At 38.6% G+C, this 113,328-nt stretch overlaps 2 protein-coding genes across 2 annotated transcripts; both read left to right on the forward strand.

Annotated features, from left to right (window-relative positions):
* Nucleotides 1–387: 387 nt before the first annotated feature.
* On the forward strand, nt 388–53,259 carry LOC127573129 (copper-transporting ATPase 1-like). The gene is given in 24 exon segments (XM_052021057.1): nt 388–481; nt 3,002–3,142; nt 12,755–13,223; nt 14,188–14,916; nt 18,677–18,916; nt 22,543–22,706; nt 23,208–23,369; nt 24,274–24,350; nt 29,947–30,169; nt 31,496–31,729; nt 34,265–34,356; nt 34,553–34,680; nt 35,589–35,689; nt 35,691–35,744; nt 38,397–38,531; nt 41,193–41,387; nt 42,684–42,866; nt 45,482–45,698; nt 46,762–46,908; nt 47,912–48,054; nt 48,613–48,816; nt 49,804–49,921; nt 51,218–51,320; nt 51,632–53,259. Coding segments are annotated over 23 exon segments (4,488 nt in total). The 5' UTR covers nt 388–481; nt 3,002–3,040; the 3' UTR covers nt 51,900–53,259.
* Nucleotides 53,260–64,740: 11,481 nt separating this feature from the next.
* Nucleotides 64,741–91,465, forward strand: pgk1 (phosphoglycerate kinase 1). Its single transcript, XM_052022206.1, is given in 12 exon segments — nt 64,741–64,916; nt 71,727–71,777; nt 72,820–72,916; nt 72,918–72,976; nt 74,384–74,528; nt 80,998–81,101; nt 81,693–81,812; nt 82,987–83,101; nt 84,495–84,674; nt 87,815–87,992; nt 90,194–90,292; nt 91,141–91,465. Coding segments are annotated over 12 exon segments (1,254 nt in total). The 5' UTR covers nt 64,741–64,851; the 3' UTR covers nt 91,182–91,465.
* The last annotated feature ends 21,863 nt before the right edge of the window (nt 91,466–113,328 follow it).

Below are 113,328 nucleotides of genomic sequence, written 5' to 3' on the forward strand. Positions count from 1 at the left end.
TTTTCAGAATTCAGGTTTAATTTCATGTTTCCAGCATTTGTAATTTAACGCCTTTTATTTTCAGTTGTTTATTCTCAGCTTGTTTGACTCCCTTGCTTCATAGCACTGGGGCCGCCCAGCTCCTCTTTGTGGGTTCGTTAAAAGGCGCAGACTTCATCGACCAATTTCTCTCCCAGTATAATTCATATTCCATCAGCGCAAAAAGTCCTTTCACTATTATTAACTGTCCTTCAACAATATTTTCCGCACCCTAAGTAACATCGAAAGGCCGTGAATGCGCTTCAAATTCTTTCCTCCCTCCGCCCTGCGCACCACAGCCTCGCTGCGGGTCCTGCGCATGCGCGGAACCGATTCCGCTCGGTAATCTCATCCCAGGGGCGATCAGCGGCCAAGTCGATCGGTTCCGGGTGTAAACAGCATTAGAGCCGTGGCGCCGCTAGCACGTAGGATGTGAGCTGCTACCTCTCGATCGAGGCCTAAGGTAACGTATTTTGGTGCAAATTCAAAGCTTCAGTGTTTTCAAAGATCTGCTTTTGTGCAAAGGAGGAGGGTCGGGTGTGCACTGCGACTCTTGGGGATCCTCTAACCAACAGGTTTAAACGGAGCAGAATGAAAACAAATCTTATTGGCAATGGAACTAACCAGAGTGGGTTTTTGTAATTTAAAGTGTTCATTACAAATAGTCATCAAGCAAATTAGTACAATGCTAGAAATAAATTATAAAATTAAACAGAGTCTGGGTTCATTTATAAACTGAATATATGGTAGGAGATGTTAATTGAAACGTAGTACTGTAATAACTTGGATGTAAATTGTAATATTAATAACGCGACGTTGGAACAACGGATTATATTTAACAAATCTCTAATATAGAGAAACATGCCCTGCTACGTTGTATGGTGGGTTATTGATAGGGTTGACTAAAATCCTGTTCCAAGGAGTTAGTGTAAGGAAGTAGGAACATTTGGAACCGTATCAGGAAGAAATTTCAGAGTTTAGAATGCAAACAGCTAACGATGGGAATAGACGATTCTAGGATGTGAGTGTAGAAGGCGCTAGGACTGAAGAAAGTGACAGTGATGAGGAGGCGTAAAGCCAAGGACAGATTTGCTCACGAGGATAATTTTAATTTTGAGGTGTTGTTGGGTCAGAAGTCTGCATAGCTTAGAAAGGAAGAAATTGTGAATGGTGTAGGTTTTCTGAGTTTTGGTGGATGGAGGAGTTGGAGGAATTGAATATGGAGGTAATAAAAGCATGAATGGGGATTTCAGAAGCGAGTACAATTAGAAATGGAATTTGTGTAGAGTACTTGCCATAGTGAGACGTCTGTGGTGTTTTTAAATGAGCAGTGATGGAAAGGAAATACAATTAAAAGGTAGCTGGCGTCCATTCAGGAAGCAGGACAATGACAAGGGAGATAACTGTTATCAGTAGGAAGGGGATGGAATCTGTGGCATTTTTTTTAGCCTTCCTGATTAGTTTGGAGAAATTGTGATTGTTGTTTAGATATCTGACAAAATAGGGTGGGGATGGAACATAAGGAGAAGTGGGGAAAAGAAGCCAAGTATTAACTTTCCACGGAACAATGATCCAAATTGAAAAATAAAGTTAGTTGTATCACATTTACAATTCAACCTAATTTACTGTGCAATATAATGTAGAAGAAGTCTATATTTCTGCTTTTATGTTATTGAGTTCAATTATTTGCTCTTGAAAACTTATGGATGCAACCCAGTTATGAGTTTCCCATAAACCTTGACAAATGATTCTTGTACCATTTGGGAAGGGTAGCAAATTTGAGACTAATTTTATTTGCTCTAAGCCTCTTAAGTTCTGACAATGCAATACTCCTTCAACATTTGTGTTCCAGTATCTGTCTGCATAATATGCTGACACTTTGGAATTAGACTTAAATTTGCATTTCACTGGTACAGGCAAGGGTGCAAACACGTTTTCATTGATACTTTTTGTATTTCTTCAATGGAATTGTACAGGTGGCTTTTCTGAAGATGCTATTTGTGGATATTTTATGGTGAGAACATTTAATAATATGTACGGCAAGTATGGAAACCACATAGGTAGATGTGGTTAAAATTGTAGTGAGATAATATAGGTTACTGAGGCATATAATTGTGTGTCTTGGTGGAAAAAATAACTACAATGTCAACTGAATCAGAATTGAATAAAAAGGATTTGGATATATACCCAAGAGTGAGTTGAGTGCTAAATTTAATTTCTTTTTTTCAAATAATTCCAGCCGACCAAGATCCCGTATTTTTGGACACAGATGTTGAAAGATGTTTCACGTTTTCACATTATATAGTGATTGAATCGGTGAAGTAGTGTTGATACAAAATATTATCAGTGTTAATATTATTGGATCAGGTTATGTGATTATGCCAAATTTTAGTGGCAATTATAAAAAAGAATAGCATTAATTATTTCAGTTTCTCAACCTTCAGTGCAGTTGCTCTATCCACCATTTGGGAAGAGTGGAAGGAGGGAAAATTGTTGTAGAGCAAAAACTGAAATTCAGTTTAGAGAAACTGAAATAATTAAGGCAAATAATTTACAATTGCTACGAAATATGCTATTACCGTTAGTTTTCAATCAAGGAAAATGGATTTGTAGCCGCAAGATCTCCTTAAAAGCTATCCTTTCCACCAAGTTTTTTTTATTGCATGTCCTAATATTTCCTTGTGTCAATCAACGTTTAGCCTCATCTGTTCATGTTACAGACTAGGGCCATTTTAAAGTGTTTAAAATACTTACTGCGTAAGTGAAAGTTGCTGTTGTCCAATGTGATCTGAGCTTTCATATTTCATTGCTATCTCTAAGCTAACATGAAGAAATTTGCTTAGTTTCGTTTTTGAGGATATGTCTTGTAAATGTGGAGGAAAACCTACTTGGCAAGCGTATATCCCCCTCAGAGCTGTTTGATGCTTTAAATGTGGTTCGATGTCAAACAGCTCATTTTAATTTTGCTGTTTACTTTTTGCAGTGATGTGAAGACCAAAGAAGAGAGGGTGGAAAAGGCAAGATGCATTGCATCACGATATCTGTGGAAGGAATGACTTGCAACTCGTGTGTACAGACCATTGAGCAACAGATTGGAAAATTACAAGGAGTCAGCAAAATAAAGGTGGTTATTGTAAAGAGTGCAAGCTCTTTCCTCCCCCAACCCAATGTCTGAGGGTGCGGAAAGAATGCAACAATACTACACAACCTATTGCTGAATACATCTTGTTCTTTCAGTTGATGACCCCCAAATATTGTAAGTTGATTTAATGCATGCCGTAGGCCATGAGAACCACCCCCCATTTTTTTTATTTGATACTATTTGTTGGAGCCTATTTGAAGTAGGGATGCAATTTAGAAGATAACATTTGGGTAAACTGAGTTAATGAGAAGTGGTAGTTTGCTTAGATTTGTGCTGTTTCGTGTATTGTTGTAAAGCAGCAAAACAAGTGACCAGTTTTTAAAAAAATTCAAATATCCTTCAAATCTTGTGGTGAACAACCTTTTGGGTTTATAAGAAAGAAGGTGCATTTACTTAAACTATGCATTAAAAAGGATAATTAGCAGAATTCTTTTTGAAGATTAGTCACTTTTTATAATGTTGGGAAGGTTCTGCAGCTCACTTGCACGCAGCAGATCTCACAAACAGTTGTGAAATAATGTTAAATTAATTTATTTCTTTTGATGAGTAAATCAGAATCAGGTTTATTATCACTGACATATGTTGTGAAATTTGTTGATTTGTGACAGCAGTACAGTGCAAGATATAAAAATTACTATGAGTACAAAAAAAAAGTGCGAAAGATGAATAACGAGGTAGTGTTCATAGGTTCTTTGACTGTTCAGAAATCTAATGGTGGAGGGGAAGAAGTTGTTCCTGAAATGTTGAGTGTGGGTCTTCCTTCAGGCTCCTGTACCTCCTCGCCAATGGTAGTAATGTGAAGAGGGCATGTCCCGGGTGCTGAGGTTCCTCAACGATGGATGCTGCCTTCTTGAGGCACCGCCTCTTGAAGGTATCCTTGATGGTGGTGAGGGTTGTGCTCGTGATGGAACTGACTGAGTCAACCACCCTTTGCAGCCTTTTTTGATCCTGTGCATTGGAGCCTCCATACCAGGCGGTGATGCAGCCAGTCAGAATGTTCATCTGTAGAAATCTGCAAGAGTCTTTGGTGACTTAACAAATCTCCTAAAACTCCTAATGAAGTAGAGCCGCTGGTGTGCCATCTTGACCATCTGACTGGTCAGTTATAGCTTCTGTTTAATCTCTCTTCTGATAGAACTGACAGGTGTTACTACCACAACATGGCAATGAGTAATAAATTTGAATTGTGTGCTTAAGGCTCTGGAGTGAGACTGGAATTCATGATCTTCCGATGCAGCATTAAAGGCAAGATTGACAGCAAAAATAAGAACAAATGAGTACGAGTAGAAAGAGAAGATAAAGTTTGGAGAAGGCATTGGTTAGTGTGTGGTAATAATCTTTTTAACGTTGTCTTGGAGTGTACAGTGTAGGCTTACTGAGGTAATGTCATGTTTGAGAAGCCTGTAATTATGAAGAAAGCCTTGAGATAGTAGATTACCTGCACTGGAGCAGAGAAGGCTAGAGGAAGATTTATTAGAGTTATTAAAACAATCATAATCAAAATCAGATTTATTATCATTGACTTTGTTGTGAAATTTGTTGTTTTGTGGTAGCAGTACAGTGCAAAGACTATAAAATTACTACAAATTACAAAATAAGTAAATAGTGCAAAAAAAAGGAATAATGAGGTTGGGTTCATGGACTGTTCAGAAACCTGATGGCGGAGGGGAGGAAACTGTTTCTGAATTGTTGAGTGTGAGTCTTCAAGCTCCTGTACCTGTAAACTTGGATGCTGCTTGGTACTTTTCAAGTTCGCTTTTAACTGTTAACATAACCGCTTTTAACATAACATAATTGCTTTTAACATAACCAGCTTTTCCATGCTGGTTATGGCCGTTTTGTTTTCGGTGGTACGTCGTTCTCTTGAAGCCCACAGTGACCTTGGCATTTGTACGCAAGTCATGAATTTTTTTGTGCCTTGCTCTCTTTGATCTCCATAAGCCATACTACAAAGATTTTTTGATTGGTACCTTGCTCTGAACTTTGTGATTGGGTCAGATTTTACATTAATATGTCACCTTTGTATTTAGTTGAACTCTAATTTTGAACCCTTCAAGAAAAAAAAACATTTAACCATGGCTCTAGTAGGAAAGGCATTTTGTGTCTAAGCTATCATCATTAGCTGATTCAATAAAGGAAATATCAAATGCATTAACCTTTTAACTATGTCATAGTTGATGCCAGAAGGTATGATTAAGGCTGGGTAACCTCAGAATTTTTGTCATATTTAAACATTGGTCATGAGGTGATTGAGTCTGTAAATCTGATTAGAAAATATTTAACTTGTATCTTGACCATAAAGTTCTCAAATAATCTGGTGCAAATTGCCTCTTCAATGAGCTTGTTATCATTCTTGGAAACTTGCACAGAGTAGTGCTTTAAGCATTAAAAATTAACAGAAAACTCAGCTTGCTATATTAGGAACATGATGGTACTAAGGAGATAACGACTCCAGTTTTGCTCTCGTGCTTCCTCATGGAATTTGAGTTCAATGCATATTTCACTTTAAAAGGAATCTGCACATGCTGGAAATACATTGCTCTTTGTCTAAACACAGATAATATTCTACATTTAATCTGCTGTAGAACTAGCAAAATAAAAGTAAATTGGCCTAAAAGATCACTATTGTAAAACGCATTTTGCAGACAAACTTTGGGCTGATATTAAAAACGTCAGGGAAGTCCTGCAGGTTTACTGGAATCATCTTAATGCTCTCTTCTAAAGATTGCAGATGAGTGACAGGGTTTCTTTATTTCAATGGCTCCTAGTTCTTGTTGCACTCCTCTTCAGAGAGATTATCTTCCTGCCATTCACCTTTCGTTTGTGAGGCAGTGGCATTCTTGGTTGCTCATTTGATATCTGATTGTCAACTTCTTGGCCTGCTGCTCTCTACCTTTGACTTGAATGCAGAGGCAGTTTTGGGCCTTCTAGTCAAGCATGCTTATCATTGGAATCATTTGGGCACGTAGAGGTCCTAATCTATTGCACTCATCAATATTTTGGTTGTTGACTTTTCTTTAAGTCTTTTCCATGTGGATCTTGAAAAGAGGACATAATCTAAGTGACTCAAGTGGGCACTGTTCCAGTTGAGGATAATTTGTTGCATCACAACTGTACTAATATAAGAGACTGACCTGTGTCTTGGGTAGATTTGGTCGAACTTTATTTGCTGCTTAATTGTCAATCAGCCTGGGGAGTGCAGATGTTAGAGTGATCTTGACCTGGGCAAAGTACTTGGCTTATACAGCATTGGGCCAACAAAGCTGCCTGTGTTTGGGTGGCTTGGTTAATCATTTATGTTGATATTGAGAAGTGGGATGCCAGTACACTTCCTTAGAAACATACAGCATGGAAGCAGGCCCTTTGGCCCACTGTCTCCATGCTGGCCATGAAATATCCATCTACATTAATCCCATTTTCCAGCATTCAGGGCTTGTGGTCTTTTATGCCAAACAGTCTTAAATGCTTCCCTAAGTATATGTCTGAGTGTACTTGCCTCCACCACACCCTCGGGTATTACAATCCAGATTCTGACAATTGTCCATGTGTCAAAATTCTTCCTCAAATCCCCTTTAAGTCTCACACCCCTTAAACCTCTGCCATCTAGTTATTGACATCTCTGTTAAGCAATAAAAGTTTCTCACTATCTACCCTATCTGTGCCCCTCATAATTTTTGTATACCTCCATCGGGTTTCCCCTCTGCTTCTAGGAAACAGACCTAATTTGTGCAATCTCTCCTCATTGTTGAAATGCTCCATCTTAGGCAACATCCAAGTGAATCTCCTTGTTGTAGGCCATTTTATTGCAGTCTTCAGCAGCTATGTTTCCCTCATAAGTTTGACACTGAAGTGGTAGTTTTCCAATCAGTGCTTAGCTCATATAGCCAGTGGTCCTTTGTCATATCATAGATCTTCCAAATAAGTGTTTGATGGTTGACAGTGTTGTAATTTGCTGAAAGGTCAATGGATACAACAACATTGACTTGCCATTTCTTTAATTGAAAGTGGGTTTAAGTTTCTTGTCACTGAGAGTTATTTCTGCTTTGATTAGGTCATGCCATCACTTGTGATATTTCTTATTTCAATTTAGTAGCAAAAGCTGGAGTGGTATTCTTTGGGTTGGCTGCTTGCATTTGGATGTTACAGTTGTATGTGGTGGTCAGCTTAGGTGCACGTCCTGCTCTGCAATTTGTTCTGTGGCATCATGAGATGTGTGTTATGACAAATGTTCTTTGTACCACTTGGCTGCATTAGTGTTGATTTCTGCCACTGATTTGTTGAGGTCTGCTGAAACTTCATGCCAATTAAGTTAAAGCTACAGTGCATTGTCACTGTTTTTGACAGATAGACTCTGACTTGAATCCAGATTATAGCCTTGTTTCTAATATCTGTTGAAGGAACTTGGGGTCGTATAATTTACTCGGGTTCACCTTAGTCCACATTTCCACAAGTTGTCAATCTTCACTGGAAACTACAACTGTAGCTGTTAAAGTCAGTAGTTGCAATGGGTAAGTTGTCATAGAGTTATACAGCATGGAAACAGCCCCTTTGACCCAACTCGTCCATGCCAACCAAGGTACCTTCCTGAGGTAGTCCCATTTGCCTGGAATTGGCCCATATCCCTCTAAAACTTTCCTACCCATGTACCTGTCCAAATGTCTTTTAAACATTATAATTGTATCCATCAAGTTCGTTCCATTATACCCACCACCCTCTATGTGAAAAGCTTGGCCCTCAGGTGCCCTTTAAATCCTTCCCCTCTCACGTTAAACCTATGCCTCTAGTTTTAGACCCTCCCACCCTGGGAAAATGTTTGAAATTTCTTTGATGACTATTAAGATTACTATGGCATTGTTTTCAGTCATTGTTATCCTGATAGGTGTGTCTGATTTTACAAAGATCCTGTTCATAGTTGGGATAGTTGGAAAATGAGCTGTTCCAAGTGCTTGGTCAGTCTCACATTTTATAGTTTTTTAAAGTTATCCACTTCATCCCAGTTATTTGGAGCAAATACCCTGATGAACGGTCTTTGACCTGAAAGATTGACTATGTTTCTGTCTCCACAGATGCTGCTTGACCTGCTAATTACTTCCAGCATGTTCTGTTTTCATCCTTCAGTATCTATGGTCTATTTTCATATTTTCTTATGGCATAGGAGGCCATTTTGGCCCATTGAGGCTATGCCAGCTCATTTCAGCAATCTCATTCCCCACTAATTTTCTTTATAACCTATTTTCCCCATGGTTCTATCAACAATCCCGCGCGCACCCCCCCCCCCCCCCCACCTACTTTCCAGGATTCTGCTGCACATGGCAATTATGTCTTTGAGATGGGGAAGAAAGCAGGACATTAAGAGGCAACCTAGGTATCACAGGGACACAGACAGTACTGGAGGTCAGGTTTGAATCAGGTTCGCTGGAGCTGTGAGGCAGCAGCTCTACCAGCTGGGCCACTGTGCCACCCATTGCTGGTTAACCAATTGAGTATCTTGCTCAATACCTGACATTTGTTTACCAGTTACATGTGAATGAATTGGTGATGTTTGATGGAAGTAAGGGCTTGAAGTTGGCAGATATGATGGTCAATAGCCATCCTGAAAAGGGGATGTTTTTGTAATGACTGGCATTTGGATTGGTTGGCATCTGCGAAAAGGCTGTAGATTTCTTTTTGATTCTTCCTCAAGCTTCAGTGCAATTTTCTTTGTACCATTTAAAAAAAATCCTTCAGTATTTTAAAAATATTATGTATATCTAGATAACAATGCAAGTTGATTTCTAAAAATGTAAATAAAAGTCAAATCCAGAATAGTATCTTTTCAGAATCGCATGGTGCAGCTTCAGTTGCATTTCTGGACTGAACAATTGTTCTCTCAGAGTTGACATGTTAAGTACTAACTAGCTTGTGTAAAAGGTTACTGATTGACATGCTTTACATAACATGCACTTGTGATGCAGTGCCAAGTTATACCGCTCTGAAGTTCCCATGCTATAGGTCTATGCAGTTCATTGATCTCCAGTATCATTTGGCTTGGGAAAGGTATAAAAATAATTCCTCTGTTGGAGGATTGCATGTTAATGACTCTCAATTTCCTACCTGGAGGTGTGCCCATCTTCATAATATTGCAGTTCCAGTTTAGATTTGGTATGACGTGGGCTAGATTCTGTTCCATGAATTCTTTTTTTTACCACCCAGGAGCAGTGCAATTTATCTGGCACTCTCCAAAAATCTGTAACTTCAGTCCATTGTAAACCAGTGTTCACCATGAATGTAATGGAGCACTGAAATAACTTTTCACAGGCAACAGTTATATCCTTGTATAATTTCCAGAACCTTTGAATGACCATAAACTAATGTTTCAAAGCTTGTCTGTGTGCTGGCCTCAAGACAATATTGGTCTTTTAAACACACACTGATCAATCTTTAATTGCTGCTAAATTTAATCTTATTCTCATGACTCATTGGTTTACTATGACAACACCAAACTAAAGCTCTAATTTGGTTCTGTTAAATAGATTTGTAACCTCTCTAACTGGACAAATCAAATAAATGCCTGCCTTTTTAAACTCGAGGCAAAACTTTGAGATTAAATTGTGACTATAATGCTCTGCTTAATTATTTTTTTTCCCCTAAATTATCATTGAAGCATGGCTTATAATCAATTTGTACTTCAATTATCTGATTTTATTACCATGAAGATATTGAAAACAAAATCTCATTATGTAGACCAATCTACTTAGAGTTCATGTTCAGGCAGTACAACGCAAAATAGGACAGAGGAAATATGTTGCATGGAGCAGTTCCTCTTCTGCATTTTGTGAAAATTGACTCTGTAAGGTTTAAATTCTCTGAAATAGATTTATCTTGCTAGGCTGAAACTTAATAACTTAATGGCATGTATTTTTCATGGTCATTTCCTAACTCTTATCATCTATTCAGTGCACCTCTGGTATCCTTTGTCACATATTTTTGTAATCCTTTTTTTACACTTCATCAGGTTATATAAAATAAGCAGGATGCTTTTGTTCTTTTTAAACCATTTCACTTCTGAAGAATGACTCGTGCCAGTGTACAGACTTTCATGTTTTAATATCCTTTATTTGCCTCATCCTCGTGCATACACTTAAACATGAGCTTTCATCACACGATTTGACTGCAACCCTCATCATAGCTGAGTGTGAGACTGTTCTTGTCCCTCTCTTGTCCATGCATTTTCCATCCTGTGTCAAAAATTAAAACTGAAGCTTTTTGCTTTGGCACAAATATTCCAACTCATTGTCTGTAGGGGTGGGCGTGAACTTGGCATAAAGCAAGAAATGAACTTCCTTCCTAACCTGTTAGCGTTATATTTTGCTGGGCATTTACCACAATTCTGTTATTCTCTGACTTTGTTGTCTGATTGGTCTTGTTCACATTTGAACTGAAAGTTAATATTTCATATATAGTTTATATACTCTAGTTTTCAGACGAATTGCAATTGCTTTCAAAAACAGGGTGTAGTTTCTGTGCTGGTGGAAAGCAGTAAAATCAGAGTTCTCACATTGGGTAGTGACTTGATTGGTTTAATTTTGCAACATTTTAAATATTTTCTTGTGGATACTGGTTGCATCTTTCCTTGCCTCTGTTGAGATCGAGCCTAATAAAGTGATCCTTGGAATACTGCAGAATATTGAACTGATGACCAGATCTGGTGTTTGAACCACTTGGGGAAATCCCAGAGTTGGAACCAATTACTGCCCAGCTTTTGCTCCGTTGCTGCGAAAACTTGTATCCAACTTGAGGCTTGTTTTCCTCACATACTGCCCTTGCTGACCTTCCTAATTCTATCCTGCCTACAGCATATCTCTTTCAACACCGCTATTTCTCTATTCCTTGGTGACCTCTCCTTGAAGTTATCCTGTGTAATTTTTCTCTAATGCCATATTTCCAAACCAATTTTGAGTATTATATTAGGAGCCAGGTGCCAGATTAGAATATGATGAGGCAACATGATCCCCGATGACCTCGCCAGATTCCAAATGCCTAGTAATGTTACTGTACTTCCTCTTTCCTATTGCTGAGCTTTCAGAAACACCACACTGGAACTTCTTTGTCTTTTTATCACCCCCCCATCTTGAAAACATTCCTCGCAGCTCTTCTCTTCAGCAGTATCGTAATCCTTTGAGGAACCTTGGGTTGCTCTGCCATGTGCACAGCGATAGATATGCTGTATGCCTGCTAGAAAATGCTCTTAGTACGGACATCTGGTGAGAACAGTATTGGAGACCAAAGTTGGGGATTAACAATTGGATTGGGTTGATTGTCTTTTAATGCAAAATGCATTATATTTATGCCAAGTTGCCTTTGATTTTTGCTGAGGCTGAAATGACTTAACATTCAAAGAGTTCCAAGTTGGGTTGTTTTTTTAAATCTGCAGTTCATAGAAATTCAGAACCATGCTTAAGAAAGTGTTGTTGCACCTATCGTTGAAGTCAAAGTTGAGTTTATTGTCATATGCACAAGTACACGTATGTACAGGTGCAATGAAAGGTTTACTTGCAGCAGCACTCACAAGAAAAACATAAATTATACACAATTATTACAAGAAAGAACACAATTGGAACAAAAAAATACAAAGTCCATTTTGGTGCAAAGTGATCAAATTGGTCATAATGTTGCTAAACTGTAGTTTATCATTTCTTATCATTAGTACTTCCTGGAAATATTCTGTTGTGTTACAAAATATCCTAATTGCATTTCTTAAAACAATTCACTGTGGAGTTAGTCTTTGAATTATCTCTCTAATGTTAGCATAAAGGCAGAGAAACTAGTCTTTTGTCTTTAACACTAAACAGCTGCAAGAGTAGCGGCTCTCCTTCCAATATTTGCCTCCATTGAAGTCGATGAGTAAGTGTGCTAGAACGAAGCACATTCGTTGACTGATAACCCTATATATTTCCCCCTAGGATTTTCCCCCTATATATTGGACTTCTCCTTTTCCTATCTTCAGTCCTAAAGAAGGATCCTGACCTGAAATGTTGACCGTCTGCTTTTCTCCAAGGGTGCTGCCTGACCTGCTGAGTTCCTCCAGCATCTTGTCTGATAATCAGAGAAGTTTAAAACAGTATAAATAGGCTTAAATGTTTTTAAAAATATTGGAAGATAAATTATAAACAACTTAGTCTTAAAATCAATTAAAATATAAACAAATAATCAACCATTTACTTGTGCTAAGCTTTTAACCTGACATAATTTACCACATCCAAATGTATGGAAATCAAAAAAAAAGAATGGAGTTGTGTTACTAAAGTTCAGGAGCAAGTTACACAGTGCATGTGTCCCCTCAGCTCAACATGTCCCCATTCCATTGTTGGATTCAGTGGTGAGACTAGTGGAAGGTCATGTGTTCTGGTATCTGACCTCCAGCCTTCTCTGACTTTCCATGTTTGGATGTTTGAGATGAGCTGACCTGCAAGGAGACATAGCTACGGGTGAGCATTATCTGATCTTCTGTTTTAAACAACTGTCTTTTGAGGTTGAATGGTATCATTTTACTCTATTTTCCTTTTTGATAGTCCTTGGAGAGCATTTCAATTTTCAATTTGTCTTTTCGTACAGGTGTCACTCGAAAACCATAATGCTGCTATTGTGTACAATCCAGAGTTCCAAACCCCTGAGTCGCTGCAGGAAGCAATTGATGATATGGGATTTGAAGCTGCTCTGACTAACACAAGTCCAGTGCCTGTTACACCAGAATCAGGCCTTCACAATGATCCCAGCCCAGCTCCCCAGCAGATTGGAAGCCAACCACCCACTATAAAAGATGTGGAGAGGAAAAAGCCACTTGATCAAAATGATGGAGCCTTGGCTTCTATCTCTACCACACCAAGTTTCAATGAGGATATTGTTGATGTGGCTGGGGACAGTTTTCCGGTTGATAAGAAGCTGTCAATGCCTGAGGAAATTCGATTGCATCAAGGCAGTGAAATGGTGGTAAAGATTAGGATTGAAGGAATGACTTGTCACTCCTGCTGCAGCACAATTGAAGGCAAGGTTGGCAAGCTGCAGGGTGTTCAGCGTATTAAAGGTAATTATTTTTCAAAATTATTCTCTTGCTTTCTTTTATACTGTGTAACCATCCCTGGAGCTAACAGCTGGCGGTATGCCCTCCATGACTTCAGGTTAACCCAATGTGCTTTACAGGCAATAAAGTATGACAAAGTATATTTGCGGTTATAATGTGGTAGCCAATTTTTGTGCTGAAAGATTCCTCAAATGGAACCTGACAATCTGTTTTGGGTAGTGTAAGAGGTATTTATATTTGAACACTGTGGAAAAATCCCTGTTGTTGTTGAAAACAGTGGTCGTGGCATTGCTAAAATCCAGCTGACAAAGCAAATTTGGCAGTAGTTTAAAGTATCAGCTGAAAGCCTGCTCCTCTATCAATGCAGCAGCCCCTCACCTGTGGTAGAAAATTGTTCTACTTTGTGCTTGGTTTTATGTTGTAGGATTTGTATCCACAATCTTCTGAATGGGGTGAGAGCGTGATTCACTGAGCTATATTTACACTTCTAAGCACAGGTGCTTTCTGGAATGATGATTCCCTTCTGATGGAGACGGATGGCTTTAGGAAATGTTGGCAATATGCAGTAATAAATGGATATGTCTTAAAAAAAAATGACCAAAATTTGTTTCATTATATAAATATGCAAGATCCAGAGTCCACTATGCTCCTTGTATTTAAACATGAAAAATCATATTCTTTTCAAAAAGCAGGAACACCAGAAGCTAGCCCTTTAGTGTTAAGATGGGAAAGTGCAGTAATAAATCTAAAAGAGTGGCCACTTTAGAGAAAAATTCAACAAGAGATACATTATGAGCTAGAGATATGTGTTAGTTTTTATCCATTAAACCATTGGGAGGGCTGCATTTATTTTAATTACAGTAATTGAAACAATAATGTTCTCCAGGAATTTTTTGTCTGTTTAAATAATTGCATTAGGCTATTTTAATAATTTTATTATTTATAATTAAAATGATGTTCCTTTTAGTTTCCTTGAATAACCAGGAAGCTACAATTGTGTACCAAGCCCACCTCATTACACCAGAGGACCTCAAGAGTCAAATTGAAAGTGCCGGCTTCTTTGCCACAATCAAGACCAAGGCCAAACCTCTGAAGCTGGATGTTGACATTGAGCGTCTAATAAATGCAACTCAGGCAACAAAAAGTGCTGTACAGGAAGTGACTAACAATCTAACAAATTTGATCCTTAGAATCGATGGCATGCACTGCAGTTCCTGTGTAACAAACATTGAAAGTAACTTATCAGAACTGCCTGCTGTGCACAAAATCAAAGTTTCTTTAGAAAATAAGAGTGCTGATATACAATACAACCCAACCATGATAACTTCAAATGCCTTAAGACAAGCTGTTGAGGCCTTACCACCTGGAAATTTTAAAGTTTTGTTCCCTGATGAAGGTCAGTCTGCAAAATCTGCACCTATTGTTGCACAGCATCCTTTGGTTTCTTCAATTCAACCACCTTTTGAATCAAGAAAGCATCAGTTGAGCAGTGTGGCGGTGATTAATATCAAGGGAATGACTTGTAATTCCTGTGTGAAGACCATAGAAGAAAACCTTTCAAATAAAAGTGGAGTGATATCAGTTCATGTTTCTCTGGCACAGCAGAATGGAACTGTGGAATATGATCCTCTGTTTACCAACCCCGAGGAGCTGAGGGACATAATAGATGATATGGGATTTGATGCCATTCTTTCAGGTAATTCTTTTTAATGCAAATAAGTGTTCCTTTAATTACTCTGATTTTTTTCTGAAATCTCACACATCAAGTTCTCATCTTCCTTTTGGAGCCTTGTGATCCTAAAAAACAAGACATATAGTTTGGTTCTCAATCATAACCACTTTATACCTACCGAATATTGAAAGGCCTGGATAGAGTGGACGTGGAGAGGATGTTTCTAGTAGTGGGAGAATCTAGGACCAGAGGGCACAGCCTCAGAATAGAAAGACATCCCTTTAGAACAGAGATGAAGAAGAATTTCTTTAGCCAGAGGGTGGTGAATCTGTGGAATTCATTGCCACAGACGGCTGTGGAGGCCAAGTCATTGGGTATATTTAAAGCAGAAGTTGATAGGTTCTTGATTAGTAAGGGTGTCAAAGGTTATGGGGAGAAGGCAGGAGAATGGGGTTGAGAGAGCCATGATCGAATGGTGGAGCAGACTTGATGGGGCGAATGGCCTAATTCTGCTCCTATGTCTTATGGTCTAATGATAATTAGTCAAGGCACAACCATGACCATTTCTTGTTTTTTTTTTCCTGCTCAGATTCAACCTTCCTTCAATTTATTTGTTCAAGGTTTATGGGCTTTCCTGGTTAGACCATTTAGAATTAAGTTAAGAGTCAATCAAATTCTGGAGGTTTGGAGTTGCTCCTAGACCAAATTAGGTGGGAATGGCAGATCTCCTTCCTTGAAGGAGATGAGTGAACAGTTAGCATTTTATGGTGATCCAGCCATTTCATAGTTGCCATTTCTGATACTAGCTTTTTATTTCAGCTTGAATTTTGGTTCCCCAGCTATCATGGAAGGACTCAAACCCTATCTCCAATTTAGTGATTCAGACCTCTGGGTGTTAGTCCAGTAACTGAACCATATTTGTTACTGTACTTGTGCAGTATTGTCTGGAGATATCTTAATGTATGCAGTAACACTAAAATGCTGGCATTACCCTCTTTAAATTATGTGTCCGCTGTCTGAACTAAAAGTAATCAGTGCAAAATCTTAATGGAGAATTGCAGTATCTTGCCTATTTATTATGATGTGCATGCAAATAGTTAACTCCACAAATCTGAGTTAAAACAAAATTTGGGTAAATGCAAACATTGCAGATTGTGAAAGTGAACTATAGTTTTTGAAAATTGATGATGTTGGCCAGATTTCAAATCAACACTCTTTTAGGAGCTCCACTCCCTTTTGCACTTACCAAATTAAGTAAACGTATGATTAACCCAATTGTTAAACATACAATACGAATATGGTTTCAATTTCGTAAATTTTTTGGATTGAATAAATTTAATCTACCAAGTCCCATTCAATTTAATTTTTTCTTTCATTCATCCAGAGTTGATTCAGCTTTTTCCATATGGAAAAGGAAGGGAATAGTATGTTTTCATGATTTATTCATTGATAACTGTTTTTCATCTTTTGAACAATTGTCTAACAAATACAATTTGCCTAGATCACACTTTTTTCGATATTTGCAAATTGGAAATTTTTTAAAAGCTGCTATACCCTCTTTTCCCATACCTTACAAAGCTGAAATTATGGAAGAAATTTTTGGTTTTAATCCTTGTCAGAAGGGCTTGATAGCAATAATTTATGATTTAATTATGAAAATTCATTCAGAACCACTGGACAAAATTAAGAATGAATGGGAAAGTGAACTCCAGACATCTATACCTACAGAGACTTGGAAGAAAATTCTTCATTTAGTTAATACATCTTCAACGTGTGCCAAACATTCTTTGATACAGTTTAAGGTAGTTCACAGGACCCATATGTCAAAAGATAAGCTAGCTAGTTTTTATCAACATATAAATCCTATATGTGACAGATGTAAATCGAATGTGGCTTCTTTGACACACATGTTTTGGTCCTGTCCTCTTTTGGAAAAATATTGGAAAGATATTTTTAACATTATTTCAAATGTATTGAAGATTGATTTATAACCTCATCCTATCACTGCAATTTTTGGTTTACCAAGGATAGAATCTGGCCATCTATCTGCTTCCGCTAACTGTATGATTGCCTTGATTACATTAACAGCCAAACGATCCATTTTGCTTAAATGGAAGGATCCAATACGCCCCTACTACTTTTCAATGGTTCTCTCAAACTATATCATGTTTAAACTTGGAAAAAATTAGGAGTGGTACTGTTGATCCTTCGCTTAAATTTGAGGAAGTTTGGAGTCCATTTATTCAATATTTTCACATGGTATAGATTCCCTTATAATAACCTTTCAATTTAGAGGAACGGAGTTGACGACATAATATTGCTCTGTTTCTATTGAGAAATTTTAGTCCAGTTTTTTGTTGAATTTTTGTTTCTTTAGCTTAGTTTGGTTTGATATATTGTTTATAATTTTTCTTATTGTTTTGGGGATTTTTTTCTTTCTTTTATATTTTATAATAAATCTTTTTCTTTTATATTATATTCATTCACTAACAGATCGTTGGATCTACAGATTTTTTAATACTTTATTGTTCTTTATGAATATCCATGTCATGATTGTTCTCCTGATCTCTTTGTATTACATGTATAAACATTGATATATTAATCTGTATTAATTTGAAAACTAATAAAAAGATTGAGAAAGAAAGACAAATCAACACTCGTTAACCTTGGTGAACTTGGATGAGGGGAAGGGAGAACTCAGTGTTCTCATTTATGAATCCCATGCAACAGCTCTTATTGCAGTTGGGTACAATACGTGAGGAAAGGATCACACTTGTTTGTAATGTCAGCCTCTTGCAAAAGTTAATGACTAGTGCTCAGTGTCTTGGCTCAAATATTAAGTGACACAATGGAATGTTGGGAGCTATACCACAGTACAGTATCTTTTTGAAATGAACAGAAGGATATGGAAGCAATAGGAAGGATGTGGAAGCTTTAGAAAGGGTGCAGAGGAGGTTTACCAGGATGCTGCCTGGATTGGAGAGCATATCTTATGAGGATAGGTTGAGCGAGCTAGGGCTTTTCTCTTTGCAGCGAAGGAGGATGAGAGGTGACTTGATAGAGGTGTACAGGATGATAAGAGGCAGAGATCGAGTGGATAGTCAGAGACTTTTTCCCAGGGCAGAAATGACTAACACAAGGGGGCATAATTTTAAGGTGTTTGGAGGGAAGTACAGGGGAGATATAAGAGGTATGTCTTTTATACAGAGTGTGGTGGGTGCATGGAACGCGCGCTGCCAGGGGTGCTGGTAGAGGCAGATACGTTAGGGACATTTAAGAGGCTCCTAGATAGGCACATGGATGATAGAAAAATGGAGAGGCATGTGGGAGGGAAAGGTTAGGTTGATCTTAAGAGTAGGTTTAAAGGTCGGCACAACATTGTGGGCCGAAGGGCCTGTACTGTGCTGTAATGCTCTATGTTCTTAAGAATGCACAATTCTTCCATTACCCAAGTTTAAAAAAACAGTGAAAACAAATGGTTGCCACCTTTTTGTAAGTTGTCTGGTACCGTTCTGGACAAATTAGTTTTGGTGAATAATAGTAACCTTAGTCAAATGCGTGCGTGATTGCTGTAATTGTAGAGAAATTAGAGGCTCTTCTGAGATGGGGTTTGAAACGTTATTGGGTCATTAGAGAGACCATGCACACGGTGCTCAAGTTGGGCCAACGAGTTCCAGGCATCAAATGGGAACTTAGTTGCTGGTTCTAATGAATTTATGCATACCAATTATTTTAATGCATTTTTACCATAACTGATAATGGAACATAAATTGTATAATTGTAGGAAACACAGAACCTGCAGTGACAACAACAGAAGTTTTGCCCAAAGTGTCCATCAAAGACAAAAAAATAAGAAATGGGATATGTGAAACCAAAGTTAAAGGAGAAATGCCATCACAGGAGTTGGGCATCACCTCGCAGAACACAGAGGCTCCGGCTCCAGAAAAATGTTTTATTCAGGTTACTGGCATGACCTGTGCATCCTGTGTAGCTAATATTGAGAGGAACTTGAAACAGGAAGATGGTAAGAAAATTTGTTCTCTAACTTCTGTGGATGTTTTGAGTTTATTTTTTCCCCTCTTCTGAGTTGCAATATTTTTAGCATTTATAAGTGAATCCTATTGATTATTCTGCACCTGATGCTGATGTTTACTGGTGTGGTTTGGTTTGTCACTCTGTTACATATTTCCTGAGAACTAATATTATTGACTAAAGTCCTTCTCTGTGCTTAATCCTCTTCCCATCAGAAGTGTATAGAATTGCAATAATGGGGCAGTGATCAAGAATAGCAACTTTTTCAGTTTTGTTTTTCTATTCCATGGCAAAGGTTGCTGAGGTCACTTATAATTTGATGAGTTACTGCCTTGGCTGGGATTGCCTAGGCTAGGAATCTGATCAGAGGCCAGGCAGTTAATATGCTTAGTGATCATTTTTATGCAGAAGGGCATTTGAAGTTCTCTTTTTACTGATCTGACAAATATAAATGGATCTACACAATCCTATCTTGCAGCACACAGGCTTTGCAATGTAGTTATTAGGTTCTCTATTCGTAGTGAATTTCATATTTAAAATTGAACATCGGTCGCTCATTGTGTTGCTGATCACTGCTAATCTTATATATAAGCATTAGTCTACTTAAGACGTATTTCTAGTTTATATCACCATTTGTCCCAAGTAATTACCAATGCGGCTTGGTTTCTAATTGCATCACAAGCTACCTGGGATATTCTACTACATTAAGCTACATATGTAAGTTGTAAAGCTTATTATAAATTCTTCTTTTGTGTACAACATTCTGCAAAATCATAGCTAGGCATTGGTACAGTAAGGATAAAGAAAAGTTAAATTTTTTGTAAGGAAGGATGTAACCTTTTCTGCTGGCCTATACAATGATAATTATTACTTCAACCAATGAACATTGTTTTTACTTTATAACTGCATGGCATGTCTGGTGCACTGTTTGCAAAGGTCACATGTCTGCCCTCACCAACCCCTCTCTGTCTTCAACCACTTCTTACTTTTCTATTTCATCAATACTACAGTTGGTACAGTTTATTTCCTTGTCCCTTGTAATTCTAGGCCGTTCTTTGTATGCTCTTCTTTCCCTTTTTGTAATTCACATTGCTTACATTGACACCATCTGCCACTTTCCAACTCAAACTTATTTTTTCCCTGAAACCTGTAACTAGAAGTTCTAATCTTTCACTTTCCTTTTCTCCTCTGCTCTAAACTTTTTTTAAAGAATTAATCTTCTAAATCCTGTGGTAACCAGCCCTTTTGGGAACTGTGCCTTCCTTCTCAATCTGACCAGAACCAATCCATCTGATCATTTTATTAAATTTAATTCTGCTTTAGTACATATCAAGTAATCGGAGAAAGAAACATCTGTGATTCTGAATGAAATTACATTGTAATTTTGTTTTTTGGATCCATAAATCACCCAAGTTGCATTTGGCATTCTTTTGAGCTGCTTGATTAAATTATAGCCATGTTATTTTTAATCATTCTTTTCTATTGGTACTGTAGGCATCTGAGACAATTTTGTAGATTTAATTTTGAACTGATGGATAAATGTGTAGATTTAATTTGTAAAGGAAATATTAGAATTTCTTTTCAAATGTGATTTGCAGCCCATCACAGAAAGCATTGTTAATATTTCTTATGTTAAAAGTAAGAGTAGTCGGTTTATACATCTGTATTATAAGTGTTTTACATAAGCAATGTCATTCATTTAATCAATGTGACTGGGTAATGCTGCCATTGTATTGTAAAACTGCATACTATTAACTCATGTTCATTCGTCCCTCTCTATCCCTCCTACAATACATATATTCCACATACCAAAGTATTTATGGACTTTTCACACCATATTAGCAGTAGCATTTTGTCCTTTATGCTCACACTCTCCAGTTCTTTATTTTGATGTGCATTCTTCAGACAAGTACTTCATCGCAGCTTCAGAAGGGACCCTGCCATTAAGCTGTATCCCTCCATATATTTGTAACTCATTTGTCTTTCCTTCAGTCCTCCGTATCTAATAATGTGATTTTGATGGAGAATCTTGGTTTCAGCAGCAGACTGCCCACACCTTTCAACCTTCTACATATCTCAACTTGATGTATCTTTATTAATCACAGTGCTAATCCAAGTTTCATTCACAACCTCAATTTTTCCACACAGCAGTTCATGAATTTTCTAGCCAAAACTGGTGTTCTGGAAAGCGAAGTCCTTTCCCTTTCCAGAACACCAATCCTCTATTTAACATAATCCCATGCAGATCTATTGCCAGGTTTTGACTTTAACAGTGGGCCCTAATCCAATATCCCAGTTATCTAAAGTGATACATTATACATTTTATACAGTTGAACATGCATATTCTGTATTTTTCTCATGTTCATCTATTTTTATATGTCCTTGTGGCTCCTTGTTCTGTTCTCTTGACTTTATGTAACCACCTTTATGTAACTATAGCTTTGAGCGCATATTTATTTGTATATCTAACTGTGTGATAAGAACAGGATACTGATAATGATGTTATAGATGCAATTCTTCTGGTGATTAAAAATATATAATACAGAATGAAACAGCAAAAAAAGAGGCCCATCCTACTGGCTCATTAAAAAAAAATTATCAATTTAATCCAGTTATCCAGCTTTTTTGAAATAGCTCTGCAATTTTTTTTCTTTTTTTGGACTGGTTATTTGTCCAGTTCCCTTTTGAAAATTGGCATTGCTTTCTTGTCTCTACCATACTTTGAGAGGTGTGAGGCAGGAGGGAAGAGATTTTAAAAACAATCGCCAAAACATATTGAATTGATTGATTGACGTGCCCATACTATGTGCCTGTGATGCTGCTGCAAGTAAGTTTTTCATTGCACCTGTGCATACGTGAACTTGTGCACATGACAATAAACTCAAATTTGACTTGGACTTTGACCACTAACTCAGAGTTCTAGAACAATCATCCAAAGAACACATGTTCAAATCACACCATGACAATCTGTAAAGTCAGTTTAAAATTCTGTAAAATAGTACTAGTATTATGAAATAGTCAAATTTTGTAAAAGCTCATTGTTCACATTTTCCCTTCGGGCAATGGTTCAGCAACATCGTTGACTCTTGATTCTGAAGAGGCTTGTTAGTCACTAAGCTATATTTTTAAAAAAAGTTCAAAGCAGTCTTCTTCCAACTTGAGTCGAGTAGGGATGGGCATTAAATGTCAATTTTGCCCCTGACGTGCACATTTTTAAAAAAAAATAATTTTTTTGAAGACTATGTTAAAATCACAGCATCTAATTTGTACATAGCCAGCCATCACAAATAGTAATATATTGTTCAAGTAATCTTGCTGTGGACCAAGAGCTGGGATGTAGAATTACCCTAAATACATTTTCTTGTTTGGCATGGGCCAAATTGTTTATTCCTATGCAGTTAGCTTCTATGATTTGTTGGTCTGGCATCAAGTAACTTAACTAAAGTTCTTTTTCTTAACCTCTTGGATCTTTCTTAGAAGCTTCTGTTTTTAACTTCCCTGTGTTAGGTTCGTGTTGATGGTAGTATTGTCCATCTTGAAATTACTTTGAAAGCCAAAAGCACAAGTCCAATGCAACATCTTGACTGACACTCAATTTGCACTCTTATTCCTGGCAAGGTATATATTCTGTGCTGGTCGCTTTAATGGCTGGGAAAGCAGAAGTGAGGTATAACCCAGCTATCATAAACCCCCCAGGCATCGCTGAGTTAATAAAGGAGTTGGGGTTTGGTGCTTCTGTGCTGGAGGACCGTGATGGATCAAGTGGTAATTTGGAACTAGTTGTGAGTATTCAGTTCAAATATTGCCGAATTGTTTTTTTTAGCAAGTGAAGGAAATTCTCAAAAAATTCTATGATATAATACATGACTGCTGCCAGCCTTGCTGTTTTGCTTTTGAGGAGTACATCATGTGGGCAGGGACCTTGGTAAAACTTTGGATCTAAAGGAGCTGTTATATCATGTTTCATTTGAGTAATTAAACTTTCAAGTTAAATGTTGACATGGTTCTAGAGATATCAGAGATGAATTGCTTCATTTTTCTGTTGAATGAGTTCACTAGAAGAAAAAAGCTCATATTATTCTCTTTCCACCAGCTACCCCCACTCCCACTCAGTTCCCTGATGTATGAAAATAATATGTAGATGCAGAGTACAATAAGTTTCTGACTGTAGTCTAGAAATGAGCACCAGGTTAGAATGGTGTGGGTTTGGTATGTAGGAAGTATTTCAATTTTCACTCCTATCATGGGGCTTAGTCGAGTTCTTTTTTAACCTTTCTGTCTAGGTGCGAGGAATGACTTGTGCCTCATGTGTTCATAACATTGAATCAACGCTCATGAAAACCAAAGGTATATTGTATACATCAGTAGCCCTGGCGACAAATAAAGCACATGTTAAGTTTGATCCTGAGTGCATTGGACCTCGTGACATCATTAAATGCATAGAGGTGAATTTTTATTTTTTCATATCTTGTCTTACACTTAAACCTACTTTATTTATATTTTGTAGTTTAGTGTTGTAACGTTTGCTGCTTGAGTATGCTGTGGTATGGATTAGAAAGTTCCCAATTATACTCATGTTTGCTTTGGTTATCACGGATGGGGAATATTTTATTGGCACTTGGATGAAAAGCTTTTAGATCTGTTCGGACAGAAGTTTGCTGATGATGTTGCACTAGTAGCCTAGGCAATGGATCAATTTCAGTGGCTGGTGAATCATCTTTCCCATGACTGCACCTTGTTAAGAAAACTGTTGCTAGGAAACAATGTTGGCGGTCTGATGGGAAGGAATTATTTGAAGTTATCAACAAGACTAAGCAGATAACAAACTTCTTTAAAGAAATTGAAAATCGAAATAACTGCTGATGCTGGAAATCTGAAATAAGAATAAAAAAATGGACACAACAGGTCAGGCAGCATCTGAGCAAAGAAAAACTGACCAGTCTTCAACCTGAAACATTAGCTCTGTTTCTCTTTCTACAGATGCTGCCTGAAGTGCTGAATGTTTCAAGCATTTTCTGTTTTTATTTTAAATTTCCTTACGCAATGGTTGCAGAAGAATGATGTGTTTTGCATGTGATCTCAACACTCCATTGGAAACTGTCAACGAATTTTGTTACTCTATTTTATTGTGAAAGATAGCATTTCTTGATGAAAAATTCTGTATGCTCATTGGAAAGAAAGCTAAAATTTTAGCTGATAATCAAATTTGCATGGATGAACAATGAACAAAGAACAATAAAATTCTTTGCAACAATAATCGAAGCCCAAGTACTAATTCTGTTCAAGGATTTTATTAAGACGATGCAAACAACAAATAGATTTGAGAAATTCTGAATTTTTTTTCTGTAGGATCTAGGCTTTGAGGCTTCCTTAGTGAAAAAGGATCGCACTGCAAGTCATTTGGATCATCAAGAAGAAATCAGACGGTAGGTTCCATATTCAAAATTGATTTGCAGTTAATCAAAAAATGATTTGTTGAATGTTAAGATTCCTGTCAATTTTTTATGTGATTGGATGATTCGTGGTAAACTATAACTTCAAGTTTGTTTCTGAAGGATCTTGCCCATTGTCTACCAGTATATCTTAGAGCACCATTACGTTTGCAGCACCAAAAGAAGCCATTCAACACATTGCATTTATACCAGCTGTCTACCATCTCAAACTAATCTGACTGCATCCAATATTACATTGCCCACGTTTTTCTTAATACGTTTATCTAGTTTGCCTTCTGAAATCATAGTGATTTCTGCATTAGCTTCTCCCATGATCATTTTGTAAATACATTTCTTCTGTTTGCTTTTCTTAATAATTTTAAGTCATTTTACGTTGTCATTGATTTTCTCATTTGATTTCCAAATTTGAATCAAGTCTTTCCTCATCAATCTATCAAAAGTCTTGTGGGAAACTGTTGGAGCAGTTTTTATGAGTCTTCATTTGTATGGGTTCCCCATTCCTGATGAAGACAGTAATATTATTGTTTTACACAGTTAGTAAAAACTGACATTTCTTAGAGACTTGAGCAGAGCCTGATGCAAAAGAGAAAAATTAACTATTTTTTAGTGCACCCTGTTAGTTATATTGCAAGTGTGGCATTTTGTCTTGAAGGCATATGAAATGGGTCAGTGAAGTCAATGTGAGGGAAAATAATTAAATGGTTAGCATCAAACATAAAAGTAGTAAGGCAAACTGAACAATTGAAAGAGTTCAGATTGCCATTGCTTCATTGAATAGTAGTTTGGATAAGAAATTACAAAGGGAGTTGTAAGTCTTTGGCATTTGCAACCCCTAAGATTTCTGGATGGGGAGGGTGAGAGGGACAGTGATGGGAATGTCTGTGATGAGATGGAGGCCAAGGGACTGAATGAAACTCGTGATAGTGGTGCCAGCTGAGAGAGGGTACTGAAGGTGTGCTAAATGCATTTCATCTGCCAGGAGGAATGCGGATGGAATGAGAAGAATGAAACCAGAGGGTGAGAAAGGAAAAAAGAGAGATGAAGAGATTGAATATCAGTTAAATAGCTTTTGGGATGAAAGGTTACTGTGGGTAGAATGGGAATGCTGAGTTGAAGTCATAATCGGATTGGTCATGATCTTAATGGCAGAGCAGTTTCAAGGAGCTGAGTGTCCTACTCCTAGTGCTCCTATGTATGTTCATACACTGCATGATGGTGACTTGTTAGGAACATTATGGTCCTAGATAATGTGAGAATTCTAAGGCATTGATTGATGAGTAGCTGAAATGACCTAGGGAAGAGTTGAAGGAATGCCTAAAATTCATATTGTTAATTATGAATACAGAAAAGGTTTCTCTTTACAATATTTTTATCAAATCCATGAAAAAAAATACAGTACATGCATCAAGAAAGAGAATAAAAACACTACTGAATACATAGTGTTAAATCGTACTTAGGATTACAATACTCTAAATCAATAATCACATATAGTAGTTAATAAAGGAAGAAAAAAAAATTGAAATATTTTATTACAAAAAAAATCTACCCCCACTACCAAAACCCGAAGCTGTTAGATAGAAGAAACAGCAAGGAAAACCTTAAAAAACGTAATAATGTCAGCCAATATCTGCGTTTTAGTCCCCAAATCAGAAATGTTGAAAATAATTCAAAAAGGGTCCCCACAGGGTTTGAAAGTCTAGGTTAGATTCAAAAACTGAACAGTGAATCTTCTCTAGATTCAAATATGACATAACATCCTGTAACCATTGAACATGCGTAGGCGGAGTAGCTTCCTTCCATTTAAGCAATACTGCTCTCATGGCTATAAGAGAAATAAAAGCCAGAATATGTAAATCAGAAGCCTTCAAAGTTGTATCTTTTTCTCCAACAATCCCAAATAGTGCAGTCAAAGGGTTAAGTTTAAAATTTATTTTAAAAAGTATGAAAGACCTCTGTCGAATATTTTTTAAGACTCTGACACGTCCAAAACATGTGAATTAAGCCACTCCGTTATTGCATTTGTCACAGTAAGGAGATATATCAGAATAAAAACGGGATAGTTTATCTTAAGACAAGTGAGCTCTATGGACCACTTTAAATTGAAGGAGAGGATGACGAGCACATAATGATGAAGTATTAACCAACTTGAAAATTTCATTCCAAGTTTCCTCGGAAATTGACATCTGCAAATCTTGTTCCCAAGCGTTTTTAATTTTATCTAGTGGCACCTTACTCATTCCTAATAATCTGTCATAAATATTAGATATTGAACCATCCTGAAAGGGTTCCAAATTAAAAATTACATCTAATAAATTCTTATCAGGAGACAAAGGAAAAGAATGTAATTGAGATCGAAGAAAATCTCTAATTTGTAAGTATCTAAAAAAATGAGTTTTTGGTAAATTATACTTGGTAGACAACCGTTCAAACGAAGAAAGGTTTCCTCCAACAAATGGATCTTGAAAACAAGTAATACCTAATTTGTCCCATTCTTTTAAAAACTACGTCAGTCATAGAAAGTTTAAAAAAGTGATTAGAGAAAATGGGACTGGACGAAGAAAAACTCAATAAGGCAAAATATTTTCTAAATTGTACCCAAATCCTCAAGGCATGTTTAACTACTAAATTATCTGTTAGTTTATTTAATGATATTGGAAGTGAAGAACCAAGCAAAGAGATAATAGAAAATTTTTTAACAGAGTTAATTTCCGAAGAGACCCACACTGGACAAGCCTCTTAATTGATGTAATGTAACCAAAACGTAAGATTTCGTATATTGACTGCCCAGTAATAAAATCTAAAATTAGGTAAGGCTGAACCTCCGTTCTTTTTAACCTTCTGAAGGTGAACTTTAATTAATCTAGGATGTTTATTATTCCATATGTAAGAAGGTATAATTGACTCAAGAGAATCAAAGAAGGATTTAGGAGTAAAAACAGGTAAAGCCTGAAATAGATATATAAATTTAGGTAAAATATTCATTTTAATAACATTAATTCAGCCAATCAATGATATAGAAAGGGGAGACCAACTTGATAAAACCCTTTATCACGTAGTGTAGCAAGGTGAAAAAATTTTCTTTAAATGCTTATAATTTTTAGTAATTGACACCCCCAGATAGGTAAAATGATTTCTTACAATTTTAAAGGGAATGTTAATATCAAATGGTACCAAGTTATTCAAAGGAAAAAGTTCACTCTTGTATAAGTTCAATTTGTAGCCTCAAAAATGACTAAAACGAGAAAGTAAAGAAAGCATAGGAGGTAACAAGGCTTCAACATTAGATATAAAAAGTAATAAATTATCAGCATATAGACAAACTTATACAGCAAGCATTAGGAAAAAAGCTGACAGAGAAAAAGCTGATCAATTGAAACTTTTAGATCAAAAATATGCTTTGGATCCAGATCCGGTTTTATATAAAAGGCGAGTTGAAATTACAACTAAACATGATCTTCTTTTAACTTATCCAATTGAAAGTCAACTTTTAAAAGATAAAAGTCAATTTTATATTCATGGAGATAAAACAGGTAAATTACTGGCTAACCAATTAAAAATTTCCAGAGCTAGACGACAAAGAAATTTCGAAAGCCAATGACGAGAGGACAACTGATCTTTTAGAAATAAATGATACTTTTAGAGAATTCTATTCTAAATTTTACAGTTCTAATTTTCCCAGAGGTAATACTGTAATGGATAATTTCTTTGACCAGTTAAATGTTCCTACATTTTCCACTGAAAATCGAAAACAGATGGATCAATCTATTATATACGAGGAAATCGCCGAGGCTGTGCGATCTTTACATTCTGGAAAGACTCCGTGTCCAGATGGATTTCCCAGAGAATTTTATAAGGCCTTTTCCTCTTTGCTTGTACCTCATATATGTGCTGTCTTTTTGGATTCTTTTATATTGGGTAGACTACCACAATGTTTTTATGAAGCTTCTATTTCATTTATTCTTAAGAAAAATAACCCAACAGAATGCACTTCGTACAGACCAATTTTGCTACTTAATGTGGATGTTAAAATTTTATCTAAAGTTCTAGCTCGTGGATTGGAAAATATCTTACCTTCGATTATACCTGATGATCAGACTGGTTTTATTAAAAATCGATATTCTCATTTTAACTTCTGTCGTTTATTGAATATTATTTATTCTCCCTCTCAGGAAATATCGGAATGTGTGATATCTGTAGATGCTGAGAAGGCCTTTGATCGGATTGAATGGAATTACTTATTTAAAACCCTAGAGAAATTTAATTTTGGGCCTGATTTTATCCAATGGATTAAATTACTTTATTTATCCCCTTCTGCTTGAGTTCTTACTAATTTTCAAAACTTAAACCTTTTAAACTTCAATGCGGAACCAGACGGGTGTCCTTTGAGCCCCTTTCTCTTTGATTTGGCCTTAGAACCTTTAGCTATTTCTTTCCGAGAATCTAGAGATATCTTTTGGTATCTCCAGAAGAGGTATTAACCATAAAGTTTCTCTATATGCAGAAAAGGTTTCAAGGTGATCAATCTTAGAACTGGAAGAGCTTCATCCATTCACTAATAAAGCAGGGAGGAAGAAAAATTGGAGGTGGCAATAATTTTCATCCATATATGGTACTAACTTGGCAAAACATTTCAAGGAGGTCAATTATAATTTGATAGCAACATAATGAAGTATTAAAGTGAATGACCAGGAGCTAGGTTGGAAAGTTTGGTTTTTGGAGGACAAAACGTGAATTAGGATATGGCTAGCAACCATGAATTGGTGAGCAGAGTTAACAAAGGGTAGAGAAGGGTCACAGAGAAGGATAATGCGCAGCAGCTTTCAGTGACTCCCTCCATCTCTTAACAAGGAAAATGCAGATGTGTGTCTTTGTGCTGTATGAGTTTAGTCTGTTGATGTGTGACTATTTTATATTTATGGTGGGTGATCTTGAATCAGTACTGAAGGATAGTAGTGTGGCTGGCAATTACGTGATAGGAAATTAAATCTTATCTACTTTTCAGTGCATTGACTGTGGAATCATTCACATATGGAAGCTGAGAGCGGAAAGTAAACCCAACATTTCATGTTTATGAAGGAAGACTTACTGTTGAAATTATAAAGGCTCAACATTTACGATATGTTGAGATCAATGAAAATAAAGAACTAGGAATATTTTCCCCACCATGGCTGCCAAATATTGTTGTAACTAGGTGAGGAACAGCCTAGACTAGATACTAAATAATTACTTGTGTCTCATCAATACTGTAATACCAGTCATCCTTGTGACTTTAAGAATCAATCAATAATAACTTGCATCACACCACTACTGCAATTCTAATCAATCTTGTGTCTATAAGAGGTGAAAATAAAGAAAGGGGACTGTGAGCATTGGAATGAAAATGTTTTTCTTAATTGACAATCATTAAAGTTGATTGGAAATTATTGGTCATGTCCTCGTCACTAAATTAGGGCATTTCACAAAATTCATCACAACTGTTTTCCTCTTCCCTTTTAAGGGCTGTATATATTTTAACTTGTTACGATCTGCTGGTGATTAAAAGATTTTTCATTGTAACTTATTCCCACAGATGGAAGAGATCCTTCCTGATCAGTTTATTTTTTTGCATTCCTGTGATGATCATGATGATTTACATGATAATTGCAGATCATGCTTTCTACAAGAGCCATCAGAATGGCTCAACTACTGATGAGCTTGAAAAACACCACGCCTCAATGTTTTTGGAGCGGCAGCTCCTTCCAGGGCTCTCCATTATGAATTTGCTATCCTTCATCCTCTGTGTTCCAGTTCAGGTATGCGTTCTTGTCTGTCGGAGGTGAGCTGAATCTAGTTTTTACTCTGTCTTTGCAACTATGGAAGAATCATGAACCTCAACTTTTTCTGTGTAATTCTGATTGCACCATCAGTCATTAGCCAATTTAAACCTGAGTAGGTGAAACTTTTTGCTGTTTATTTTATGCCTGCCTTGTCTGAAGTTTGATTCTTTGTTAAAAGTTTGGTTTCCTTGTCAAGTTTGGTTTGCTTGCCTTTCATCGTGTAGACATCGGAACATGTTGTGTCACAGCTGAAACTTGTACTTAACTAGAAATCAACAGGTCCAGTGGGGAGTGCTTGTGGGGAAAGTTGAAGTTTTAGATCAATGGTCTTTTGTTAGAGGTTGGGGTAAAAAGTTTAAAATTTAACTTTTTTAATTGTGTGCTGAAGCAGGGAAAAGAGGACAAGAAGGAAAATACAAAAGGAATGGGCTGGGTAGGATGGAAGACAAAAGGTTAAATAAACGATAATGCAAGGCAAAAGTGGGTGGTAAAGACCAAGAATCTAAATGGATGAGTCCAGGAGATTGCAAAGGCTGAGCCTGGTCTTGTTTCCAAACACAAGCTTTCCTGTGGGAACTTTGAATAGCAAGCAAAGATGAAACTTTGATATTTTGTGTGGGGTGGTGGGTTTCCTCTCCATCCTCAACATTCATCAGTCTGGGTGTGTTAGGATTCATTGTAGAAACCCTACCTCTGTCTCATTTGGAATATATACACAGATGAAAGACTAAATCTAAACTTTCCAATTCTTTGATTTAATTATTGTCAGGAAGCACTTTTTAAAAAAAAATCCATTATTAAAATAGTAGAGAATTATTTCCTTTCTACCTTCCCATTTTAAAAAGCATGATCTTCCTTTGCAAACTGCATATATGTATTTGCACCCACCTACACTAAGTTTTGGAAATAGGTAGGACAAATTTCTTAAAACTGTGGGGTGAGAGGATGAGCAGTATTGTAGTGTCTGCCATGACCTAATATTACCATTCTTAACTCTTATGGTGCAGAGGTATAGCTTCATGTCCACTTCATGAAGTAGGGACGGTCAGCAATGTTGCCTTTTAGAATAAACATCAAGTTGAGGCCACATCTCTCTTCAGCTTTATGTAAAAGATCCATGGTTCAATTTTGAAGAGTTTGGGAGTTCTCCTGGGTGTCCTGGCTTCACCTTTATTGCTTCACTAACACTTAAACACACATTTTCTGATTGTCGCACTGCTGTTTGTGAGATCTGGTAATTGCTGAGAATGTTGAATATATTTTGCTGTTGCAGCATTTTAAAGTTGTCTTCGGTTCTTTCAGTTTATAGGTGGATGGTACTTCTATATCCAAGCATACAAGGCACTGAAACACAAAACTGCCAACATGGACGTACTGATAGTTCTAGCTACGACAATTGCTTTCTTGTACTCGTGTGTTGTACTGGCCATTGCCATGATGGAGGAAGCTAAAGTAAATCCAGTAACCTTCTTTGATACACCACCAATGCTGTTTGTCTTCATTGGTTTGGGGCGATGGCTTGAGCACATAGCTAAGGTGAGCAAAACTGTGACTGCAATTTCATTTTTATTCTTTGTCCATTTTCCTCTCTGTCTTGAAACCACTAATTGTGCTTTTGATACCTTTATACAGTACCAGTTTGATGGTCAGTGCAGACATGGTGGGCTGAAGGGCCTTTTTCCTTGCTGAATGACCCTGTGACTCTCTAGTATTGGTCCTTGGCTTGATACTCATGATAGAGTGAGGGATAATCTCTACCAGGGAGAATGTGAAGATGAGCTTGAGTAGGTTTCTCTTGTCATGTTGGTTAACTTAACACTTGCTGGGAGACCCAGTCTGGTGGATTTGTCCATCAGGACCTGGCAAATTTGGTCATTGGTGGTGCTACTGAGCCACTTCTTGTTGAAGGATGTTGGAGTCCCCTGGTCAGAGTGTATTCTGTGCTCTTTTGAACTTCCAGTGCTCCTTCCAAATGCCGTTCATCATTGAAGGGCACTGAATAATTAGCTTAAGGAGGAACAGGAAGTGGTAATCAGGGGGAGATTTCCTTGCCCAAATTTGACCTGATGCCATTAGATTGCATGGGGTCTGAAGCCAGTGATGAGGGCTCCCAGGGTTCTAGTTGTCTATATAACACAGCACTGCATCTCTGGTGTGTTCTACTGGCAGGATGCAACGTACTCAGACAATGATATAGAAGTTGCACATGTCTGTACGGTATGACTGCATGAGTAGAATAATGAGAACTATGTCAGCATATTGCCTGACTGAGCTGTGACACCTCTCAACTGCAGCCCCTAGATGTTTGTGAGAAGAACCTTGCATGGTTGACTAATCTGTGGCGTTGCTGTGTCCAAATTCTATGCTTAGGTCGATGGCAACTAGTCCAGATGGTTTTATTCTACTTTTCTATTTCAATGAAGATAATGGTACAACTGAGTTGCTTGCTAGGTCATTTCAGAAGGCTTTTAAGAGTCCTCCACATTGGTGGGTCTGGAGTCATATACAGGCCAGACTGGGTAAAGATGGTAAATTTGGAAACTAAATGGATTTTTACAACAATCTGCGAGGATTTTTTGGCCATCATTACGAATGATTAGTTTTGTTTTAAATTCCAGATTATTAAATGAATTTAAATTCTACAGCTGCCTTGGTAGGATTTCAGTTTGGGTAATTGGAGTGTTAATCCAGGCCTCTAAACTCAATAGTAAATGCTCTTGTCGTTATCACAGCTGAGATCAGACAGTCTGACTTAGTCATTGAATTGTAAAACCTTCTAGTTCAGCATTTTTCTGAGCAGACAAGGAATTTTATGAATTTGTGTTCTGACTTTCTGAAAATGTGCCTAGCCAGAAATGACTTTCACTCAGTTGTGAAGGTCTGCTTGCATGGTTCCAACACTGGAATATTAATATTCTAGATATCTTTATCTGTCTTTGGGTATCAGGCACCCTTGCATGCAATTTCACTTGAAAGATTAAATGTGGATTAGTCCAAGGTCACCAATTTTACATGATCTGTGAAATAAATGTCTTTGTACTCTTATTGCAACTCAATACAAATTGGGAAATATATATATATATATATATATATATATATATTTATAAATTAGTCCTGCTCCTTCAAAAAATACAGGAAGTTTCTAAAACCTGCAATAGATGTGCCACACCTTCTGACACAGCAGACTAACAGCAGAACAGAGTGGGAGTTCTGAAATCTGTCCATTGCTGCCGCACCACTCCCTGTATTCCAACAACATTATTGCATTGCAATATACCCACAAAGTTTTTGTTTACAGTGCACATTCCCTTTTTATTTTTGAGATTGAGAAAAATGTCAAATGATTGACTAGCAACACAATTAAATATATGTATTGATATGTTGGTATTGTTCTGGTCTATAATCAGGTGCCATTTTATTTGACCATTTACTAAACATTGCTTGGAATTTCTGCAGGAGTTCTTTGAAAGGTGTATGTTGAAACGCCTGAGAAGTAGCATAAACAGCTGATAATTCTATTTGACAGCCTGATATTGAATTAACTGCAGGGTATCTGGTGTACACTAAAGAAATTCAGGGTATCTTTCTAAATTGCATGTGTAGAATACTATGTTGCCATCCAGGATAATCCAGAGAGCAAAATCTTTTCTCTATTTTGATCTTTTCAATATGTCTTAACGTTATGAATATATTTAAATATATTAAGTTTAGACTTCAGTTGCTTAAAATGGTTTATGCAATTGTCATTATTAACATATAACTTGATCATGCATATTTGCATTTTAAATACACTGTAAACAATTATTTTTAAACAGCTGACCCTAAGTTTAAGTGAAATATCTTAAGATTTTTTGGAGGTCATGTACTGTTCAACTCTCCATTCGCATTAATATTGGCAGAATTATAATGTCATCAGTTCTTCTCGCTTCACTGGGTGAAGTTAGTCTGGTTTTGGTTATGCTGCCGCTTTGTGATTGAAGATACTGTGAATCATTTATCATTATAACATGCCCAATTTATAGATTTTTAATTTATAGATTTTAAAATGTACCTGCATTTTTATTGTTACAGAGCAAGACATCAGAAGCACTTGCAAAGCTCTTGTCATTACAGGCAACTGAGGCAACTATAGTGAAGATAAATGATGACCATTCCATTCTAAGGTGTGCACATTTCCAAACAACAGTGTAATCATGTACCTTTAAAAAAATCCACACAATATAAATCTGTATATCTATATCTGCCCATGATCCTTGTGAAATATTTCCTTTTGCTGGTGCACAAGAACAATTCATCGATTTGCTATGTTTGGACAAATTGTAATAACCACCATTTTCTTTTTCCATGATGGCTCCATAGTGAAGAGCATATTGATGTGGAGTTGGTACAGCGAGGGGACATTGTAAAGGTGGTCCCAGGAGGTAAATTCCCTGTAGATGGCAAAGTGATTCAGGGGCATTCGATGGCTGATGAATCTCTGATCACTGGTAAGATGAAAAAGTACCTTGGAGTCTGTAAATTAGACATAGATGTTTTTAAGTGTTTAGAGAGTGAAGGTGGACAATTAGTGAAAACTCAAAATAGGTTCTGTACTTAAGTTTGTGAGCTGCTGAGGAGGCTCGGTGGTCTCGGGAATACTTTGTCCCCTAAAAGGACCTGGTTTTCTTGATGAAGGTTCAAGCTAGAGAAATGTGAGACTGTTTCTCGATATCGAATTCCATGGTGGGATTGGGAAGTGCTGATGAGCAATGTTGATGTGGCATGATAAGTAGACTCTTGGCGTTAAATGGAGATTATTGTCAGTTGACTTTGTCAATTTGAACAAGTCCATAGTATTTATAAACAGAATCAAACTACATTGCACAGAGAATTAATACTTTTGATTTCCTCCAATTTGTCCTGTTATGTTCAGAATTTTAACCGCATTGCAGTTCTGTGGGAAGCCAGGTGCTGCTCCACAAGTGGAATAGAAAAGAAAACTGAAGGCAAAGCCATCTTCAGCATTCAATTGCACCTCTCCAGAATAGAACTGGTGTACTAGTCCCATTTTGATTAGAGGTTGACAAGTCAAAAGAGAATCATTAAGACAAAATGGAGAAATTAATTCCTGTTAATCTTGCAACAGGTCATATACCTCTTGTAGGCTGTTTATTGAATTCTGTTAAATGAAACCCACTATACTGTATTACTGATCTGCAACCTTGTAAAACAAAGGTATAATCTATTCTTCATAGATGATGTATTGATGGACAGAACTATCACTGAAAAGTTGTGGAGTTAGTTGCTGTTATGTGGAGGTTTTAAATAAAGCTTTGAATTTGGTATTCGGCATTCTGAATGTTTTTTTGTACAAATATTTCATTTCGCTCTCATGTCTGTCTTGCATTGTTATTAGGTGAAGCAATGCCAGTCACTAAAAAGTTGGGAAGCAGTGTCATTGCAGGCTCTATAAATCAGCATGGGTCTTTACTGATTGAAGCTACTCATGTCGGATCAGGAAACTACCCTCTCCCAAATTGTGAAGCTGGTTGAAGAAGCACAAACTTCCAAGGTATGGAATTGTGAATGCTTATTGCTGGTGAATTATATTATTGGAATTGGAAAAAAGTTGCTGAATATTATCTGTAGACCTTTGTGTTTTTTGCTTTTCAATTTCTCTCATGATTAATTTGTTATTTCTTATATATTTGTCTAAATTCACAGTTTTGCTTTATTCCAGCAAGGCAACATCCTCGCATATTAAGGTCAACTTGGAGAAAATTGTTTTTTTGGTATTGGTTTAGTTTATTATTGTACAGAGGTACAGTGAAAAACTTGTCTTGCATACGGTTCATACAGGTCAATTCATTACACAGTCCAGTTACATTGAGTTAGTACAGAGTCCATTGATGTAGTACAGGTAAAAACAATAACAGTACAGAGTAAAGTGTCACAGCTACAGAGAAAGTGCAGTGCAATAAGGTGCAAGGTCATAACAAGGTAGATCGTGAGGTTATAGTCCATCTCATTGTATAAGGGAACCGTTCAATAGTCTTATCACAGTGGGGTACAAGCTGTCCTTAAGTCTGGTGGTATGTGCCTTCAGGCTCCTGTGTCTTCTACCCGATGGGAGAGGAGAGAAGAGAGAATGACCCGGGTGGGTGGGGTCTTTGATTATGCTGGCTGCTTCACCAAGATAACGAGAGGTAAAGACAGTCTAGGAGGGGAGGCTGGTGTCCGTGATGCGCTGGGCTGTGTCCACAACTCTCTGCAGTTTCTTGCGGTCCTGGGCAGAGCAGTTGCCATACCGAGCCGTGATACATCCAGATAGGATGCTTTCTGTGGTGCATCAGTAAAAGTTGGTGAGAGTCAAAGGGGACAAACCGAATTTCTTTAGCCTCCTGAGGAAGTAGAGGTGCTGGTGAGCTTTCTTGGCCGTGGCATCTACGTGATTTGACCAGGACAGGCTGCTGGTGATGTTCACTCCCAGGAACTTGAAGCTCTCAACCCTCTTGACCTCAGCACCATTGATGTAGACAGGTGCATGTACACCACCCCCTTTCCTGAAGTCAATGACCAGCTCTTTTGTTTTGTTGACATTGAGGGAAAGGTCGTTGTCATGACACCATTCCACTAAGCTCTCTGTCTCCTTCCTGTATTCTGACTCATCGCTGTTTGAGATACGGCCTATAACGGTGGTATCATCTGCAAATGGAGTTAGAGCATAATCTGGCCACACAGTCATGAATGTATAGGGAGTAGAGTAGAGGGCTGAGAACGCAGCCTTGTGGGGCACCAGTGTTGAGAATAATCGTGCCGGAGGTATTGTTGCCTATCCTCACTGATTGTGGTCTGTTGGTTAGAAAGTCAAGGATCCAGTTACAGAGGGAGGTGTTGAGTCCTAGATCTCGGAGTTTGGTGACAAGCTTGCTTGGGATTATTGTATTGAAGGCAGAGCGGTAGTCAATAAACAATAGTATATAGATTTTTTGTACATTTTTGTTCCTTTACAAATTATCTCTGCATCAGCACATGGAGCATTTATGCAGAATTATTAGATCGTAATGTAATTGTAGATGTTGGTCTTTCATTCCATTTGAATATTAAGTGTTCAATTTCAGAGCAACTTTGGATCAATTCTGATGGGTAGAAGAAGACTGGTAGCTTTGGAACATGTAATATTTGGCAGTAAACATTTACTGCAACTTGCGTTGCAGTGAACATTCAGATGGCTCAAGGGTGACCGTAACACTTGAAGGCATTGAGCTCTTGAGTGTACAATTAGATTTTAATGTTCCAGGTTTGACACTACATGCTGAGGCCATATGCCTCCTCATTATATTGGTTTGAGGAAATAGCAAACAGAGGGAAAGTGCTTCTTGACTAGCATTGCTACTCACGTATTTCCAAGGAGCTAATTTGGGAACAAATGCTATTCAGGGATGAGTCTTTTTTTAATATAAAGAGGGAAAATTCCAGAGGTTTGTTTCTCTATGAATAGAGTCCTGTACATTATCAGCTGAATTTCTTGCAGCAAAATTTTCCTGTTTGCCACAAAGCGGCAGATTTTCAGTATTGTGAGACATCCATCTGTCATATTTCCAAATCCCTAATATGAAACAATTTTTCTGGGATTAGGCTCCTCTTTGTAACTTGGGTGAATTCTAGCACTGCGTACACCACCTCAGTTTTCCACATTAGATGGAAATGGGAAGAGAGATGCTGCTGTGGATTCTTGTACCAGTAAAATATGGTGTTGGGTCAACTGAAATATGAAATTAATTTTTCAGCTGCATGTTGAACTTATTGCTTCAGATAATTCATCAGTTGTTCTAAGATTGATAATGGTAGCCAATGTTGCCTTTTAAAACTTTTCAATTTCTTCTCTCACCCCCTTCAGAGGAAAACATTGTTGGTTTTTGAGATTAGGCCAAGATTCTTATTTCCAAGCATGGAAAGAAGGCACAAATGATGGAAAATGCATTGAGTAATCCTGATGTTCACACTGTCAACATTTTCCTATATTTAGGGATACAAGAACAATTAATGTCACTCACAGAAGTTCTTTCCCACAGGCAAGAGAAGTGGTAGAATGACTTCCTTCCTGATTTTCTTCCCCCCCCCATCTTTTTGTACCCACCCAGATTGCACTAGTTTAGTGGATGTTTGCTTCTCTAACTTAAAATTACAAGAGAATCTACAATTTGTAGTGTTTATTTTTCAGGCCCCCATTCAACAGCTTGCAGATAAGTTGAGTGGATACTTTGTCCCATTCATCGTTGGGGTTTCTGTTATTGCTTTGATTGCCTGGATTATCATTGGATTTCTCAATTTTGAGCTTGTGGAAAAATACTTTCCTGTAAGTATGAGCATTAACAGAATAAGATGCCTAAAAAGATGGAAATGTTTTGCTTATGGTGCTTACTGGGGTTAAAGTAGGCAGTATGGAAATTTATTAACTGTGATTCTAAATAGCTGGTAATATCAAAGAAATTACCAGGGTTAGTAGGTTAATATGGGTGTAATTGGGTGGTACAGGCTCGTTGGGCCAGAAGGGCCTGTTATGGTGCTGTATACATTTTTAAAGTAAAGTTTTAAAAATCAAAAAACTGCAGATATCAGAAATCTGAAATAACCATAAATGCTGGATTCAATCAGCAAACCATACCCTTCATCAGAATAAGTTCTGGATCTGAAATGTTAATTGTTTCTCTTTCCACAGATGTTGCCTGACCTGCTGGATGTTTCCAGCATATTCTGTCTTTATTGTAGCTGGTAGTGTCTGTATGTAACAGCATCAGATGTGTCAGAATGGCTTTGGTTAGTTTGTGGCAGACATATGCATGAGAAATAATACATTGCAGCAGATTAAGATCAAAAATTAAATGTCTAACATTATCCAATATATTTAAATTTCTGAAATAGTTACCTATTCAGGGATTCAATGTAAAATTGACACTGGTCTGGAGACTACAGTACTGGCAGAAGTGGGCCACACCTGGGATTATGCAGCCTAGATTCCTTTTCTTAAAAGAAAACTTCTTATTTTGTTTTTAAAGACTACATATGTGGGCTATAAGAGGCCCTCTATTTTTCTGCCACAAAAAAACAGGTTAGCAACTTTCTACTGAACTGTCCTGTTGAGTCACCAGGAGTAGGAGGCACCTCAGGTTCAGTACTGGCATACCGAGTCACTGGAAGGAGTGTGACCACATTCAGTCTCCACAAATGCTCACAGGTGTACGGGTGGCTGACCCAGGCATACAGGCACTGATGGATTTGCTCCAATGAATCTTTGGTACAGTAACAAACATAGGCAAGCATGACTTTAAAAAGAAAAGTTAGTTAATTAAGTGAATCGAATATAACACTGAAGGAGTGTGATTGTTGTGTTCTAGCAAAATTTCGTCTCTGATAACTAAGCTATAAGAGGGGGCCAGGGTACTACACACTTCAACCATTCAAATGATCCCTAATTTAAAGGACTGAGTTTTAAGGTTACACTGGAGAAGCTTGGATTGATTAACTTTGAACAAAGACTTCCAAGTGATACTGTATGTCTTTCTAGATATATCAGTGCAATGTATAGAAATGATAGTTTAGGAACATCATTATGAAGATAGGGCAAGGAAACCATTTAATTCCATGAGCTTCTATAGCCATTCAGTTAAATCATTGATGATTAATGAGCAAATTCCATGTACTTGCTCATGCCCTGTATCATAAGTGTCCTATGGATGTCATCTGCATTTCTAATACTTCGGGCTAACAGAAATCTCAGATTTAAAGTTGGCAATTGACTGGGAGTTCTAAACCTCTACCACCCTTTGTGTGAAGCGGTTCCTAATTTTGCTCATAAAAGGCTGTCTCTTAATTTTAGACTTTGCTTCCTGGTCCTGGATTCCCCAACCAGCAGAAATAATTTCTCTCCATCATGCTATCAGTTCCCTATAAGATGACAGGAGGCCTAGAAGAGTGATTTATCACTAATATCATGTGCTTTTTGTGTACAGAGAGGGATCCCACCATTGACTGAACTTTCTAGAATATCATAGTGTGATGGTTGGGTTTTTCTAGACAGTTGTACCCATCTTGCAAACCAATCTAAATGAATTGCTTCCAGCTTAAATAGAACATGGAAAATACAGGAAATATTCAGCAAGTTGGTTTTTGTTTTTCTTTTTTTCCCCCAATTCTGATGAAGGATCTTCGATCTGGAATGTTGACTCTGTTTCTCTATCGACAGATCTTGTCTGTGTTTAGTCTGTGAACTAGTGTTTCTAGTTTTTTTGTTTTTTAAATCATATTTAATTATTTAAATAACTTAATATAAAGTTATTTAATTGGAGATAACCAAAACTGCTGTCTTTATGTTCATTAAAATATAGGAACATTTAAGCTTGTTCCATGAAGTTAGGTAAACATTTGAGCTTGTTCCATTATTCAATGAGATCATGGCTGACCTTATACCTAACATGATATACCTGCCATTTGTCCATTTACCTTAATACCTTTGAATGACAAAAATGTATTGATCTCAAAGTTAAAATTAGCAATTGACGAGCATTGCTATTCCCAGAATGACTTTATACATATGCAGCATATATATGTCAACATGTTTCCTAACTTCATTTTTGAAATGTCTGGTTTTAATCTTTTAGACAGAACTACAGTTCACGGTGTCAAAATAAGTGGTCTGATATTTGGGACTGAAATGAAAATTTCCTCACTAAAAGGGTGGTGGACCTTTGGAATTTTCTACCCCAACAACTGTGGAGGCTCACTTGATGACTTGAGTCAAAACCAAGATTGATAGATTTTTGGATATTAGAGGAATCAAGACATGTGGGTATAGTGCAGGAAAATGGTATTGACGTCAAAGATTAGCCATAAAGCTGTTGAATGGTGGAGCGAGATCAAGGGGACAAATGGCCTACTCCTACTCCTATTTCTTTTGCTTTTATTCAAGTTATATACACAAACCTAAACTGAATTTTTCCGTTGCTTGTTTTATGCTTAGGGTTACAACAAAAGCTTGTCTCAAACTGAAGTGATAGTACGCTTTGCATTCCAAGCATCCATCACTGTCCTTTGCATCGCATGCCCCTGTGCATTGGGATTGGCAACCCCCACTGCAGTAATGGTGGGAACCGGAGTAGGTGCACAAAATGGGATCCTAATTAAAGGAGGGGAGCCATTGGAGATGGCACACAAGGTAGGTGCAATAACAGGTTGTGAAGTCCTTGCAAGCTGGCAACAGTTGTGCATACAAATTAACTACTGCTGTTGAACTATGTGGTTCTGTTATTACTACTGTTTGCAAGCATTGTTTTGTCAGGTGAAATAAGTGTCCCATGAATCTCTCCTGTTCGTATTAATAATCAACAGCCAACTAATGGGAGTCTAGAATGAGCTACAGGTAAAGAAGCATTTTTAAAACTGCAGAATTAATTCGATATGTCCAAATTTTTTGTCCAGTGCCTCCAGTTTGTGAAACTGATGTATCTCTGAAATATGAGTTTTTAAAAAAAAAACTCTGGCACAATTTTGATAGTTTTTTTTATAATGGAGAAGATTTGCATTTATTTAGTGCACTTTGCATCCTTTTCAAGATATCAAAAGATTTTTACAACCAATGGAAATGCAGTTTGATGGGTAATCACATCAACAATGGAAAATGATTAACAATCTGTTTTAAGTGTTTATTGAAGGGCAGTATTAACCAGAACATTAAGAATAACTGTTTCCATGGAAAATAGTTCCATAGAATCTGTTGCATCCATTTGATAGTGTAGGTGGAGGCATAGTTTAATCTTTCATCTGTTGCTGCCCTCTCTTGATATTACATTGGAATGTCAGTCTGAATCTTTATGCTCAGGCTTCTAGGAGTGGGACTTGAACCAAAATGTAATAAAACCCAATAGAGGTATTCCTGCTTAATTTTGTGTTTTTTTTAAAAAACTGCTCCACTGGAGATCTATAATGTTTTAATGTTTCATTTCATGAACTACCAGAATCTGACTGGTTCTGTTCAGTACTACTACTGCTTAAGCCTCCACTGCTCTTTTAGGCTAGAGGATTCCAAAGAAGTTTCTCCTCATCTCAATCCTAAATGGCCTACCTCTCATTCTGAGACGCCTCTATTCCCCAATTTATACCATGCCCCACTATTACAACCAATGTTCTGTTTGGTAGCCAGTAGATAACCTACCACTCCTCCTAGTTTTTTCTCCTCTTTTCTGTTTCTTGGCTTCACCCCAACTGATTATAATTCTACATCATGATCTACCTTGCCAAGTTAATTTCTCAGCACTGCACTGATTGCATTGACCTCTTTTTTTGTTTGTTTTAATAGTAGTGTACTGTATCAACTTGTTGTAGGCTAGATTGAAATTGCAAAATCAAAACAAGAATCTTGGATTGGGTATTTTGAAATGTCATTCAGTTTAATGGATTGTTTTGTGCTGACAGTGATGTTTCGGTAGATTCATAATATTTTTATCTTATTCAGATAAACACAGTAGTTTTTGATAAAACTGGAACAATCACTCATGGAACTCCCAGAGTAATGAACTTGAAGATGCTCACAGAAAGTAGCTACATATCTGAAATGAAGCTGTTGGCCATCATTGGCACAGCAGAAACGAACAGTGAGCATCCTTTGGGTGTAGCAGTAACCAAGTATTGTAAACAGGTACAGTATCTTTCCTTTTAATTTATTTCAAATGATGATTAGTAAAATTGCAATCTTTTTTTAATGGGAAACCAATCAGAGAAAACTATCAATAGCAGTTTTGGGTTGGATTTTTGTTTTCGGTGTAAATATCCCTTTTAAAGCAGGAATACCTGAAGATGTGTTGGGTGGGATAGGTGCCACATTGGTGGTGGGGGAGAAGCTATATTTCCTGAAAAAGGATGACATTTCAGATGTCCTGGAATGGAAGACCTCATCTGGAGAGCAGATGCAGCAGAGACAGAGAAACTGAGAAAGGGAAATGTGACCTTGAAAACAATGCCTAATTGCTGGAGCTCTCTCCAGTGATCTTTTATATTTGAAGAACTGCAAGCCTCCTGTGGTGTTGTCAACAAAGGATTGGGGAATTTGTTATTTACTATTTTTATTGTATTAATCTGCTGTGATGCTGAGTTTATTTAACACCTAAATAGATGAGGTTTAATTGGTGTTTAAATTGGTGATTATCTGAACACACCAGTAATGACCTCTGCTAAAATGTACATTATTTTCTGTTGTTCAACAGCTGATGATAAACATCGGGGTTTCCTCTTCAAATGTAGACAAACCAGCAGGCTTAACTGGTCTTCTATCTTTTAGAAAGTTGAAATACTCAGCAAGTCAGGTGGCATCAGTAGAGAGAAACTGAGTTAATATTTCAGGTCGACCTTTGGTTGGAACTGGGAAAATTTGGAAACCAGCAAATTTTTCAGTTGCAGAGAAGAGTGAGAAGTTAAGAGTATTATAAGCTAATAATCATAAGCTAATACAGCAAGTACAATTTTCTGCTTAAACCTCTCATGGAACGGATGTGGTGTCCCAAGGGTTAATTCAGTAACTAGTCCTTTCCCTTTGCTGATGTGGAGATGTGTGCTGGGATCAATCTAGCGTGGATAAGAATGTGAATTCAAACCGTAGAGAACTCTTGTAGATAAGAGACTCTAGATTCTGGCCAAACAGGTCATTGGCTATACCTTTGTGCTATCTGCTGTTTGTATAATTACAGTCAGAATGAGACCAGAGCCATAGTGTGGCACTACCTAGTTTGACATGGCATAACTTTCTTTTTCAATCTTTTTATCAGTTTTCAAATTAATACAGATTAATATATAACATCAGTGTTTGTACATGTAATACAAAGAGATCAGGAGAACAATCATGGCATAGATAATCATAAAGAACAATAAAATATAAAAAAAATCTGTAGATCCCACGATCTCTTAGTAAATGAATATAATATAAAAGAAAGGAAAGAAAATGATTTATTATATGCAGAAAAGAAAAGAGAAAAAAAATCCCCAAATCAATAAGAAAAATTATAAACAAAATATCAAACCAAACTAAACTTAACTGAAAAATTTCAAAAAAAAACAAAAAAAAAGACTGGACAAATTTCTCAGTAGAAACAGAGCGATATTATGTCGTCAACTCCATTCCTCTAAATTGGAAAGTTATTGAAAGGGGATCTATATCATGTGAAAATATTGTATGAATGGACTCCAAATATCTTCAAATTTAAGTGAAGGATCAACAGTACCACTCTTAATTTTTTCCAAGTCTAAACATGATATAGTTTGAGAGAACCATTGAAAAGTAGTAGGGGGTATTGGCTCCTTCCAGTTAAGCAAAATGGATAGTTTGGCCATTAATGTAACAAAAGCAATCATACTGTTATCGGAAGCAGATAAATGCCCAGACTCTATCCTTGGTAATCCAAATATTGCAGTGATAGGGTGAGGTTGTAAATCAATATTCAATACATTTGAAATAATGTTAAAAATGTCTTTCCAATATTTGGAATAACTGGAAGTAACAAAACAGTCACACATTGCAAATAAGTAAGGCTTGAGCTTTTCAATTTTTAATTTTCATTCAATTTGGTGGGAGGAGCATATTTTATTTTTTATAGTCTTGGGCACAATTGGGAATTTTCAGTGATTTTAAAACAAAAAGAGTGCAACTAAATCAAAGTCGGTAATAATTACTTTTACAAATTAGTTCAACCTTTTGTCTTAATTATTTCTTTGACAAATCTTTTTGTATTCGAGGATGCTTTGTTTTTTTTACTCCATTTCCACCTGTGCTTTTACTCATCGGCCACTGACCATACATTCTCGTAAACGTGGGATTGGTCAGTGGTCTGAGTGGGCACTTTGAATCCAAGCGCTGAATTCTTAAAGCAAGATGGATGTAAATGTAAGTTCAGCCTGGTTGACATTTCTTGCTGGCACAGAGTGTAGCAGCAGGGGAAAAAGTATGGAAAATAATCTTCTAGGAAGGTTTTGTTTTTTTGAAGGTTCAAATTGAAAAGTTCAATTCCTTATTTTATTTTTATCGTGTGTTTTGTAAATATGTGCAACTATTGCACAAATTCTGTACAAAACTAGTTCCAAAACCAGCTGAGTGATTCAAGCCAAAGTTGAAGAGTATCGAGTTACCTGATGCAGCCATGCACATATCACAGCACCATTTGCCAAACTTCTGGCTGATTGCTTTTTCATACAGGTTTCTTAACATTATGCACTTACGACTTACAGCAGGAATGGAGAGAAATGTTTTTTTTAAAATCATTTTAGGAACTAGGTTCACAAGTGCTTGGCTCATGTTCAGATTTTCAAGCAGTTCCTGGCTGCGGTATCACATGCAAAGTCTCAAACGTTGAATCACTGTTAAAGAGCAAGACTATTGAAGTGAAGCAGAACAATGAACGGAACATGGTGCTAATACAAATCGATGAGAAAAGCTGTGGTGATGCTTCAACACACCCTCTCATCCAAGAGCCCCAATCTGAAAGTAAGTAGCTATTACAGTAGGACAAACCATGAGATGTAGACTTGTCCCTTCCCCAAACAGATAATTTTCTAATTATTTGTGGACTATTCTGGAAATTATCACGTGGAGATCAAGAAGTTTCCTTTTGGGACAGGAGCTATTTCTGTGCTGTATGACTGTATGGGAATGACAAAATGGAAATTTGTGTGGCCTCTTGCATTTCTTTTAGAAGCTGCCTAGAACTGGCTTGAAAGTGGGTGACTGTAATTGGTTTTTAGCAGAGATCAGAAACAAAGGTCAGCATTCAGAATTTTCTTGTGTTGTGGACCTTGACTAAACTGAATCTCACAAATTAGTCCCAGGTTTTTGTGTTCTGAATAGATATGATTGTATAAGATGTACATTCAGAAACCAGCCATTCAGCTTAATCAGATGACACTAGCATTTGTGTTCCATTCGAGGCCCCCTTCTATCTATCTACTCCCTTCTATATCATGCTTGTCCACTCTTTCCTTTAATGCATCTATACTACTTAATCGTTTCCTCGGTTTGTACTGATTTCCCTATTGGATTTCTTGATGACTGTCTTGGATTGATGACTTCAAATTATGCTCTTCTTTACAAGTGGAAACATGCATGTGGATTCACTCTTATAAATATTCCATCATTTTAGAGATTATTTAGGTCACCAGTCAGCTGTCTTTTCTCAAGAGAAAAGAAACCCACTCTGTCCATCCTTTCCTGATATATTTATTCTTGTATTTCTGATATTCTTGTAAATATTCTCTGCACTCTGTCCATTACTTCAATATCCTTTTTCCTGTATGGTGACCAGAACTATATGCAGTTATTGGCAAGTGTTACTATTTTCCTAGCCACATTGAATATCGCTTATTTATGTGTTGAATTCAACATAGCGAGTTTGTATTGTTTTCCAGTTGTCCTTCTGTGGGATCTGATTCTTTTAACTTGCAGTGTCCTCTCTTCCCTATTGAATTCAAGCAGTAAAGCAAACCTTATGGACGCATCACTATCCGGTAATAACAACAACATTCATTTATTTATTTTTCTCTTGCTGAAACAGGCCCGGAGAAATCGCAGATCTTTTCAGTACTTATTGGAAATCGTGAGTGGATGAAAAGGAATGGGCTACTTATCAGTGAGGATGTGGACAGTTGCATGACAGAGCATGAAAGCCAGGGTCATACAGCGATACTGGTCTCTGTGGACGGTGAGAACGTGAATGGTTTCTCATTTTAGTCAAACATTGTCCAAATGTTTGAAACAAACACATGCTTGAATGTGGAACTCTGTTGAGGAAAGAATTGTATTTGACTGTCCAAGTAATCAAGTAGCTTTTACATTTTAGATTTTTGCTGGAATGATCATGGCAAGATAGTGGCAGTCTGATAGTTCTTATTGAACTGTGTCCCCAGCATATCTTTAGGGACATTTTCAACACCACCTTGGAATAAAATAGGCACAGCAGATCAGCTGTTCATTTGACATCAATTTAAAGTATAAACAAAAGGTTTCTAGAGCAAACAATGAACTGCTGGAAGAACTCAGGAAGTCAAGCAGCATCTATGGAGGCAAGGGGATGGTCAGCATTTTGGGTTGAGACCCTGCAAGAGCACCAGTCCTGAACGTCAATAAACACTAACCATCCCCTTGCCTTTACAGATGCTGTTTGACCCGCTAAGTTGTTCCAGCAGTTTATTTTTTTTCGTCCAGATTCCAGAATCTTCAGTCTCGTGTCTCCAATAGGTTTCTATACTTGATCAATCAAAGACCAACCAGACAAGCAAAGTAGACCAAATCAAAAGTAAAGCATAACTATATGCATTACTTTCACAAACTTTGAAAGTTTTCTATATTCTATGCATGACATGCCCTGTTCATGTTACTACCATCGGGGAGGTGTTGTAGGAGCCTGAAGACCCACACTCAACGTTTTAGAAACTGCTTCTTCCCCTCCACCGTTAGATTTCTGAATGATCCATGAACATTATGTCTTTATTCCTCTTTTGCACTATTTATTTATTTTTGTAACTTATAGTAACAGTTATGTCTTTGTCTTGCACTGTACTGCTGCTGCAAAACAACAAATTTCATGACATATGTCAGTGATGATAAATCTGATTCTGATGCGTCTCTTGCACATGTACGCACGCACACGTATATAAAATTCAATATTGCTCTTTGTGTTGTCCATGTTTTATTAAACAAAACAGGTGTACTGTGTGGAATGATAGCGATTGCAGATATTGTGAAGCCAGAAGCAGACTTGGCTGTCCACACTCTGAGAAGCATGGGGCTGGAAGTGTTTCTTATGACTGGAGACAACAGTAAAACAGCCAGGGCCATTGCTGCTCAGGTGGGTTGAAGTTTCACTATTTGGGAATGTTTTCTCTTGCAGTGCTAACAAGTATCAGAAGTCCTTTAGTGACTAAGATTTGCTAAAGCCACTGAACTGAGAGCTTTGAGAATGAACACAAGCAGATTAATTTACCATGGGAATGGGGTAGGCTTGGGCAATCTAGTCCTCACCTGCCATCCATGAATTGACTGATGACATTGATCTCGAAAGCTGTGGTCTAACATCTGGCTTCAATTTGCCATATCTGATATTTAAACAGAACTAAAGTGTGCTTGGTGATTTTCAAAGCTGGAAGTACTTTTTCTCTCTTAAGTGAGCTAGTCATGCCCATAGGATGAGTCACGAGCTTCTCCTTTCAAGCAAATGGTTATTGAATGACATTGGCAAAGATGCTTCTTGGAATGGTGCTTAGTGGGTTTTTGGTGGGAGGTTAAAAAAGAATGGGTCACCATTCTTTTGTGTGTAATGATGATATTCTGGAGTGGGATGCGTTATTGCATTTTTCAACTTGTGTGAAAGATTTATCTAATAACTTGATTTATTCTGCATTGTCAGGTTGGCATCACCAAGGTATTTGCTGAAGTCCTTCCCTCACACAAAGTAGCAAAAGTGGCACAGCTGCAGAAGGAAGGGAATATTGTGGCAATGGTGGGTGATGGTGTGAATGACTCTCCAGCACTGGCGATGGCTGACGTTGGAATTGCCATTGGTACAGGCACAGATGTAGCTATTGAAGCAGCAGATGTTGTTTTGATTCGGGTGAGTGGAAAACTGTTTAGTGATCACTTATACTTCATCAATATTTGCACAATGACCAGATATGAGAAACCATTGAAGAAAGCATGAGACAAGTCAACAGCATTTACGGAAGATGGCGATGATGCAGATCAGCATTAGCTAAAATGAGTAGAATGGAGATGTTGAAGAAGCAAAATGCTGTTTTGGAGGCAATGAAGCTTTAATTTTGGGATAAGAATGGAAAATGCTCCCTTGAAAATTTGTGGTTAAAGAAGGCTTTCCCACATAGAAAATAGTGGATGGGCATTAATTTTGTACAAATGACACATTACACTTCCATAATGTATTGGCACTTTCCAATAAATACTGTTACAAATTGAAAATTAAATGCTGAAAGCATTCGGCAGGTTATGCAACATCTGTTGAGAGGAACAAAGTTGAAGTTTCAGGAAGATGACCTTTCATCAGAATAGCATTTATTGCAACTCTTTTACTAGTTATGAAATTATAGCATTGAGTGACAAAGTAGTGCAAGTTCACTGTGTGCAGTGTCACAGTTATGTTATCGGAGTAGTAATCTAGAGGTAAAATCTGATTGTGGCAGTTTATAAATGAAAATTATGGAAAAAAATCTGGTATCAGGAGATGTTACTGTGATGCATCATTAAAAACCCAACCGACAAACATCCTTTAGAAGAAGGAACCTACCATCTTCACTTTGTCTGTCTGTCTTTGGGGACTCCAGTCTGTTATTAAGATCATTGGCCCTTCTCTTGGAAGTGGTTTCACCAAACTGGTATAGAAGGCTTACCACTACCATCACTTGGGGTGGGCTATAATTGAACTTGCCATTGGCTCCCATGTGTTCAAGAATAAATTTTGAAAATTAAGCTAACCTCAGCACTCCTATTTGCATTGCTTCCACAGCATTCTTATGAAGAATGGAGTTAAAGTAGTGTAGAGAGACTGTACCACACAATAGTAATGTTAGTTTTCTTTGCTTTACAGAATGATCTTCTTGATGTAGTGGCAAGTATTCATTTGTCCAAAAAGACAGTGCGGCGAATTCGGATAAACTTTGTGTTTGCTTTAATTTATAATATTGTTGGTATTCCCATAGCTGCTGGTAAGTATGAGCTATTTGTCTTAAGTTTTCTAAATGTTCTGGTGTGTATGCGTGCACGTGTGCCTGATGAATATTAGTTTGAATTTATCTAAATTAGATTTCATTTATCATTATCTTGTAGTAGATTCTAATGCTATTATCTTCCCCCACCCCAGTTTTATGTCACTTTAGTTTTCCTTAGGGTCTATAAACAAACCACTTAAGTCATAATTTGAACTCTGAAACTGATACTTACACATGATAGTTCCTTCTGGGAATCTATTACTTTGCCTTTATTCCTGCATAACGGACCACAAGTTTTAGCTGGCCTCCATTAACCATGGATGTTTTAATTTATTTCTACTCTTTATGGACATATACCTATCAAGTAATTTTTTTTTGTTTGAAAATAGCAAATTAGTTTGAGCATGAGTCAAATGTAAGAGGAAAGTATACAATAAATGGCAGGACCTTTAGGATCATTGATGTTCAGAGGGATATTGGGGTGCAAGTCCATATATCCCTGAAAGTGGCAACATATGTAGATCAGGTGCTAAGGAAGGTGTATGGCATGCTTGCCTTCCTTGGTTGGGGTGTTGAATATAAAGGTCAGGAAGTCATGTTGCACTGTATAAAGCTTTGGTTAGACCACATTTGGAGTATTGTGTGCAGTTCTGGTCACCCCATTACAAGAAGGATGTGGAGGCCTTGGAGAGGGCACAGAAGAGTTTCGTCAGGATTTAGAGCGTATTGGTTATAAGGAGAAGTTTGACAAATTTGGATTGTTCTCTTTGGTGTGTTGGATGCTGGGGGTGGGGTGGGGGGGGGGGAGGGCTGACCTGATAGAAATATATAAAATAATGAGTGGCATAAACAGGGTAGATGGAGTGTGTTTCTCAGAGTGGAAATGACAAGTACAAGAAGTTTTACGTGGCAAGTTTTTTTTTAAGCAGAGAGTGGTGGTGTCTGGAAAATGATGCCGTGGAAAGTGGAGGAAGCAGATATGATAGCACTGTTTAAGAGACATTTAGATAGACACATGAACAGGGAAGGGAATTGAGGGACAGAGATCACATGCTGTTGTGCAGTTTAAATTGGCATCATGGTCGGCACAGATATTGCCATAGGGCCTGTTCCTGTGCAATGTTCTATATTCCACGATGTAATATGCTGCCCAGCTTCCTATCATTTTGAATGGTTGGTTCATTTCATCTGTATGGCAGGGTACCAATATGGTCAATTAATTTAGTTAGAGAAAGTATGAAGATAATTAAATTCTGGACCAGTACTGGACTACGTTTTATTTTTGTTGATCAGGGGTCTTCCTACCAGTGGGACTGATATTACAACCTTGGATGGGATCTGCCGCAATGGCAGCATCATCTGTTTCAGTGGTCCTTTCTTCTCTTCTTTTAAAGCTGTAAGTATTTGTTTCTTGCATCTAATATTTGTACTGGTGGCTAATTGGACTGAAGACTCAGAGAGCAAAAATGGACTAGATATGCACTTAAGTAATCGTTGATGCAAACTGGCTAGTTACTTGGAATGGGAGGCATTACATGAATGGTAGCTTGGATAATGGCCAGTAGATGTTGTTCCCCTCTAGGGGAAAATTTTATTGCATTTTATAATTAAGTTCAATGATTATGTTTTGTCCTTTTATCTATTAACCTGTTTTGGCCACACATTTTCAACGGTAAATATAACCTTGTCTTTCTTTTCTCTTGGTAGTTACAAGAAACCTGATCCTGTCAAATTAGGAGCCAAAGTTCAGAATCACATGAAGCAGAGGTCTCCATCAGAAATCAGCGTGCACATTGGTATGGGTGAGGTTAGGCAGGACTCGCCGAAGTTAAGCCTACTTGACCGAATAGTACACTACAGCCGAGCCTCCATTAACTCTCTCAGGTCAGAAAGGCGATCGATCACTAACATCCCCCTGCACGATCCAGACAAACACTCTCTCCTTTTGGGAAGAGACGAAGATGATGCCGTTTGAGCAGATCCCGGGATGAACACAGGACATTTGTAAGATCTGCCCTTTTGACAATAATGTCTTCTTAGCCTCTGCTCTAGAATGTCATGTATAGGACTCTCGTGGATGAGTGGAGTATAGGGCAGATTAATACTTTACTCTGAGCTGATACACAAATTTTGATGGTGTTTTTTTTTTGGAGGCTTTTTTTTAAATATTTTTGTGCTTTCCAGGCTCTTGGCTGTCTCCCCTCTGTACACAGGGGGCAAAGGTGTGGTGAATCATGAGCCCCTACCCCTTGTGATCTGCCAGCAAAAGTTATGATGGGCTTATTGAATGTTACTTTTCCAACCTTTTTTCACAACTTGATTTAGAAGTCCAACTGGAAAATCTTTAACTTACCCCATCGAAGGCAAGATGTTTTGCATGCCGGAACTGGAATTCTGAGCTGCCTCAGTTGTGTGTGGCATATTTAGCCTCTCCAGAGATTTGAAATGGTGCCTATGGTACCCTTTGCTATCCAGGAAGGACCAAATCCATCATTTGAGCCAGTTACTGACTTTCACACACCCATGCCCTTGTATTTTTCTTCTAATTAAAAGCTCATGCAATGTGTAGGACAAACCAAAGTGACCTCAGAAATCCAAGATTCTGTACTAATACCTAAATTTGATAAACGGGTGTGTAGTGTAGTTAACTCAGCTTAACAGGCACATTACACTACACTAGTGATGCTATTCAATGATGATTTCATTTTATTCAGGCAGGTTTGTATTCTTGCTGTAATCATAAAAGGAACCTTAATTTTGAGGTACCAGATTGGAGCAGATTAAAAATGCTGGACCCATTTTCCAAATTGTTATTTAAAAGAAACTTAGCAATTTTAATAATGTCAGGTTGCAATTTTTTTGATTATATATATTACTTGATGCTGTGCTACATGCCAATTAGTTGTGTTTAAATGAACATTTATACAATCAGCACCGAATATAGCATCCAATCTGTTGGAATAGTCTCCCTTTCCCCTTTCCTTTTGTTAAAAGATCTTTCTCAGTGATGTCTGGAATTATCTTTTGTTCTTACAAGATAAACCAGCCTTGCTAGTGTTAGCTTGATTCTTAAATCTGCAATGCTTTCTACTACTTCTATGAATAGGTTATAAAGCTGCTCCAGTTGCTTGCTGATTTACTTCATCAATGAAATAGAAATGACAAATTACATTCTAGAAAAAAAATATCAAATTTGGAAGGTGTAATTGTTTCTCAAGAGGTGGCTTCTTATTTTTCACTTCCATTAAGTTTTGTATACACACACTGTGTGTGTGTGTATGTGTGTGTGTGTATATATATATATATATATATATATATATATATATATAGAGAGAGAGAGATATCATGAAATACGGGAAACAATTTCTGCTGTATCACCATGAAGAACTTTATTTTTTGCAGAGCATTGAAAAACTTGATCTCTTCCCAAAGAGAACGAACATCCTTAGCTAATCGTTCATAAATTCTGTTGCTAAAAATAATGCTTCCAAGCTCGGATATCGGGGCATTGCAGTTTTGATATATAAAGTGAAATGAGTAGAGATGGATGATAGTGGAGCTTAAAGAAAATTGCATCTTAGTCTATATAATTTGTATGCCAGCCAGATCGTGCCATTAACTGGGACCTTTCAATTCCCCTGGTGCCTTGGTCTCAATCTTAGATTTGTAAGTCATAGAACACTGTGAAGATGCAACAGGAATAATAGATTTCACCACAGTGGTTAATAGTGACTCAGCTAGTTCCCAATGGCTTCTACTTCCCTGATGATTAGTTTTGCCATAGTCTGAACATAGTCTGAATATCAAGGGTCAGATGTATATATCTGTTATATCTATCAAATTCTTCCTTGCAATCTGTTCAGTCATAGATGGCTATAATGTGCATATGGTTTACTTTGAGAGTCATTCTCTGGTTTTCTTTGCCTGCATTGTATATTGTTCTGTTAGTCACACTTTATTCTTATTTTAAATACTGTTGTTTGGTCATTCATCCAGTCTAATTCAATTAGTCTTAAGTTATCCCATTGTACTGAAGTATTTTTTTTTCTTTCCTCTGTTCTCACTTTTTTCCGCCCCAGTCGTTGTATTGGGAAACAGAATCAATAGCTCTTCGGTGACTTGACCACATCTTCCTAAGAATGCAAGCCTAATAGTTTGAGTTGGGGACAGTAACGAAGGAGCCCAATCCTACCATAATAATGACAGTTGCATATACATTTTGCAGCAAAATCCAGGGGAACAGCATTGGCTCTGTTTTGTTTCTCCTTGATAAACCACCTCCCAACCTTTCAACCCAAGAATGCTTGGGCTGTTTCTATTGTAGTCTAAATATTATCACTTCATTCACTGTAGGATTGGGATTGAATTTCTCTCAGCAGTGCAATTATGAGCAGCTGGTGCAGAAAAGTTGATTTGCTCGCTGCTCTTTATTATGGATTGCAAATATCAGCAGGGGCTTTGTAATACTTCAACTTGCCATGAGATACCACACTTTTTTAATAGTTTAATTTATTGAAAAGATTTTTTTCATGAATCCTTAGCCATGGTAGCCCCTTTCTCCTGCACTTTATCCAGAACCTGCAAGCATTTGACTAAAGGCATTGTATAAGTCTGACTGCCAGAGTCCCTAGGCATTGTGTGTTCTACATTGACATAAAAGATTCTTTAGAAATAAAGAATTATTTTTTCCTCTCCAGTATTCATTTTTTCCAAAGGTGACACTTCTGTACATGGATACAGAACCAGCTGCCCTTGGGTACAGCTTACAATACTTTGTGATCTGGGTAATGTGCTTTGAAGGGGGATTCTAAAATGTTTTTATCAGTTAAATTAGGCTGCATGTTTTTTACTCTTTTTAATGCAAGGTCTTTTATGGATGCCTGTCTCTCAGCTGGCTGGTAAGATGATCTTCCTCAAAAATTGCCTTTTGGAGGTTTCCAGTGGATGCGCTTCTCTGGATGCACTGATACTGGGACATAGATATGGATAAACACAGAGGCCGGCACTCTCAAACAGGCACAGGCATGCATGTACACACACACACCAGACACACATAGGTTGCTGCACCCAGACTGTTCCAGTTTCAGAGTGCAATAAACTTGACATCAACAATGAGCTGTGTTGCAATTTGGGATGTGCGCATTTGCAATGGAATTGCAAAATTCCTCGAGTACAGAAATAAATTCCAGCAGTTCCGTGCACAACTGCCACATCTTGTGTAGAAGTTCAGGCCAATAATCATGTCTTTTTAAAACAACATAGTGATGGCATATGAGTTCTTTCAAGAGTAGATGATAAATAGCAGTTGCAGTATATTGCAAGGTCTGGTTAATTCTTCCTAGTTATGTCAAAAATAATTTGCAGTAATTTGAAATTTGTGCTACTCTTGACATTGTAGATGCAATGTTAATCATGCTTCTGTAATCAAATGAATTGACATTACACATTTAAAATGCTAGTAGCTTCTTTGCTTGGAGGTATTTCCTGCGTCTGTTGGGAAATTCTATTTTTAATTTAAATTTAAAACAGGGAATAGTTGAACAAAATGGAAAGGGATACCAGAAAGTAAAATTCCAGCAAAATGTTTAAATCTCTTTGGAAAATGATGACAAATATGTTCAGTGGTTTGATATTTGTTGAATCACCCATTTTATGACTTTGACCTAATGGAAATTGTTAGAATATTACAAAATAAAATATTACTGGCACCATCAAAACCTCCCTTCCTGATGATGACTCATTGGGATAATGCTTTAGGTTTATATTGCAGGAATTATCAATTATGTATGCTAGTTTGTAATACACCAGTTGTATGTTGCTGAAAAGCTGGTGTACAAATGCTGATAATTTCCAGTGGTTGAAATCCATCGATGTTCATATCTATTTGCTTTAGTGTTTTTGTGCAGCTGAGGTTGAAACCTCAGTTTGGTATCTAATCATTCATCTGAGTCTTGGATTGCCTGACGGTCTGTAAATTTATCAATGGCAATTTATAGAATTGATTCATGATTGTGTTCATCAGCAAAAGGCTCCATTCTACTCTGATATACATGATAAATTTCATGTATTATTAATCTAACAAAAAATTCACCTAGTACAGGACATTTATGTTTCATTGCTAAAATTTCTAATTACTGTAGGTTATTTCTGTGATCCCTGCAATGTGGTAAGAAATAGATGAGCAGTCACCTATCTAGGTTAAAACCTCAGTCCCTAACTTTAGCATCCAGTTTATCTCAAGGAGATTCCAGAGATGTTGCTTCCCATATTCTAGTTGAAAGACCATTTTTCATATGAAGCAGCACTTAATCATTTTAAGTTTGCCTGGCTCTAAAGTGATCCTATCCCATTTTCTCCTGCTTTTAGATGTCTTTCAACATCATACTTTGGTCTTCTTTTCCATGCCATATCCTGACAAACTCAGCTGTAGTATTGCTGCTTATTCATTTCCTTTCAAAGCTAAGAAGATAATTCCCTTAAATTAATACTTCTATATATGTAGGCTCAAAAAAAAGTCTAATGTTGCTTTTCTATGAGGTGCTTGGCCAACGGGCATTGGTCTTGACTGATTCCTGATGGGTTCCTGTACTGATTTTGTAACCTGATGCTTTTAAATAATTTGCTTGCTAGGATTCAAAAACACTAAACCAACCTATCACACTCCTTGTCAATATCTAAAGTGAGTTGCACATCAAACAAGTCAGGACTGATACCAAATAAATTTTATTTTCTACGAATGTTTAATTTGTTTCTCAAACTTATGCAATACAAACTCCCAGCCAAATGCAGTCCCACTGATATTTTGGAAGATGATTTCATGTTAAAACCAAGATGGAAAATGAATATACAAAAAAATGAATCACTCAACTTGAGTTAGCTGGTCCATTACTTAAACTCTAGGAGCCAAAAATGAGTTGTAAAAAAATATAATTACTGTGCTGTTCAATGGCTATTATAACTGTTGAGCTTATTTATTGACTAGAAATATATTGACCACTACCTAGGTGGAGGAAAGTGTTGCCTTGAATATAAGGTGCATTAAGTGTTTTCTTTAACTTAAATTACTGCCATTTTGGAATATGAATTTAATGACCAGTCAACTCTATCATGAATTTGTTTTACATTGTAACTAAACTGTTTGCAAAGTTTCTGAAAGAATTGGATGAGGTTACCTGTACATGTGGAGGGTTACCAGTTAAATGATTCCTGTAATTTTTTTTAACAAAAAACCTTGTGGGATGAGGTAGGCCCACCAAGGAAAGTACAAGTTATCCAAGATCCCTTTTATCCTCCACTTAGACAATGATGTGCATTGCATCATTATTTTTCTTCTTAAAATACATCATCTTACACTTACCTCTATTGAAACTAATTTGTCATTTAAATACCAGTTCTGCAAATTTTATTAATTTCATTATTTGTTCACATCATTCCATTTTATAAACAACATCCACCCACACTCACCAGATTTGATGTTGTCTTCATAAGATGTGGTTGTTCTGTGCTCTATTTTGCCCAGAATGAAAGCTATTTAAGCTTCCTAAATGGCATAATATTCTTTCAATATGTCTGCAAAATAAACTTTATTATCATATTGCCTTGTGTTGAAGTGTAGAATAATGAAAATCTGCAAAACTTTTCCAAAAATTTAATATTGAAGTTGAGATTTGTTTTTATTTTTGAAAATGTTGATATGCTATTGACTAGATTTAATGTGCACTTTTGTGAATTCATATGTACAAATCACAATAAAAGCCCAAGTGTTGCCTTTGTGACAATAATGGTTATTGTTTGATTCTCTCAGTGCAATCAGTGTGCTTATCAGTGAAAGAATGAAAAGTGGCACTGTAAAATTGTGAACTGCTAAAACATACTGTCACGAACCAGCAACAAAAGAAACACACTGAGCATGATTCAGTGTTAAAAACTATTTTATTAATCACTACTTATAATATGTGAAATAAAAGTAAAAATGTTAGTATATTAGAATTCAAAAATGTTAAACCTTGAATGTTAACCCCAAAACTAAACTCGTCGTGTGTGTGTGTGGCAAAGTCCAAAACTCCCAGTTCAGGAATGGTTCTTAAAGTTCAGTTCCGCAAGCCATAAGGTGAAACATGAGCAAGGGCTTCTTCAACAACCACCGTTGTCTGAAGATAAGATGTAGACGTAGAGAAACATAGAGAGAGTAAAAACAAAATCCAAATGTTCCCCGATGGAACCCCAGCGACACTTCAGTGTTTACTCGGTAGTGACTCCCTCACCCCGAAAAGCATCCGAATCGTGGTCCGTCCACACACAAATACCTATTTCCTTCTACAGGTCAGCAACAAAGTGAACTCCCACCGGATTACTTCCAACTTCCATACATGGATTTCAGTGGCAGACACAGTATTGTTTCTCATCCATCGATAGAGAAAACTAGCAGGCTTGTCTCTCTCTCTCTGTCTCCTCTAACTTCTTCAACAACGTCATTACGTCCTTTATCTTCTATTGACGTAAGCACGCCCCACACACACACTCTCTATCTTAAAGGGACTTTCACTGAGTCCGTAACAATACTTGCTTGAAAGTCTGGTTGTAGCATTCCCTTTTAGGCCTAATTGTGAATGACTACATCAAATTTACCAACAGGTGCTTAAAATAGATGTGTTTAGCAGTTAAGCATGACTTAACAGCAACTTTTGTAGAATAATACACTAGCTTAAACTGCAGGATGGCTCAGTTCTCAGATGTGAAAATGGAGAGAAGAGGTCCAGAGGAATGGAAAGTCTTGTACCTGTGCATAACCATAGCCATGGAGTCTAGATCAGCAACTAATTTAATAAACTTGCTGGAAGCCCTTGACCAGCTACCTTCATGTACAACTCCACTGAACCTAACTCAAAATCAAGTTCAGAGATTGTGTAAAGTTTGTTCTTATGTCCTTATTCCACTCTAGTCAAGGGTCAAAGTTTAAAAATCATTGAAATAATTGAAAATGATGTTTTAAAGGCCAGAAAATTTAACACTTAAATTTGATTAATTATAGCAAAAGTCTAAGTTAATTTTGAAGGTGTCTCAATCCTGCACACATTGTTATTGAATAAAAATAAAAGCTTCGATTAGCAAAGTAGTATTTAGTATATTACAGAAGCTAAACTTTGAAACCCCAAGCTAATGTTTTTTAAATCAATTAACTAATCCATGGCATAAAATAACTCAACGACATTGCAGAAATCTTTCTGGGTTCTTGCTTTATTCACTACAATCTTTGTGCTGCATTTTCCACTCAGATTTTCATCATTGTAGTACAATATCTCCTTTTGCTTGGGAGAAAAATGCACTTTGCTTTCTTCTGAGCACCATTTAGTGGCCACATGACAAAATTACATGTATAGTTTTCAGTTCACTATTGTGCTGTAATACAAAATAAGTGGTTATAGTAAATTCAAAATTATTAAAACATAAGTTAAACAGGGAATAATGTTTGCATCCTTATGGTTAAACTCCACCTTCCTTCACTGCCTTTTTCTCCCCCCAGCTGGATGAGATCACAATTTCCTGATTGCATTCTTATTAATCCATTTGTAACCAAAGACTAATCAGAAGTGGCTCTCTCCTGCACCTGCTCTTTTGTCTGGTGCCCACTATGGATATTTTCTAGGCTCCCCCTTATTTTAAATGGATGAATAAGAATGTAATCAGGAGATTGTTGACAACACCATTCAAAGTCTATTTCCACATACACACAAATAGTACACAGTTATACTTCACAATCTCCCTTGACGTTGCCATTCAGTCTAAATTACCAAACATCCAGTAATGGGTGACCAAAAATTTCTTCCAACTAAGTGTCAGAAAGAACAAAACTAACACTTTTGGTTCTCTTTCTGGTCTCTGAATCTTTGCCAGCCATTTAAAACTGAACCAGCTTGGTGTCAGGTCTGACCTTGACTTGAGTTTTAGACCTTGTATTCTGTTTTCATAGCATCAACCCGAGTTGTAAACTTTTACTCTAAAGCTCTAGTTGACCTGCTGAGTGTTTTTTTGCATTTTCTATTTTTATTTCAGGATTTTTCAGCATCTGCAGTATTTTACATTTGTCCAAATACTGCAATGTAAGTTGCCATCTCAGAAGAGGAAAGAATATCTGTATTGGAAAATAATCATCTATTTTCTCCAAGACAGAAGAATTATCCAGGTTTTGTTTTTAAAATCAGGAAGGGTTTTGAAAAAATTAAATTGGAGGTTTTTTAAAAAAAAATCTTTTGGGCAAGTTTAAAACTAGGGAAATAAATCAAGCTAATAGGTCAGGAGAAACATATTTACCTAGAGTGATTGGACTGGAACTTCTTATCACATAGCAAAATTGAGGTGAATAGCAAAAAAAAACATTTATGGAGAAGAAAAAGTATATACGTCACTGCTTGAGCTCACTTGCTACTACAGCTCTCAGCCATGCTTTTGTATCTTCGTACTTGACTATTCATATGAACTCATGGCTGGCCAGATTCGTTCTGTCATCTGTGAATTTGAGATCATCCAAAACACTGCCACTTAGTCTTAACTTGCTTAAAGCATGGTAGTGTAGCAGTTAGCGTAATGCTATTACAGCACCAGCGACCTGGGTTCAATTCTGGCTGCTGTCTGTAAGGAGCTTGTGCATTCTCCCCATGACTGCATGGGTTTCTTCTGGGTGCTCCGGTTTCCTCCCACATTCCAAAGATGTATGGGTTAGGAAGTTGTGGGCATGCTATGATGGCGACACTTGCAAACTGTCCCCAGAACATTCTATGCAGAGATACACCTTAAAAGTACAGTTCAGTCATTACCCTTTGTTCTCATTAATCTAAGTGGGTTTCTAGTTGAAAAAAAACAGCTCATTTTTAAGATTCTCACCCTGTTTTCAAATCCACCTGCGGTGTCATCTCTCCCAGTTTCTGTAATTTCCTCCAGTCCTGAAGAAACCCCCACTTTTCCAATTTTGGTTGCTTGATCATCCGAGAATTTAATTGCTTCTCCAGTGGGACAGTCAGCCTTCAAGGCCCTAAGTCAAAGCAATGGGTACATCCGTTTAGAGGAGCAAATTGGAAGAGAAACACCATCTGTACTGAATGAGCTATGCCATCAAGAATGAGCTGGCCTGGTGTCTCATTGACTCCCATGCAGATATAGTGACTACCTTATGATCCTATGGCTCACTTGTGCCTTGACAGGCATTGATGACAACTGTGCTGCCTACCACCTGCTTCACTCTTATCTCCATCAACCTGGTCCCAAATATCAGTGTCAACAGAATTATTGCCACAAGAAGATCAACACTGAAGCTCTCGAGGGCCCCACAAAGCTGGCTCTTCCCAGGCTGTGCCTCATGAACAACCTGTCAATTCCCAGTCTATGGAAGCTGCAAAATGTTCATATATCATGGCTGCCCTGAAGTCTGCCATAATCGTGACAGATTCTTGGCTTCTGTGGTGTGAAAAATTAGGCCTGTGTTGAAGATCAGAGAAGCCAGGCGTTCCTAGATTGGAAAAGAAACAGCTTTATAGGCATCTGAAAGCAGATGTCCAGTTCAAAACCTGTGACCTAAAGAAGATGGTGGATGGAGAAAGTGCAGGAGTCTCAGCAAGTCACCGACAGCCATTGTGCACAAGTTCTTTAACATTGTAAAAGCTACCTATGGCTCAAACACCTAAGGCCCCATACCCTATAAGCCAGGAATGGGGGTGAACTCATCCCCGACTCTATCCCACCACAGCTGCCTATTCAGCTCAGCCCTGTTGAATGACTGATGAGAAGACCATATCCCAACTCAAAACTAACAAGGTGTTTGAAACAGTTTGTATCCTCGCTGAAATCCAGAAGAGCTTCAGCCTCATATCTGCAGCCTTGTCGCCTACATGTGGAAGAGGAAGATATTACAGATGACCTCAGATGTTCTCATCATCACTATCTTCAAGCAAGGAGATGTCTGACTGTGGTAATGCAGAGGAGTCCTCTTGCTGTCTACCACAGGGAAAGTCATCAACAGGGTCAAAGACAAAGACATAGAACAGTACAGGACAGGCCCTTCGGCCCACAATGTTGTGCCACACTAATTAAGCCAATGACTCAGTTAATCTAATCCCTCTTCCCTGCACCTTGACCATATCCCTCCCTTCTCTGCATGTTCATGTGCCTATCTAAGAGTCTCTTAAGTACTCCTGTGCTGTCTCCACCACCACCCCTGGCGGTGCACTCCAGGATCCCACCACTGTGTAAAAAAAAACTTGCCTCACATCTGCTTTGTACTCTCCCCCCCTCACCTTAAATACATGCCCTCTAGTACTAGACATTTCAATCCTGGGAAAAAGATACTGGCTGTCTACTCTATCTCTGCTATGCATAATTTAATAAACTACTATCAAATCTCCCCTCAGCTTCTGCCGCTCTAGAGAAAACAGCCCTAGGCTGTCCAACTTCTCCTTAGAGATCATAGCAGAGCCAGTCCTGATGAAGGATCTCAGCCCGAAATGGCGACTGTTTATTTCCCTCCCCAGATGCTGCCTGACCTGCTGAGTTCCTCCAGCATTTTGTATGTGTCTCTTGTCATAGTAGATGTCCTCTAAACCAGGCAGCATCCTCTCCAAAGCCACCACATCCTTCCCATAAAGAGGTGACCAGAATTGAACACAATACTCCAAATGTAGCCTGAGCAGAGTTTTATAAAGCGGTAACATAACTTCCTGGCTCTTGAGCTCAATGCCTCGACAAATGAAGGCAAGCATGCCATACACCTTCTTTACCACCCCATCAACCTATATGGCCACTTTTAGGGAGCTATGTACCTGGACCCCAGGACCCTCAGACCCTCAATGCTGCTAAGGATCCTGCCATTGACTGTGTACTCTCTCTTTATGTTGGATCTCCCAAGGTGCAGCACTTCACACTTGCCCAGATTAAACTCCATCTGCTGCTACTTTGCCCATATCTGCAACTGATCTATATCCCGCTGTATCCTTTGGCAATCTTCTATGCAATGCACAACACCACCAATCTTTGTGTCGTCTGCAAACTTACTCACCCGCCCTACCACATTTTCATCCAAATCATTTATACTGTATGTATGACAAACAACAGAGGTTCCAGTACAGATCACTGTGGAACATCACTAGTCACAGCCCTACATCTAGAGTAGGGCCCATCCACCACTACCCTGTCTTCTATGGGCAAGCCAATGTTGGATCCAATCTGCCAAGTCACTGTGGATCCCATACGTCCTAATTTTCTGGATGAGCCTACCATGCAGGACCTTGTCGAATGCCTTACTAAAATCCGTGTATATAGCATCCACTACTCTACCTTCATGAATCACCTCCTCAAAAAACTCAGATTAGTCAGACATGACCTGCTCCACACACAGCTATGCTGACTGTCCCTAATGAGACCATGCTTCTCCAAGTGCTCATGAATCCTATCCCTAAGAATCCTCTCCATTATTTTCCCTACCACTGGCGTGAGACTCACCGGTGTATAATTTCCAGGATTATCCCTACTCCCTTCTTTAACAAAGGAACATTAGTTACCCGCCAGTCTTCCTCAACCACCTCCTCTCAGTGGCAATGGAGGTGATCCCCACATACAGTGTGGATCCTCTATATCCAGAGGCACAATGTGTCTGATCTTCACTGTGTAACAACTCTCAGAAAAATGCAGGGTGTAGCACCAATCACTACATGGCTTTTGGAGACATAAGATACTGCAGATGCTGGAATCTGGAGCAACAAACAATCTGCTGGAAGAACGAGCAGCATCTGTGGGGTACTGAAGCCTGAAGTTCCACACCACTAGGTTCAAGGACAGCTACTTCGCTTCTTGAACCAACCGGCAAAACCCTAATCACCGCTATATTTTAGCAACACCATGACCACTCTGATCACTTTGCACTAAGATGGATTTTGATTTTTTTGTTCTAATTGTATTTTTTTTCTTGTAAAAATTGTGTATAATTCGTTTATGTTTTTCTTGTGAATGCTACTTCTATGACACTATATGCCTGTGATGCTACTGCAAATAAGTTTCTCATTGCACCTGTGCATACATGTACTCGTGCATATGACAATAACCTTGACTTTGAAAAGAAAGGAAGGGTATCGACCCAAAATGTTGACAATTCCTTTCCTCCCACAAACGTTGCTCGACTAGCTGAGTTCCTCCAGCAGGTTGTTACTACATGGCTATTCTTCAACCTCAAAATTTTTGACTCCGCCAGTCTGCAGGGAGCGCTGAACATCCTCTTCATCTTTGGTACCCACAGAAATACCTCTCCATTTAAACTTGCTCCAATGATGGCATGCAGTGCAGAACATTAACCAATGTGTGTCCAACAATCTTGGCGATGAATTGTTCCAAATAAGGCTGCATCATTGATCCCCACACTTTCCCCAATCTGTTGCACTTCACTTCCAATTGAAATTTCTTTCTGGCGTGCAAATTCATAGCGCTGAAGTGCCCTGGCACAATTTTTAATACTTAAGATGTTGTACAACTTTGGTGAAGAACTATGTGAAACAAAAGCACTATGCATGGACCACTTGCACCAAATAGCCTGCTTCCACGCACGTTGTTTCAATTCTCTCCCGCTCGTCCTGCTGTTATTGATTGACAAGCTGCACAGCTACGTGCCGAACGTGTTTCCGCAACCCTGACGCATCTTTGGGCAGCCGCTAGCGTAAGCTCGCCGGTCTCAAATTGTGATGGATGGAGAGGCAGACCAGTCAGAAAGCAGATGTGGTCCTCACGTCTGCCGGCATTGACCAATCAACGCAGAACCGGGGGGCGGGACCATCTCCCAGGAACCTCTGTGAGTGAGTGTATCACAGCTTCCATTTCTCCTCAGGTCATTGAAGCCGGCTGCTGTGTGACAGGAACTTGTAACAAGCAGCAAAACAATAATCAGCAACAAGATGTCTCTATCTAACAAGCTAACCTTGGACAAACTGGATGTGAAGGAGAAGAGAGTGATAATGAGGTGAGTGAGAGTTGGGAGGCCTCAGTAAGGTGGGACTTGGCCCCAATCCGAGTGCTGCCAATCTTCTGTTCCTAATGAGAATTATCTTCACATCGAGGAATCGCCTTGCACCATCTCTGTCTTATGTGGCTGCGTGTTCATTTAATTTTAGGGTCATTAACAATTAATGTGCAGGAAAAAATATCAATAGTGTTTGAATTCTTAAACGATATTACCGCATGTGAACTGATCAATTCCTTAAACTTAATGCATTTTGCCTTCTATTTTGTAAAATAATTGTAGATTACTGGTGGAATAAATGAACCCAAGGTCAAGCCGTGCAACGTGCTGAAATAGAGGATTGCAAAACGTTTCGGGATAGGCTAGTTAACTGGCTGATAATAGTAAAACAAAATTATAATCCATATAGAGGTTCATTCGTACGTAATCAAAGCAGGCTGCAGCCATACCCAGGATATTGCTGCAAGAGTTCCTCCTGGCTGTGTCCAAGGCCTGACGGTTTCAACGACTTCATCAGTGACTTTCTGTCCATCACAAGGTCAGAAGTGGGGATGATACTGAAGCATTCATTTCCCCAGATAATTAAACTATCCATGTTACATACAAATTTGGATTGTACAAGCGCCAGGCAATAATCATCTCCTGTAGGAGATGCTATTACTACCACTGCTTAAAATATAATACCACTGAAATCAATATTGATCAGAAACTAAACCAGCCACATAAATACTGGTCAGAGACTTGAGTTTTTGTGGCAAGGACCCACCAACTGTCTCCATAAAGCTATTTCAACACTTACAAGAAATATTCATCCTTGCTTGGATGAATACAGCACCAACTGCTCAACACCATCCAGGGCAACCTGCTTTTCTGGCCCTTATCCAGCACCTTAAATATTCACAACCAATACATTGTGGCTGCATTGTGTAATTGATCTGAAAATGGCGAGGATGTAATCAATTGATTAATTTAATTGGATTCCAGATTAATGTGGACTCAGTGGGCCAATAGGCCTGATTCTGTGACTCTGCCGAGTATCGTATTGCAACACCTTGACCAATAATTATTAGCCATACCATGATTGTATTTAGATTTTTTAAAGCATTTATTCCCTAAATTGTATTATTTTCTAAGCTTGCTTAACATTTAGCATTGTTGAAAATAAAGTCTTTACTTAAAGATGTGATTTTTTTTATTTTTGCAACCTTGCTTTGAATTCATGCAGTTGATAGGGTTACATTTTCAGGGAACCAAATTGTATTTGAAATACATTTAATCTGATTACTTATAATTTTGTTGTAATATTTTGTTTCTGAACTTTTTGCTGGTTTTTATTTCAATTGACTTTGTAAAATGTTATTTATGTAGTTTTTTTGTGATAGAGAATGAAGATGTAATGGTGCAAAACCACTGCTTCTATCCTTTGCCTAATTAGTAATAAGTAGTTACGTGAATAGTCCTTCCCTTATTATTCTTGAGGGAGGTTAAGAAAAATTGCATATTTAAAGAAAATTCCATGCTGTCAGGGATGGCCTCTTGTAATCCCAGGACTGTAAGCACATTTTGATACAGTTCATAATTTGTTATAGCCATGGAGCACCTTGCCTGCAGCATTTCTAGTATTGCAGTGATATCTATATTGCTCAGCAAATCACTTCCATTTGCTGACGTAAGGTGTCCAGAAAATCACAGCTAATTTTGTACATTGGATAAGAGCATAGGGCACTGGCTTTCAAGTTCTCTCTCGTATTCATTTATAGTTGCCCTCTTAACCTATGGAATGAATGAACATTTGTAGCCAGGTCCTAGCAGTAAAAAGAGTAATATATCAAGTTACTTTAAATCTGTACTTGAAGTATTGCCCTGTATATCTTGTACTCCAGAATAGAGGACCATAATTGCTACAAAGAATCTTTGGTAGCCGAAGATACATCAGTTTAAAACTAGATCTGAATTATATGAATGACCTCATGGTGTTTTGTTTTAGTGTTCAAGAATAATGTGCTGCAATTCTGGTTTAGTAGTTTTGTTTTTAAATTGTTTTCATCAGTTTTCTTTCAGTAGTAAATCAGTTTTTTTCTGTAAATCTTCCAGTATTTTTAAATTCTAAAATTAAAAACTACTGTATTTTCATATGAGCTGTTTCCAAAATGTTTTTTTTGACAAGATTTAGCAGTAGAATGTCTGTTCATTTGAAATTTCTTTTTGATGTTAACTATTAACATTATCGGGCCCATTCAGTCCACAATTTAGAGCATCTATGAAACATGAGGTTTAGGGAAGTATGTAGTAGCAAAGTTGCAACATCCTGCATGTGGTTATCAGCAACTGTGATCTGAGCACGTGTGTAGGTGCTCTGAATAAGAATCTCAAAAGCTATCCGTGAATGATAACACAAAGTTCTTAATATCAAATTTTCTAGCTTTTGGGGGAAATATATGTGCTATCTTGTTGAAAATGTGTTTTATCGACAAATTATGGATGTTTGTTGAAACCATGAAATTTAGTTAGAGCCTACCATAATGAAAAGAAGCCGACCTGCCTCAAACAGTTGAAATTTTGTCTGTTAGTATGCTTTGACCTAGAAACTGCATTAACCTTAATTATAGTACCAAGGATTTCTGGCATCTGTTTGTTCACCTTTCACAATGCGCATAGGTTTGTTAATTCCACTGTCAGAATGATTTCTGCTGCTCATCAGTTTCATTGTGTGGTATATTCAGAAGCAGAATGCAGGAAATGATGAGTTTTTGGTTTGGATGAGTAAGTTTAAGCTGTGGAATGTGAAGTAAGGGTAAATGAGTGACATTTTCCATTCTGTGAGGGAGATTTTTAACAGCAGCATTATTTAAAATGGAAGGCCATTAGAGACTAAATCCTTAATCTTTCAGAAGCTGTATTCTAAATTAACATCATTGTACATTTCTGGTCATGGTCCATCCTGGTCAACTTTTATGTCAGTTCTGAAACTGAAAATCACTTTCATGCATTTCAATGAATACCAACATCTACAATAACTTCCTCACCCAACTGAGTGATGTTTTATTTTGGTAAATTTCACTGTCATTGCAGGGAACGTTTTACAAGCATCCTAAAACCATTGTCAGAAATGTTAAAATCAAAACCCTAATGAAATCCTTTTCATTAAGGCAGGTTATCTTATGAAGAAAGATTGGCAGCTAGACTTGTGTCCACTGGAGTTCAGAAGAATGAGAAATGACTTGATTGAAATACACAACCTTGTGAAGGATCTTGTCAAGGTGGATATGGAGAAGATATCTCCTGTTGTGAGAGAATCTAGAACTTGGGGCACCTGAAAAATAAAGGGTTGCCCATTTAAGACAGGAAGAGGCATTTATTTTCAGAGGGTTATGAGTCTTTCGAACTCTTTCACAAAGTGACGGATGCAACATCTTTAAATATTTTTAAGGTGGAGGTAGACAGGTTCTTGATAAGGGGGTGAAAGGGTATTATAGGTGAACTGAACTGGAATGCGGAATTGAGTTTACAATCAGATCAGCCATGATCTTGTCAAATGGCGAATCAGGCTTGGGACTATATGGTCTAATCCTGCTCCTAATCTATATGTTCTGATGTGAAATTTATATCTGTGGTGTTAACATCCAAATGCACTTTACAACCAATAACATAATCTTTTGATGTGCAGTCACTGCTGTAATGTTGGATTGTAGAATTAAATATTAGACTTTGAATTAATAGTCAGTTTTAAAAGTAGGATAACAATTTTTTGCTATCATTTATTAAGATGAACTTCTATACAGAGTAATAGGTAAGGCTTGTATAGCTGATATCTACTGCAGAGAGTATTTGGAAAAGTCTGAGGATGAGGAGTATTGAAAAGAAAAAAATACATTTATGCAGTTCCTTTTAATGACCTTAGTATGTACCTAAACTCTTTACAGCAAATGAAGCTCTTTAAGTGCAGTCACCTTTGTTGGAAATATTGCAACCAATTTGTGTGCTGCAAGGTCCCATAAAAAGCAGTTTGATAATGACCAAATAATATGTATTAGCAATGTTTGATGCATAAATATTCTACCATGGATAATTCCAGTGATTTTATGATTGATGTCTCTGAGAGAGCATTGCAAAGCCTTCAAAAGTCTTATGCAAAAGATTACATCTCTAACAGTGCAGGATTCCCTCAGTACTGTACTGGATTGTCAGCTTAAATTTCAGTGATAAAGTCTCCAAAAAGGCATTAAAACTTACCACTTTGATTCTGAGCCAGGAGTAATAATTTTAATTGAACCCATGCTTAATGCTTTGAAAATATCAGCACTAATCCCTACCTTTTCAATGACCTAGGCACAATGTAACCTTCCAGTTTATTATGTTCTAAAGCCTGGATTTCCCAACAACCTCCTATTTTAGCCAGCTATATTCCTTTTAAAAATGCTTTTAATATTACTGCTTTCCTAATTCCACCTCCTCTTTCCCCCACCCCCACCCTGCCACCCTCATGTCATCTCTTTTGATAACGGACATTCTTGCTTTGTGAATGCATGGCTTCCCTGTTATCTTGCTCAAGATGCCATTACCTGCTCAAATCGCCATTAGATCAAGTGATCCCAAGCAGGGAGTGTCATGGTTTGCGTTTGTGGATAGACTGCAGCCAAATCAAATCTATCCCTGCACAACTTCAATACTATATAACTTTTTTGTTTTCCTAACTCATCTGTAGTCTGTCTGCCTCTAATAAATGGTAGACAGAGCTTTTTATAATTTCTGTTATACATGAACAAACAGTTGGAAAAGAGAAAGGGAACTGCTTTTTGTGCATTTCATAACCTCTGCATAATCCTGTAATATTTTGCAACCAGTTAAACATTCTTTTGAAGTGCAGTATTACTGTTGTGTAAAATTTACTACAGAAAATTTTTATTTAAAACTTAATACAGTAAAATTTAATTGCTTAACACAAATCTTCATTACAGATATGGTATCTCGCACATAAAAACAGTTGTGGGTGAGACCTTAATGTAGTTAACTGTGTTTTTGGGTGCTGTTTGCACTTAACTTCTTCTCAGGTTTTCTCACCAGTGCCTGTTTTTTCAGCCTTGCCAGCCTTGAACTATTTTTCTCCAATTTCCCATTTTCGTGTCAATGACAGATTGGTGAATTGCTGCTTAGTCTTCCTGGATCCATTTTGAGGATGATTTCCCTTGTAGCTTGCACTTTAGAGAGAATTCATTTCTACACCTGAGATTGCATATACTGTGTGTGTCAGATCCTCTTGATCTTTATTCCTTTCAAAGAACACAATATTCATCTGTCCCACCAGCATATTGATCATTGATCAGTGACCATTGTTCCAAGCATGAGCATAAAGGATCAGAATCAGGTTTATTACCATTGACATATGTTGTGAAATTTGTTGTTTTGTGGCAGCAGTAGAGTGTAAGACATAAAAACATAAAATATAAATGAATGCTTGCAAGCCAGTTGACTTGTGCAACATAACCAGCTTGATCTAATCCTTGCCTATTGTTTACAGATTTTTTTTAGCAGAAATCATTGAATTGTGATCAGGAGTATAAATTGAGCTTATTTCCCCTTATCTCTTTGTTATGCAACTGTAATTTTTCTTCTGGCTCACTTTCTTCTTTGGCTAATTGAGTACAAACCAACAATAAAATCAAAAAGGTAAACATGCTGGAGATACTCAGGCATGTCAGGCAGTAATCTAAGGAGAGAGAAACAGAAGTAATACTTTAGGCCTGTGACCCTCCACCAGAACTGAGAAACTGAGGGGAAAAAACCCTGCAGTAGCTTTTGAAACATGATTTTGTTTGATTGAGCATGAAATTCTTGTGAATTTTGTGAAGTTTGACATGATGTCAAAATGCAGAAGTGGTGTTTAACTTTGGTGAAAGCTGACTGATGCACATCGGAATTTCCAGCATGGAACGGGTGTGGAGCAAATGATTGAAGTTCAATATGCAGAATTTATAGTACATCAGTTGCTGTGGGGGAAAATGGTGTCTAATATTTTCCTGGAATTCTGTTTCCTTCTTGAATGAGAGACATCGATTTTGGTGTGATTCATTCCCAGTCCAGAAAACCTAAGAACATTTGTTATTTGAGGTCATGAAACAAGTATTGGTGGTTGATGAGCATTTCCACTTACTTGCCACATTACTGGAGCTGCAATCCCTGCTCACAATAGACTATCACAGTTACCCACATGGGGTTGGTTGAGGAAGACTCAGAGCTCTGGTTCTGGCCATATGTCATTGTATGAACTTTTGCAGGAATAAGCATCTCCACTTTCACTGCTGTGAAATTTACTCCATTATTACATTCATTTCACAAGGGATGTTGCTTAATACAATGGAAGTGTATTTAGCATCTCAGTTGATTCGTGGTACATTGGTGATTCTCTTTGGCATCCATGATTTTTATCTGTCAAATCTTTGCATTTCTCAATTTGATCTTGGTTATTTATGTAGATTTCTCAGACAAGTCCTTCAGTGTATCTGTTTAAATAATCACCACTGAAAATAGTCTTTCTGTATTGAATTTAACCCCAGTGATATTTTGTTACCTCACCATTATTGTGATTCTTGAGAGGAAATCTTTTCATAAGTGCTGCGGGATCTGGCAGATTACTGAGATAGTATCTGGTGCCAGGTGATGATGACTTGAATGTGTTTTTGAAGCACTACATGAAGATTGCCATTTTGTTCTTAATGTTGTGGGCCTCCGTCCCTTTTTAGTATGTGGATAATACTTTGTGAAGCTATATTGAGATGCTGAGATTGAGCTATAGTGTTACCTTTCTTTCAGGGTGGACTTCAATGTACCGATGAAGAATAATCAGATCACCAACAACCAAAGGTAAGATGGAGATGTTGAGTGGAGAACGACAGTGGAGATGTTGAGGTAAAATTTATGAGGGAGTGTAGTTTCATTTACATTCACCACAATAATATAACTGATTTTGCTGGTTGTGAACTTGCTTAATGTCCTGATCCTAACTAGTGAAGCACCATGTAATGGACCTGCCAGAACAAGCTCTGTTCCTCCCTCAGTTTGTGAAACAGCTGCAAAATACATTATCTGTCCAAGCCAGTTGTTAGACCTTTTCATGTGCATGACATTGAAAACATCCAATGACTATTAAAAATCAACTGAACAAATTAATTACTTTTTAAATATGTTCAAATTGAACTCAATAGGCACTTATAGCAATCTGTCAATCCCTTTCCCTTGCTTATTTATCAGTAACCTGTTCTGTCGTACAGACCCACTAACACCCTCTTCTACCTATGTTATGGATAATTTAAAGTAGACAATTAGCCCAACAATCAGCTCATCTTTCTGAAGTGTGAGGAAACCAGAGCATCTGGGGAAAGCCCACATTGTCACAGGGAGATGTGTAACCTCCACACAGACAGCACTAGAGAATGGATTGCAAGAATTATAAAGGCAGCTGCACCACCTGCAATGCCATTGTGCTGCCCATGTGGAGAAATGCTGATGATTCCTTGAAGAGAAACGTACAACTACTGTGATCTCCCATGCATGCAGATTTTTTGACATTGCATCGCACAGAGGAGTTCACAAAAGAAGATTTGTCCTTTGAAGACTCAGGCCATAATTTTAGGAGACTTTCTTTGAATTTTGCTGTGCTTTAATAATATGACTTTTGTCTGGCCTTTAAAAAGGTCCAACAAGCAGTTGAATGGGCATAAATGCTGGCCTTGCAAGTAATGGCCATATCCCCTGAATAAATAGTTAACCTGGTATGATTCTAGGCTGATCAGCCACTCTTAGAAATGTTCTAGAATGAGAAGAATTTGGAGGGAATAGGAAAGTGCAGGACTTGGAACTAATGAAAAAAGCACTATCACAACACAGTTGAATGTTTTTTTCACAGAATTAAAGCTGCAATTCCAAGTATTCAGCACTGTTTAGACAATGGAGCCAAGTCGGTGGTTCTCATGAGCCACTTGGGGAGGCCTGATGGTGTCCCTAATGCCTGAGAAGTTTTCACTGGCACCAGTTGCAGAGGAACTGAAGAAGCTTATGGGAAGGTAAAGTGAAGTCTGAGCAACCAGATTGTTCTGACATGCAATGCTCCTTTAATGGCAAGTCTTATTTTTATAGAATATCCAGTAGCATTCAAGGGAGGTGACTGATGTTTTCACTGTGTGTTATGTAGTCCTGGGTGCTGTACTTATTTTGCACAATATATTTGTAGTTTATTTCTTCAGAATGAGAAGGCAGATGGCTTTTATCACTGCAGGATATCTTTAGAAGCATCACATTTACTTTTTTTAGAATTGTGTACTGGAGTGCTGATAGTAGTAGAATGGATTGTAATTAGGGATTTTTTGTGGAATATACATTTTCATCAGGTAAAGGTGTGCAACCACATTAGAGCTGAGAGAGAAAACGTGAAGGTCTGGGTTTTGTGGTCAGCTGTGACATGTTGGCTTGGCCACTGACCTTCAAGATGCCCAGATAGATCTTACAATCACCTTCTGGTGTGGATTTCCTTTTTCAACATTTGTTGTTATTATGTATCAGTTAAATGACATCCAATGACAATGATGTTATCACTACTGAGCAGCCAGGCAAAGAATTATCTTAGACAGTAAACCAGGGGAGATAAAGTGCAATGTTAACTAATATTTGAAGCATTTTACAACATGTTAAATCAAATTTAAAACACAAACAATTCAATCAGAATTTGAAATATTGTAAAGATTATTTTACATTTAACATTTTTATATCAAAATCTACTGCATTTTGAAATATTAATAAAGATATTACAATTGATATGGAATTAGATTTTAATAGGACAAAAAATTGTAAAGTAATTATAGCCTGGTATACCTTATGCAGGTTGTGTAACAGAGTGTACCACCTTTATGGTATTTTACAAGAATAGTTTGCAAATATTTGACATTTTAATTATTTCTTTGGTTTCTGGAGATTATGTTAGAGAATGCTGCAAAGTAATGCACTGTGTGGATTGGAGCAACCTCCAGAGGCTGCTGTCATTTTCCAGTTGAAGACTGAACGCTTGCTGTTTACTGCCACAAGAAAGAAACAAACACAAATCCAGGGAATTCTGTTTGTGCCATAGAAGTCATTATTTATTCTTTCCCTACATTGCTTAGTTCTTATTTTTACAAGAGCTTTTCCAATGGACAGGAGTTAGGATAAGTCACTTCAGTGTATTGAGAGTACCAACAATGCCCTAACTATACATTGTTTTTTTGTGTGTGTGTACTAGTATCATAATTACACAGAAAATGGGAAATTTTCCTGTGCAGTGGCCTCCTAAAGTTTCTAATATGACATCATTAAATGAAGCATTAACTCTGTTTTACTCTTCACAGATGCTACCTGTCCTGCTGAGCATTTAAAGTATTCTCTATCTATTTTTAATATCAGACCACTTAAAAATTGTTTTATTTTGATTTTATAAATAGGAATATTATTTTCCTCAAAGATTGTGTTGGAAGTGAAGTTGAGAAGGCATGTGCAAACCCAGATCCCGGAAGTGTGATTCTCCTGGAAAACCTACGATTCCACGTTGAAGAGGAGGGGAAAGGGAAAGATGCATCTGGGAATAAGGTGAAGTTTAATACTGTTAACATGAGTAAAGATTGTGTATACTACGGCTAAAATGGTATCAAGAAACCAAAGAGTTTCTGAAATGGAGAAGATCAGGATGGAGAGAAGCTGCTCCATCAGATGGATTGAATGTATTTGTTCTTGAAACTAAAGTTTCATAGTTTTAAGGAAACAATGCAAGCTGGAGGGTCTTATTTTTCACTTTTGTTATGTGCCCACTGAAGATTGTGTTTTTTCAGTGAAATGATAACACAACAATATAATGCCTGGTAGGAAGACAGATGATGAAAATGAGAGATATTTCTTCAAAAACTTTCCCTTCCTCCTCCACTCCAGGCCCTTTAGTCCTCTCTTTGGAAATGCTATTGTGAAATAATTTATTAGAAGGAATTCAAGAACAGCTTGAGAATGCCTCCTCAGGGAATGTGTATACATTAATCATCACACAACTGGAATCATTTTCTCAATATATGAGAGATCAAGGAAAATTGACTACCACAATATATAATACTGAAGCTCTATTATCAGAAGATTTGATCACATTGTGCCCAAGTAATACAATATCTAGCTTGCATCTATATCGGTACCTTGTTGCTCAGGATGAATTCCCAGGGATGAGTGTGAATGGGATTAGTGCTAAAATGAGTAATTATAGCATGCACATGTGACTAATAAAGATATCTTGTATATTGAGAGATGTATTAGTAACAGTGCTGCTATTGCCAGGAACCTTGAGCAAACCCCTGCCCTCTCTGCTGCCATGCACTGCTGTGGTGGGACCTGGCACAAACCTATGTCCTCTTAGTGTTTCCACAGTAATGAATCATCCCACAGCTTGGCGTGGAGAGTTTGTCTATGAGGGTTATCATTGAACAGGCTGGGGAGAGTAGGGTGCCTGTCAATGCTGAGATGTGAGACCCTGAGCCCTGGCCAACATAGGTGGGTATTGGCAGCACCTGGTCCTTGCGTTTTCACTGCCTAGATCCTACAGTCTCTCTTGTCATCTCCAGTTGGATGTGAAGGGAGGTGCTGTCTCCCCTTTTTGTATGGGTGTACTTCTGTCCCCAGTTCAGAGCAAGTGGTGCTGCTAGTATTCGGCAGCCCTGAGCCCCACAGATCATGGGGATTGCTTGTCCCAGCCAATTCATTGCCATGGGAGCACCAGCAGAGGACAGTGATTCAGGACAGGTTCCTGCCATAGCAGTATACAGTAAACAGTCAGTGGCAGGCGTTCGCAAACAGGTTCCCAGCACGCAGCCTGAACAGGTCTCTTGAAAGTGTAAGGGTGTTCGTACTTGTGAGTGTTCAGAATGGAGGATCACTACCTCTGCAGGATAGTACCAAGTAGTAATTGGTTTATTATTGTCACATGTACTAAGGTACAAGTGAAACTCCAAGGTACTCCTTGCCTTTGACTCAACCCCAGTGGATCTGCTCTCCCTCCTCCCCACACCTGCCTATCACCACCTCTTACCTGCATCTGCCTATCACCACCTTGTGCCCACCCTGCCTCCCCTTCTTTTATCCACCTATCACTGCTCTGCTTTCCCTCCTTTATATTGGGCTTCCCCTTTTCCTATCTTCAGTCCTGAAGAAGGGTCCTGACCCAAAACGTTGCCCGCCTGCTTTTCTCCACAGATGCTGCCTGGCCTTCTGAGTTCCTCCAGCATCATAGTGTTTTTCATATAAATTCCAGCATCCGCAGTCCTTTGTTTCTCTAGTTTTTCTACAGTGAAAAGCTGTTGTTTGCATGCCACCCAAACAGACCATTCCATACATAAGTACATTGAGGTAGTACAAAAGGAAAACAATAGCAGAATGCATGATATATTGTTACAGTAACAGTGCAATGCAGGTAGACAAATAAGGTGCAAGGGCCATGACGAGGTAGATTGAGAGAGCAAGAGTTCATCTTTATCATATAAGAAGTCCATTCAAGAGTCTTATAGTTGTGGGATAGAAATTATTCTTGAGCCTAATGGTATGTGTTCTCAAGTTTTTGTATCTCCTGCCAATGGGAGGGGGGGAGAAGGGAGAGTGACCAGGGTGGGAGGGGTCTTTGATTATGTTTGGCTGCTTCCCAAGGCAGTGGGAAGTGTAGGCGCTTGTGGTCTTGGGCAGAGCACTTACCATACCAAGCTGTGATGCATCTGGATAGGATGCTTTCAATGGTGCTTCTGTTTTAAAAAAAAAATTGGTGAGGATCATTTGGGACATGCCAAATTTTCTAAGCTTCCTGAGGAAGTGGATGTGCTGGTGTGCTCTCTTGGCCATAGCATCTCTGTGGCTAGACCAGGACAACTTGTTGGTGATAGTTACACCTAGGAACATGAAGCTCTCACCATCTCCACCTCAGTGCCATTAATACAGATAGGGGTGTGTACTCCGCCCTGCTTCCTGAAAGTCAATGACCAGTTCTTTTGTTTTGCTGACATTGAGGGAGAGGTTGTGTCTTGACATCATTGCCACTAGGCTCTCTATCTTCTTCTTGTACAACACCTTGTCGTCGTTTGAGATTTACTAGTGTGATGACATTGATACTAAGTGCTGATTACTAGGAGGAATGGCAGCATGTTTACTGTCATGTTTAGAAATATGTTTGAACCCTAATCTGGGACTTGAATCAGGTTCTTGTTCATAAGAGCCAAGTTTCACAGTACGAAAACAGTGGATGCTGGCAGTTTTGCCATAATTAAAACCACCCCATTATAGGAAGGATGTGGAGCCTTTGGAGAGGGTGCAGACGAAGTTTACCAGGATGCTGCCTGGATTAAAGGGCATGTGCTATGAGGAGAGGTTTGACAAACTTGGGTTGTTTTCACTGGAGTAGGGGAGACCTGATATAAGATTATGAGAGTCATAGGTAAGAGTTGACAGTCAGTATCTTTTTCCTAGGGTTGAAATGTTTAATACTAGAGGGGGTAAGTTCAAATGAAATGTGCAGGGCAAGTTTTTTTTTACACAAGGAGTGGTGGTGCCTAGAATGTACTGCCAGGGGTGGTAGTGGAGGCAGATACAATAGAGGTGTTTAAGAGGCTCTTAAATAGGCACATTCATGTGCCGAATATGGAGGGATATGGACATGGTGTAGGTAGAAGGGATTAGTTTAGTTAGGCATTTAATTACTAGTTTAATTAGTTCAGTACAACATCATGGGCCAAAGGGCCTGTTCCTGTGCTGTATGTTCTATGTCCTAAAATCCAGAATAATGCAGTAAGTGAATTCATTATTCAATCCTATGCCTCAAATGGCACAATAGAATTCCATAAGTGGTTACCATTGCCATTAAACTGTCTTCTGTTTGATGATGCCTCTTCTTCTCCTCCTCCTCCTCTGCTGTTTTTTCATATCTTTTGAGGCTAACCTATTTCATTTCATCTGGTGGCAAAGGACACGTGTCCAAGCCACCTTGTTGTTAACTGCTCTTGTAAGCGTCTTGCATTCCCTCAAGCCTTTTAACAACACTCTGTGTAAACGTTGCTCTTGAAGATCTCTTGGTTGATCTTCATTGCTTTGATGTCCAGAAATTCTTCAGCATGGAAAGAGACATATTAGCTTTACTGATTCTTAGTGTTTTCTTGCTCTTTTATTTCCTTGGGATGTGAACACAATCATTTCTTCAGTGCTGTCAAAGGTGACAAGGCTAATGTTGCCCTGATTCATTTTAATTCACTTTATTTTGGTAGTACTCCCTTTCAGTCCAAGGTTTTGATTTGTCTTGCTCAAACCTCTTCTATTGTGTGCCTTCCTGAAAAGAGACATATTAGCTTTACTGATTCTTAGTGTTTTCTTGCTAAGAAAGTATTTAGACTAGGCATCACCACCTAGTCTAAATACTCCTGGAGGTACAGATCCATTGGATTCCTTTGGTTTGTACTTTTGTTCATGTTGCTGAAAGTTCAAGGACACAGTGAAAAGATACATTGATTAGGTAGACATGTTTAGTCCCTCTGGTGATAATGAATGCTGTTAAGCTGGCATTCAAAGTCTTTGTACAAGAGCTTTTTACCTTCATTTTCTGAGGGAATTGTACACATGTATAAATTCTCCTCTGTGGTATCACTAAGGTTTCAGTTAAGCATAAATAAAAGAACATTATTTGTTCACACAGTCTCAACTTGAACTGTGCATGTGCATTTATGTTTCCCAGTGTCCAGAGGAAGCATTTTTGAGTTCTGCAACATTAAGGTAAAGTACCTTTTATCTGTGCAAAAGCAAAATACAATAGATGCTGTAAATTAAAAACTGAAAATGCAGATTATGCAGCACCTGTGGAGAGGGAAATTAGGTTCATGTGTCATATCAATAAGCTTTCATTAAATACTGCCCTGCTAAATGTCTTCAGCATTTTCTATTTTTATGCTGGTATCCTAAGGTGCCTTACTGTACTTGAAATAGTTTGAGATAATAAATTAAGAGTAATGCACAAGTAACGTATCCCACAGTGTTATGCTTTCTTGTTAATATTTTAACACCCACATAAAAAGTATTTATTGGATTATTAAGTGCTTGATAGAATAAAATAAGATCTTTTCTGTTGGGTAGATAAATCTTCAGGAGTGTCCTGAATGTCTTCCTCCTGCTTTTAAGATTTTGTTAAAAATCTTTCCACTATATGATTTACTTACAATGCCTTTTTGTTTGAAATCCTGGTTTTTTAAACTTTCTCAGGTACAAATTTAAGCCACATGTTTGAATGCCAGAAGTCACCAATGAATTGATACTCTTGGTAATGACTCACTCTGGAAGGTCAAGTGGTATCCTAACTCTTGGAATAGCATATCTTTCTTGAGCTAGGAAATCTCATTGGTTCCTTTGCCAGAATCGTTCCAGATACAGTAATAACAGTTGCTCTTAGACATGCTGACCTTTATAGGCTGACACTGGAGACTCCCTGAACTCAGGCTGAATAGGCTGGTATTGCTGCTGGATTTTTGCTGCAGCTTAACTTAGCATGCATATTGTTATAAATAGTCATAACAAAATTATGTAGTATGATGATCTTGCAGACCCATCTCTTAAAATGTCATTGGTTTGTTTTTTTTAAATGTGTTCAAGTGCATATATGTGTACCCTTATTGTTTTTAAAATCAGCCTTTAATTAGTGCTTTAATTAATAACATTATGGTGTAATTGAAGTACGTAATGTTTTTAGTATAGTGGGATAAAGCGAGTTGAAAGAAAGCTCAAAGCTTTTGGTAGAGGCCTGTGTAAAACTGTTAACACAAATGATTTATCCAGCAGTGGTATTTTGTAGCATTGATGCCACTTAAATTGGATTTGTAGCTATTACAATTGGTCTTAGCTGATTCATGTTAGTGTCTGGTTCCACAGGAACGGCCAGATTCACTATATCACTAAGTGACCATTATTCATATGTAATGCAGCCCAGCAGGATACTTTACCAAGCTAAAGCTTGGCAGCAGTGTGATGGCAGAGCCCTAATTCTTTCTTCATCTGATAACCTACAAATGCACTTTCCAGTAAAAACCCACTAAGTAATCATCTGGAACATGAGGGTGTGCTAAAAGGTTTTCTTTGTTGCTTCTCTTTAATTGGGTATTGTACCTAATCCTACTACTTTGTTGTTCCAGTAACTGAATCGTGTACAGGGTAAGTTTTTTTTTAAAAGTACACATTCTAATAAGCCACATAGTTCACCAGAAGATAAACAGTTCAACCAAATTCATAGGTTGTGCCTTTCAAAGCTATGGTTTACTGATTTCGGTTTTTTTTATTACCGTCAACCAGAATCAGCACTTTTAATTGATTTTGCTGCAAGTTACGTATACTTAAATGAGCAGGAAATTCCATAATAATACTAATCTTGAGAAAAAAAATATTAATAGTAAACCTCTGCTTCCAGTTAAGGAAGGGAGGACAGTTAAAATTCCTATTTGAATGCGAGGAAGTGAACATGTTTGGATACTGGATAAATGTGGACTGAGATTTGTTGTCACAGTTCAACCATAGTTGTAGTCTGAATTTGCATGTGTGGCTCCTTCTCATGTTCGAAGCTTTGGAGGTACCTATAGACAAACTTGCCAACAAGAAAATGGTGCAAATTTATGTATTTTTTGTCACCCTAGTAGCTAGTTTCATGTTGGTAACTCCACTTTGTGTGGAATATCTGCACACTTTAAATGCCTGTACTCACATATTTGCACATGGGTATGGTGCAGATTTTCCTAGATCATTGTGGGAATTTTTAATATATACAGAACTATAAGCATGCAGCCTGACTGTTTTACACTAGAAGAGAGAAAAACACTGTTGGTTAAACATGACAGAATTGGATTACTGTTAGTGCTTGGTTGCAGGGCATTTATCATAGCTCGGGTGTACTTCACCACCTGGACTGCTTGACCATATTTGATGCATGAATGACGGAAAGGGACATAACCCTGAAGAAGGGGAGTCTTTTATTTCTCAACAATAACATACTGAAATGAAATCTATTCTTTTCCAGATAAAAGCAACTGATGAAAATGTTAAGTGTTTCCGAGATTCGCTGTCTAAGCTAGGTGATGTGTATATCAATGATGCTTTTGGAACAGCACACAGAGCTCACAGGTGAGCTGATTGAATTTTTTTCCCTTTGGAAGATCAAAGAAGAGTTGAAATTTATAAACGTGATTTGCTTGTGTACAGAATCTCAAATACATTTGTGACATAGGAGATTGGGTAGATTTGTTTCCAAAACAAAATTTAGGAAGAGAAATGTGTAGATGAAATGGGAAGCTATGTGGTAAAGGCAATTTACTGTGGCCAAGTGTGAGGTAATACACTTTGGTAAGAAACACATGAATGGGAGCATGCATAGAACATGTTCCTTGTGTTTTAAATATATAATTTTCTAAGTGATGGCTTTTTGTTTTAAATGACTTAAATCTACCAAATTAATTTTTGAATTTTATTAATGGGGTTATAGAATAAAAGGGTAATGACATTATTATGAATTTGTACAAAACATGGTTAAGCTTGTAGTTAGATTAGTCTATTGAAATCTTTTATACATTTAGAACTAGTATAAATCCTTAACTAATTGTTGAACCCAGAGATCCTAACCCATTAAAAATAAACTACTTTTTGTCATCTTATTTACTAATGTTCCTTTGAGGTGATTAGCACCTTTTATTTTTATTATTTGTGTTTTTGTATTAGTTCCATGGTTGGTGTCAATTTGCCAAAGAAAGCTGCTGGCTTCTTGATGAAGAAAGAGCTTGAGTATTTTGCCAAAGCTCTGGAAAAACCTGAGAGACCCTTCCTTGCCATTCTGGGTGGGTAAGTACCAAAACTGTCCAAGCTATTTTTTTTATTTGGTATCTGAGAACTTTTAGAACAAAGAGCATACCTGCCTTGTAAAACTTTTATTTACGGCATGGTAACAGGCCCTTCTGGCCCAATGAGTCTGTATGTAAAGATGTATGTTAACCTACCCATACGTCTTTAGAATGTGGGAGGAAACCGGATCACCCAGAGGAAACCCACGCAGACATGGGGAGAACGTACAAACTCCTTACAGACAGCGACGGGAGTTGAACCCCGATCACTGGTGCTGTAATAGTGTCATGCTAACTGCTATGCCACCTCAGCACTACAGAAATAGTGATTGATCCTCGAATCTTAAACGTTGATTTTATTTAGGGAGGAACAAAGTACAGTGTTGTGTGTTGCCTGGTAAAGCGAAGAACTGTATTGGCCCATTTATAGTTTAATTAAAATAATATTTTGAATTCCTGCTTCATAGTGTACATAATTCTTTATAATAGACATCAGGAAAGTATAATATAAAACTTGCCTTGTGCAAGTAATGCAGGCATCCATAAACATGAAATCTTAACGCTGGATGGTGCAGTATTCCTGTTGGAAGAATATGTGTGAGAAGCAAATTGAAATATAATATTACTGTCACCTGGGGGCAGTGTTGGGCAGAAAAAAAAGACTCGCTATGAATCACAGGCTCGCCTGAAGACGTGGATTTGCATCTTTTTGTCTTCAATGTCAGTTCAAGAAGTGCCACTGGAATTTACAAGTGCGACATGTCTCATGCATGCTGACTGTTCTAGTAATCTGTATGGGTGAAATACTTTTAATGCATTTTATTTGGACTATATAAATGTACTTGTGAGTTGCTACCATAATTATTGCAGTGAAGAGAATAACCTCTTTAGAAATTAAACTGAAATTGCATGTTTTTAAACAAACCATATCACTTTGCATTTCCTGGTGGGAAGATTTAGAAATACTTGTTTTAAATTTTAAAAAGTGTTACTAATAATGTCTTAAACAAGATTTTGTTTGAATCAATTCAATCTTATCCCAATGGAAATTTTCTTGGTCATTTAAGGCGATACTATTTTTCAGCACTGCTTATTTGTTTACACAGCAGTTTAATGTAATAACATGAAACTTAAATTATGCAACTTAAATAGCTGCTTCTGTTACTGTTCAACAGGGCTAAAGTCCAGGACAAGATTCAGCTGATCAATAACTTGCTAGATAAGGTGAATGAAATGATTATTGGAGGAGGCATGGCATTTACATTCCTGAAGGTCATCAATAAAATGGAGGTATGCTCGCCAACAGAGTTGCACCATGGTTCTTCTATTTGCTAAGTTAACTAATGGATTTTGTGTGGTCATTGCATTCACTGATTTTTTTTTTAGTTCAAAGAAGGGTATTTTGTTAGAGTAATTGTTTGCCATCTCTGCTTTCACGTACTTTTTTGAATTTATTGCCTGGTAGTTCTAGTAATATTATTTGATTTTTTTTTCACCCATCCATAACTACCCCCTCCTTTATTATCATAGATTTGTAATATGTACACAATTCACTTCTGGAAGCTTCTATTCTCGCTTTTCGGGTAGTAAGTCTCATTTCATTATGTTGCATAAAAATGAAAATTCTCTATTACTTTCTCTAGTTACCTATACCGTCTGCTAACTGACCTTCCTGTAGATGGATACAGTTTTTCCACTTTTTCTCTGTTGAGACTATTAAATCTCCCCTTAACTTTTTTTTCCCTAAGGTCATCACAATACAAAGCTGTTCAATTCAGCTAGCTATACAAGTCTTCAGAAGTGGAATAACATACATTATTTATGTTTTTATCTGTGAAACAGATAAAAAGACATGACTTGTACTATTTATTGATAATGGGTGAAGATTGCCCGCCAATCAATAAACTGAATAAACAAGATTTTGATCAAATCTGTTTTAGTATGTGTATTTTTCTTTGGTGTGTTTGGACCCACCTTATTCATTCCCGCTACTGCTTTCACCATTATTGAATCCTCACCACACAATCTCTGATTTTCTAAGACGCAGTTCTATCCCCATTCTCTCTGGCTCTGAATTCTATGTTGCCCTCTTGTTACAGTACCAGGAACTCAAATATAGAAGTATGCATCTCCATCAGACAGAGATTGCACCCCACCCCCCCCCCCCCAACCTCTCCCCTGCTGTCCTTGCCCTAATTTATCAGTGTTTATTTTCTAGATAAAGAACTATTTATCTTAGTTCACTTTTTTTCCTACTTGTCTATATGGTTGCTGTTCTATCCATAATAGATTCTCTATGGGCCCTGACCCTGGAGAAGAGAAATGATGATAACAGATTTGTTTCTGGATGTGAGAGTAGGCACTGTTTTGGGGAGTTTGGGGAATATGGAATGTATTTCTTTTCAGTTCTGACTTAAAATATCATGTGTTATATGCACACAGTAAAGTTTTCTATGGATTTGCACTGTGATAATATTCTTGACATTTAGTTGTTGTAAAAATACATTGGTTATTTGTATATTGAAAGCAGGATCACGCATTCAATAATGTTGTTCAAATAGTATTATGTATGTGACATTTTCTATACATGGAGCCAAGAATAATTAAAATCTACGTCCACAGCAGTAAGGGAATAGTGTATGGATATGTGTGAAAGTTTTATCACTTTTTTTTTCCTTTTTAGATTGGCAATTCCCTTTATGATGAAGAAGGGTCAAAAATAATCAATGACCTGATGGCCAAAGCTAAAAAAAATTCAGTGACCATCACTTTGCCTGAAGATTTTGTAACTGCTGATAAATTTGATGAAAATGCCAATGTTGGAGCAGCCACAGTAGCTTCAGGCATCCCAGCAAACTGGATGGTAAGTTAGTACTATGGATTGTCAAAAGCTCTACAGCCTCTAGTACAGCAAAACTAGTACAGGGTTTCAGTGTTTTAGATGAGAGGGAGAGGGGGGTAAAAGAGGTGGAGGAGTTGCATTATTAATCGGGGAGAATGCTGCAGCTGCACTCAGAGAGGACGTGCTGGAGGGCTCAACTACTGAGGCAATATGGGTGGAGCTCAGGAATAAGAAGGGTGCAATCACTCTGATGGGGTTGTACTATAGACCTCCCAATAGTCATATAGGAACAGGTATGTAGACAGATTATAGAAAGACATAAAGGCAACATGGTTGCCATGGTGGGTCACCTTAACTTCCCCAATATTAACTGGGATTTCCTTAGTGCAAGAGGTTTGGGTGGGCAGAATTTCGTCAGTGCATTCAAGCGGGTTTCTTGAAACATTGCGTGGAAAATCCAACTAGAGGAGGAACTATATTAGATCTTGTTTCGGAAAATGAGCCTTTTCAGGTGACTGACCTTTGAGCGGGAGAGCATTTTGACAATAACTCCTTCAGTTTTAAGTTAGTTATGAATAAGGATAAGTCTGGACCTTGTGGCAAAGGACGAAGTTGGGGGAAGACAAATTACAACATTATTGGACAGGAGCGAGGGGGAGTTAATTGGAAGCAGCTGTTATCGGGCAAGTCCACATCTGACATGTGGGAGTTGTTCAAAGACCAGTTGATCAGAGCTCGGGACCGGCATGTTCCAGTAAGGAGGAAGGACAAGGATGGCATGGTAATGGAACCTTGGATGATGAGAGAGGTTATGAACATGGTTAGAAAGAGAAAGGAAACGTATGTGAGGTTTAGGAAGCTAAAAGCAGAAAGGGCCCTTAAGAAATATAGAGAAAGCTGAAAAGAGGATTAGGAAGGCCAAAAGGGCAAGCACGGTAGTGTTGTGGTTAGTGTAACGCTATTACAGCACCAGTGACCCAGGTTCAATTCCTGCCGCTGTCTGTAAGGAGTTTGTATGTTCTCCCCCTGTCTGTGTGGGTTTCCCCTGGGTGCTCTGGTTTCCTCCCATATTCCAAAAGACATATAGGTTAGGAGTTGTGGGCATGCTGTGTTGGCACCGGAAGCGTGGCGACACTTGTGGGCTGCCCCCAGCACATTCTCAGTAATGCAAAAAGACGCATTTCATTGTGTGTTTCGATTTACATGTGACTAATAAATAAATATCTTTTCTGAGTACTTTGTGTTGGTATTCACCAAGGAGAAGGACGTGGAGGACAGTGAGAGCAGTGTGGGGCTTGCTAATGTGCCAGGGCATTTTGAAATCAGGTAGTGTTGGGTCTTCTGAATAGCATTAAGGTGGATAACTCCCTGGGGCCTGATGGGATATATCCCAGATTATTGAAAGAGGCAAGAGAGGAGATTGCTGGGGCCTTAATGAAGATCTTTGTATCCTCACCAGCACAGGCGAGGTCCCGGAGGACTGGAGAATAGCCAATGTTGTTCCTTTGTTCAAGAAGGGAAATGGGGATAATCCAGGAAATCATAGGCCGGTGAGCCTCCCATCAGGAGGGGAGCCGTTGGAGAGGATTCTTAGCGATAGGATTTATGAGCTTTTGGAAAAACATGCCCTGATCAGGGACAGTCTGCAAGGCTTTGTGCAGAGCAGGTCATGTGTTACAAACTTGATTGAGTTTTTTTGAGGAGATGACAAAGGTGATCGATGTGGGTAGGGCAGAGAATGTTGTCTACATGGATTTTAGGAAGGCATTTGACAAGGTCCCTCATGGTAGGTTGATCCAGGAGGTTAAGATGCATGGGATCCACGGTGACCTGGTAGTTTGGATTCAGAGTTGGCTTGCCCATAGAAGACAGAAAGTGGTGAAGGGGTGTTACTCTGGCTGGAGGTCCATAAACAGTGGTGGTCCATGGGAATCGGTACTGGGGGTTCAGTTGTTTATGATGTGTATAAATGACATGGATGAAAATGCAGATGTAAGTTTGCAGATGACACAAAGATTGGAGTTATGGACAGTGTAGAAGGCTGTCAAAGGATACAGGAGAATATACATCAATTACAGATATGGGCTGAGAGATGGCAGATGGAGTTTATTCCAAGTAAGCGTGAGATGTTGCAATTTGGGACGTCTATTGTAGGGGGAAAATATATAGTTAATGGTAGGACCCTTAACAGCACAGATGTAGAGAGGGATCTTGGGGTCCAAGACCATAGCTCATTGAAAGTGGCCACACATTCAAATAAGGTGGTAAAGAAGGCATATGGCATGCTTGCCTTCATTGGTCAGGGCATTGAGTATAAGAGTGAGGAAGTCATGTTCCAGCTATATAAAATTTTGGTTAGGCTGCACTTGGAGTATTGTGTGCAATTTCTGATCTCCCCATTACAGGAAGGGTGTGGAGGCTTTAGGAAGGGTACAGAAGAGGTTTACCAAGATGCTACCTGGATTAGATGGAATAAACTTTAAGGAGAAGTTGGACAAACTTGGGTTGTTTTCTTTGGAGTGACGGAGGCTGAGGGGAGACCTGCTAGGCATTGATGAGATAGATGGTCAGAATCTTTTTCCCAGGGTAGAAATGTCAAGTATTAGAGGACATGCATTTAAGGTGAGAGGAGAAACGTTTAATGTATGGAGCAAGTTCTTTTCTACACAGAGTGGTGGAAGCAGATACGATAGTAACATTTAAGAGGCTCTTAGATAGACACACAAATATGCAGAGAATGGAGGGATATGGATCATGTACAGGCAGAAGAGAATTAGTTTAATTCGGCATTGTGTTTGGCGCAGACATTGTGGGCCGAAGGGCCTGTTCCTGTGCTGTACTGTTTTGTGTTCTATGTTTAAAACAAGTTGCATAGTAAATTAATTTTTGAACTGTAATTCATGTTATAAGGAAAACTGGTAGCCGCCATCTTAGCAGCAAAAAGAACAGAAAATGTTGGTAGCAGGTCAGGCAGCAATTGTAGGAAAAAGAGTTAGCATTTCAGGCAAAGGCCCTTCATTGGAACAAGTGTGAAAATATCTTGTCCTGATAGTACTTTCACTGTATCAATGTGTCATGTTCCTTCCCTTAATTGTGAATGAATGAAATGCATCCTATCTATTTTTGCGAATCAAGATTTTGATTTTTTTTTCCCTACCAAGGGTCTAGACTGTGGTCCTGAGAGTGTTAAGAAGTTTACTGCTGCAGTGGGTAGGGCCAAGCTCATTGTGTGGAATGGTCCTGTAGGCGTGTTTGAATGGGACAAATTTGCAAAAGGCACCAAAGCTGTTATGGATAAGGTTGTGGAAGTCACCCAGCACGGTACAATTTCTATTATCGGTAAGTAGACTGGAATTCAGAAGTTCCTTAAGCCTGATAAAAGAGATCATATCATTTTGCAGTCTTTATGGGTAAAGATGAAGCTGTGTTTCTCTAAACCATTGATATAGCTTTTACAATTTTGTATTTAGGTTTTCAAGTTATGCAGACTAAAATGTGTAAAACTTAGTTAACAGTAAAGTTGTGTGTTGCAATTAAGGATACTTTACAAAATTTGCTTACTGTACAAAAATTCTTCCAAAACATTTTGCATTGATTTAATAGGAAGAAATTCTTAAGGATATTTAACAATAATTTATTAATTACTGTTTCTCAATAGCTTTCAAATAGAATTATGCGTCCTTGTGTTTTGAAAGTACATAACAAGTATGATACTAGGGATGGTGAATATCTTGTGGCCCATGTGCTAAAGTTGGTGAATCACGAATACAGTTGGCTTTCTTTAGCCTTCACTTAATATGCAAGTACTTGTAGTTCCATGGGGATCATCGGGCAGACAGGACTGGAACTGAGGATATTTTCTGTTCTTTTTTTTCCAGGCCAAGGACCACAGGCCAAAGTGCTCTAATGTGATATCTGAGATGAGCTAAATTAGTGCAGATGTTCAGTCTTAATGGCTGAATAAATTTGCTGAGCCATGAGGGCACTTTGAATGTAGTTGATTCAGAAAATATGATACAGAGTTATCATGTCTACTTATGATGGAGATCTGAGGGGCAAGTTTTTCACACAGGAGGTGGTGGGTAGATGGAACAAGCTGCCAGAGGAGGTGGTTGAGGCAGCAACAATCATAGCATTTTAAAAAGCATTTGGACAGGTACAGGCATGAGAAGTATGGGCCAAATCAGGCAAATGGGATTAGTGTAGATAGGCATCTCGGTTAGCATGGATGAGTCGGGCCGATGGGCCTGTTTCCATGTTGTATGACTCTGACTCTCATGGTTGTATCTTGTCACAGTTAGCCTACTTCCAATGACACTGTCTTGTGACATCTTAAATAATTTAATTCTGATCATATAACCATTATCGTAGTATTTATTGAGGAGTAATTGTGTTTTCCTCCTTTTGCCAGTTCTGTGAGTTTGCACCTTCAACAAAATTGAAAATCCAACAGGCATTGTTGGTAGTCTGCCAGGCAGGTCTCCCAAAGAGGCTAGGATCTGGCAATGCTAGATCTAGGTCTTCAACAGGATGTTCTGAAATAGACTCTTGTTGAAAAAGCTGTCTTCCTCAAAAATGGTATTCAAAGAAGGGCAGAACTAGGACAGGGAACTTGTTAAATAAATTCCCCAGCAAAAATTTAGTAAAGATCTTTAAATGAACAAATTATGGGGCAGCACAGTAGTGTAGCGGTTAGCGCGACGCTATTACAGCGCCAGCGATCGGGGTTCGATTCCCGTCGCTGTCTGTAAGGAGTTTGTACGTTCTCCTGTGTCTGCATGGGTTTCCTCCGGGTGCTCCAGTTTCCTCCCACATTCCAAAGACGTACGGGTAGGTTAATATGGGTATAAAATGGGTGGCAGGGACTCGTTGGACCGGAAGGGCCCGTAACCACGCTGTAAATAAAATTTTTTAAAAAATTTGAATACACCAATTTGATTTAAATTAAATTACTTGCTTTTCCCTCAAATGAACTTTTGACAGACCAAATTGATTATACCAGCATTGTTTTATGCTGTGACGCTGCCAAGGAAGGTTGTAGAAGCAGATATGGTAGCAACTTTTCAGAGGCATTTAGACAGATGTGTGAATAGAGGGGTTCAGATCATGTGCAGGTAGATGGGATTAGTTTAGATTGGCATCCTGGTCAGTGCAAACCTGGTGGGCTGAAGGGCTCTGTATTCTAATGTATTTGAGAAGGAAGTTGGCTTTTTGATCTGAAGTATACCATACAGAAGTTAAGAGATTAATATCAAACAGTATTAGAAAAAATGCTTTATTCTTTGTTTTTCAGTGAAACGATGCAATTCTATCTTGATTTATATTGGACTGTGGCTTTGTACAGCATCTGGAGTAAAAGATTGCAAGGATGTGTTAAAAGGCAATTAGAGCTTATGGAACTAGTGAATATGTATTCTTGTATTTCTTCAATGTTTAAGAGAAAAAAAAGTGTTCATTATTACACGTTTCAATAAGGTTCAGTAGCTATAAGAGATTACATTCATCTTCTGGTTTAATTAAACCTTTCTTGGCCATTGCAGGCGGTGGAGATACAGCCACTTGTTGCGCCAAGTGGAACACTGAAGATAAAGTCAGTCATGTTAGTACTGGAGGTGGAGCCAGTTTAGAACTGCTTGAAGGTAAATCCTTTTTTTTGTTGTTGTCTTCTGCTTTGAGTTTAGTTTGCCAATGATGAAAACTAAACAAAAGCTCTCAACATTATGAATGCTGGCCCTGAAGGTTTACGAGACTATCCAAATAAAACTTCCTTTTGATTTCGCTTTGCACTGTTCTAGTTTAAAATTGTGCATAAACAGATCTAATTTCAACTTTTTATGATAATAACACCATTCAAAGCAAACTTCATTCTACTGTCCCCACACTACATTCTACAGCTGGACAAATTGGTTCACTTCATTCACTTAAGGAATTAAGCTGGTTTTTACAAAAACAGCCCAGTGAAATTTCTTCTGGGGAAGTGTCTGGCTGCAGTTGAGCACCGTACCGTCAAGTTTTGTGAGACAAACAGTTATCAGAATTATTGAGAGTTTATTTTGGTTGCATGATCCTTCATAGCTTTAAAAGCTCCCACAAGTTTCAGAAGACTATCTTGCATCCTGAAACCTTATAATAACCGCTGATTGGTAGTTGAATTGGTACTTTAAGTTCCTTTTGGTAACTACAGTCACCAAAAGGAACTTAAAGTAGTTTGTGCTGCTCTCTTGCTTTTTAATGTTGAGATTCCATATAACAAGTATAAGAGTCCTACATGTTTTTGGGAATTCTTATCCAAACTGGGCATATATTAAAGAAAAAAATTACATTTATAAATATGTTTCAATATCTGGACAAAACTTGGAAATGTAACATGCAGATATTCTTTGCCAACATGTGAACCATAATACTGAAACTTTATTATAGCAAAATGTATTCCTGGAAACACTCCTGACTCCCATTCTCTTCCACCTCTTCTGTTTATCATTTATAGGTAAAGTTCTTCCAGGAGTTGATGCTCTCAGCAACATCTAAGAACAAGTTGAGTTCCTTACACACATGCATCTAGAGTTTCATGCTTCATGCTTTAGACTTTTCAAAGTGTAACTGTTTGTCTCGGCACTGAAGACCTCTATACCAATATAAGTTCGTCTTTTGTTCTAAAATAGTTTTGATGTTGTCCATTTTCTGTGTAATCGGTTATCTGCTGCATTGTTGAAGCAGCTGTAGTATGTGACTGTCACAGAGTAAATTTACCATTTTTAGTTTTATTGGAGATAGTCTGCGATGACTGCTGAATAAATAAACATGCACAAGCACTGGGCTCTCTTATTCAGAAACGGAGATTGGATAAAATGAACAGCAAAATCCTGATTTGCAAATAATTTATTTAGATGCCTAAACAGAGTTTAAAATTTATCCAAGAAAAGTGGAGGGTAGTTAAATAATGGTCCGTTACCTTAGTACCTAGTGTATCACAGAATATCTCCCATGCCATGTGGCCATCTTTGTGAAGTTTAAAAAAAAATACACTTAAAAACACATGTTAATAAATTTAACACATTTCTTGCAAAGAAGTGGATGGGAGGAGAAGGAAAGAATTAGCTAAATCCTCCTGGACCATGGCATTCAGATTTTATTTGATGATTGGCAAGCTACATTGCAGCCCCACAGGTCTCAGGTAGTGGCCACCTCCTGCAATAGCACCAGACTATTACTTCCTGGCACTTCATGTCAAAATCACTGACTTTGCCAGGATAAGTGTGTAGAAGCCCAACTGGACTAACCACATAAATGGAGCAAATCAGCAGCTGGGTGTTCTGTGATAAATGGCTCACGCCCTGATTCCATAAACACAGTATGTCTCTACCACCTAAAGACATAAGTAAGGAATATGATGGAATATTCTCTAATTGCTTGGATGACTGCAGCTGCAATAACACTGAAGAGGCTCGACGACATCGACAACACAGGAAACCATATGAACTGCTCTTTGGGAGCTTGCTATACCTTCCTTCCAGTAATCTGTTCATCTACAGGTTGCACTGCAACAACTTGCCATGCCTTTTTGTGAGCAACAACAAAGATGACGAGTGGATAGGAACACCATCCTTATTTGGACATGTATTGCTGTTTGTTGCTGGGGCAAAATCTTGGAATGTTTCACTTAATTGCATTACACATGAGGGTAATTATGGATCAGCATTAAATGATTTGGATAAAACTTAACATTATTGTTGATCCAATCCAAGGATTTTAAGATTGGTTTCAAAAGCATACAGTATATTTAGAGGATGGGCTCTGTATATCTCATAATATTGGGATAACTCGTAATGTTCCTTTAAGAAAAACTGCAGACATACATTCAGTGGACACACATTCAGTGCTGCAATAGATGATTTTTTTCTTCCTTTTAGATGTCAAAGATAATAAACTGCAACAGCTCTCACATTCCAATGTCCCTCTGGATCTTTTTCCCCTTTCACTTTCCTCCCACCCCATTTCTCCTCCCAGTCCCACCCCCTGCCCTGTTTTCACTTCCCCTTCTGATCTCTATGATCCTGAACAATCAGTCCTTGGGAGGGGCCTTGGCATCCAACCACTCCTTAAACCCATCTTTTGCAGAAACCCTAATCTAGGTTATTATCACCCAGCAGGTATGATTAGTCGATACTTTCTTGGCCAGCTTCCCTTCTTTCATTCTCTATAAACTTAAGTCACCAGAATGTCACTTTCCTTTATCAAGTCCAGCACCAATTCCCACTCAGCTCTTGTCCTGGTTCTTTGGTTCTCAGTTCTTCAGTTGTTTTAATTTTGAAATTCTCATTCATGTCCATTTCTTGAAAATTATCATCCAGATATTAAACCCCTACATGAGGCCATTTTTTTATAAAATGGATCTTGCAAGTCCCTGTATATCTGGACTGAGGAAAAAGCCACAGACCTCTGGAAATAAACTGAGTATATTTGCATCACCTGCAGTCACTTTTGCACACTTTAGTGCAGAGTTAAAGGGAGACCAGGCGAAACCTTATCTTTTGTCCTAAAGAAATTATTGTACAAGAAGGCCTGGCAAACATGGATTAAGAGAAAGTAAAAATAGTAGGTTATTTGTGAAATGAAGAAATGAGTTTTGCATTGCACTTGATTCTAGATCAGATTTTAGATAGGATATCTAATTTCATAATGTTATTGTTAATGCTATGCTGTCTGGTATTCCCCTTTAAAATGTCGATTGTCCTGAAGTGTAAGGTTTTTTTCTGGATTCACCAGCTGGCATTCGGTGCATTCCACTTCTTATTGTGATGCATATTTTACTTATTGTTCTTCTCTAATGCTCTATTCAAATCTGTGCAAAAGACTCCCCAGTGACCTGATGGGTAATGTATGCCAGATCACAAGATCATAGTTTGATTCTTGGTCTGTGTTCATCCAGCTAACGTTCGTGAGATTGTTGAGACCTAAAGGATCTGTACTTCCAATGACAGAAAGTGGATGAATATCTTAGTCCAATTAATTTGTATTGGATTTGGCATTGGTACTTTCCACATTTGAAGAGGTACCAATTCTCCCATGGGGTTAATAGATGAGGTGTTCCCTCCACCTCTGGATGAAAGGTTTGTGGCAGCTACTATCAATGTAACAATGTTAAGTGCCTGGAGGAGAAAATCTGACATATTTATGAAACACTTCTCTGCCATGACAGCATTTGTTAAACTTAAATTTCTGTTTTGAGACCATGTTTACTTATAGATGTGATAGCTTATCTTCTGAAATCTGTGGTGGAATGTGGGCCTTGAAACTAAATACCTGAAGAGCAAAACAAGTAGTGCTTTCCATTTTATTATTATTCACAGGTTATGAACATTACTGGCACCAGAAGTATTTTTTGTATATTTAATTGAACGGAGTGTTTTGCTAGGCCATTTCAGAGGGCAGTTAAGAATCAGCTGGATTTAGAAGATCTACAATAACATGTAGGCCATACCAGGTAAAGATAACTGACTTCCTATTCTGAAGAACATTCATGACTTGAACAATTTTTACAACAATTTGCTAGTCTCGTGGTTACCTTACCACTGATACAAGCTTATTGTATTATTCCAGTAAATGCTGCTGAAGTAATCAGGTTCAAATCAAATTAGGTGGGGTCGTCCTGACCTGGTACAGTACTTTATGCAGATCAATGTGATTCAATGGCAGCAAGTGGTGGCAGTTGTCCAGGGAATGGATGACGGACTTCACTTGGAATGGCAGTGCAATTTTTACTTGCTGATTTCCAGGAGTGTTGTCAAGTATAGCTTGGTGCCATGGTCAGATGCCCATTGGTGATGCCCACTCATTTGGAGAGAGGAGGGGGCTAAATCAGGAAATCCATCTGGGCTTGGAGTGCCTTTTTTTTGGTTGTGGACGTCAAGTCTGACTTGTCAATGTTTTGGAGCAATATTCTCAAATGCCTCTAGGTCAGGTTAGTTTAGACAAAAAAACAAATTAGATATCTTTTGGCTTCAACCAGTTTCAGGTTGGCAGTGTTCGGGTTTTGTTTTTGTACTCAAGCAGACCTCTGCACTAAACTGCCCTGACTTAATGCAGTGCTTATGGTGTTGTATTAGCTATCGGTCACCTGTAGTAATGTTAATTGAACTTCCTGCAGCAGAATGATAGTAATCAAAAGCTGATTTTATCCAGGTGAGATTTGCTTTGGGTATTTTTGAGTGACCCAGTATGCAAACTGGAGCCATTGAGTAAAGACTCCAGAAACTGGTAAATTTCTCCATTTGCTTCCACAGTCCCTGTCCATTTTGATCAGCCTCCTGTACTGCCACATTGAGACCAGGCGCAGGTTGGAGGAACATATTCTGCCTTGGGAGTCTCCAACCTGATGGCCTTGACATCGATTCCAGTAAACCCCACCCCTTTTTCTTTCCCCTCCTTCCCCCCCCACCCCCTTGTCTTCCCTTATTCCTGTGGCTCCCTTCCCCTGCCTTGATGACCTGCCCATCTCCTCTCCTCCCCTCCCTCATCCCTTATTCCATGGTTCACTGTCCTCTCCTACCAGATTCCTCCTCCTTCAGCCCTTGGCCTCTTCTACCTATCACCTTCTCAGCTTATAACATCTTCTCCCCCTCCCCCACCCACTACCTTCCCCTTCTCACCTGGACTCGCCTATCACCTGAACTCTCATATCCCCTGCCTGCGTGTGATCCTCCCCCTCCCTCCACCTTCATACTCTGGCTTCTGCCCTCTTCCATTCCAGTCCTGATGAGTCTCGGCCCGAAACGTCGACTGATTATTTCCTTCCATGGATGCTGCCTGACCTGCTGAGTTCCTCCAGCACTTTTTGTGTATTGCTCCAGATTCCAGTGTCTGCAGAATTTCTTGTGTCTCCAGATTCATATCAAATCAGCTGTAAAGATTGAAGCCATTATAGCTTTGTTAATTAGGTTTTTAAAACCGTATTTGAAATATGAGTCTCAGAATTATTTCCTGCTTTCTTTGACTCGTATACTGGTCAACAATTCAATGTGCAGAATTACATCTTTTAAACTTTAACCTTTTTTCATGTATGAGGTTACAGCGAGTATCAGTGGACTGCCCATACAGACATGGTTCTCAGCAAGAGTCATTTAGTTGGAATCTGGAGTGAGGTGTTAATGATTGTGAACTTTGAGACATTACTGTTTTGCATGGCCTATTGCCACACCGCAAATCATTACCTAGTAAACAGTTGGGGTTTGGAATATGCTTTTGTCTTGGCGTATCAAACCCTGTATAAGAGGTATTACTGACTTGTAATGTTATTTAAACAATATTAAGATTATTTTGGTTTGTTTATCAGAATTTAGAATTTCCACTAGATACAGTTGGTAGATTACAACAAAACTATTGTTAGACAAGCAGAGTGTGCTAAAAGATATTGACAAGGTATGTTTCTTTTTATTCACTCGTGGGATGCGAATGTTGCAGGCACAGCCAGCACTAATGGGTGGGCCTAATTGCCCTTGAACTGAGAGTCAACTACATTGCTGGGTCTGTGGTCACATGTAGGGCAGCTCCAGATGCCTAGGTTGAATCCTGACCTTGGGTGCTGCCTGTGTGGAGTCTGCACATTTGTCATGTGACCGTGTAGGTTTCCCCAGTGTTCTGCTTTCCTCCCACATTGCCAAAGATGTGCTGGTTGGTATAGGTTAATTGGACACTATAAGTTGTCCCTTAAGTTAGCGGGTGACAGGAAAATTAGGAGAAGTTGACGGGAATGCGAGAGGAAAAAGTGACCAGTGTAGGATTAGTATTGGTTTTGGTTTATTATTGTCACTTGTACCAAGGTACAGTGAAAATCTTGTCTTGCATACTGATGGTACAGGTCAATTCATTACACAGTGCAGTTACATTGAGTTGGTACAGAATGCATTGATGTAGTACAGGTAAAAACAATAACAGTACAAAGTGTCACAGCTACAGATAAAGTGCAGTGCAATAAGGTGCAAGGTCACAACAAGGTAGATCATGAGGTCATAGTCCATTTCATTGTATAAGGGAGCTGTTCAATAGTCTTATCTCAGTGGGGTAGAAGCTGTCCTTAAGTCTGGTGGTACGTGCCTTCAGGCTCCTGTATCTTCTACCTGATGGAAGAGGAGAGAAGAGAGAATGACCCGGGTGGGTGGGGTCTTTGATTATGCTGGCTGCTTCACCAAGACAACGAGAGGTAAAGACAGAGTCCAAGGAGGGGAGGCTGGTTCCCGTGATGCACTGGGCTGTGTCCACAACTCTCTGCAGTTTCTTGCGGAGTTGTCTTGAAATTGATGGGTTGAAGGGCCTGCTTCCACGCCATTTGACTCTGACAGACTGGTAAGGGTGGCAGATTTCTCTCCCTGAAGGATATTTGTGTTTTCACAGCTGAAAAGTATTTTAAAAGATTATGTGCAGCACCACTATTTTTGCCCTGTCTCTTCGATGGAGCACGAGAATAAATTCTGAGAATAAAGCTTTCTTTTTTGCCTTCACCATGCATCATTAACAATATATTAGTCTTCTGTATAACACTCCCCAGCACAACCTTCCTGTCACACTTCAATTGTCAGATTTTAGATATCTCTCACACTATAGCTTTTGAACCATGACCAACATTATTACAAATTCTAGTCTGTATTTTTGAGAGACAATGAATATGCTTCTGTTTATCAGTTCACCACAACCCATGCTCAGTTTGTCTGTGGTCCCATGACCAACTTTCCTCCCGTTAACTTAAAGAAAAAACCATGTAATTACATAAAGATGGGAGGCAACTCCAAAGAATGGACAGAATGTTTTTGTAAGAAAGCATCAACAGATGACTAAAGGAATGAAAAAATAAGAGTACAAGAGAAAGCTATGCAGAAATGTAAAACTGGACAGTAAAAAATTTTTATAAATAATTTAAAAGGATTAACAAAGTGAGTGTTGGTCCTATGGAAAGTGAGTCTAGGGAATTAATAATGCAAGACAAGACGGTGGTAGATGAATTAAACAGGTATTTTGTGACTGCCTTCACTATAGGGAATACAAGGTACATCCCAGAAATAGCTGTAAATTGGAAAGTGGAGGAAAGGAGGGAGGAACCAAGTCTCCTGTCCCAAAGGACTTCATCCTACAGTCTGAAAAGAAGTGGCTGCTGAGATAGTTGATGCAATGGTTTTAATTTTCTGAAATCCCTAGATTCAGGAAGGTTCTATTCATTGGGAAAATAGCAAATGTAATTCCTTCATTTAAAAAAAGGAGTGAGGCTGGAAACTTAAAGCCAGTCAGCTTAATATATGACTTGGGGAGAATATTAGAAGCTATTATTAACAACATTATAGCATTTAGAAAAAAAATAAAAGCAATCAGGCACATTCCAGGTTTAGGAGGCAACATACTGGCGTGGATTGAAGATTGGCTAAATAACAGGAAACAGAGAAGGCAGAGATGAGTCTCTTTATGTTTGGCAAGATGTAATGAGTGGTGTGCAACAAGGTTTGGTGCCAGAGCCTTGACTTTTTACAGTTTGTATCAATGACAGATGTCACTGAAGGGATTGCTTAAATTTTCTGATGAGGTAAATTTAGGGATGAAACCAAGTTGTGAAGAGGAGATGAGATCACAAAGGAGTGTAGGTAAGTTAAGTGAGTGAGCAAACATCTTGCAAATGGGATATGATTTCAGAAAATGTAAGGTTGTCCATCTTGGCAGGAAAACGGTAAAAAGCACACTATCTTTGTGCTTAAAGGTTGCAAAGTTCTGAGATACAGAGGGATCTGGGTGTCCTAGTGCATAGTTCACAAAAAGTTTTTATTGCAAGTAATTAAGCATGCTAACAATGTTAATATTTATTGCTAGAGGAATTGAATACAAAAATAGGGAGATAATGTGTCAGTTATATAGGGCATTGGTGAGACAACATCTGCATTTCTGTATATTGAATTGGTCTCTGTTTAAGGAAGGATGTCGATGCATTGGAAGTGGTTCAGAGAAGGCTTACCAGACTAATACTTATGGAGAAAGGTTGGAATAGACCAAGCTTGTATCCATCATTCAGAAGAGTGAAAGGGAGTTCATGCAGGAATATCTAGAGCTAGAGGCCACTGTTCATAAATGATAAGTTGGCAATAAGGCAAAATTATTTCTCTCAATAGGTTGTGAGTCTTAGAACTCTCTTCCTCAAAGGGTAATGAAGCCAAGGCTTGATAAACAAGGGGATGAAAGGTTACATGGATAGATAGCAATGAAAAGACCCATCACCTCATTGAATGGTGAAGCATGCTTGAGGGGCTACTCCCCTCCCAATTTGTATGTAAGGATGAAAAACACTGATGCTGGAAGAACTCAGCAGGCCAGGCGGCATCCTTGGAGAAAAGCAGGTGGTCAACATTGACCGCCTGCTTTTCTCCGCGGATGCTGCCTGACCTGCTGAGTTCCTCCAGCATCATAGTGTCTTTCATTTAGATTCCAGCATCTGCGGTCCTTTGTTTCTCTCGTGCTGTCTGATACTGTCAGATAGCTAGTTATAAATTGAGAATGATACTTCCTGGTAAAACTTGCTATCGCGACATGTATTTAAGTGAAAACGTTGATTTAATTTTTACAAGTTCAATTCTACTTTCACCAGGAGCAATGTGCTCCAATAATTTCCAGCTAATGCTGGAATTCAAAATAGATAATTATTTTCCAGATAAATTAAAAACTCCTGCATATCTCAGAATTATTGTAAATTGTGAAAGGAATTTTTGGTTAAAATTTTAAAACGTTTGGTTAGTATTGAAAACTGGTGCAATATCTACAGAATCAGGAACAACAGTGGAAGTTACAGAATTATAAGTTACAAATTCTATAATACCATGGAATCATATTGTGGTGTCTGTAAGCTCCTTTGTGTTGCTATATCCGGGAAAAAAAAATCAATGGGGATATAACTATATGCCAAAAGCCCTTTGCTGTAGGTTGGGTGTTGACTACCTTCAGCAGTGATTGCCATGACAATGTAATTCATATAACACGGTGTACTCAGTTCTTTTGGGTACACTCCCATTTATATATGCTGTACTGCTTCCTTTTAAATTAACAAAGCCTGTGAAAATTAGGCAGTTAATTAATTATTTTACAGAGCCACACAGTTTTTAGAGTTAACATTGGTTTATTCATTTCTCTCATCCTCTTCACTACAAACTCAAACCCATAAACTAAACTCTCTACATTATCCATTCCAGGTCACCTTTCCACATAACAATTGTAGTACAGGATGTGAAATCAGTTAACTGTGCATAATCACTAATAACTTGTATAGCAACATATTTTTGATTGATCAGCTATAATACCAAACACAGGTTGGTAGAAGATGTAACTACTATAGGTGCAGTTATACATTGCTTTCAGTATTATGAGTGAGTTGTTGCAATTTAATAACACCATTTTTCTACTTTGAATCCTTTCTAAATGCTCCTCATCTGCTTGCCTCTGCTGTCACTTTGTATTGTGTCTTGACTTCCTGTAGACATGGGAACTGTTCTCTTTCCTGCTTTCCCTGATGAAGTTAGAAAGTCATCACCTCTAACCTTCCCCCTCTGGATTGTGTCGACAGCTTGCAATTTGGCCATAAATGCATTCAACATCTCCTGTTGTACTCTGGCTATACTGTACTGAACGGAAATCAGTAAGTCCAGGCCTAGAGCAACAACACTCATGGGATCATTGGGACTCTTAAATTGCATCCACAGAACAAAGTATTCCTCCCTTAAGGCATCCAGCTCATTCTGAGCTTGATTCAGCCTATTCACTAACCCTGTAAACAACAGAAGCTCTGTAGATTTAAAGCTCTTTCCTGAGATTCTAGCAGTCTCATCCACTGCAACAGTATCACCTGACTTAATTGAAATAATCTGATAGTATCTCATGCCCAGCTTCTCATCTTCCCCTTATCTGTGGATCCTGGCAGTGGCATAGCTGTTGCCCTGACACTTTGAACCAGTTGTCTCGTCCTCTTCAAACAAATTACAGACTTTTCCTCTGCACTGCTTGTTATAAGGACATGTGAATATTGTGAATGTTAAATCACTAACCAGGTGAACTTTGACTTCCCAAGGTGAGCTGTCCTCTGCCATGGTCCACTTTTCTGGTTTGTTAGATGCTATACTCTGTAGATTGGTCTTGCCATCTTGTGTTGGCCTCAGCAGATGCTTCACAGATGGACACCAGCCTAAGTAACTTGTTGCCATTGTACTGTCCACGTACAAAGTTAACACATGCAGGTGTTGCTGGCAGACACCCAAACAGTCAAAATTGCAAAGTCATGGCTTTCAAAAAGTACTTCTAATATTGTACCAAAAGGGGCATTCTTCATGACCACATCGTTCTGCAACCTGAGTTCTGGGAATATCAGCCTTTCATTCACTTCCATGCAATTTCAGCATAGCCCTCAACTCAATGCGACCTAATTTTCTTTTGTTCTCTTTGGTATGCAACCTTTGCATGCATTGACCCAAGTACTGCTTACTCCTCCCAGTATGATCTTGCTTTTAGCTGCTTTGCTAGTCTTAGCTCAGGCTTCACATTCCTCTTCAGGTGGGCTCTCATCAAATTCCATCTGCAATAATGTCAATGCATTGCTCCCCATACTTCAATGACCATGCCTGTGCCTGTGGAGAGAAACACCTATATTCACTTCAGCCATTGATATCTCATTTGCCATCATCACTTTGTTAGTGCTGCAATTTGCTCTGTTCTTTGATGGTAATGGTATGAGGTTATTTTGAATGGGCATTCCAAGGCTGGCTCCCCACTCCCCCCCCCCCCATAACATTACAGGATTTGCAACTATTTTTGCCTTTTGGACTCGCATAACATAATGGTTTCCCTCTTATCTCACTTGTGGCATCCATGTGACTTGGCCACAAAGAACATGCCACTGTTGCCACTTCTATGTTCTTATTTCAAAGTCATTCCCTGAGTGAAGCAGTTTTATGGTTTTAAGCAGCATTTCCTTACTAATGGCTATTCTGCACAATCCTTCCAATAGTAGGTTCAACATCTCAAACAGTTTTCCCTGGCTTCTCTCATTTGCACATAGCACACCAGATTTTAAAAATGCTACATCTTTCAGCCAGTGTCTTTAGCCTGACAATTCTGGTCCTTGGCTGCAAGTGCATGATCTTTCTCTTTTTGCATCTAGCAGCACTGCTCTGCCTTGTGACCATCCCAGGATCATGATGAAAATCACTCGTTCTTTTAACAAAAAAATCTCCTCTCATTTCACATACTGGGTAAATGGCTGAAGCACAAAGAAAAATAAAATAAAAACCCTCCTCCTTTCACAAGCACATAGTGTGATAAAGTAATTACTTTCCCAGCTCTTGCTGTGCTGCAGTAGAGTTTATATGTAAGTAGTCTGGTGTCATGCTTGTAAATGTGGCCTGGTCCTCTGAGCACACTGAGTGTAATTGGGGCCTCATTGTTGGGGATGCCGGTGAGGGAGGGGACACTAATGTTGCTTCACTTATTTAGCCAATGAATTCGGAGGATTTTGCAAAAACATTGTAGGTCGTACACCTCCAGTGCTTTGCAGCTGCCTGGTGTTAGTTGTCCAACTCTCAAAGCATACAGGAGGGCAGGGATTACTGTTGCCTTGTAGACCACAAGCTTTGTGTTAGGTTTGAGATCTTGATTTACAAGCATTCTTCCTCAGACAGCTAAAAGCTCTTTTGGTGCACTGAGGGCAATGGTGAATTTAATCACTGATGTCTGTCTTTGACAAGGGGTGGCACCAAGAATGTGGAAGTGCTCCATGCTTTCCAGGGTCTCATCATAGACCTGAAGTTGTTGTACAATGGAGTTGGGTCATGGTTTATAGATGTTAAATGCAAGGAGAATTCTCTTGTGTGCATTACTGAATAGTTTTGGCCTCTGAATGTGCACATAGGCAAGTGTGTTCTACATATTGCAATTTGACCAAAGTTCGGGTAACCTTGGTGGTTGAGTGGAGGTGATTTATGTTGAACAGTTTCTCATTTGTTGTGTCGTTTTGTGTTGCTGTAACCAGAGATTGAGAGAAACGTTGGGGCAATGGTACAGCCTTACTAGACGTTCTGCACTGAGATTGGATCTGTTGTGGACCTGTTGGTTAAGATCGTGGCTCACATTCCATCATGTAGCAATCATAGGATGGATATAAATTTCTGTGGAAGCCAAATTTGTGAAGAATTCTCTACAGTACTACTGCATGCAGTTCCCTGCATTTCCTTTGAAGTTGATAGATGGTGAAGGTTATGTCGATTGTGCATCTAGATGGATGTTGTCCACGCTGATTCAGGGAACAGCTCTTTGGCACTGGGAAGGAGGTGGTTGAGGAGGATCCGCTGATGTGTTACAACCAACCTATCTATAGTTGCTGTAATCAGTTTTATGTCCTTTGTTGAAGATGGTCACAATTACGATATCTCTGAGATCCTCTCGTATATCCTCTTCTTAGGTGAGAGATTAGGTTGTGAATTTGTGACTGAATTTCCTCTCTGCCAAACTTTAGAACTTCAGCAGGAATAACATTTGGTCCTGAGGTCTTTATGGCTTTGTCTTTCTGACTATCAGGGACGGTAGTGAGGCTGAACTAAATTGTTTGCTGTGGAATGGAAGAAAGAAAATCATGTCACTTCAGAGGCAGTGTAGAGGAGTCATAGAGAGATACAGCATGGAGACAGGGCCTTTGGCCCACTGACTCCATACTGACCATCAATGACCCATTTACGCTAATGCCACATTAATCCCACATTCTCATTAACTCCTCCCAGATTCTACCACTCACCTACACAGTAGGAACAATTTACAGTGGCCAATCAACCTATCAAGCCGCAGGTCTTTAAGATGTGGGAGGAAACTGGATCACTTGTGGAAAAAAAATCTAGTATCCAAAGTCAGGATTGAACCTGGGTCTCTGGTGCTGTGAGGCAGTGGCTCTACTGGATGTGTTACTGTGCTGCCCAGTTGTTCAAAGTGCTCCTTCTGGCGGGGGCTGACTACCTCACTGACCTTAACAATCTCCTTTATTCTTGGCTTTCAGTGGGGTTGGACCTTGGGTGTTTTGGCTCTGGATAATCTCATCAGTACTGAAAAATCCACACATGTCCTGGTCATTAGCACATTGCTGGACCTCCTGCACTCTCTCCAACCATCATCCCTTACTTGGGGAGATCACTGGTTTACTGGGAAAAGTTTCCTGCAGTATACCCACATCTATACCTTTCAAAATTTTATATACACAAATCATGGCTCCTCTTAATGAAGACACAAGAAAGACTGCAGATGCTGGGGATCTGGAGCAACACACAAAATGTTGGAGGTCCCCTCTTAACCTCCTCCACTCCAGCGAAAACAGTTGCTGTGTTTGCTACTGAAGCAAGTGCTTTCATCCTAATTAATTGAATAAATCATTTTTTGAACAAGGTGGATGAGTTTAGAGCTTGGAGCTATGATGTGGTGGTCATTACGGAGACTTGGATGGCTCAGGGACTGGAATGGTTGCTTCAAGTACCGGGTTTTAGATGTTTCAGAAAGGACAGGGAGGGAGGAAGAAGAGGTGGGGGAGTGGCACTGTTGATCAGAGATAGTGTCACGGCTGCGGAAAAGGTGGACATCGTGGAGGAACTGTCTACGGAGTCTCTGTGGGTGGAGGTTAGGAATAGGAAGGGGTCAATAACTTTACTGGGTGTTTTTGTAGGCCGCCCAATAGTAACAGGGATATTGAGGAACAGATAGGGAAGCAGATCCTAGAAAGGTGTGAGAATAACAGAGTTGTTGTGATGGGGGATTTTAATTTCCCAAACATAGATTGGCATCTCCAGACAGTGAGGGGTTTAGATGGGGTGGAGTTTGCTAAGTGTGTTCAGGAAGGATTCTTGACACAATATGTAGATAGGCCTACAAGAGGAGAGGCTATGCTTGATTTGGTGTTGGGAAATGAACTTGGTCAGGTGTCAGATCTCTCAGTGGGTGAACATTCTGGAGGTAGTGATCCTAATTCTATTTCCTTTACATTAGCACTGGAGAGAGATAGGAACAGACAGACTAGAAAGGTGTTTACTTGGAGTAAAGGGAATTATGAGGCTCTCAGGCAGGAAATTGGAAGACTAAATTGGGAACAAGTGTTCTCTGGGAAAAGTATGGAAGTAATGTGGCAAATATTCAAGGGATATTTGTGTGGAGTTCTGCATAGGCATGTTCCAATGAGACAGGGGAGTCACGAGAGGATACAGGAACCGTGGTGTACAAAGGCTATAATAAACCTATTCAAAAGGAAAAGAAAAGCTTACAAAAGGTACAGAGTTAGGTAATGTTAGAGATCTGGAAGCGTATAAGGCTAATAGGAAGGAGCTTAAGAAGGAGATTAGGAGAGTCAGAAGGGGGCATGAGAGGGCCTTGGCGGGCAGGATTAAGGAAAACCCCAAGGCATTCTACAAGTATGTGAAGAGCAAGAGGATAAGATGCAAAAGAATAGGGCCTATCAAGTGCAGCAGTGGGAAAGTGTGTATGGATCTGGAAGAAATAGCGGAGGTACTTAATGAATGCTTTACGTTAGTATTCACTATGGAAAAAGATCTGGGGGATTGTAGTGGGGACTTGCAGCAGGCTGAAAAGCTTGCCCATGTAGATATTAGGAAAGAGGAGGTGCTGAAACTTTTGGAAAGCATCAAGTTGGATAAGTCGCTGGGACCAGATGAGATGTACCCCAGGCTGCTGTGGGAGGCGAGGGAAGAGATTGCGGAGCCTCTGACGATGATCTTTGCATCGTCAATGGAGACGGGAGAGGTTCTGGAAGATTGGAGGGTTGCCGATGTTGTTCCCTTATTCAAGAAAGGGAGTAGGGGTAGCCCAGGGAATTATAGACCAGTGAGTCTTACCTCAGTGTTTGGTAAGCTAATGGAGAAGATCCTGAGAGGCAGGATTTATGAACATTTGGAGAGGTATAATATGATTAGGAACAGTCAGCATAGCTTTGACAAGGGCAGGTCCTGCCTTATGAGCCTGATTGAATTTTTTGAGGATGTGACTAAACACATCGATGAAGGGAGAGTAGTAGATGTAGTGTATATGGATTTCAGCAAGGCGTTTGATAAGGTACCCCATGCAAGGTTCATTGAGAAAGTAAGGAGGCATAGGATCCAAGGGGACATTGCAGTGTGGATCCAGAACTGGCTGGCCCACAGAAGGCAAAGAGTGGTTGTTGAAGGGTCGTATTCTGCGTGGAGGTCGGTGACCAGTGGTGTACCTCAGGGATCTGTTCTGGGACCCTTACTCTTTGTGATTTTTATAAACGACCTGGATGAGGAAGTGGAGGGGTGGGTTAGTAAGTTTGCAGATGACACAAAGGTTGGGGGTGTTGTGGATAGTTTGGAGGGCTGTCAGAGGTTACAGAGGAACACAGATAGGATGCAAAGTTGGGCTGAGAAGTGGCAGATGCAGTTCAACCCAGATAAGTGTGAAGTGGTTCATTTTGGTAGGTCAATTATGATGGCACAATATAGCATTAATGGTAGGACTCTTGGCAGTGTGGAGGATCAGAGGGATCTTGGGGCCAGAGTCCATAGGATGCTCAAAGCGGCTGCGCAGTTTGACTCTGTGGTTAAGAAGGCATATGGTGTATTGTCCTTCATCAATTGGGGAATTGAATTTAGGAGCCGAGAGGTATTGTTGCAGTCCCTGGTCAGATCCCACTTGGAGTATTGTGCTCAGTTCTGGTCACCTCACTACAGGAAGGATGTGGAAGCCATAGAAAGGGTGCAGAGGAGATTTACAAGGATGCTGCCTGGAATGCAGAGCATGCCTTATGAAAGCAGGTTGAGGGAACTCGGCCTTTTGTCCTTGGAGCGACGGAGGATGAGGGGGGGACCTGATAGAGGTATTGATTGGGTAGATAGTCAGAGGCTTTTCCCCAGGGCTGAAATGGTGGCCACAAGAGGACATAGGTTTAAGGTGCTGGGGAGTAGGTATAGAGGAGATGTCAGGGGTAAGTTTTTTTTACTCAGAGCTGCGGGTGTGTGGAATGGGCTGCCGGCAACGGTGGTGGAGGCGGATACGATAGGGTCTTTTAAGAGACTATTGGATAGGTACATGGAGCTGAGATAAATAGAGGGTTATGTGTAAGCCTAGTAATTTCTAGGGTAGGGATATGTTCGGCACAGCTTTGTGGGCTGAAGGGCCTGAATTGTGCTGTAGTTTTTCTATGTTTCTATAACGGTCAGGCTCAATAATTAATCTTGGATGCTTCAATATCATTACCATTTAAAATTATCAGTGTTAGCTTTAATAGCTTAATTCTACTTTCAGATTTCTTGGTAAATGAGAACATTGTAAATAAGTAAATATTTGTGCTAAATTGACATCAAATTGGATACTCAAGTGGATATTCAAATGCAAACTTTCTTCCACCCTCTTCCTCCCTACACGTGAAATCTCCCTTCTAGTGGTCCAGTCCAGAAAGGAGAGAGAAGGTGGTAGCACGGTGGAAAGTGAAAGGCACGGCTGCTGGATGCAGGCCCTGATCAAGGATCAGTAACAGGGAAAATACTGGAAGGAATGGAGTAGCTGCAGAGGTTTCAGTGCCTCTGAGGTGAAGGGCAGCTGGTGTGCCAGGGAAACCTTCTTCTGTAACTAGATAAGACATAATCTTGGGGTTATGCTCCTCTAGGCTGCCACGGGAGAGAGAAAACCACTACCCTTTGTCTGCTCACCACCCAGGCCATCAGGGTACTGAGCCTTCCTGCTTTACTCTTTGGTCTTTGCTGAAGAATGATGGCTGACAGACAAGGAAGGACCGCAGCTAGTTCTCAACAAAGCCACAAGGCAACATCATTAAGAGCAGAAATAGAAACAAAAAAATGCTGGGAAAATTCTGCTGTTTAGGCAACATCTGTGGAAAAGAGAAACAGTTAAAGTTTCAGAGCTGTGACCCTTCATCAGAGGAGTCTGGCATTTTCTGGTTTCGTTTCAGATTTTCAGTGTCTGCACTTTTTTGATTTTCATTCATCATTATGAGCAGGTTGTTTTTAAGAAAAGAGAGGTTTACAGGTGTTTTATGTAATTTAAGTGTTTATTCTCTCCAGACCCCAGAAATATACATGCCTGATGTATTTTGCACATTACCACAAATGATCCAGTATTACTCTTTAATTTTGTCTGTCTTGTTTGCAATTAACTTGTAGTTTCTTGTTCATTCTGCAGCTTGGGTAGAGTTTTATTAATGTAAAGGGACTTGTGCATAGTGTTATGGATTGATCTGATTGATTTAGATAATGGCTATGCTTGTGTATTGGTAATTTATATATACACTTATCCAAACAAACTACTGTAACTTGAGAGAGACAGATTGTTAATTTTGATATTTGCTTCTTACCATTAAATTGCAGCATGTCATATCTAACTTACTTAAACCTACACCTTTCAGCTCCCAAAGTGGCTGTTCATTAGCTGAAGACTTGTACAAAACAAGTATAGATTATTGACCATAAAAGTGCATGTGGAGAGATCTCCACCTTCTTGCCACCATTCACTACACCTCTTCTGATTAGTTGTTGCGCTTGCTGCAGTGTATTTTAATGGATTTCCATCAAATTTGGACGTAATTTACTGCTGGAAGTTTGGTATACACAGTGTTCTAATTTATGCTGTTTGTCACCAGCATTGCTTTCATAAAATCTGCAAGTTAATATAAATACATCATGAAAATTTTTCTCTGAAGATTTGGCTGACCTCTGGAAATATTGAAGTTAGAATTTCTTCCCTTATTTGTACTTGAGGTTTATTACTACAATTGTTATTCCACAGTCACAATGGAAGGAAGAGTTTATATTTTGCCAATTCCATTTCCTGACTTGATTTTAGATGTCCGAAGATTATGAAAGGTGCAGATCTTTTTATGCAAGTGTTCAGCACTGCTCTTTGTAGTGTAACGTCCCTCGGTCCTCATCAGTCTGTTTCAAAACAAACAGACAATGTTTGATGTACTTTTTAATTCACTTTAATTCTAATGCTTGGAATTCTTTGAAAATTCTTTTTAAAAGTTGAACTGGTGCAGAGATTTAAAGTATATTTAATTTTTTTAGATGATTTTAACCAGAGTAAATTTTGATGCCATTTAAATTGTGAGTCATGAAGTTGCAATTGAATTGACATATATCTGAAAGGATGTCAACCTGTGATGTTAACTCCATTTTTCTCAGTCCACAAGTGCTGCCTGACGTTCTGGGTATTTCCAGCATTCTCTTTTATTTCAGATTTACTGCAGCCGTGGTGTTCAGTGTCTCACAGTTCCAATATTATTGTGTTTCTTTCCTTTCCTGTCAGTCTTCATTAATCTCCTTCTACTGACACCTCCTTCAGATGGATCAGGTGCAGTTAACAAGCTTTCCCCACCCTCACTCAGTTGGGATCAACACCATCTGTGCCGTTTAGCGTCTCTTGGTTTCCACCTTATCACAGATATTCCCTTTGTTCTCTCCAGCCCTTCCCCTTCTCTGCAATTTAAAACATGCTGATTTTCTAATGTTTCTGATGCAAAGTCATTGATAAAACATGAACTCTGTTCCTTTCTCTGTAGATGCTAGAGATTCGCCATGCTAATTCCTGGGTTGAAAAGGTTGTTCCATTTAAGAAAGGCTGGAGTGTTTGGGTCTGTATTCCTTGAAGATGAAGGATGACCTTATAAGAGGGCTTCACAGGGTAGATGTTGAGGTGTTTTCACTAGTGAGAGAACCATGAGCAAGGGAGCATAACTAAAAATTATGGGGCATGTCATTTAATGCAGAGTTGTATGGAAATTTCTTCTCTCAGAGGGTAGATCTCTGGAATTCTCTGCCCCCAGGGTGATGGGAGGCCAGATCATTGATATACTTAAGGTTGAGAAATTGAGGGTAACAGGGAATCTGCACAGAAGAAAAGATGAGGCCAACGTAAATAAGGCATGAATCGTATTGAACAGAGGGGCAGGCTTGAGGGGCCTGGTAGCCTACTCCTTGTATTGTGATTCTGCAACTGAGTTCGTATTTGTAACCCAGTGGGACAGTTTGGGTATTTGACCTCATTTATTTTTAAAGCTATGTTATCTTTATTAGTCACACGTACACCGAAACACACAGTGAAATGCATCTTTTGCCTAGAATGTTCTGGGGGCAGCCCACAACTGTTGCCATGCTTCTGGCGCCAACACAGCATGCCCACAACTTCCTAACCCGTATGTCTTTGGAACGTGGGAGGAAAGCGGAGCATCCGGAGGAAACCCGCGCAGACACGGGGAGAACATACAAACTCCTCACAGACAAGCCGGAATTGAACCTGGATCGCTGGTGCTGTAATAGCGTTACGCTAACTGCTACACTACCATGCTTGCCCTACAGTACCATGCCTGCCATCAATAAAAATGACCATGGAGCTGTTGTAATGCTGTTAAAAACCCAGCTATCTCATTAAAGTTATTTCAGTAAAGAAATGCTGCTGTCTGTGCATGTTCTGACTAGATTGTCATTATCAATATCCTTATCTACCATCTAAAGTGGACTAACAGGCCATTTAGTTGTATCAAATCACCAAACAAAGGGTCAAACAACTAGATTTTGTCAGGACTAACTAAGGATGGATGATAGATGTTACCATGATTGAGATGGCCATATTATGAAACAGAATTAACAAAAATGTGGAGCACCATGATCACATCCATATGCATCGGGATAAATAGAATTAGTCTTTATGGGTGAATGTTGTTAGCAGGTAATCTATGTTCATACAGTAATTCAGTGTATTGCTAGTTAGGGACTCATTAGGGAACTTAGTTGATGTTAATCTTCTCCAAGCTTGTGCTCTGGATTTATACAATCAGAAATCTCAGTATTTCCACTTTTTTCTGAATGGAAATGAAGATCTTTAATTATTTATGGGGGCGGGGAGCAGTGAGGTTTTGGCAATGCAACTTCCTCAGCTGCAGAGGATAAGACCTACCAGCTCGAAGTAACTCCAGTGTAAATGCAGCAGATTGTGAACAGGTATTATACCTGTATTGCTACTGTTGCTGACACTGGGAGGAACGCAGATTCCCCCTTCACTCTGAAACTGTTGTGTATAATATAAACTGTTATTACTAGGAGATGTTTTTATGAAATCTCAGGTTTTTTGACCTTTCAAAGGCATATATTGCAGGGTGTTGTGGAAATACAGAGGAACCTTCATAAATAAGTCACCTCTCTCTGAGGAATTGAAAGTCACATGAGTCAGAATGGGAGCCACAGTATTGGAAGGCTAAATATTACATCAAGGTCTCTTCTACAGATTATTTGAAATGCAACTGCTTCTTTTCACAAGTGGTGAAACAAGAATGAATTCAATTATGTTTGGTAATCCCAGGGCATTTATCCCAGGATCAGGAAAATCAACCTTAATGTGAGGTAGCAAGATCATTGTTTACCTTTAGAGTCAAAGAGCACAGAAATAGGCCTTTCAGCCCATCGAGTCCAAACCAACCATTTACACAATTCCTATACTAATTATTTTAATTTGTCCTTATTCCCATCAACTTCTAGATTTTACCACCTCCTGTACACTCTGACCATGTTAGTGGTCAATTAACCTAGTAACCCACATGTCTTTGAGGTGTGGGAGGAAACCAAAGCACCTGGAGGATACCCATAATATCACAGGGAGAATGTGCTAACTCCACACGGGCAGCAGCCGAAGTCAGGATTGAACCTGGATATGAACTCGTTCGGATAAAGTTAGCTCTTTTCAAAAAAAAAGCCACACATCATGAACATGCCTCAATTTTTAAATGGCAATTGTATTGTAACCTTTAGCACTGAAAATATCATGGATTTGTTTGTTTAGCTAAATGTAATTGTTCACCTCTGGGCTAAGTTTACTTGTCCATCAGCAGACTGTTTTGATATGTTTAAAATATTGCCCTACGTTCACCTCAGATCAAGGCCTGCCTGCCATCATGAAGCACATGGAAGTTGGAAGGGAGTTTCTGCTGGGCACCAAATGTGACATGCCCAGCAGGTCAGGGTGTGTTAATGGAGAGAGACAATCTGAGCCAATATCACAGATGACTTACACCAGAAATGGCTAGTTCTGATAGATCCTTGACTTTCTAACAAACAGACCGCAATCAGTGAGGATAGGCAGCAGTACCTCTGGCACGATTATTCTCAACACTGGTGCCCCACAAGGCTGCATCCTCAGCCCTCTACTCTACTCCCTATACATTCATGACTGTGTGGCCAGATTATGCTCTAACTCCATCTACAAGTTTGCAGATGATACCACTGTTGTAGGCCGAATCTCAAACAGCGATGAGTCGGAGTACAGGAAGGAGATAGGGAGCTTAGTGGAATGGTGTCATGACAACAACCTTTCCCTCAATGTCAACAAAAGAGCTGGTCATTGACTTCAGGAAAGAGGGTGGTGTACATGCACCTGTCTACATCAATGGTGCTGAGGTCAAGAGGGTTGAGAGCTTTAAGTTCCTGGGAGTGAACATCACCAACAGCCTGTCCTGGTCAAATCACATAGAAGCCACGGCCAAGAAAGCTCACCAGTGCCTCTACTTCCTCAGGAGGCTAAAGAAATTTGGTTTGTCCCCTTTGACTCTCACCAACTTTTACAGATGTACCATAGAAACCATCCTATCTGGATGTATCATGGCTTGGTATAGCAACTGCTCTGACCAGGATCGCAAGAAACTGCAGAGAGTTGTGGACACAGCCCAGTGCATCATGGACACCAGCCTCCCCTCCTTGGACTCCATCTTTACCTCTTGTTGTCTTGGTGAAGCAGCCAGCATAATCAAAGACCCCACCCACCTGGGACATCCTCTCTTCTCTCCTCTTCCATCGGGTAGAAGATACAGGAGCTTGAAGACACATACCACCAGACTTAAGGACTGCTTCTACCCCACTGTGATATTGGACAGCTCCCTTATACAATGAAATGGACTATGACCTCACAATCTAACTTGTTGTGACCTTGCACCTTATGGCACTGCACTTTCTCTGTAGCTGTGACATTTTACTCTGTACTGTTATTGTTTTTACCTGTACTACATCAATGCACTTTATACTAACTCAATGTAACTGCACTGTGTAATGAATTGACCTGTACAATGGGTTTGTAAGACAAGCTTTTCACTGTACCTCAGTACAAGTGACAATAATAAACCAATACCAATACAGACTGAGAAAGTGAGTTACCTGAAGTTGTAGAATTCAATAAGCTTGGAAGCTGCAACGTACCCAGACAGAAGATGAGGTGCTGTTCCTCAAGATTATGTTTGGCCTAGTTATAACAGTGCAGCGGCTGTACGTAGGTGAGATTTGGAGTGAAATGAAGAATTAAAGTGGTGAAACGGAGCTTTGAGTTGCCCCTGTGGACTGAAAATAGGTGCTCTGCAAAATGGTCATCCTTTTTGTATTTGGTTTCTCCAACATTGTGAACTCTGAATGCAATTGCTGCTCCACTTGGAAGAATTGTTTGGGCCCTGGCTGGTGGGACAGGAAGGGATGGAAAGAAGGGGACAGGAGGGGAAGATGTGTCTGGTGGTGGAACCTTGTTGAAGCTGGGCAGAAATTGTGAAGGATGACCAATTGAATGATGGTAGGGTGGAGGGTGAGGACTCGGGAAACTATCCCTGCTCTCTCCAGAA

This window comes from Pristis pectinata, chromosome 8 (genome assembly GCF_009764475.1).
Source record: "Pristis pectinata isolate sPriPec2 chromosome 8, sPriPec2.1.pri, whole genome shotgun sequence".
In the NCBI taxonomy this organism is placed as follows: Eukaryota; Metazoa; Chordata; class Chondrichthyes; order Rhinopristiformes; family Pristidae; genus Pristis; species Pristis pectinata.